Source organism: Lathamus discolor, chromosome 1 (genome assembly GCF_037157495.1).
Source record: "Lathamus discolor isolate bLatDis1 chromosome 1, bLatDis1.hap1, whole genome shotgun sequence".
NCBI classification, from domain to species: Eukaryota; Metazoa; Chordata; class Aves; order Psittaciformes; family Psittacidae; genus Lathamus; species Lathamus discolor.
Genome location: NC_088884.1, coordinates 103,783,727 through 103,924,718, shown reverse-complemented (window position 1 = coordinate 103,924,718; position 140,992 = coordinate 103,783,727). Strand labels below are relative to the sequence as shown.

General features: G+C 46.1%; 3 protein-coding genes across 3 annotated transcripts; all 3 read left to right on the top strand.

Moving 5' to 3' along the window:
• The first annotated feature begins 37,692 nt into the window (after positions 1-37,692).
• On the top strand, positions 37,693-47,502 carry LOC136006300 (AF4/FMR2 family member 1-like). The gene is made up of 11 exons (XM_065664344.1): positions 37,693-37,719; positions 38,417-38,517; positions 40,141-40,372; positions 41,483-41,574; positions 42,043-42,112; positions 42,891-43,021; positions 44,230-44,301; positions 44,732-44,825; positions 44,925-44,962; positions 46,333-46,547; positions 47,390-47,502. Exons 1-11 carry the CDS (start codon positions 37,693-37,695, stop codon positions 47,500-47,502), a joined length of 1,185 nt encoding a protein of 394 aa, XP_065520416.1.
• A 16,472-nt stretch (positions 47,503-63,974) lies between these two features.
• On the top strand, positions 63,975-92,835 carry LOC136006292 (AF4/FMR2 family member 1-like). Its single transcript, XM_065664331.1, has 21 exons — positions 63,975-63,979; positions 64,133-64,253; positions 64,816-65,100; positions 70,799-70,843; positions 72,140-72,226; positions 72,918-72,954; positions 73,327-73,378; positions 76,510-76,582; positions 76,712-76,740; positions 77,956-78,136; positions 79,556-79,711; positions 83,079-83,179; positions 84,803-85,034; positions 86,154-86,245; positions 86,711-86,780; positions 87,559-87,689; positions 88,898-88,969; positions 89,400-89,493; positions 89,593-89,630; positions 91,004-91,218; positions 92,714-92,835. The coding sequence occupies exons 1-21, from the start codon at positions 63,975-63,977 to the stop codon at positions 92,833-92,835; spliced, it is 2,238 nt and encodes a 745-aa protein (XP_065520403.1).
• Positions 92,836-111,876: 19,041 nt separating this feature from the next.
• LOC136006284 (AF4/FMR2 family member 1-like) lies at positions 111,877-140,089 on the top strand. Its single transcript, XM_065664318.1, has 19 exons — positions 111,877-111,881; positions 112,025-112,145; positions 112,708-112,992; positions 118,691-118,735; positions 120,033-120,113; positions 120,805-120,841; positions 121,214-121,265; positions 124,397-124,469; positions 127,446-127,601; positions 130,993-131,093; positions 132,723-132,954; positions 134,074-134,165; positions 134,634-134,703; positions 135,482-135,612; positions 136,821-136,892; positions 137,323-137,416; positions 137,516-137,553; positions 138,923-139,137; positions 139,980-140,089. The coding sequence occupies exons 1-19, from the start codon at positions 111,877-111,879 to the stop codon at positions 140,087-140,089; spliced, it is 2,010 nt and encodes a 669-aa protein (XP_065520390.1).
• Positions 140,090-140,992: the final 903 nt, after the last annotated feature.

Below are 140,992 nucleotides of genomic sequence, written 5' to 3'. Positions count from 1 at the left end.
AGTGGGGGAGAGCCACTGCCTTCAGTGCTGCGAGTTCGCTCAAGTCATCGCCGCTGTCTTCCTCCTTGCCACGCACACATGCTCTTAGCACGTGAGCTATGTTCCTTAGGGTCTTGTTTGGTTTAAACCTTGTCAGCCAAACACAGCTGGGGTGGCAAAATGACCAAGTGTGGTTGGAAACAGCTCTGCCTCTGCTGTGGTGAAGGGACATCACTGACACTGAGGACTCCTTGTCCTGTTGCTTTTTGCCATTTTGACAGGAGGGGGTACTTGGCTTGTACTGGGTCACTGCGATTGTTTGGACACTGTTCTGGGTCTGAGAGCTTACATGGGGAGGAATCGTTTCTCTCTAAAGAAGGGCTGAGTGGTTGAATGTGGAACGTAAGACAAATCTTGTGTTTGGGTATCTGCCTGTAAGTGTTGTTGGTGTCAGTGAATATCTAAAAGCAGGAATTGGTACCAACTTAGGAATTTGTCAAGGGAACACCCAAGGAATAATGAGCTGTTTGCAAGCATTTTTTCCTTGCTGGGGGCTGCATTTTGAAACTGTGATTGTGCAGGTGACAGTAACTCTGAGGGCAGCATCTGCGGCACTTGTGTGTTCAGAAAGGGGACACCATTCCCTACCCAGAGATTTCCTGTTGTGTGACAACAGCATCCAGGTCTCCTCGTATCTCACAGTGTGCCTTAGCCCTCTGGTCCCCTCTGGCATGCCTTGCCCTGTCTCGGACAGACCTGTGGGAGTGGTGAAGAGAATGGTGTCCTAAAATAACTGTTCTTACAGGAAAGGATGAGCTCCGTTTTCCACACGATTTCAGGATGGAGGAACAGGTCTGCGTGTGTGCAGCAGTATTGTGTAAACTACCTGCTAGTAGTCTGGATGGTCACGAAAGTGGAGAACAAAAGGTCTGCGTTTCCAAAAGCAGTGTCTGTAGAAATGGCCTCTGCCACCAGGAAGCCTGGAGTCCTCTCGCCTACCCTGGCAGTGCGGGACTGCCAGGATCCTGGCTGGGCCTTCCTGTACCTTCAAGGGGCTGTCCTTGTATGTTCACTTTATTGAAAGCCTTAGTGCATTTCAGGGATAAGCTGTCCTAACCAGTGGAAGGAAGGTCCATGTCCCCCCCTCGCTCTTTTACCCATCAAACTTCACTTGCGCTCCTTCTCCCTAGACTGCTCTGGGTGAGCCAGGGACAGAGAGGGGCTCAGCTTTCACTGTTTTCTTAGAATCATAGAATCATAGAATAGTTAGGGTTGGAAAGGACCTCAGGATTATCTGGTTCCAACCCCCCTGCCATGGGCAGGGACACCTCACACTCTCAGGAAGCATGGGATGGCCAGCCAGCCTGAAGGCTTGACATGCACTTTGGAGCTCGATTCCATACTAGTGGGTCGATGCCGCCTTCTGACATTGTCTTCAAAGCAATTTAGCAATTTTTAGGCTAGGCAGCTGAGGAGGAGGAAGGAAGGGAGAAGGCTTTATTGAATCTGAAAACCACTGTGGGAGTCTGCAAGCACCTTAGCAGAGTGTCAGTTATGGGTAAGCGTAAGGTGAAGCAGGGACGCAGGTCCCCTCGGGACTGTACTGTTGCATACAGCCCTCTCACTCCCTGCTGCCAGAGCGTGCTCCCATTGCAGAGCCACTTGCCCACCCCAGGGGAACCGCCCGCTGCAAGCTGTGGGTGCACCAGGTCCTGTCCTTGCCGGCCCTTTAGGCACTTTGCTGCCCACATGGTGATCATCTGTTGCCCTGGAAAGCTCATGCAAGTGCATTGTGTGAGCAGAGTTGGTAAGAAGACACCTGGTGAAGGCACATGTACCGGCATTTGCCTCTTTACAACTGGGAAAGGGCACATGTGCTTTGCTACCGTGTGCCAGTGCAAGGACTGCTCCCACTCCCGGGGCAAACTCTGCTGGAACTGGAGGAAATGGGATCATGGGCAGTTTGTGTCACAGGTATGCAGAGTGGTACCTGGGGGCTTTCCTTTCAAAAGCAAGCTGAGGAAGCATCAGTACCAAGCGACATAGGAAGCTGTGCTTTGTTGCAGGTCATGGGGGAGACTGCTTCAATAAGAGTTAATGTTTTAAAAGCCTCGAGCCAGGTCAGAGGCCTGTGAAGGGTTAGGCAAGATGCTCATCATTTCCACTTGGGCCTGTATCAGGTCTTAACAAGTGCGAACAGAGGAATGAATGAATGAATAAAACCAAAACACATAATAGTGGAGGAAATCACATTTGCCATTGAGGAACAAAATCATGAATCTAAGGGAAAGCAGGTGATGGTGAAGTCCCGTAAGGAAAGGAGGCAGCTATGGTAGCACAGCAAAATCATTTCCATGCCCTATTTATTTAGGAGAACTAATGCATGTGTTGAAATTGTCAAATGTTCTATTTTTAAGATGCCATTTGTTTAACAGTTGAAAACCCCACAGAGAGCTCCTCTGTAAATTAAGGTCAAAGTCTGACTGCGACGTCCTTGCTTTTGTTTTGTCCTCTCCCTTCCCTCTTGGTTCCCATTACAAATCTGTACATCTTCAACTTCTTTTGGGGACATACGCCCCTCTTGTAAATGATGTTTTCTGCCCTGAGTGTGATGGAGTTTCTCAGACGGTCCATTCATTCATGTGGGGAAATAAACAATGAACGAAGTAGCCCATTGGTTACGAGTTGTTGCAAGCGTTTTCATGCAGTTTGCCTTTTCTCTCTGAACGGTCTCAGCGTTTCCCTTCTGAATGAGGTTTAAGTATGAACTTATGAACAAGAAGTCTCCGTTTCAATTGCTCTCCTCTTTGTCACCCCCTGCCCCTTCCTTTAAGATCAAGAATGCGTGCAAATCTAGGTGCTTAGAGTGGCAGGAGGGTCATGATTGAAGGCATCAGCCTCTTCTCCTGAAATGGATTCAGGGAAGACTGTGCCGGAGTCAGCCGCCGGCAGCCACCAGAGCTTGGCTCTGAGCACTCGCTGATAGGGAAACGCCATTCCCTCAGGGAATCCCACAGGCTTCCATGCCCCATGGTAGCTCTGCTTCTCGTGGGTTGTGTGAGGTGAGCTCTTTGCAATGGCCTTAACAGTTCTTGTTTGGGGCTTTTCCCATTATTTGGTTTTATGTTGGGCAGTGTAACTGTGCCTTGGAAGAATGATTTCTGCATGTCTCTATGAACTATTGTGATACAATTCGTGCATTATTCAGGTCCTTTCTGCATCAGACACTGCGCCCAAGATGTTTGCTACCCAAGGATGTGGTTTTCCAGTGTAGTCTGTAAACCGTAGAGGATCCTGAAGCCTGTTGTAATACCCACCAGTCAGGCTGCTGTTACAGATGCTGTATCTAAAATGTACGCCCATGTGAGCATCTGGTGGGAGTTTTAGTTCCAGGCTTAGACAGGAGGAACTTGGTGGTGCCTTTGCTCAGGCAAGGTGGGAGTGGGACTCGGTTCCCTGCCGTCGATCAGTGTTTCAAGTGGTGTGACAGCAGGTCTCCCCCAGGCCGGCTGCAAGATGCATGGAAGGTAGGAAGAGGAGCACGGGAAGGCAGCTCGTGGTTGTGGCCGTACATGTGTGGATCCTGTTCTGGTTCTGGTGGGGAGCAAGGGTGAGTTGAACACAAGCTGCCCTCTCTGCCGGCCAGGGTGCAGCTGCACCTGTGTCACTCACATCCTCTCTTCCCCTTTGTTGGCTACAAAGCACCTGCAAAGGAGAAAGAATCATCATGGGATGGTTCTGGATATACTGGGAAAACTTTAAACTGTTTTTAGGAGGAAAGACACAGCGTTGATGGCACCTTCCTTTAAAATGAGAAAGTGCACTGAGTTTTCTGTTGTTTTCAGTCTGGCTCAATTAAAAGGCGAAGAGAAGCCTGCCAATCACAGACACAGCGTTTATTTTGGCACACAAAACCTGCTTCTTGACACCCTGAGGGTTTTCTGTGTTGATCATTAAGCAAGAGCCAAAAAGTTCATAGTATTTCTGTTGCTTGTGGAGGAAAAGAATAGTCAGCGCCAGAAGCAGTACTTCCCCTTGCTCTTTCTTTGGGTAAGAGCACGATTTGCCTGGGATCAAGTGGAAATCACACGCTGCACTTGGGTAGCTAGAACTGCTATGGTACAGCGTGGACATCCTGCTGGTGCATAAACTGCATGTTGTTTTCCTTCAGTGGTTCCTTGGGACTGCACGAAGAGGAGAGAGTGCAGCGTAAGTGGGCAATGAGCGGTGATAACTGGGAGATGGCAAGCTTGATTGCAAGGACATTTGTGAAGAAATAAACGTGGACTGCTTTGTTTTTTAAATACCCCAGCATTCAGCGTGGGGACTCAGGAGCTGGTGTCCTTGCAACCAAAACTGCACGCTTAAAGCTGGAAGTAGAAAATTCCACACTCATTAAACCTTGGATTTTCTTGCCAGTGACTGCAGAAGTTCAGGCTGGGCACCTGGGTTAGGTGGAAAGAGGCTAGGCAGTATCTCCTCTAGATACAGGATTTGGTTTCTAGCAGCCCAAAGCTGCTGTTGAAAACTGGCTTTAGTTGTGTGAGGTTTTACAGAAAGCTCCAATGAGAAATGAATTATCCAGAACCAGATATGAACTAGAGGTGTATGAACCAGAATTATATTTGCCCATCTTCTCTTCCCCTCCACCACTGTATCTGAAGATCTCACTGGAGCTAAGGGGATTCTCAGCTGCAGTACTGGTGGGTGAGGTGTGAGTCCAGTTTTAACTCGAAAGGAAGCCTAAAACAGCCAAGCAGGTGAAGAACAGAAAAGCGTCGTCGGGCAGACTCACTGAGGCTGTTTCAGCTCCTCTTCATAAGGCAGCTGATTTTAAGTACTTCCTGCCACGTATTGTTAGTCAGAAGCAACAGTTAAGGTGGACTTAACGGTCACACGCCACTATTGAAGGAAGAAAGGTGGAGAAGCCCAGACCTTTTCCTCGAGGAGAGCACTGACGTACACGTTTGGCTTGACACGCGTACTCTTCAAGCACAGGGTAAGGGTCTACAAAGTCAGATTTGCAGAGGGGAACGCCAATTCTTGCCTTAAGCTGTGTCTCTGCAAGCTCTTAAATGCACAAGCTCGGGCTGGGCACCTGGGTTAGGTGGAAAGAGGCTGGGCAGTATTGTGTCCCCAGTCAGTACAGGCAGCAAAAGGGTGACTTGGGCTTTCCAGCTGGAAACGACGACGCAGTTTTAACAAATTGCACAAGGCGTGTTACACTGATCTCCCATGGAACAGGCTGGAAGCTTGCTTTGGTGATGGAGGGAAAGATCTAGAATTCTTGTCAATGTCTATGACTTGTGATACGGTACCTTTGTGACGTAACAGCATTCCAGTATTTATGTGCGCAGAGCCTCCCCCTGGAGACCAGTCGATCTCCCAAGAGCGTTGTAGGGGATCAGACCATCGTGACTGAAAGCTTTCTTCACAAGGAACCTGACACAGGATTCGCCCTTTCCACAGAAAATCTTCAACCAAGCATCACTGTGGAACCGGCAGGGAATCTCAGAAATTGGGTTGCAGGGATCAGCTCTCACCAACCAACCACCCGGTGAGCAGTTTTCAGCGTAGGGGTGAGCAAATCCTCTTGGTCAGCAAATGAGCAATTTGTGGAACTGATAATTTGCACCGCACCAGAGATGTGCTCGTTTATTGGTTTTTAGATTAACAGCGTGTATTTGACGGAGATGATTTAACACGGCACTCACAACCTAAGGGGGTTCCTCAGCAAAGCCCGCAGAAGCTGCAAGGGCTGCTATGAGGTCTCCACGCACCCTCCTCTTCTACAGGCTGAACGGCCCCCACCCTCTCAGCCTGTCTTCATCCGTTGTGGCCTCCTCTGCACTTGCTCCAACAGCTCCATGTCCTTCTTACGCTGAGGACACCGGAACTGTGCACAGTGCTGCAAGTGAGGCCTCACAACCCTCCCCTTCTTCTTTTGTGGGGTTCTTGGGGGGTTTTTGTTTGTTTTGTGGGGGTTTTTCTTTTTTTGGGGGGTGGGTGGGGGTTAGTGTGGGTTTGGGTTTGTGTTTTTTGTGTTTTGCTTTTGTCACCCGAGTACCAAGGAGTTTAGAACTGGCATCTGTGCTCCTGTTTAGTATCAGTCGCTCTGGGTGGCTTCACAAGGTTTCACATCAAGCTGCTGTGGCCTCCTCCGCAGCCATAAATCATTTTGCTCACTCAGGAGTGTGAGATGCTGCAAATGAATGCCACAAACTGAAACAGAAAGGTTTTCAGTCGTATTTCTTCCTGTTGGAGATTTGTAGCTTCTACTCAGGCGTTCTTGCACTTTAATCTAGGCTTGCTCTCCATGTCTTTGTGTTTCCAGGCTTGTTTCTTTTCTTCTGCTGTTACAGTGATGTGAGGGGGTCGCTCTCTTGCAGTAGTTGATGCAACATCCTTCCCCTTGTTTTCTCCTTGCTTCCTGAACACTGCTGCTTTGGATTTGTATTTGGAGTTACCCTTTAATCCGTAGCTGTATTTTTAATGCTTGTTTTCTCTCTTCACTCCTTCCCCTTTCCACAGCTGTTTCCATTCATCAGAGGGCTATCTGGTTCTCTGAAGGGAGTGCCCTGATGGCATATTTAAAGTTGAACTAACTGTACCGGAGCCTATAGCCTGGCTTGTCTTCCTCTTGGCCAAGCCTGTAGTTCTCTTTAAGAGCCGACCTGGAATGCAGCGTCACTGCTGGGGGAAGGGGAAAATGGCAGTGGGACAGCCCAGGCTCTGTGCGTAGCTCCCTGGAGATCTTGACCCAGACTCCTTGCTTTAGGCAGGTATTCATGCAGCTGCCGTGTAGCTCCCTGCCTGGAATGATGAAGGGCTCAGCAGAGACTGGCACAGGTGCTGGCTTAGGTCCCTGCTAGTCCTTTGGGAAACCTGCCGTGAGAGTCAGTTTTCACGTGGGGGCTCCTGCTGCCTTGCTGTTCCAGGCAGGTGAACACTGACTGTATTTTGTTGTTCCTAAACAGCTAAGGGCAGTCTCTGCAAACGCTCATTACAATATAGTGATGAGTGCTTGTGGCTCTAACAGGTCTCTCTGAAACCAGCAGGAGTGCTTACGGGAGCATTCCCAGCATTTACAAGCTTTTCCAGAAGTCAGTGTCTTGAAGTGTAGGTGTGTTTGATGCAGAGATTGTGCCTCAGCCTGTCAGTATTGAGGATTGTGCAGAAATGTGTCAAAGCAGTGAACCTCAGAAATCCAAACGAGTTGTTGTCTTGGGTAAGAAATCCGTCCTTTAGCTTACATCTAACCTTCCTGTTGTGTAGCATTTCACACCGTCATCCTGAACGTAGCTGAAAGACGATTTAGACTGCTAGGGAGAACTGGGGGATTCACACAACTCTGAAATAGCTGCGGGAGAGTGCCGAGGGGTGAGGGTTGTGTACCTCTGTGTACCTTTGCAGTGAAAAATAACTGTGGAGACTGTGTGCAGAGACACACACAGACAAAGGAAATAAACAGGTGGGGTTTATGTTTTGTTTGCTGTAACAGGCATTCTGGACATCCCTGTCCTGTAATGAGTCGCTGCTTTGGAAAGCGGAGATTTTTCGTGTTTGCTCCTTTGGCTTTCTCTTTTCTCTCTCTGCTGACTCTGAGGAAGGACGTTCCTGGCTTGCCCTTTGTGACTGTTGAAGCAAAGCTTGAGTGACATCTACTGAGTACAACGTGGTGTTCTTTTGTGAAAAAGATGTTCAATCTCTTTTTTTCCTCTTCCAGTTGAAGATACTCCATTAGTATTGACGTGACTCACCTGAAGGTGTCATCATGGACAAGGGCAGCAGCAGTAGGTATGGATAATTTGATGTATTGGTGGCTTCCCAGGTGCTGTGACAAGTTCTGAGAGGTCTGAAAGCAATAATCCCCCCCATCAATGCAAGCATCATAATGACCGAGTGCGAGAGGAGGAGTTTCAGATCTAACATTCTGTCTTTACAAAAGGTATCGATTCTTTGGTAAACCAGAATCTGTTGCAAAACAGACAGTGTTTAACACTGGAGATCAACGTGACCCTCGTGTAGATGTAGCGCTTAGGGCCACCTTTCAGTGGTGGACGTGGTAGTGCTAGCTAATGGATGGGCTGCATGATCTCCATCTCCTTTTCCAACCTGAATGATTCTGTGATTCTCACTGATGAGAGCAGCCCCTTGTCCCATGGAAACTACTCATCACAGGGGGGTGAGGTGTTTGCTTACAACGTACCTTGCCTTGATCCTTAATGCAGCAGCCCCACTGCTTCACATGGTGTCCTTTCCAGAGCCTCAGCACGGCAGGGGGCAATGTTGCCATCCCAGGGATCTGTGTGAAGCCACCCAGCCCTTAAAGTAAGGATTTCTGCACTCGCTTGGGTTTCTGCACGCATTTGGATTGAGAAAAGCAATGCTGGTTCATGTGGTTATGGAACATTTTATGGCATTCAGAGTGATAAGTGAATAATGGCAAGGAAGGTGATGCAAACTGCTCCTGCTGGCTGCCAAAAGCTAGTGGGGCGCAGCCTCTGCTGCAGTCTGGTTCCTGGGAGAAGGTGATTTCTCCTTGAAATCTGTTTTCATCAATTTAAATATTGAAGGACCAAGGGTTGTTTTAATTTCTTTTCTCAGAAGTGTTTGATTCCTACCATGTGTAAAGCAGTTTCTTTCATAACAGGCTGCATCCAACTCAGTCTTGTGGTGTTGTTGAAGTTGCTGGGTTCTTTTTTAATTGTTTCCGGTGTTTTACTCAGTTTCTTCCCTTTGCCCTGCTGCAGCTCTAGCCTCACTGTCGCTATGCTGTGCGGTGAAATCTAGTTGCTTTTTCATGATTTGCCCAGCACGGATGTGCTGCTGGCAGGCAGCTTTGGCTCTGGAAAGTGCTAAGTTTAAGAAGGTGCTATAAAGCAAGGCTGTGTAAAAGAGCTTTGCTGATTCAGGGTCAGCAGAGAATTTTGCTGCCTCAGGGTTCTTCAGACTTGCCATTGCTTACAGCACACAGCTTCATTCACCTTGTGAAGCTGGTTTTTGTGTATGCTTCCACGTATGGGTTTCTGAATATTGCTTGCCTTCCAACTGTACTTGGAGGCAGAAGTTTGGGGATGAGGTGAATCCATTTCTCCAGATACATGGAGCCCTTAAAATTCTATGGTTTACGGTTTATAACCTGTGCTTTGGCGTAGCACAGGTTGCATGGCTATTCCTCGACTACTGGTGGAGAAAGACACAAGATGTTCTACTTTACAGCACATAGATTTTAGGAAAGCTTACTAGCCATGTATTTAATGATTTTAATATCGCTTGGCATCTATCCCTTCTTCACTGGTACTCTGCTTAATTGTTTCACGATACTTAAGCTTCTGGGATTTGTCCCAGGAACTGAGTGGGTTATCATCTCTTTATGAGTATAATGCCATACTGCATTTTTTCTTGAGGAAAGGGAGGCTGTATTCCTCTTTGAACAGTCCCTGGTTCGGTTTTGTTGGAATCTTGCAACCAAAGCTAGGTACCGATTGCTACTGTTAAGTTTTTCTTTTTGTTGGTGTTTGTTTTATTTAATGCTCCTCGAAAACAGCAAGGTGCAAAGATTTATTTCATAATATTACCCCCACGCGTGCCCCCCCAGCCAGCCCCCTAAGTAGCACTGTAACAGAAAAGAGCCAGGAGCAAGGAAATGTCACAGCAGGTGAAGATGACTGACTTCCCCAAGCTCTGGGGACGTGTGGAAACCTCTCAGGTGCTTCAGGAGGAGTAAGGTGAACAGAGGAGCAGGGTAAGAGATTTGAAAATCCATGGGTGTGTGAGGTGAGTAGGACTGAAGCAACACTCAGGGCAGACATTGTTGAATGGAGAGCAAAGAGATGCCCCACTTCCTTCTCTAAGTACTGGTTCGGGCAATGTATCAGCACCTGCACTTTACATGGAAACGTTGTCACTTTATGCTTGAAAGCTCCGAGTCTTTTTGTTTTTTTCCATGTAAAACTGTAAGAATATGGCCAGGGCAGATGGTGCTGTGGATATAAAATACATATAATGTTCCCACATCCTGTGCTTCAGCACTGATGCGTGAGGTCGGTAGTCCGGCATTTCCAGGAATTCAGAATTGAGAAACAAGAGCATCCAGGCTGCCTGCACACCTTTGCTTGTTTTTCTCTTGGGTTTGCATTTCTGTGCAGGGTTTATTTAAATCAGAGGCTTTATCTCTGGAGAACCCCAGTTTTATTCAGTGCATAAGTAGATAAGAATGGATCTTCTAAAATTCACATGCTCATAAACAGCTTAAATACGTTTGGAATTATGCTCACCTGTAGGAAGCTTTTCCTGTTAGGTTTTTCAGAAGTATTACTTCCAAAGTAATCCTCTTCACCTCAGAAGTGCCCTTTTGAGTTTAAGATAAGCTGCAGGGCACAAGAAGCTTATGTTATCGGTTTGTTTTGTTTGCATCGTACCTAATGGGGTCAGTTTCCTTCACTTGCAACACATATTTCAGAGACAAGGACCTGAACAAGGGGACACTTTTATCCCTGATCAGTGACTAAAAACACAGGTGGGAAAAGCTGCAGTCTGCTAATGTTAAAAGATGCAAGGGAGGCGTCTACAGGTGACGGGATTTATTCTGGCAGAAAGCTTTCCTCAGGGAAACACTCATTTGTCAGGCTTGAACTGTTCCCGCGGAACTTAGCATTTATCATCAAATCTTGCAATGCAAGCGGCATTTATTTTGTTGTTGGGGCAATGACAGCAATGAGGTAGAGGCTTGAGGAACAAGACCCAAAGAGCTTGTTATGAATCTCAGCTGTGCTGAAAGAAGGTGAGGGGATGTTGGGTGAATGCTTGGTTAATTACTGGTTGAAAGGACTTGCAGGAGCAGTTTGTTTTTATCATTGTGCCAAGGAACACGCAGAGCAAAGGACAGGCATTGCTGCTTTCGAGTGAGTCTGCAACCCGCCCCAGGCCTAGAGCCCAGCAGGATTTGTGTGAGAGCTTTTATTTTCCCCGAGTTTCTTAGCCTGCAATTTCAAGTATGGGCACTTGCAACTTTAGCAGCAGCCTCAGCTGTCCATTCGCTGCATCTGCGTAGCCACGTGCATTCTGTGCTTGCTGTGGAAAACGCTGACAGCGATGCGAGCCTCTTTTCCTCTACAAAAGCACGCAAACGTTGCACACCCATACGCGCACGCCTCAGCCGCTGGGAGCTTTAAACTTGGCGACGGCTGCCCACTCGAGGTACGGCGTTAAAGAGCTTGTGTCGCTGCTGGTGTGGTAATGATGCCTTCACTCCTTGCCGGGCAGAGTTTGCTGGTGGTGCAGTGTGTGTGGAGAGGCGTCCTGGCTGGATTCCGTTGATGCGTTTGGCTCGCTGAAGTGCCGCTGCCTCAGCTCAGCATAAAGGTTCTTCTGGCTGGAAACTCCAAGTCGTAATTCTCGCTGTCAAACCTCTCCCCAGCAAGTTAACAACACTTGGAAGCGGATTTTCTCCTCCGTTGCGCACTTGTCCTTATCTGTTTTGGTTGTTTTCTCCTGTAGCCAGCCCAGCCTAAGCAGGTTTCTGTGGTTGCCCGCAGCGGTGTTTGAAGAGGTGGTAAATGGTTTATGTTTGGTCGGGTTGGAGAGCTGGCAGTGTGAATGGGAGGTTGCGTGCGCCTGTGTGCAGGTCTGCTGGATAGGTGGGAAATGGTTGCAGGGAAGAGTACGAAAAAGAAGGGTCCGGTGTAGTTGCTGTCAGGGAGTAGAACTGAAGCGAATGCAGCAGTGGTGGTTAAATCCTGCGCATCCAGTAGCACAGTCAGAGCACTACGAAATGTGTGTGTTGTACTGGCGTACCTGCTCTCTTCTCTCGAGTCAGCCCTGCAGGGAAGGGGAAATGATGGGCAGCAGTCTGGAAAGCCTTCTGTTCCCACCCCTCAAGCCACGCCTTTGCAGCTAAACCCAGAGGAGTCTTGAAAAGAGGCTGTGCTGTTCATTTTGGTAGAAAAAAAGAAGGTGGTGCTGTGCAGAAATAAAATATGGCCCTATCCACATTTAAAATGCTGTAAATGCAGCAAAACAGTTTCTTCTAAAGGGCGTAATGCTGAGGCTTTTTCCCGAGAAGCTATGATGAATGATGCAACTTGATTTCATTCCATGCCTTTTCACAGCTTTCCAGAGCAGGTCTAAAACCATGTTCATAACTAATCTGTTCTGCAAGTCCTGTTGATAGAGGCAGATTGGCGATGCTGCATTGCCGTCAGCTGCTGAAGTTGAAGGAAGGTCTGAAACAGCGTCTTGTTGGATGGAGTTCATCTGTCTACTGAAAGCTAAAACATCCTGTGAACACCAGTCAGTTTTGTTCGTACTCTGCTACCAGCCCTGCTTGTAGAAACACAGCCCAGTTTTCTCCAGAGCAAAATGCCTAGCTGATCCACGGCATGTTTTGTGGGCTGCTGGGGATGTTTAGTTCACAGTTCCTTATTGCCTGGACTTTCTGAGCCTGGAGTCTGTTGCCTTGGGACAGGCCTGCAGCCGAAGCTCCCCCCCCCCCAGCAGAAGAAATGCTCCCAGGGAAGTGGATTTTTCAAGTAGGTTTGTTGGGGTTGGGTTTGTTTTGTTTCTTCAGTGGGGTTCCAAGTTGTAATAGGCCCTTGAAAACTTTAAAATGCTACTGTCATGGTATAGCTGAGCTAGTATAGAAGAGAATGTTTTCTTAGATCACATAATTTTCCAGGGTCTGAATCTGTACTGTAGAGAGAGGCATCTTCTCATTGCTTCTTATGTGAAGATGCAGCACAAATGGCACAAAACAAGCTTGTAATGAATGGCATAAATTCTCAGCACCATCTTTCTGAGCCCAGTCATAGTGAATGACAGCATGAAGCTTTTAATTGCCCTTAAAATAGAATGGAAAAGCTGCCTCAGGATAATACATAGGCGTGCTACGATGGCATTCATGAGATGGCCTACAGTGAAGTGGAGTTCACCGAGTGCAGTGTGTCTCCTAAAGCCTGACTCAGGCTTTCAGTTTGAAATATGGGTGTCTGCTAGCATCTGAAGTTGAAATGAATTACTCAAATGTGTAGCAGTAAAGGGGTGTTTAAGTCTGTAGAGTGTTGCTGACATGTGGTAAGAGATTGCTTTCAGTATTCCTGTGCTTTTGCAGCTTGTTAGATTTTGCTTAGGAAGATTCTCTCCAGATAATTCATCTTTGCAAGCACAGCTCAGAAGCTCGCTCTCACATCTGGTCTGCAGCTGTTTCTCAAGGATCCTCTCCACTCAGCTGGCTGTTTTGGAAAAATCCTCCTACTTTGAAGACTGGGAACGTGCTGGCAGTTCAGAAGTGCTTTGGTGAAGCGCTTCTCTTTTCCCTGTCCGCACAGCCCTCGACAGAGCAAGCTGTTTTAGTAAAAGTTGTTTTCCTGGTGCCAGTAAGCCTGTGGTTCTGCTGAGAACAGGCTGTCAGTCTAGGGGTCTGTTCCTTCATACCTTTGCTAAAATAACGTGTGCTAACGGTAAGACAGCATGGGCTGGCCATGCTGCAGAGCAGGAAGGTTTGCATGGGTTTTGTTAAAGACTGCCTTAGTGTTGCCAGTACTGAGAGGACCGCGTTCCTGATGGCTACTGTGTCTGTCACTGCAGCTTTAATTCCTTCTTTACTGTGAAAAGTTTTGCTGGCATAGCTAAAGGTACAGGCAACAAACACATTGCAGAGGTGAGATAACTGTGTTGGCCAAAGGTTAGTGTAAGCTCCATGACATGGGTGAATAAGGCAGCTTTTACTGGCATGGGAATGGGCATGGGGTGGTGGATGTAAGCTGTGTTGGCTAACGAGCTCTTCTGGACCACCAGACTTCATACCACATTGTGTCTTCCTGTGCCTGTGAGTATGGTTTGTGCACATTCATTTTTGAAAGCTCATTATTTTCAACTGTTTAGATGCTCTGTGTCTCAGAAATATTTAAATACAGAGCTTTCTAATGAGCTTTTAGTTGACATTCTGTCCTTTGGACTGAACCTTGATTTGTTCTTGGCCAGATACAGTTGTTTCAGTCCTTACCCTAAGAACCAACTTGGTCCCTGTGCTGCACATGTATGGAGCGCAGAGCCTCAGTCAAGAGTCTTGCACTCAGTGCCTTTCCACTTGGCTTCCTTAGGAATACTTATTCCTGTAGCTTTCTGATTTGGCACGCATCGTTCCTGGAGTCAGTGAAGGACCTGCTCCAGCGTGGAGAAGTATGTGCCTGTTTGAGTGCGTAGCAGAACATGATCTGGATGTTTTGGGAGTGGGCTTTTGGGACAATGCAAGTATCGAAGCTGCTGCTGTGGAGAGGAGCAGGGGTGACCCTGCAGCTGTGGCAGCAGCGGGGATGTGTGAGGGACAGCTCCCGGGAGCCTGGCAGGCGGCTCCACCGCACGGGTTTCCTGTGGCGGCGCCTGGCAGGCCGTGCAGGCCTCCTGTCCTCCTGGCACGGGCCCATGCGGGCCTGAGCCGGCTGTGGTTCTCCAGGGCTTTCTGCCCAGCTTCCTAGCCCTGATCTGGGGAGACCGGGCAGTGGTGTGAGTTACAGCATAGCCCAGGTTTGCAACAGCTTGGAAGAGCATATTGACACCTCCCCTAAATGGTGACGTTACCGGTGGGCAGAAAAGGTGTCTCCACAGATGCTGGGACTAGGATAACTACAAGCTTGTATTTAAGAAGTGCACGTTGCAGTAGACAGCAGCTGCTTCTGCTCTGAACTAGGAATGCCATCTAGTGCAATGCAGCTAGTTTTTAAATGAAAACCCCCTCAGTATGAGATGAGACTGCGAGCATGGAAGCTGGACACCCGCATGATAAAACACACAGACGGACATGAGCGTCAGCTGTTGTCTTCAGGTAGTTTGTCTGTAACTTAGAGGCAGGGGGGCTGGTGCTCTCAACCGCACGATCAAATAAGCAGCTACTCGGTGTTTATTCCCTTATCCTTCTGCTTTTACAACTGCATCTCCTTCTGCACACTGAAGTTGGAGGACAACTCGGAGTGAAAGTTGGTTTTACCCTTTTCAGAAAGGGAGGCAGAGGGACAGTGATCCTGAGCAGCAGCACATGGGGGCAATGTCAGCTGTGCATGGGCAGCAGCCTGGGCCGTCAGTCGCCATGCCTGCACAGGGAGGCCTGCAGTAGTACCAGCGCATGACTGACCTTGCTGAGCAATGGCCCGGAGACCCGTACGTGGGAGAGCACCCGGGCCTGCCAGGCCGACCCGAGCAGGCCCGTTCGTCCTCTTTGCAACTTGCAGGCACTGGCATTATGGCAGAAAGGCAGCGTCCCTTCCCCTCCACTCCATCCCTCCTCCCTTTCTTTTCACGCACTCTTTAGAGAGAATTTATTGCTGGGAAGAGAGCTTGGGATGAGGGAAGGCTGAGGGAAAGAAAAGGCCTTTAGAAGTGTTACAGCTGCTGCTTTTGCAGCAAGCAGCAGGTTAAGATGTTTTAAATTCAGTGTTGGGATACCTATAGGAAAGCTAGCTACTTCTCGTTGTCAGTAGCATTGTTGCCAGAGACACAAGTTACAGTAGTTTAGGGTTTGCCTTTTCCTGGAATATAATCAGAACCTCTGAGCAAACCAGCTTGATTGCTCTGAATTTGGATGCTTGCCAGCCTAGAAATAGAAGGATATCCGTAATCCACATGGAAATAGCACGGTATTTTAGTAGAAAACAATTTGCAGCATCATAAAGTGTGGTGATTTTTGATGTGTGTTTGCGTTTTGGGGTGTTTTTGCTGTCAGTGTTTGAACTCTTGCTCTAAGCTGAGATCTAGTGAGGTGTTCACAGCAGGGCATAATGCAAAACAAGAACCTGCACTGACAGCACAAATACAAATAGCCCACAAGGTTTTCCACAGTGCTTCCTCCGTGTCAGACTGATGTCCTGCTTGCCCTCTTTCCAGTAACATTTGCCTGTGCTCGTGCCTGTATGTGCGCACACATGTTCGGTTTTGTCTTAACAATAACATCATGTCTTAACTATTAAGGGAAACTGTGGTAAAGAGGATGAAATATGAAGAGGTGTGCTGATGCCTTGGTTTCTGATGAACATTTGTGGACTTGGATAGGGTTTTGTTTATCCAAGTTCATAACCTTTTAATATTTGAGGGCTGCTTGGCTATTTTGGGGGGAGTTGTGGGGTTTTGGTTAGAGGATTTTTTGTTGTTGTTTGGGGTGTTTTGGTTTAGTAGTTTTTGGGTTTTGGTTTTTTGTTAGGTTGGTGGTTTTTTCGGGGGTTTTCTGCATGGTGCAGAAGATGAACCTTGTGAGCTGGTGTGTCATGTCCAAATGACGGCTTCCCTTCGTTTTGCTGGAGGTTTGCTCGTGTGTGCTGGAGGTCAGGCCTGTTTTGCATGACTGAAAATGAGCTCTCGTTGCCTAACACAAGGCTCGTTGGAACCAATAATAACTGTGTTGGCAATGTCAGTGAGCTCTGGCTCACCTTCCTGATCTGCAAATTGAAACAACCAAACCAACCACAAAACCTCTTGGTCAGAATTTCCACGTGCTTGTTTCTCAGCAGAGTCTCACTGCGTAGTAGTTCAACCTCTCAGTGCTCTTCCAGCCAGGGAGATGCACACGTGGTCATGCCAATATCTGTGGATCGTCAGTAATGATTTTCAGTCTGGGCGTAGTGCTGAGAGTGGCATGCTGGTGTGTATTTTCCCTCAAGATCAGTAATTTGAGTAGTTCACGGCTCTTGCCATTTCAATCCAGCAACCATAGATAAAAAAAAAAAGCCGAACAGTTAATACCAGGTCATGTTCAGTGAAGTTTTACCATGCAAAGGGAGAACACAGATAAACATGTGCATCCCCACTGACTCCCAACATCAGCCATCTGGTGTGTGGAAATCATACCCAGCTTGTTAACCAGATCCATCTGAAGTACTGCATGTATTTGGTTTTGGTTTGGGAAAGTTGATCTACATTTTCTCCTTGCCAATCACTTTAATGTTAAGAAGCTGATGAGGGAAACAAGTTTTAGATTCCTGTTGAAAGCTAAGCAAGCAGGGGTAGTGAAGCCATTACAAGAGAGGATGCATGACTAGTAACATGCTGAAGCTGGCTGCCCCCCCCAGGCCAACCGAACACCAACCGATACCTAGTCCAACCCCGCAGTGCCCTAGCCCTTCCGGCTAACTCTCAGTTCCATCGTGGGCACGACGTGCTGTGGTATGGAATAGTTCTTTGGCTAGTCTGGGTCAGGTGTCCTGTCTCTGCTTCCTCCCGGCTTCCCCTCCTCCCTGGCAGAGCATGAGGCTCACAAAGTCCTTGCTCAGTCTATAAACATTTGAGCAGTAACTGAAACCATCGGTGTTATCAGCATCGTTCCCAGGCCGAAAGTCAAAAACACAGCGCTGCACCAGCTCCTAAGAGGGAGAAAAAATGGCTGCTACTGCTGAACCCAGGACACCTTGAAGGACCTCAAGTCTTCCAGTGCTATTGCATGTGCCTTACTAAATAATAATGCAGATTATAACGTGATGGATGTTAAAAGTTTTTGAAAGGTAACAGAGATTGTTAGGGAGTCTGGGAATGGGTCTTGTAGAAGAGAAGTTACTCTCTTAGCCTTGAAAGTGTTCCCCGAGAAAGGCTTGGGCTTCAGCAGAGAGCTGTGCCAGCAGAACAGCTTGTCTGCGAGAGGCCTGGATCTGAAGGGTGCTGCAACGATCGGCACACTGCAGTAACAAAGTAGATTTGGGGGAAAGCTAGCATATAGTATGTGTGTGTGCTGTGTACTCCAGCCAACACCATGAGGAATTTAATAAGTACTGGGGAGAAAACAAACAAGTTTGTGTATTTGATGTTGCAGTTGCGTTGAAAAGTACCGTGTAGGTCTGAGTATTTGGCATTCATGGTGTGCATCAAGACAGAAATAGTAACGGGGCAGGCTGAGACGTCAGCAGCATTGTGCTGACCAAGCCATGCACATGTATCAGAAGACGTCAAGTGGGAGAAGGAGCTTTGGGGTGATGTTAAAGTGAAGGGGACACACAAGTAGATCCCCATCATGTCTTTTAATTTCCCGTATGTTCCTCTGCCTGTCAAATGATGACAATTATGGCTGAAGAACTGACGGGAAAAAATGACAGGGAAAACAGGTGATGCTCAAGGAGGAGGAATTAAAATGAACTTAAAATTGTCCGTTTGTGCCATCCCCATTGCACTGAATACTATCATTGGGCTCAAAAGCATACTCGGTGGCAGCTTGAAAAGAACGAGTGGGGAGGGGGTTCGGAGCTGGAGCTGAGCGCCTTGTGGCAGTAGGTTTTGATTAGCCTGAACACCTCAGGAGAGCTCCTTGCAAGAGACTTGTAAAGTTACAAGTAAACTGTGCAGTAGGTGTAGAAAGAGGAGGGAGGAGAGAAAAATATGCATGCACATAGTGTGCCTGTGAGTAGAGTAGAAATAGGAGAGGAGGCCAGTACCTGCATCCACATACTGTGCCTCCATGCTGCTGCTTGACAAATGTCCATAGATATTCCCAGATTTTGCAGCAGTATTTCACAGAGGTGGTGTAGTTTAAAGGATCTGGTTTTCCATGAAGTTATTCTGCTGCGCATGTTCCACGGCTTTATTGCTGTTTTGATGCGGGGATGGTGGAATTGAGTGTATGCATATGTGGTTGAGGAGGAACAGGGGGATTTGACCTGGTGCTCTCCAAATTTCTGAGAGCACCGCTTTAAATACATTTGCATGATTGCTTTAAATGCAACTGCATGGTTTGGCAGGTAAGCAGCTTTCTGACTGCCCATTTAAAGTAAAGACTAAGTTTTCAAGCCTGTTTATAAAGCTGGCAAAGTTCAATCTCTGAAAGTGGCAACACCTTCAAAATAGTAGATTCTTTTTTACTCTCAGGTGAAGAGGTACACAGAATCACAGGCTCATGAGGGTTGGAAGGGACCTCTGAAGATCATCTAGCCCACCTCCCTGGTGCAAGGCAGGGCCACCTAGAGCAGATTACACAGGAACGTGCCCAGGCACGTTTTGAATGTCTCCAGAGAGGGGGACACTACTACTCTCCTGGGCAGGTTGTTCCAGTGCTCTGCCATCCTTAATGTAAAGAAGTTCTTCCTCACGTTGGGGTGAAACTTCTTGACTTTTAGTTTATGGCCGTTGGTCCTCATCCTGTCGTTGGGCACCACTGAAAAGAGTCTGGAGCCAGTGTTTCACAATTCAATGGATGCATAGTTTTTCCCTTCCCACCTTTCTTGATGTATGGTATCAAGAATAGGAACCACTGAGAAGGATGCTTGCTGTACCTAGTATGTATTATATTACCATGCGTTAACATGACGTAACTGATTTGTCAACTGTAAGCATCCTATTCAAAATGACTTTCATGCTGGACATACGCTGTTGTCTGAAAAGCACAGTAGATACTTGTTGATAACAGTGGTGTAAAGTGTTAACCATCCCTTCTTTCTCTCTTTCCTAAAGCTTGTACAATGAGGACAGAAACCTGCTGCGTGCTAGAGAGAGAGAGAGACGAATTAGGGAGGCTCAGCAGGAGAAAAACAAGCTCCCTGAGAAGCCTCCCATCTTTGCAGCACCCTATAAGGTAATGGTGGGGTTGGTGTGGTGAAGGGAGAGGAGGAAAGATGGTGGGAGCGTAAGAGCAGAGCTGTGGCTTCTGCAAATAGTGTAGCAGACTTGAGTATGATACGTGCAGAACCAGCATCTTCGCATCTGCTTAACTTAAACTCATCAGAGTATGTGTTTAAAGCTCTGAAGATGGTGCAAGCGCAGTAAGGTCTTTGGGTTGGGCAGACTGATTTGGGGGCTACTTCCTGTAGTTTGGGAGTTTGAGGGAGAGCACCCAAGAGCAGCTTGGCTGCCTGTCTGTGGGCAGCTGTGATAGAAACAAACAGGTCTGATGTTAGTGTTCCTGAAGGCTGCAGGCGCACCTACAAGTTTGGCTCAGAAGAACTAATAGTGAGTAGAGCAGTCCCAGTTGCTTTGGAGGGACTGCACTGCAGGATCAAGATGAGCTTGCGTAACTTTGCTTGTGGTGATACGTGGTGATGAAATTAAGGTCCTGAAGAATCTCTCTTACGGAGCTGAATGTCTCGAAATTGAGGGTCCATGCTTTTTCCATTTCTGCCTCTGTTCTTCTTTTGCAGACTCATAAAGGAGATGACTTGTCAAACCGAATTCGGAACGTGCTGGGCAATTATGAGGATGTCATGGGGCTCATCATCTCCAAACCCCAGTGGAATTTCTTCGGGATTCACGGAGTTCGTCCTCCGGTCTCACCTGAAGATGAAAGTCAGGGCAGCTCAGACATTAACCTGAGCAGCAACACTCGGCCTTCCTCTCAGACTTTTCCCACAGCTTTGCCTTCAAAAACGAGTGTGATGCTGCAGAAACCAGCTGCCTGTGTGAGACAAATGGATGTCCAAGATCAGGCAAGTTCTGGTTTACGTGGCTATATGCAGGTGATGCTGCATTTAATTTCCATGTTTAGGTTGTTTGGATTTCAATTACACTATTATTAGATGCAGGCTAACAAGGAATTGCTGTCAGCAACTCCAGATTTTTGAAGACTCCTTCATTAGAAGATATCAACAGTCTGTTCCCCCAGAACACAAACCCGATAGCTCCTTCAGGCAGACAAACCAGTGCTTTTTTCTTTTTCTCCGGAGCTCTTTGAACACAAGAAGGAGGTCCATGCATTTAGTTTTAGATTGAGCAAAATAATCCATCTCGGAGTTAGAAAAGCATGTAAACTCTTTAAAGAATGTTTTATTTCCTCCAGGCACCCAGGCAGGAACAGGAGAGTGCAGCCATTGTTTACTGAGCATTTTGATGTAGAATGCTTGCATTGCCAGGAGCCTTCAGTGTCAGCTGAAGAAAGCAAGCGTAGAAGTTCATGGAAATGGTTTGATTTGTTTTCAAACCTGCAGTGAGGGTGGTGGCAGGCTGGAGCTGCTGTCTTGTCTTGTCCTGCCTGTGAGTGGGGCTTCTGGGTTGACACTGGGACAGAAGCAGGAGAGTGCCTGGAGGTACGGCATCGCTTCAGTGACATAACTTTAGCGTTGCCTTGGAAAGGAGAGGAGTGGACCTGAGTGGGTTAAGTGTGCTTGTGAAATCGTCCACAAAGGACTTGGCTGCATGCAAACTGCTGGTTAAACTGGGGCTCACAGAGGACCTGAAATAGCACCCAGACATGGTTTTGTTTGTCGTGAAATGTAGAAGGGAACCTTAATGCTGGAAGCAATGGCAAGCAGACGTACTTTAGCTTTGCTTTGCTGGAATTTTAAGAGTCTTGCTCCATTACAGTCAAGAACGAAGTTGGTGGGAGGGGAGATGTAGGATGTGTTGCTTGTTTCTGCTCCTCCTGCCCTGCTAAGCCCACCCGGCTGGCTACCTGAAGCTAGAACAAAACTTGAACAAGTGCATCCCCAAACACACATTTAACAGCTGCTGCAGTGTGCGGTGCCTTGTTAGTGCAGCACTGGAACCAAGTTTCTTCTCTTTCCACAAAGACAGTCAGATAGGAAGGTTTTTTAAAGTTGGCTTTCTTTTGCAGTTTTCTTTGAGTTTCCTTTTGCCTTCTCTCTCTTCCACTTTTTGTCTTGTGTGTTGTGGCCATTGTGGTTTTGATGAAATGAGGTGAATTTTCTGCGCTAAAAATGGTGTGTCTCGCAGTAATTATTAAGCCTCTGTGAAAATTAATTAATTACATCAACAAAGATTTTGCGACTAGATAAAAAAAGTCCCTTTTTAAGCTTCTGCTTTAAATGTTATTGAGCCTAATACAAAAATAGCACCAAGGGAAACCTAAGGGTGTGCAAGTATTCCCACACTAAAGTCAGGGAAGGGATACTCAGCCTTAAAACCACACGTTTATACATGCAGATGGCACATCGGAATCCTTTGGGCTTTCATGTGTGAGTGTTTTGGGTCAGCCTTGGAACTGGCTTCCCCTGCTTGTTCCTGCATCCCCACCAGTAACGACAGTGCAAGGTTTGCTTGTGACTTCAGGGTTTTCTGAAGGAGCCCACGTGTGGGCAGGGAGGTTGGCATGGTAGCAGACAATAGCTGTTTGGCTTTTCCCTTGCTAGGTGAAATCAGGTTCACCTAAGTGCTTGGTGGTGCCAGATCTGAACAAGATGCATTCTGTTAGAAGGGGTGGATGCTGATAAAACCTGTGGGTTAGAAATGAAAATGTGGCTTTATGCCCCTGAGAGCTGTTGAGGTTCATAAGTTCCAACAGCATGTCCTGCACTTCAAAACCAAGTCATCACTTTCTGTTGTTTCCAGTCTGTTTAGCTGTAAGCAATGCAACACCCCTGCTCCATAGTTGAGAGTACTGAGGCAAACCCGGTGCCTTGGGCTAGGTTCGTGTATGCGAGAAAATGGAGCATCATGACACAATCTTACTTGTTGGAGTGCTTTCTAGGTAGCAAAGCATACATAGAGTGCTTTGCTGGTGGCATAGCATACATTGATTACATGTTTTTCTTTTCAGAATTATTTTTGTTTTGACTCCTCCTCCCTGGTTCCCACTTAGAGCAAAAAGCTCAGAAGCAGAGTCCTGCTTTCAGTGATTCTGCTGGCAGCTGAGTGTTTACCTTGAGGCTGCTGGTTTAGGTGGGATTACTTCATAGCGCTTCCTTTTATGCCTTCTACCCGAGCAGAGCCTTACTCACGGTAAGGTTCGTGCTTACTGCTGGCTGAGATCAGTACAAGACAAATCTAAATGATGAGCTCACGGGCATGATAATGTTGTTAGCATTGCTGTCTAATTGGTCTTAGTTTGTATTTCTCTGTGCGTGTGTCCCCATGTCTTTTCTCTAGCGTGTCTGAACAGCTGTTATTCATGGGGAGACAGCAGTGACGCGTTGAGTGGGTACTGTTTGCAGGGTTATAAGGGAACCTGTCTGTCTGCAAAATAAACCATGAGCTGCTTGAGGTGGAAGAGCTTTTTGATTGCCCTCGTAGGAAAGGGTAGACATTCCCCATGCATCCAACACTTGTGGAATCGGTGAGTGGATGAAAGAAAGAGATCTGTCGAACAAGTGCACAGTGTCTGCAGCAAGCTATAAACATCTCTTAAAAACATGCTTAAGGACCACCCATGCTGATAGCTTGCTTGCAGGGTGGTGCCTGCCTGGCTAGAAATTATTTTAATCCCAGGTGTATTCACACAGGCTTCCTATTTGTTCCAATAAATGCTCTCCTGAATAGGGAACTAGGAATGGTTGCTTCAGCTTCCCCCAAAGCAGCTTTGTCACCACATCCTCTAAAACCAGGTGGCTGGAGTAAGCCATGCTTCAGATGGTTGGACCTGTCTTTGTATCAGAGATGTCTTTTAATCTCTTTCGTGGTAACGGAACATTTAAAAATCCTTGGCAGAGAATCTGCTTTGGTGTCTGGTGTCCATTAAGATAGCCTGCAAAATCCTGTATGGATTTCTGTGTTTATGTGTTTGTTTTGATCAAGTTGATTCTAGCTTCAGATTCTGGCAGGGTTTTTCAATACACAGCAGAACATTATTGCATCCATAATCGAGATTATTAGAGGCTTGGTTAAAATACATACAGTCTCTTTTGTTGGCTGGGTCATTTTGGAAGCGTGCCCTATGTGTGTGCATCTTGCATCTATCCGTAGTATTAGAGGGTAGATTCTTAGCACAGAAATGCAGGTGGAAAATGACTTTGAAGAGTAAGTTAGTGTGTTATTCCTAGCGTGACTTGTGTGTGAATAGAGAGCCCATCCAATATGCAAGATCTCCTCCAGCTCTGAGCTAGCGAAGCACGTACGGATGAAGCGAGGACAGGATGGTAGGTTTTGGTCTGATCTTGCCCCGCCTGTTCTTTTCAAGCTAACTCTTCATTCATGCATATGCAGTTTTGTGATCCCCATTGCATTCAAGTGGCAGAAGCCCATGCAGTTGACATGGAAAAATAAATTTATAACCAAGTATTTATATTAAAATATACTATTAAATTGGAAGCAGCTGTAAATGCGAAACTTTTTTAGCAGCCTGAAGAGGTGACCTTCTCTGCTGAGAGTTGATAGCTGCAGTGGCAAAGCTCTCATTAGGAAACAAAGAAAACTGACAGCACAGTGAAGGGCATGGAACTCAAATTGGCTTTTCTTATCCTGCTCGCTTGGGTTTTCTCAGTGCTAATAACTTAGCCTGAAACCAGGCAAAGAGCAGTAGCTGGTATTCTTGAGCCACACACACACATTGCAAGTCCATTTCAATTAGGAGGAGATAGCAGGCAACTTAGGAAATGCGTGCATGCTCTAGCTATTCTTGACCTACACTGCCTGCGTATCTACAGGCGCCAGATTCACCTGAGGTGAAAGGCACTGAGAAGCAGCACAGCGCTGATTTGTGTCAGAGGCGCAGCTCTACATGGGCTGTGACAACAGAGGCATACAGAGAAGCAGTCAGGTGGGAATTACTGAAATAAGAAGGAGCAGAAAGGTCTTCAGCACCTTCATGCTTGTCTGAAATGCAGCCCTTCTCCCTTCCAGTTAATATCTGCTTCCAGACCTCCTGTCCTCATCTTTGCACAGTCTATATGCTGTTACCGCCACTGGCCTTGGTTGAGGTCACACATCTCAGCGGTGCTGCTCAGTGACTTCTGAAATAATGCATAGCCAGCTCTCTCGGGGATGATTTTTTTGGCAGCCTGCTTGAATCCGTTCTGCCACAGACAAGGCAGGCTGTTTAAACATCAGGGAGCAAGCTTCAGCCCCCTACTTCCACATGCGAGAGCTGTGTGGTCCTTCAGCTCCATTTGGCGCATGTGGCAGAGTGGAATAAAAATGTGTACTGTAATTTCTAATGGAATACGTTTTCTGAAAAGAAGCAGCCTTAAAAGCTCTTCAACCATTACCCAAAAAGAGCGCTGCTTATTCCTTGTAGTGTCTATGGGAAACCCTTCTTTTCAAAAAGATGCCCAGTTTTTGAGGTTCCCAGCTTTGGCGAGTGTTGACTGCATTGTGCAGAGAGGAGAAAGCTGGGCTTTAGCAAATATTCTGTCAATGCTTCTCGTGCTTTCCCCTTCTGCCTCCAGCTATCACAGTGAGACCAAGGAGCAGGCTAGTGGTCCCTGCTGTGCTGTGTGGCTGTAACTGAGGCTGCCAGAAAAGAGCGCAGTGGCGGGCAGGTTGATGCTGCCCCTGTCTGGAGTTACTGCCTGCTTGGGGCACTGCCCTGCTTCTGGTTGATGGGTGGGTGTCTGGCCCCCATATCGTGGCCAGTGGGGCATCTCATTTGTGTACCAGGTGGTTCCTCAAGCAATTTACTTTGGTTTGGGGTGATTCTTATTATCCCGAGTTCCTTGTTCAGCTCTCTCTAGTGTGTCTAAGAGATCTCTGTAGGCCTCAGGGCATGTGCTTATGAAAGTGTGTGCGGTTTTTGGAATTGCCCGTGAAGAGAGGACTTGGAGGTATTTCTGAGAGTTTTGTCATGCAGCTGCTGTGCACTTGAATAGAATGCCTGTGCATTTCTTAAATTGTTTTCTAAATGAAAATCTCCCTCCCTTCTTTTGCCCGTGTGTGCACCTGTGCATTTGTGCAAGCCTGTTGTAGTAAAGGCAGACTAGTTCCTCCCCATGTTGCTCTAAGCCGGCGGTGCGTTCAAGGTTTTATCCTGAACTGCACAAGTTAGTCATACTGCTTTTCAACTTTTCTAATCACAGGTGGTGTTCCCTTGAGTCCAGGAACTGGCATTTAAGGGTCTGGTGGGTTATTCTTCCACTTACAGCCACCTTTACCTTGCCTTCTCCAAGCTTAGGGCTTTATACTGGCTTCTTATGCTGCTGAGTGCACGTGGGTGCATAGAAGAACACAAGTTATGAAACAAGGGGAATCCTGTCAGCTGAACAAGCACCACTGTTTAATGAACTTTCTTTCACTTTCATTCCTTCTCATCTTTATTAGAATATAGCTTCTACTAAAGACTTGAAAACCACAGGCTTTGTAGAATTAACTGCCCTTCTGATGGGGCTTTTTAGCCTTTTATTATTAATGGACTTCATGGCATTTGTAGAAGAGTTGGTAAGCAAATATTTAATGAGTGCATCTGTTTATCTTGGTAAACAAACAAGCTCATGCTGCTTCCTTCTTTCTATTTCCTTGTAGCGAATCTTCCGCTGTGACGCCCAAGCCGTTAATGAAATTTTGAAGGTAGGTGCTCTTAAATAATAGATCTACATATTTGTATTTTGTACACATCAAACGGGGGGGGGGGGAGGAATATTACTGTGTGCATGGCGCTGCTGCTGGGCTATGCTTCTCCGTCACTGTAATTATAGTACATCTGCGCAAAGCTAAGCCAGCTCTAACGCAAACCTGTCTCTTCAACCTGTGTCAGAGATGGCTTTGTGGGCAGTGCACGGGCTCCCAGTACTCAGCTGGGTCTGAGTACATGTGACCCTTTAGCTGAGCACAGAGTGAAAATAAGATAAGTGTTCCAGGAAAGGCAGTGAGGGTGGCAGGCCATATGAATTCATTTATTTATGGGAGTATTACACTCTTCATGATTGAAACTTAATAGGGAGACAAGAAAAGTCTGTCTTGTGTGATTTCAACCAAATGTTTCTGAATTTCTGAGCCCCAGCTTCCCCAAAGGCTTTGTCTAGATTAACCCCCATTAAGGTGTTTTAGCATATGTTCAAGAGAAAGATCATTGTCTGTGCTAGGCTGTTCACGTGTTGCAGTGCAAGCCAAAGCTGTAGCCCAGTCATCTGTGTCCAGCTGTGGTGCCAGAAGAGGCAGGTTGGAGGTTGATCCCTACCTCATGGCTGTGGTCTATGTGCTCTGCTCTCACCTGGACCATGGCTTAGCCCAACAAGCTGGTAGCTGGGTGAGAGTTAGGGCAGGGCAGCAGTGCAGAAAGGCTCCTAAAGACACATCCTATCAGGCAGTCTCTATCTTTGGTTTGAAACCATGTCTTGGAGCTCTGCAACAACGGCATCTTGGTCAGTCAGAGCAGAAGCCAGTGTTTCAGGTAGAATAGCATGAGGAATGGCTGGCAGTCAGAGCTCCCTGGCTGACCCCCTTGAGTTTTGAAAAGCCTTTCAGAGTGTTTTTGCTGTAAGGGGATATAGGAACTTCCCATAATAAGAAGCTCCTGAACTTTGAAACAGTCCAGAGCTACTCATATACAGGTTTTATGTACTTTTCCCTTTATTAATTGTGATAGCCTAATCCTGCAAACATAGGAAGTATTTTAACTCTCTACAAGCTTCAGTGAGATTGCTGCTAATTGGGCAATGCAAGTACGCTTGGAGAAAAGGAGCAAGTCCTCATGATGGTCTGGCTTGCTGAGCTCAAAGAGGGCTTCTTGCTGTGGTATTGCCTCTTGGGTTTACGAGGGGGTCAGCTTTGTTTTTGTACATGAATATAAAGCTCTTAAAGGTAAAACTTCAGCTGCCTGTATCAGCAAAAATACGGTAACCCACTTCTGTCATTCGCTTTCCAGGAAATGATCCAACCATGGCCACCTCTTCTGACAGATATTCCTACTACTGCAGAGCCTTCCAAATTTCCATTACCAACAAAGGTAAACACCTTCTTTTTGCCAAGGCTTTTGATAAATTAGAAGAGAGCTTTCCAGCTTTTGCACATATTTTCATCTGATTTTGTCCTCCTTTCATAGGTAAGGGCTTTTAGGAGAGAATTATCTTTAGAAGTCAGAATGGATTTTGAATTGTGTAACGGTTACTTGCAATGCATCATTTTACTTGAGTGATCAGATTTTGCTTCTGAATAACTTTTTTGGAGTGTGCTATATGGTAACATAATTATCTTTAGTCTTATATTTTGAGCAAGCTTTGTATTTTTAGACTTGTAAGATGTTTGACGGGGGATGAATAAATGATGTTTCAATGACTTACATAATCGTGGGCTTCAAATGTGACTGCTTTTCAGAAGTATTTGAAGCATCTCATTTTGTTAACAACCAAAGCATGTTTTGGTTAACAGAAACATTTGCTATGTTCAATGGAAGTGTTTGGCAGCTCTTGTAATTTCTTTTTTTAGTATTGGGCTAGCAGCCGTAGCACATACCATTTCTGTCCATGCTAAGCTGCGTCAGGACAGCTTAGACTGCTGGACGCTTCAAAGTTATTCTTTGACAAGTTGCTCAAAGTATCGGTTACAGTAACAAACACAAGGAACTCAGATCACTGATACAGTGCTATTGAGTGATGATGTATTTGAGTCTCAATTTGCACTTTCTGCTTTCTCTCTAGGAGTCGCAGCATGTTGGATGTGTAGCACAGAATCAGAGTAAGTAGAAATCCAAAAGCAGGCGCACTGTTATATGTATATTGACAGATAGTTTTGTGTGTCATACATTGAGAACATCAAACGTTTACATTGATTAAGGGACATGATTTCCTGTGCTTTGTTAAACGTTGATGAATTTAGAAATTGCTGAAGAGACTATAGACATTCCTTTCCTAGAAATTAAGGCAGCAGTTCAGCAGAGAACAAACAGGATTTCATTAGGAAGCCCCATTTGGAGTGATAAATAATCTCAATGGCAATCAGTTACGTCCTAGAAGGAAGTGACTTTCTAATCTGATGCTCAGAGACCATAGGGTAAAATACGCTACACGTGATTCAAATAAACCCAACGGATTCTTTTTTGCTTTACAGGACAGTATGCTGGACCTTCAGATACATTGCCTCGTTCTCAGACACCACCATCGTAAGTAACCAGACTCAGTTACCATCTCTGCTGTGCAGTTACTTAAAAGAACGTGAAACTTGTTAAAATCTGGTTTACTTGATGATTCTGAAGAGTATGGTTTTATCGGTCTGATTTTTTCCAAGGAAATTTCAGTGCAGGGAATTTTTCACCCACAGAAACATTACTGTTTCATGATAGAATCGTAGAATTCTTTTGGTTGGAAGAGACCTTTAAGATCAAGTCCAGCCGTTAGCCAGATGCTGCCAAGTCCGCCACTGCGCTGTGTCATGGTTGTAATGACTGTGTTAAAAACGAAACAAACCCCCCAGCTATTAAAGTACCAGACTGAAGGGGGTCTTGTTTGCTCTGTTAACCTGCAGCTACTTAACATCTTGTCACTTACTGCTTGCTACTTGAGCTACAGCTTTTTTCCGTAGCTTTTTTTAACAGAATGTGTATGTTTCTGCTTCTCTTTATATAGTTCTTCTTTCTCCTATCATGTATTCTGTCAGAAGAAGGCTTCTGAAAATTTGACTCTCAGTGTAAGATGTTTATGCATAATGGCTACAAAGGTTTGACAAGGCTGGGAAGGAGTGCTGACTAATGAATTAATTGCTCCAATAGGAAATTTGAAGTTGGCGCATAAGTAACTTGGTACTGGCCTTGTAGCTGACAGTGGTTACCTATTAATTAGGTTAATTAGAGAAACGGCTTGAAAGTAGTTTTGTGGGGGCTGCCATTAACCTGTCAGGGTTAACCTGTCCAGATGGCAGCACTGAAATTCAACGCTTTTTGTGCTGTTCCAACATCCTGCAGAGGAGCCTCCCCTGGCTGGTACTGTGGTTCTGATAGGTTCTGAGCCCCGAGTAACAAACAGAAATCTTTCCATGTCTGGAAGACTAAGGGGCCTGTGTGCAACGCGACTGCTGAACCGTTAAATGCCTATCAGTTCATGTGATACGTAAAGATCTCATATTACTCCATACTGTGTTGTTCCGTGGAAGGCTGCAAGCTACAGGCTACAGAGCTTGGTTTCCTTATCACGAACAATTTAATTAAAACCCCAAACAAAACTGAGCCAGTCCCAAATGAGGAAGAGCACCTCTCCACCTTGGCTGAGACTGTAGAGTCTTGCACTCAAGCTCTGTAAGGTCTGTGAAATTCAACGCCTTTTGTGCTGTTCCAACATCCTGCAGAGGAGCCTCCCCTGGCTGGTACTGTGGGATAGTGTCCTGCTGAGTAGTTAGCTGCTGCTTTAATCCGTTCTTTCTTTTGCTGCTCCTTCTTCCACCCCAGCCTGCTCCTCCTGAATGACTTCTGGGAATTTTCTTTGCACTATTAAGCATAGTCGTTGCAGCTGCTCCAGGCTCTGCCTTCCTCCCCAGACAATCTTTTTCAGCTCTTCTCAGCTGCCTGTGAAACTCCCTTTTGAGCTTCAGTCAGTTTTCCAGGCAGCAGAGCCAGAAGGGACTTTGACTGTAGACAAGAATCTGAAAATACTCCTTTCTTAGCGCAGAGGACCAGAATTGTAACTTTGGCACGGTACATACCTCTGTCCTTCGCCAACATCCCCTCTCTGCTCAGTGTCTCTGGCGGCTCTTCAGAGCCAGTGTACCCGCAGTCGGCAAAGACAGTTGAAGCGGGAGGAAGAGGGTGGCTTAGGCCAATGTCCAAAATGGAGTCAGGAAAGATTTCCCCAGGGACTTCCTCTACACCTTTCCCTTGAACCCATGCATCCCTTCTTTTTTGTTTTTTGTGTTCACTCGCACAACAGGGCTTGCTTTCTTTGCTGTTTAACGCACACGTGACTGAAAATTCAGCTGCCTGGAGTAGCTTGCGTTACCAAGTGGAGCTGGCTGAAAACAAACAGCGCCTGTGCTGCTTAGTTAGAAGCTGAAATCCCAGCGCATTTGTGTGCCCAAATTAAGCATTCAGCTTTACAGAGCACGCAAGGGTTTCCCAGATGGCTTTCGTTCTTGTATACAGCCCTAAGTTAGCACCTGGCAGTGCTGGAATGGAAGAGCCCTTCTTTTAAAGGGGGAAATGTCGCACTCATTTGTGGTGATGCATCTTTAACCCAGCTGGCAGGGAAGGACCAGCCTTTGCTTTCACTGGGGTTGTTTTGCAAGCGATGCTGATTTTAGCGGTCCTTCTCTCACTAAGAGAGCTTTTCTATAGCTTTGGAGGGCGATTGATGGAGTGTATCTAAGCTGCAAAAGAACAGGTCCTGCGAATGAAAACTTGGTGTCTGTTTGTCAAGTCATGAGCTAATTAAGGCATTATAATTGCTGAAGCAGATTTATTGTCTTTAACGAAGCTATTTAAGAATTTGTTGAAACCTTGTTTTGGGGAAACCGGCTTTGTCTGTCCTTGCAGAAATAGGACTTCTTTGAAGTTTTAGTGTTTAGTTGGGGCTCTTCAGCCTGGAGAAGAGAAGGCTGCGTGGAGACCTTATAGCAGCCTTCCAGTATCTGAAGGGGGCCTACAGGGATGCTGGGGAGGGACTCGTCATTAGGGGCTGTAGTGACAGGACAAGGAGTAACGGGTTAAAACTTAAACAGGCAAAGTTTAGATTGGATATAAGCAGGAAGTTGTTTCCTGTTAGGGTGGTGAGGCTCTGGAATAGGTTGTCCAGGGAGGTTGTGAATGCTCCATCCCTGGCCCTTGGCATTTACTTACGTATGTATGGTAGAAGACTTGAGCATCAAAAAGAGAGCCCTTGTGACAGAAGAAGTATTTACAGCCCCTGAGAGCAGAGAGCATGAGCGCGCACAGCTTCTGGTGCACAGATGATGCTTTCTGTCCCTTGGGGACTGAGTGCAGCCCAATAGCATGCCAGTCTCTTCATGTACAAGGATGAGACTTCTCGCACCCTGTGCTGCTGTGTTAGTGTGCTAGATAAACTTAAGCGAGGAGCATTCCCCTCACAGAACTTCATCTTTGTTGTGTGTAGATGGATGTCAGGCAATGATACTGACGTCCTTTTCAAAATGTCCCGAGATTAGTTGAAAAGTACAATAAAATGTTCCTAGATTGTGTGTTATCATTTTATCATTCATTCAGGTAATGACAGGGTTTAGCAGATAGAGAATGCCAAACGTTCATAAAGAATGTGGGAGGTTGGATTCTTTTGGCAAGCACAAACCGAGTCATTTTCAGCGTCTGGTGCTTGAAAGTGCGTCTGCCTTGGCTGATACTTATCTTCTGGTTGTCTTTCAGAGCGCTGCTCCAGGAAGACCTGCAAGTCAGTGATAGCGAAGTCAGTGATAGCGAAGACAGTGATGACAACCAAGTCAGTTTTAGATATTTTGTACACCAGGCACGCAGACATCCCTTTAAATCATCACGCCTTGTTGCGTTGTTCCGAATGCCTTAAGCTAACCTTTACTCTCATTCTCTTCCTTTTTTGTGAACAAACCAGGTTGCTGACAATCCACTTGCTCCTTCAAGGTACAGATTTGTTCTCGAACTAGTAGCTAGACTAAATAAGGAGGGAAAAACAAGCTACTTTATAATATATGGGGATGGGTAAGGGTTCCTGGTTTCTCCTGTAGATACAGGATTTGGTTTCTAGCTGCCCGAAGCTGCTGTTGAAAATTGGCGTTAGTTGTGTGGGGTTTTACAGAAAGCTCCAATGAGAAATGAATAATCCAGGCATGCTGGATTTTTCTTATCAACCAGAATTATATTTCCCCAACTTCTCTTCCCCTCCACCAGAGTTTCTGAAGATCACACTGGAGCTAAGGGGATTCTCAGTTGTAGTAGTGGTGGGTGAGGTGTGAGGCCAGTTTTCGGTTAGAAAGATGCCCAAAACAGCCAAGCAGGTGAAGAACGGAAAAGTGTTGGGTAGACTCACAGAGGCTGTTTCAGCTCCTCCTGAAAAGGCAGCTCCTTATAAGTAGTTCCTGCTATGTGTCATTAGTCAGAGGCAATATTTAGGGTAGACTTAATGGCCGCCTGCCGGTGTTATAGGAAGTGGAGAAGCACAGAATTTTCAAGGTTTTCAAGAAACTTGCCTCCGATCCATACAAATGTGTTGATTCTGGCGTATGGAACAAGTTTCAAAGATAAAAAAAAATATTCATAAGCCCATTTCAAAACAAAGGACTGTATCAAAGTCATGGCTCTGCCTCAGTTCCATCCACCCCCATTGCCAGTGCTGGATGAAAACACTTCTGAAGCGAGGAGAGTATTGCAAAAGCTACTGCTGCTGCTTGACATGTCTGTTAACGAAGCAGTTCCAGCACCTGGCCCAAGTAACACAGAAGAATTCAAAACTCTGCGGGAAGAACATCCTGGAATGGATGTTTCTGTGTTGTTAGCCTTTCTGGCACCCTTTTCTTTTGAGGGTTGAGGCTTTCAGAAAAGCACTTGCCAGTTTTGGTTCCTTCTTAATCTTTGGTTGGCTAAATGCAGCTGCAGACTGCAGCAGTCCTGCTCACAGATTTGTCTGACCTGGTTATGGAGTTGGAGGTTTTATTACTTCTGGAGGTTTTTTATTCCGGTGCTTTATCTTTTGAGCATGGCACTGTATTCCTCGGCCTTATCCTTTCTCCTCTCAGTACCAAAACAGGGGGGTTCAGTTTTAGTTTTGAATCTTGCCATCTCAATAGAATAAGAAACTTCACCTATGCTGCCTTCTGATTTTCTCTCATGGTGGCCTTGCAGTGCCCAACAGTCCCAGCCCAAGACTGTGGCATCAGCACTTTCCAGCAGCTCGGAGTCAGGGAGCTCCAGTGGCTCAGGGAGCTCCAGTGGCTCAGGGAGCTCCAGTGACACAGACAGCTCTTCAGACTCAGAGACAAGCGGCAGTGAAGCCAAGGAACCTTTGAGAGCGTCAGCGCCTGAGGTGAATGCAGATAAAACGCAGAGGCTGCTTAATACAGCCTCTTGCCTCAGCCTCCCTGCTGTCTGAGTGCAGCCAGGACCGGAGACCTGAAATACTGTCATGGTTCAGGTGTCCCTGTTACATCTATGCTGCATCATCAGACTTTTCCTGCCCTTTGCTTCCCTTCTAGAGCTGATCAATTCAATAACCCTTAGTAACAGCATAATTAGAGTTTTACCTGCTTAACCCTGAAGTGTTTGTCTAGCACTCCTTGAGGAACTGACGACTTCACTGGCAAAACATAAGTGTTACATAGTGTTTGGAAAACGTAATGAAAACCCCTAAATCCATGGGAAAACAAACTGGGTTTTAAACCAGTTTTCGAGGTAGCTTCACTCAAAGAAAGTTGAGGATATGTTTTGTTTATCCACGTGTTCTACAGCAAGTTGAATGTGGATAGAGAAGAAAATCACAGCGGAAGGGACCCAGGAGTCTTGGTAAACCTTTCATGTACTTGAGGCTCTCTTTTTTGGAGAAGAGCTGTGGTTCCTCTTGGAAGCAGAGTTGTGACTGAGGAGAATTGATGTGGGTGAGAGCATAGCTGTGCCCTGGTGTCCAGACAATGAGCTACACACTTGGGTGATGCTGACACACACATGGTAGTTTCAGAATGGGTCCCAGAGAATTGCGTCTGATTTGCAGCTTCTGTTGTCTGTTTTAGGGTTAGTTGGCTTTCTTGTAATATGTCAGAGTGCTATTAGATTAGGCAGGGCTTGTAGCAATCCCATTCTCTTATCTGACTGACTTCAGAGGCCTTCAGAGCTCGCTCATTGCTTGTGCCTTGCTTGATGCGGACGGAAGTGTGTGTTGGGCTGTGTAGGCAGAGGACTCGGAAGAGGCTGGACTTGATGTGCTATACAATTCTGGTAAATGGTTTTCTCATGGTTAAACCTCAGGAGCCTGTCAGCCGACCTGTCAGACTGCAGAGACATGTGAGAGCTGGCACAGCTTCTTGTCACTTTGAAAGCAGTGCTGCGTGCAGAATATTTTGCACAAGTGTTGCGAGGACAGCACCTAATCTGGTTTTTCAACTGATGCTTTTTAGATATGTTGTCTCAGTTTGCAGCAGGGTTGGTTAGTGGCAAACAAAGACGAAGCTTTCCTGTAGACTGGTCTCTTAGTGAGTGGCAGGTAGGGCTAGCAGTGATCCAGGAGTGCTGTGCAACACGTTTGACCGATCCTGTGGAGAAATGGGGTCTGTGTTTCTGAAGCAGATGTTGATGTGCGCACGCTAGAGCATCCCCACTGTCTCGTGGTCTCTCAAGCTCTTTCAAACTGTTGAAAGAGGAAATTTCCCTGGGTTCTGGTAAGCTGTGCTAGGAGGGAAATAGCTCATGAAGACCTCAGTCTTTCAGCTCTCCTTTCTCTTTTTGCCTGCAGGCTGACAACTGCCTAACCAAGGTTTACACACCAGCACTGCCTACAGAGAGTCTCCATGAAATAGCCCTTGCGAGTAGACGTGAGAAGAGCAAGGAGCAGAGAATTAGGAGCAATTCTTGCCACCAGAATGCCAAGCCGCGGGAGCTTGAAAAGAAGGTGAGTGGTGGAGGTTGGTTTGTATGAGGGCCAAGGTGGCGTTTGAAACACCCACGCAGAGAGTTCATTTCCGCTTTATAGGTTGGGAGTGGAATCATTATGCTTCTCCTGGGAACGTGTTAACAAACTACTAAAGGGAATGTGAATCAAAAGCGTCCACTGATCTTTCTTGTTGGCCACTGATCCCGTGCTGAGCAAATGAAACGCTCTGTAAGCTAACAAATGCTCTGGTGTTTTAAAATGCTTTTTTGCTGTGTTTTCCTGAAGGACTAGTTTTCGCAGACAGCAAAACCCCAGCTCTCCTGTGTTGGAGGAGCTTTCGGCAGCAGGCTGCGTGGGCATGCGGCTGGCAAGCCTCCCTGGTAGCATTTTGGGGTTTCTCCATCAGAGCTTTATAGGGCTGCGGTACCCCTTCTCCCTGCAACCCGTTTCAAAGCAACACAGCATCTCAAATGCCTGCTAGAGTGTGCAGTCATTTGTGCTACCCATTTAATGTCTGTTGTGGGAGAGCACCTCGTCTGCAGTTTGTAGGGGTGCCCAGAAGAACTAACCCAGCCATCCCAGTTTGTGGTTTTCAGTTTTGTCCGTGTATGCACCTTCTGCTGCCATTAGCCAAGTAACCTCAGTCTGAGTAGCATAGCCTTTTCCTGTGTGGAGTAGTTTATTTCCATGAAACAGTTGTGATTGCTTGTTTACACAAAGAGAAAGGAATTCTGCAGGCTTGAACTGTGTTGTTCCTTAGGGGTGATGGTAGCTTCGTGCCTTTTGCTTTTCCATAAATGCAGACTTTTAACCGAACCAGGTTCACTGACGGTAACAACCATCCCTAAACCCTGCTTTGGATCTCAGTGCTTGGATAAATACGTAGAAGGTTTCTTTGGCTTTCCCTGCAGCTGCTGTGGTTCTAGCAGTAGTGCTAAGGCTTAAAAGACGCATATGTCCTGTAAGGGGCTTTCTGGGCACACCCTTGCAGAGTCCTTCAGCTCTAACAGTTGCTTCAATTTTAATTAGAGGCAGCCCTTTATTTAGCAAAGATAGTAATTGCTCTCAAGTGGTTTTTGGAGAGCTATCTCCCAAAGGAGACTGTGAATAAACTTCCAGCCAGGCACACAGAAAGTTGGCTGCAAGCCTTGTGGTGGATGGGTATCCACTATGGCTGTTTCTGAGCCTGTATACCTTTTTGGTGGTCTGCACCAAGCGGGTAGCTTAGCACGTGTAGTAGGTGAATAAGCCTGGTTCCCATGCGGGTTTAGTTTAGTCTTGTCATATTCTGACCTTCCCATAGCTGTAGGGGAGAATTCAGGAGGGTGGGGAAATAGTGAAGAAATTTGAGAGACCCCAGCAGTGCCCCTCGTGCAGAGCAATGGGAGAAAGGTGAACAGGCAGTAAATCTGTCACTTCTCCTGCTGCCTCAGAAGACAGAATCACAGAATCACAGAATCCCAAGGGTTGGAAGGGACCTCAAAAGATCATCTAGTCCAACCCCCCTGCAAGAGCAGGGTAACCTACAGTACATCACACAGGAACTTGTCCAGGCGGGCCTTGAATATCTCCAGTGTAGGAGACTCCACAACCCCCCTGGGCAACCTGTTCCAGTGCTCTGTCACTCTTACAGTAAAGAAGTTCTTCCTGATGTTAACGTGGAACTTCCTATGCTCTAGTTTACACCCATTGCCCCTTGTCCTATCACTGGATATCACTGAAAAAAGCCTAGCTCCATCATCCTGACACCTACCCTTTACATATTTGTAAACATTGATGAGGTCACCCCTCAGTCTCCTCTTCTCCAAGCTAAAGAGACCCAGCTCCCTCAGCCTCTCCTCATAAGGGAGATGTTCCACTCCCTTAATCATCTTTGTGGCTCTGCGCTGGACTCCTTCAAGCAATTCCCTGTCCTTCTTGAACAGAGGGGCCCAGAACTGGACGCAATATTCCAGATGCGGCCTCACCAAGGCTGAGTAGAGGGGGAGGAGAACCTCTCTTGACCTACTAACCACTCCCTTTCAAATGCACCCTAAGATGCCATTTGCCTTCTTGGCCACAAGAGCACATTGCTGGCTCATGGTCATCCTCCTATCCACCAGGACCCCCAGGTCCCTTTCCCCTTCACTACTTTCCAGCAGGTCACCCCCCAACCTGTACTGGTACATGGGGTTGTTCTTCCCCAGATGCAAGACTCTACACTTGCCCTTGTTAAATTTCATCAAGTTTCTCCCCGCCCAACTCTCCAGCCTGTCCAGGTCTCGCTGAATGGCAGCACAGTCCTCTGGTGTGTCAGCCACTCCTCCCAGTTTTGTGTCATCAGCAAACTAAGACCCAAGGGAGCAGCTGTTTGATCTTAGACACGTCTTGGCTTGCACTCTGAGTGTCTGGCTTCAGGAAACCCCCCCTCAGAGCCTCACTGTCTGTATTATGTCAGCATGCATCTGTCCTTGCAGGCTCATCACAGCCAGCTAGGTCAGTACAGCTGTCAGACATCTTTTGCTGCAGTGTGGAGCTCAACCTGAGAGACAGTTTAAGGTCATGATCTGGAGCCTTGCCCTGAGCACACTGACAAAGGTAGACTCGGTGCTGCACACAGCCCACTGAGCTCTGCCATAGTGACATAAACCTGGATGTACTCTTGGGAGGGACACAAAGTCCTAGCATGCTTTTGGCTATTGACAGCCAATGGGTATTGCTGACTGAGAAGTGCAGGTTCTTTTACATTTCCTTGGCTTGTAGCAAATTATTCTGAAGTTTTTCATTCATGTGAGCTGATGATTTTTTGATCTCTTATACTTTTCCATCTAGGGAGTGCAATTGAAAAGTAGTATTTATTACCTCTCTACCTTAATGGTTCCTGTTGGAAGACAGTGGCAGCAGTTTTAACTGGCTCTTAAAATTTCATCTATATCATAGTTTTGTTACTAAACCCCAAAAGCCCTGCACATCCAAATGCAGTTTCCCTTCCCTTTGATAAGACATCAAAACCCACAATTGTCGGCAGTTCATGACTACATCAGGAGGAATCTGAATACATTTCTGTATAATTCATACCAAGTAGAAGAAAAAAAGCCCATCCGGAACAGATGCAATGCTTATTTTGAGCAATGGAAGTGCCTTAATTTTGATTACGATTAGCAACAAGAGGTTGAGCAGTTCCATCTCTGCCACTACAAAATACCCAAGCAGAAGTAGATAAAATGTCATTTTAGGATACTGGTCAGTGAACCTGAAATCTGTATCTGCTGCGGTCTGGGTTTCCCCTTTCTTGGTTCCAGTATCTTTTCAATACTTTTAACAAGAATAGATGAAACTTAGCTGTACTGGTTTATACTTTACATGAACCTCAAAAACCTGAGTGATTTGGTTTTCTTTCTTCCTGTTAGAGGAAAGCAGTGGACGAAGAGACGAGTAGGAAGAAAGTGAAATCAGAGAAAGAAAACAAATCACTGAACTGTTCACCTAAGAAAGGCTCCAAGAAATTGAAGTGAGTATACAGTGGTGGAATGGCAGAAAGATGCACGAAAGTGAGTCTGTCTTAAAAAAGAAACTGTATCTTCTGTCCTTATACATTTGCTTATAAGGTAATGTGAATCATGACTCTGTCTGGAATTTGACGTGGTCTTTATGGCCAGGAATTTGTCCTTTATTCCAGCATAGCATTTTCAGTGCTTCTAATGGATGTACTGAGATTTTCCCTATATAATATGCCTAATTTGTACTGCCCGCATTTTGTCTAGATCCTTGCTAGAGCAAGTGCTTCCAGGAGCATGTCTTCAAATGGGAGGCTTGTGCATCAGTCATGGGCTACTGCATTAAATTCTTGCTTATGGCTTGAATTTGAGGCGTTGACTTGGATTGCTACAGTGTTGAGGTTTGTGGGCTGAAAATAGGAGTAAGCTGCTTTTCTGCAGAGGAAATAGAGATGTACTCTTAAAGCCCTGAAACACTGGGCTAGCATTTAGTTGGGTGATATTTCAGGTGGTGTAATAATGGAGGGGCTTTGACTCTGGGGTTCATTCCTCCCTTTTTCTCAGTGAAGGCAAACCTCATGCTCCGGCTTTTGGAGTGAAAGGAGAAGATGTAGCTTGGGGGAGAGTGGGCACTGGCTCAGGTCAGAGGGTGCTGCTGTGCTAGAATCCTCTCTGAAGCTGTAACAAGGAAGTGAAGCTAAGGAGCATGAGTGCAGTGAGTAGGGACTGTGCCATGGGAAAAGTGGGTTGTGCAACAGGGGAGAGGACTGACCCACGCACAGCAGAATGAAGCCAGATGTGCAACATTACACTTCAGTCTTTTCACTGGGTTAATTTCCTCCTTCTGATGTTGCAGTCCATGAGCTGGAATGCCCTGCTCAGTATTTTTGTGGAAACTTTGAGAAGCTGAATAAAAGGGAGGTAAATGAGCAGTTGTGAAACAAGGTTTAGAGTTATTTGGTGTTGCTTAAATCTGCCGGAGTTCCCTTGTGTTCCTAACTTCAGAAATCTGATATGCCACCATATTATTAAATGGGATAGTCCCTGCCATTCAAAAAGTGCAACATTTGAAATCTCTGACTTGAACCCTCTCAGTCTTGTAAGTGGTGTCTAGTCGAGCAGGCAAGTCTTAAAGGAACAACTCAGTTTAATTCTGTCCACGTATGGACAGGATCAAGTGTCAGGGTGAGGATCTGTAACTACAGAAGACCCCTTCTACCATAATGGGGAAAGAGAGGCAGTGCTGCAGTTTATTTGCCCTGTTGGGTGATTTCTCCCAGAGAACTGACTGTCTGTGTCTTTAAGTAAAAAGGGGCTGCGTTGGAGGGATGCCTTTTTTGCAATATCCTGCTATCCTGGTTAGAAGTTTTTATTGCAAGGACAAGTCCCGGGGCTTAATTCTACTTGAAAAGCAACTTGCTTGTCTGTTGTTAGCAGCTGAAGATGTGGTATCTAATGCGCAATGAAATTTCATTTTGCCTTTGTTGGATTCTTACTGTCATCTTCACTTCCAGAGAAATTTAAGCATAATTGGTACATGATGCAACCAAGTCTGTAAAAAATCACTACATTATTGATGCATCATATTCCTCCCAATTGCTGAATTCTCTTCCCATCTCCAGAGCATCAAACTCAAGAACATCATATGAATACCGGAAGCAAAATTTTCTACCTCCACCACTGCCACCGCTGCCTCCTATACGTCCAGCACCAAAGTCAACAAAGGTGGCCCAGAAGAGACCCCGAAGCCAGAGTGAGCTGTCTGACTTTGATAACGCCGCCAAGAACAAGAGCGACAACAAGGATCCTTTGATCTGCAAGCGCCGCAGACTGGAGAGTAACCAAGCTGAACTGTCAAAGGGTATCAAAGTAGGTATTTGTTATAACTAACAGGAAGTTTCCTGCAACGTGTGGGTGCTGCGTGGTTCTCTTTAGAAACATGCTCTGAGGATACAGAAAAGGCCCTTTCACGGCTATCTGTAACCATATGTCGCTAGCCCAGAAGCCTACATTGGAACTTCTCTGCTGACTTGCCATCATTTGTTTTCATCTCATTTAGTGAAGCATAGTGAGAAGAGGTGCCCATGCAAAAAACTAAGGCATCGTGTTGATGGCACTAACTGTTTCTGACTGCAGGCACCTGCAAGTACAATATTGGTGTAAAATACAAAAAGGGAAAAGTGGGCTGCTTAAATATAAGAAACATACAACCCGGGTATAAGTTTTTCATAGTATCATAGATTGGTTTGGGATGGGATGGAGCATTTCCCACTTGCTTGGGCAACCTATTTCAGTGCCTCACCATCCTCACAGTAAAGAAATTCTTCCATCTCTCTAACCTAAATCTCCCCTGTTGAAGTTCGGTTTATAGTTTGCTTATGGAATTGTTAGTGATCCTTGCAGCTGGATCTTTGCATTTTTGGGTTGTAAAATTCAATTATCTTGCTATTTACTAGTGGCTGGGTGTGTGTGCTCTCGTATGTTGTGTGAGTCAAGCCCGACTGTGCTCGCTCTATCAGCTGGCTTCTAACTGCTTGCTTTTTCCTTATAATGTAGTTGGCAATGGAGAATCAACAATTGTGTGGTTAAACTGCAAACAAGTGTGAATGGATCTTACCTATTGCTGCCTTGGTTAGTGCAAGGTTTCATGAAACACGGTGAAAAATGTGCTGCTTGCAGCCTCACTGCTATCTTAGCCATTGTGCAAGGAAAGCTGCTACTTAATTTCCCCATGCTTGGGAAAAGCATTAATGAGATGAATGGTATTAAGCCTTACTAGCAGTCAGGTAAGAAGCCAGGTTTCCATTTCCGTTATTGGAGGAGGTGCTGGGGAAGTAGGTAAGAAGACAGGTAGAGCCTGGAAGACAGACTCTGCCTGGGACAAAAAAGCATTTCCTATTGAAATTTAGGGAAGGCAAGCTTTGGGATCGTTTTCGACGTCTCTCTAACCAGATTTATCTGTATTCTGTGCTTTGTCAGGGATCTGCCGGACGTGTCACAAAACTTTTCCCAGTGCCTTCTTTGCGACATGGTACCTCCCAGCCAAAGAGACCTCAACTCAAGTTTGAAAGGTAAGGTTTTGTTTTACACCCCTCATCTGTACTTTCTAAAGCCACCAGGCCAGGCTGGGCCTGCAGCCACCCTGGCTTCTGCTTTTATAGGCACTTCTCTGGGGAGGAAAGAGAGAAGGAGAGGTTGTCAGTGACTTGCCCTCTCCTGTCTTCTCATGGCTGGGACTTATCCCACCTACCGCAAAGCAAAGGTCTAATTACAACATTGCTTGTATTAGAACCACTACTCTAGAAATTACTTATTAATTTAGAAATTAGAATGTTGCCTTCAGCTGCTGTGTGTTTCTGAACATGCAGACAACAGTTACTTGGTGACTGTCATAGTTGTAACATGTTCGATAAGGCTATAAAGAAGCTCACCAAAGGCTGTTTGTACTCGGAGCATCCTCGAGATGGGAAGGTAAAATTGATAATCATCCTATTCCTTTTCTCTGTTTTCTCTTTTTCCTCTCTCTGTCCCCAATTCAGACATCTGAAGTACCCAGCAGAATACTACCTAGAAGAGGCCATTAGGCTGAAGCACAAAGCTGATGCAATGGTAAGTTTTGGCTCTGTGTTAGAAATGTAAACCAGCTCATGCATTCGGAGCCAATATTTGTGTGCATGTGAATGAGGATTCACTAGCTAAAATGACTTCCGTACTCCAAACCTGGAGTATGTTCAAGACATATGTGGGGATGCTGTCTTTATTTCCCAAAAATTCAGACATTTCCCTTTGCTATAAACACATCCAGAGAATATGCCTCAAGAGCAGGATTTAGAGCAGATGTTGTCTGAGGTTAGCAGGCCACTTTGCTTTGCAGAGCTATGACAAAGCCCTTGTCAGAACAGTTTTAGGACAGTATCCTCTGAAATGTCAGGATCCTGACAGTAATTGTGTTGCTGGGGGACAAGACTCGGACGTGCCCTTTGCGGGTGTAGCCAGCTCTCTTCTTCATGTGCCGTTTAACAGTGTACATGAAGCAGTGTAGTTTTTGCTAGTTATGCCTTAGTCACATAATTTACATATGCTGCTTGCCATTTACCTGTGGAAATGAAGTGAGGGACCCTGCCTTTCGTGAGGCAGGCCTCCAAGACTGGACAGTAGTATCTGAAAACTGTTAAGATAATAAATACCTGGGGAAACCATTGGTCAAGAGGAAGAGATACAAATAGCCAGAGCACACAAAGGCCACATTAACTGTCACCTGGAGGCCTGGCCTGCATCTTTTTCTTTCTTCAAATCCTGACTTACTAGGGAGAAAAAGGGAATTCGGGTACACTTGAGAGAAGTAGTTTTTGTCTTAGTCTAAAAATGAGAATTTTCTTCCCAATAGACTGACAAGATTGCGAAGGCCTTTCAGTACCTAGAATCTGCCCTTTTCTTGATTGAATATGGAATTGCCGTGGAATCGAATGCACCGAAAATGGCCTACAAAATATTCCAGGACACCACAGATTTCATCAAGTAAGCAGTTTCCAAAGCAACATGTCTGGAGGGGAAGGGTTACTTGCGTTGCTTGTTTGCAGCTGTGGCAGCTGTGGGTTCCCACCATGGAGCAGAGTTCAGGTTGCTGTGTAAGCACGAGACGGACCATGCAAAGGCACCAGAGACAAACCCTTTGGAATGGTTCAGCATTGCTTATCAGAAGAAGTAGGCACCACATCCTCCTGAGCCTTTGAGCCTTGCAGCTGAGGTACACCAGAGAACACTGGTTCTGACAAGAAAGGACATGAAGGGATTTTTCCTTTATCCAGATCTGAAGTTGCTTTTGCATGTGAGCTCAGTAGCATTTCAGTTTTAAAAAGCAAAGCAACAGTACAGCATGTGGAAGAGCAGTCAGTGCCCCAGAGGTCTTGCAACTTGATTGAAGGCAGACTTTGCTGGTTTCTGCCATGTGTTTTGCTACCAGTGCGCTTCACTGGGGCTTCTTTTAGCAACCTTCCCCATTTAGTTTCACAGCCATAGTAGATATATGCAGGTAGTATGACATGCGCAGGCAGTGTGACATATACAGGCAGCACAACCTGAGGAACCATGTACTGGATAGGAGAGAGACAGGTATCAATTTATTCATATTGACATTAGGGGATGTATGGGTGTGTTTGAGAGTTGATTTGATGCCCTGCCTCACAGCTGAAACAGCTGTCAGGTTTTTCTGTCCTAGACTACAAACTTCTAAAAGGAATTGTTTGCTTTCTGCTCTCGATGGACTGTATTTCCCAGCTGCTGCTGTTGCTTTGCTTTCAGAAAGGAGATTTGCTTGGTTGGTTTTTGCCAAGCGAAACATTTCCTCTAAGATGTCTGCCTTGTCCAGAAACACTTGAATTGGTATTTCACTTTCAGTGCTGGGGGCATGTCTTACGGGCCCCAGGCCTGTAGGTGGCCCATGGGGAACATCTGCTTGAAGGGGCGCTGCCTGTTGATCGTGCGAGAGGAGAGTGAGTAACATAAGAGGCCGTATGTATTCCTGCTGCATGGAAAACAAGGCATTTTGAGACAGTCCTCTGTTCAAGATCATACAAAGCACTTGGTGCCAGGACTAAGACCTCAGGGCAGGTTTCCTGACTTTTGGGCCAGCTTTTGAGATAATGGCATGCACTGTTTTTTCATATACAGAGCGGGCCATCGGATCACTGATGGCTGACAAGGTTCTCCTTCTTTTGTTTCCTTAGGTTCATCATGACACTAAAATACTGTATGAGCTCCTCAGCTTCTTCACATGAAGAAATCTTTACCGTGTTATGGTGCGTAACTGGTTTTCCGTGCCTCCGTACTTTTTAGGCTTGATCGAGTGAAAGACTCATTGCTTTCAGGGGAAAAGGAGTGAGTGAAATGGGAATCAGGGTTCTGCAAGGAAGAAAACCTCACGCTATAAAACCCAGACTGAACAGGAACATCTTTGGATGGGGGCTTTACTCAGCCTGTGGCACCTGTAAGAGGCTGGGCATGTGTTTATATGAAAGACCAGACCCCCCCCCGTTTGGTTTCTTTCCCCTTGTGATTATTTCACAGTGACTTTTTTAATGATGAGCAGAAGGAGGAGAAATCCTGAGCTTTCTTGACTTTGCAGTAGAGCTGAGGCATGCCTGCCTGCATCCTACAAGGCTGGTGGCTGCTGAGCAGGCAGCAGCAAGCGTGAATATTGAGCAAGCTTGGGTGTGTTTCTGTTCACAGCATGCGCTGCCTGTCCCTTCTGGACATGGCAATGTTCCGTGGCAAAAAAGAGACTGCAGCAAAGTATTCCAGCATTCTGAATGACCACTTCAAGGTAGGACACGCGTAACTGAGCTGCCAGATGGATGGCTGCAGTAGTTGCTGATGTCAGCTGAACAGCCCAAATCTAACCCGCGTTCTTTTCTTGCTGCAGAGTTTTCCCACAAAAGCACCTTCTCCATCTGTTGCAAGGTAAGATTTGAAAATAGATGCGTTGTAATGTGCCCATAAGGGTGTGAGTGAAAACAGCAGCTGGAGTCTTTGAGTTGCAAGCTGCATGTGAGAGTGCCTTTCCATTTGCTCCTTCTTGCCCCCTGAAATCATACTGTTAGGGGCCATGAGTATGTTTCCGCTCTCTCTTTCCCATCTCTTCTTGTTGGGAAGAGGTTTTCTATGTTACGAGGTCCAGAGTTACCGCGTATCAGGCGGAGCAGTTCTTTACCAAAGAAGTGGTCAGAGGAGCAAAGAAGGTATCATCACTATGCTGTTTCAAAGCCCTTGTTGTCATCTTTGTTCTGTTAGAGATCCTTTGATACTTAGTGAGATACCCTCCTAATTTCCTGGCCACTGTCCAGTAGGGTCATGCCTTCACCCTGTGGCAGCATAACTTTGAGGTGATACTTTAATATTTGTCTCTTTAGCTCAGTCACCAATTAAGAAACTCGTTTTCTAATTTGTGAGTTCTAGAGCATGTTGTCCTTTCTAGGTATCTGCAGCAGTGTTGCTGTGTATGTGGCAGCGAAAGTAAAAGGCAAGCTGCCACCTGACAGTGTTTGACCCAGGAGACTGGGCCTGTGATTTAATGACAGTAAGAAAGACCTCTATGTGCTGTGGTAACTGCATTTGGTAGATAGCTACTGGGCTCCACATGGGTCCCTTTGAAACTCCGCAGTTGTGATCGGGTTGTTTGGTCTTTAACAGTGGTGCTGAAATTCCAGTTATTTTTCTGCCACCTCGCACAGTACAGTTTACTGGGACGTAGATGGTACCCAAGAGCAGCGGTGGAAGCCCTGTCATACCAGTGACTAATATTAGGTTGGTTGGAGTGGTGGAGCTGAAGCCCTGTGATGAAGCCAGCCTGTGTCTGGAAGAGCGGGCAGCTGCCTGCTTTTAGCTTCTCTAGGTCTCTAAATAAGTGTGTGTGGGCAGACCTGGCTGCTTTGACTGGCTGTCAGAAACTCCAGCCTCCATAAGTGGGGAGCTTCAGCATGCCTGCAATGGAAGTCATTAGGAACAAGTACTTAGAGGGTCTGGTGAAGGCCTCTACTTCCTACCTGAAGTAGGTGTAGATTCTGGAAGGTGGATGTATAGCCCTTTCTGATACTGGTCCTATGTTTTCTGCTGTCAAGAGGAGTCCTTAAGAGTTGCAAATCGCTTCAAAAACCTTGGCCTTGCACTCAGAGGACAGTTACTTGCTACGTAGCTGAACACATCTCAGTTTTCAACACTGCTCCATTCTGCAAGCCTGGTTGATACCGGATAGCTCCTGGCATGAGGTGGTCTGTGGCAAGGTTTTAAACTCTGAAGTTACATGTTCACGATGGTGTTTCTTTCTCCTGCAGGAGCACAGGCATGCCTTCTCCATCTTTTCCAATGCCGTCTCCTACCACTTCTCAGCCAGGAGCTAGCAACTACAGTGGCAACAGTATGTGCTCTTCAACCACCGTCTCCTCCAATATCCTAGACATGACCTACTCCTACATAAACATCACTTCCTGTGGTCTCTCTGCGCTTAATAATTGGGAACAAGCTGATGCACTGATCCTGAAGAATAAGGGTAAGTTTTTCCCCTCTGGCTTTTCTGTCTTTTGTGTTGTGTTTATGAGTATGTGCATGCCTACATTCTACCAGTGTAGCAAACATCATCCCTAAAGACCAAAGCATCGCATACAGACAGCTATGGCATACTGGCAGAGACACTTGATGATGATACGCTGATGAGTGTTCCAATGAAAAGGTTGGCTTGGCATCCTCAAATGTCTAAGAGCTAAGGGGTGAGCATATCAAGTGCAGGGAACCAGCCCACTCGTGTTTCCTGGTAACACAAGAGGCATAAGGAGTCTTTTGCTGGCTACTTTTCCCTTTGGGATGCTTAGGTTTGCTGAGAGGGTTCACTTTCAGTAGAAACATTTTGGCCTGCAGCCCTGTGCTTTTGTTGGTGAATGCACAAAATCCCTAGATTGGGTGCCTTCAGTCTGCAACCTGCTCTTCCACGTGGCATTTGCAGCGTCATTTTCCATAAAGCACAGTTTTCAGAGCTGCTGTGGGTGAAGGGATATATTGTCACAATCTGTTGGCAAACTCACAGAACCCCAAAAGACCCATGTGCCTGGCTCAGTTGCTGGAAGGCTGTAAAAATACACTGATGAGGCAGTGGCTGGAATTCAGAGAATGCTCCTGAAATGTTCCTTACACAGCTGAGCAGAAGTTTTCAGCCTCCAACCTTTGTGTGTAAAACAGGAGAGCTGAAAGGTACTCTGCAACATGATTGAGACTGGAGGGACTAAGGGACTGGGACAAGCCCATGTCACTGGAAGGCAGGTCCTACAGGAATGTCTCACAAAGGTGACTGGAAAGGAACAGGGGGGCTAATTTCCCATAACTTGCTGTCACCTGCAGAGAAGATTGGCAGCACAGAGCAGGGTATGCGGCCTGACAGCACCTCCCAGCAGCCTCAGATGGGCTACGAGAGCCATCTCCTACGTGTGCAGGAGAAGGAGCATAGTGCCTGAAGCTGGTGGGAGGACAGGAGGACTACCTTAAACCTGCCTGAAGTGCCCAGCTAAAAGCAATTCAAATTAGAGCTGTATAGCCTGTCAAGCCATAGAAATGCTTAAACCTCTTCAGTTGAGAAGTCATGATGGCTCCAGGGTTTGAGGGCGGATGAAGGGAAGGGGATGTTCTGACAGCTGTGTGTGCTTCTGGGCATCATTCAGAAAGACAGTCAAATCTGGCCTGTTTAACACCTGGAGGAGCATGTGGCAGGGACTGGCGTGTGAACACCCAGACTTTTGACCGCTGCCATGAAGTCTCAATGTCCTTTCAGAGGCAGCACTGGGGGAAGTGGTTCGGTGCATATGCACGCGTGAGTGCCTTTTCCCCTCATATGCCCTGCTGTGCGTGCTTGTGAACACTTCTCAGCCTTCTAATACCGCTGAGCTCTCTGTATGAACAATGTGTTTAACGGGACTTCCCAAGTGACAGTGTGCTGCTGTTGTCTCTCCGTGCCTCTTGTGTGAAACCAACCAAACGTTTTCTCTCTTTTCTTCCAGAGCTTTTTGAGGAACTCGACGCAGCATCGGAGCAGCTGTCACTGACCAGCAGCTTGATCAGACTGGTCCATTATGTTAGACAGAGTATACGCTGGCTGAGACTGAAAAGTAAAATTCCTTAACTGGTGCTCAAGTTAGTTAAGTTGGTTCTTCTTCTTAAGTAGGTGGAACAACTTCTTCTTGTTAAGTACCTGAAACAACTTCTTCTTAGGTACTTGGAAGAACTACTTAGCTACCTCGAACAGCTTCTTAGATACCTTGAACAACTACTTTGGTACGTGGAACAACTTCTTAAGCACCTGGATCTTCTTAGGTACCTGTAACAACTTCTTAGGTACCTGCAGCAACTTCTTTGGAATCCGCAACAACTTCTTAGGTGCCTGAAAGAACTTCTTTGGTACCTGCAACAACTTCTTAGGTACCTGCAACAACTTCTTAGGTACCTGCAACAACTTCTTAGGTACCCGAAACAGCTTTTTAGGTACCTGGAACAACTTATTTGTTACGTGGAACAACTTCTTAAGCCCCTAGAACAACTTCTTAGGTGCCTGCAACAACTTCTTAAGTGCCTGCAAGAACTTCTTAGGTATCTGGAAGGACTTCTTAGGTACCTGGAACAGCTTCTTGTGTACCTGCAACAACTTCTTTGGTACGTGGAACAACTTCTTAAGCCCCTGGAACAGCTTCTTAGGTACCTGCAACAATTTGTTAGGTTCCTGCAACAACTTGTTAGGTGCCTGGAAGAACTTCTTCTGTACCTGCAACAACTTCTTTGGTACGTGGAACAACTTCTAAAGCATCTGGACCAACTTCTTAAGCACCTGGAACAACTACTTAGGTACCTGCAACAACTTCTTAGTTGCCTGCAACAACTTCTTAGGTACCTGACAGAACTACTTAGGTACCTGAAACAGCTTCTTAGGTACCTGCAACAACTTGTTTGGTAAGTGGAACAACTTCTTAGGTACCTGCAACAACTTCTTAGGTACCTGCAACAACTTCTTAGGTACCTGCAACAACTTCTTAGGTACCTCAAACAACTTCTTAGGTACCTCAAACAACTTCTTAGGTACCTCGAACAACTTCTTTGCAACCAGGAACAACTTCTTTGGAGCCAGGAACAACTTTTTTGGAACCAGGAACAACTTCTTTGGTACCTCGAACAATTTCTTTGGTACCTGGAAGAACATCTTAGGTACCTGGAACAGCATCGTAGGTACCTAGAACAGCTTTTTAGGAACTTGGAACAGCGTCGTAGACACCTGGACCAGCGTTGTAAGTACCTGGGACAACTTTTTCTTCTTAAGTACCTGGAACTTGTTTTTCTTACTATCGTTCTTATTCTGATTTCTATTGTTATTATTTCTTCTTGTTTTCTTCCCCTTGGGATTTTTTTGTTTGTTTGCACTTTCAAAGTCTCAGCCTCTCTTTATAGCATTCTTAGATAGTTCAGGTGTTGAACTGTTGAATTCTCAGCTAGAAAGCACTTGCAGAGGAAAAGGAATCATCGTAGGATAGATCTGGGTATAATGGAAAATCTTTCAACTGTTTTTAGGAGGAGAGCCACAGCGTTAATGACACCTTCCTTTAAAACGACCAAGTGCTATGAATTGTCTGAACGGCTCAAGGTATTGATGGTCTACAAACATGATGAATATGATGAATAACCAGCAGAACAAGAATTATACAGGAGGAAGTGCCGTCAAGAAGGAAATCTTCCTCCCGAGGTTATTATGCAACATCTCCCGGGTTGCAACAGCTGTTTGCCCAGAAGACATCTGAGAGAAAGGTTATTGTGAGCACAGTTGCAGCCTTTGGTGTCTTTACCTCTGCATTGGCAAGGAACAACCTCATCAGCGCCAGGCAGCGTTATGTTATAATAAAAGCCACAGAAATTACTGCCTTGCCTGTTTCCGACCTCACCCTTTTGCATTTGTCAGCCACCCGCTGTCCTGAGAAGTGGGGGAAAGCCACTGCCTTCAGTGCTGCGAGTTCGCTCAAGTCATCGCCGCTGTCTTCCTCCTTGCCACGCACACATACTCTTAGCACTTGAGCTGTGTTCCTTAGGGTCTTGTTTGGTTTAAACCTTGTCAGCCAAACACAGCTGGGGTGGCAAAATGACCAAGTGTGGTTGGAAACAGCTCTGCCTCTGCTGTGGTGAAGGGACATCACTGACACTGAGGACTCCTTGTCCTGTTGCTTTTTGCCATTTTGACAGGAGGGGGTACTTGGCTTGTACTGGGTCACTGTGATTGTTTGGACACTGTTCTGGGTCTGAGAGCTTACATGGGGAGGAATGGCTTCTCTCTAAGGAGGGGCTGAGTGGTTGAATGTGGAACGTAAGACAAATCTTGTGTTTGGGTATCTGCCTGTAAGCGTTGTTGGTGTCAGTGAATATCTAAAAGCAGGAACTGGTACCAACTTAGGAATTTGTCAAGGGAACACCCAAGGAATAATGAGCTGTTTGCAAGCATTTTTTCCTTGCTGGGGGCTGCATCTTGAAACTGTGATTGTGCAGGTGACAGTAACTCTGAGGGCAGCATCTGCGGCACTTGTGTGTTCAGAAAGGGGACACCATTCCCTACCCAGAGATTTCCTGTTGTGTGACAACAGCATCCAGCTCTCCTCGTATCTCACAGTGTGCCTTAGCCCTCTGGTCCCCTCTGGCATGCCTTGCCCTGTCTCGGACAGACCTGTGGGAGTGGTGAAGAGAATGGTGTCCTAAAATAACTGTTCTTACAGGAAAGGATGAGCTCCGTTTTCCACACGATTTCAGGATGGAGGAACAGGTCTGCGTGTGTGCAGCAGTATTGTGTAAACTACCTGCTAGTAGTCTGGATGGTCACGAAAGTGGAGAACAAAAGGTCTGCGTTTCCAAAAGCAGTGTCTGTAGAAATGGCCTCTGCCACCAGGAAGCCTGGAGTCCTCTCGCCTACCCTGGCAGTGCGGGACTGCCAGGATCCTGGCTGGGCCTTCCTGTACCTTCAAGGGGCTGTCCTTGTATGTTCACTTTATTGAAAGCCTTAGTGCATTTCAGGGATAAGCTGTCCTAACCAGTGGAAGGAAGGTCCATGTCCCCCCCTTGCTCTTTTACCCATCAAACTTCACTTGCGCTCCTTCTCCCTGGACTGCTCTGGGTGAGCCAGGGACAGAGAGGGGCTCAGCTTTCACTGTTTTGTTAGAATCATAGAATCATAGAATAGTTAGGGTTGGAAAGGACCTCAAGATTATCTGGTTCCAACCCCCCTGCCATGGGCAGGGACACCTCACACTCTCAGGAAGCATGGGATGGCCAGCCAGCCTGAAGGCTTGACATGCACTTTGGAGCTCGATTCCATACTAGTGGGTCGATGCTGCCTTCTGACCATGTCTTCAAAGCAATTTATCAATTTTTAGGCTAGGCAGCTGAGGAGGAGGAAGGAAGGGAGAAGGCTTTATTGAATCTGAAAACCACTGTGGGAGTCTGCAAGCACCTTAGCAGAGTGTCAGTTATGGGTAAGCGTAAGGTGAAGCAGGGACGCAGGTCCCCTCGGGACTGTAATGTTGCATACAGCCCTCTCACTCCCTGCTGCCAGAGCGTGCTCCCATTGCAGAGCCACTTGCCCACCCCAGGGGAACCGCCCGCTGCAAGCTGTGGGTGCACCAGGTCCTGTCCTTGCCGGCCCTTTAGGCACTTTGCTGCCCACATGGTGATCATCCGTTGCCCTGGAAAGCTCATGCAAGTGCATTGTGTGAGCAGAGTTGGTAAGAAGACACCTGGTGAAGGCAGATGTACCGGCATTTGCCTCTTTACAACTGGGAAAGGGCATATGTGCTCTGCTACCGTGTGCCAGTGGTCATGCAAGGACTGCTCCCACTCCCGGGGCAAACTCTGCTATAACTGGAGGAAATGGGATCATGGGCAGTTTGTGTCACAGGTATGCAGGGTGGTACTTGGGGGCTTTTGTTTCAAAAGCAAGCTGAGGAAGCATCAGTACCAAGCCACATAGGAAGCTGTGCTTTGTTGCAGGTCATGGGGGAGACTGTTTCAATAGGAGTTAATGTTTTAAAAGCCTCGAGCCAGGTCAGAGGCCTGTGAAGGGTTAGGCAAGATGCTCATCATTTCCACTTGGGCCTGTATCAGGTCTTAACAAGTGCGAACGGAGGAATGAATGAATGAATAAAACCAAAACACATAATAGTGGAGGAAATCACATTTGCCATTGAGGACCAAAATCATGAATCTAAGGGAAAGCAGGTGATGGTGAAGTCCCCTAAGGAAAGGAGGCAGCTATGGTAGCACAGCAAAATCATTTCCATGCCCTATTTATTTAGGAGAACTAATGCATGTGTTGAAATTGTCAAATGTTCTATTTTTAAGATGCCATTTGTTTAACAGTTGAAAACCCCACAGAGAGCTCCTCTGTAAATTAAGGTCAAAGTCTGACTGCGACGTCCTTGCTTTTGTTTTGTCCTCTCCCTTCCCTCTTGGTTCCCATTACAAATCTGTACATCTTCAACTTCTTTTGGGGACATACGCCCCTCTTGTAAATGATGTTTTCTGCCCTGAGTGTGATGGAGTTTCTCAGACGGTCCATTCATTCATGTGGGGAAATAAACAATGAACGAAGTAGCCCATTGGTTACGAGTTGTTGCAAGCGTTTTCATGCAGTTTGCCTTTTCTCTCTGAACCAGCGTCTCAGCGTTTCCCTTCTGAATGAGGTTTAAGTATGAACTTATGAACAAGAAGTCTCCGTTTCAATTGCTCTCCTCTTTGTCACCCCCTGCCCCTTCCTTTAAGATCAAGAATGCGTGCAAATCTAGGTGCTTAGAGTGGCAGGAGGGTCATGATTGAAGGCATCAGCCTCTTCTCCTGAAATGGTTTCAGGGAAGACTGTGCCGGAGTCAGCCGCCGGCAGCCACCAGAGCTTGGCTCTGAGCACTCGCTGATAGGGAAACGCCATTCCCTCAGGGAATCCCACAGGCTTCCATGCCCCATGGTAGCTCTGCTTCTCGTGGGTTGTGTGAGGTGAGCTCTTTGCAATGGCCTTAACAGTTCTTGTTTGGGGCTTTTCCCATTATTTGGTTTTATGTTGGGCAGTGTAACTGTGCCTTGGAAGAATGATTTCTGCATGTCTCTATGCACTATGGTGATACAATTCGTGCATTATTCAGGTCCTTTCTGCATCAGACACTGCGCCCAAGATGTTTGCTACCCAAGGATGTGGTTTTCCAGTGTAGTCTGTAAACTGTAGAGGATCCTGAAGCCTGTTGTAATACCCACCAGACAGGCTGCTGTTACAGATGCTGTATCTAAAATGTACGCCCATGTGAGCATCTGGTGGGAGTTTTAGTTCCAGGCTTAGACAGGAGGAACTTGGTGGTGCCTTTGCTCAGGCAAGGTGGGAGTGGGACTCGGTTCCCTGCCATCGATCAGTGTTTCAAGTGGTGTGACAGCAGGTTACACTGATCTCCCATGGAACAGGCTGGAAGCTTGCTTTGGTGATGGAGGGAAAGATCTAGAATTCTTGTCAATGTCTATGACTTGTGATACGGTACCTTTGTGACGTAACAGCATTCCAGTATTTATGTGCGCAGAGCCTCCCCCTGGAGACCAGTCGATCTCCCAAGAGCGTTGTAGGGGATCAGACCATCGTGGCTGAAAGCTTTCTTCACAAGGAACCTGACACAGGATTCGCCCTTTCCACAGAAAATCTTCAACCAAGCATCACAGAAGACTGTGGAACCGGCAGGGAATCTCAGAAATTGGGTTGCAGGGATCAGCTCTCACCAACCAACCACCCGGTGAGCAGTTTTCAGCGTAGGGGTGAGCAAATCCTCTTGGTCAGCAAATGAGCAATTTGTGGAACTGATAATCTGCACCGCACCAGAGATGTGCTCGTTTATTGGTTTTTAGATTAACAGCGTGTATTTGGCGGAGATGATTTAACACGGCACTCACAACCTAAGGGGGTTCCTCAGCAAAGCCCGCAGAAGCTGCAAGGGCTGCTATGAGGTCTCCACGCACCCTCCTCTTCTACAGGCTGAACGGCCCCCACCCTCTCAGCCTGTCTTCATCCGTTGTGGCCTCCTCTGCACTTGCTCCAACAGCTCCATGTCCTTCTTACGCTGAGGAGACCGGAACTGTGCACAGTGCTGCAAGTGAGGCCTCACAACCCTCCCCTTCTTCTTTTGTGGGGTTCTTGGGGGTTTTTGTTTGTTTTGTGGGGTTTTTTTTTTTCTTTTTTTGGGGGGTGGGTGGGGGTTAGTGTGGGTTTGGGTTTGTATTTTTTGTGTTTTGCTTTTTTCACCCGAGTACCAAGGAGTTTAGAACTGGCATCTGTGCTCCTGTCTAGTATCAGTCGCTCTGGGTGGCTTCACAAGGTTTCACATCAAGCTGCTGTGGCCTCCTCCGCAGCCATAAATCATTTTGCTCACTCAGGAGTGTGAGATGCTGCAAATGAATGCCACAAACTGAAACAGAAACGTTTTCAGTCGTATTTCTTCCTGTTGGAGATTTGTAGCTTCTACTCAGGCGTTCTTGCACTTTAATCTAGGCTTGCTCTCCATGTCTTTGTGTTTCCAGGCTTGTTTCTTTTCTTCTGCTGTTACAGTGATGTGAGGGGGTCGCTCTCTTGCAGTAGTTGATGCAACATCCTTCCCCTTGTTTTCTCCTTGCTTCCTGAACACTGCTGCTTTGGATTTGTATTTGGAGTTACCCTTTAATCCGTAGCTGTATTTTTAATGCTTGTTTTCTCTCTTCACTCCTTCCCCTTTCCACAGCTGTTTCCATTCATCAGCGGGCTATCTGCTTCTCTGAAGGGAGTGCCCTGATGGCATATTTAAAGTTGAACTAACTGTACCGGAGCCTATAGCCTGGCTTGTCTTCCTCTTGGCCAAGCCTGTAGTTCTCTTTAAGAGCTGACCTGGAATACAGCGTCACTGCTGGGGGAAGGGGAAAATGGCAGTGGGACAGCCCAGGCTCTGTGCGTAGCTCCCTGGAGATCTTGACCCAGACTCCTTGCTTTAGGCAGGTATTCATGCAGCTGCCGTGTAGCTCCGTGGCTGGAATGATGAAGGGCTCAGCAGAGACTGGCACAGGTGCTGGCTTAGGTCCCTGCTAGTCCTTTGGGAAACCTGCCGTGAGAGTCAGTTTTCACGTGGGGGCTCCTGCTGCCTTGCTGTTCCAGGCAGGTGAACACTGACTGTATTTTGTTGTTCCTAAACAGCTAAGGGCAGTCTCTGCAAACGCTCATTACAATATAGTGATGAGTGCTTGTGGCTCTAACAGGTCTCTCTGAAACCAGCAGGAGTGCTTACGGGAGCATTCCCAGCATTTACAAGCTTTTCCAGAAGTCAGTGTCTTGAAGTGTAGGTGTGTTTGATGCAGAGATTGTGCCTCAGCCTGTCAATATTGAGGATTGTGCAGAAATGTGTCAAAGCAGTGAACCTCAGAAATCCAAACGAGTTGTTGTCTTGGGTAAGAAATCCGTCCTTTAGCTTACATCTAACCTTCCTGTTGTGTAGTATTTCACACCGTCATCCTGAATGTAGCTGAAAGACGATTTAGACTGCTAGGGAGAACTGGGGGATTCACACAACTCTGAAATAGCTGCGGGAGAGTGCCGAGGGGTGAGGGTTGTGTACCTCTGTGTACCTTTGCAGTGAAAAATAACTGTGGAGACTGTGTGCAGAGACACACACAGACAAAGGAAATAAACAGGTGGGGTTTATGTTTTGTTTGCTGTAACAGGCATTCTGGACATCCCTGTCCTGTAATGAGTCGCTGCTTTGGAAAGCGGAGATTTTTCGTGTTTGCTCCTTTGGCTTTCTCTTTTCTCTCTCTGCTGACTCTGAGGAAGGACGTTCCTGGCTTGCCCTTTGTGACTGTTGAAGCAAAGCTTGAGTGACATCTACTGAGTACAACGTGGTGTTCTTTTGTGAAAAAGATGTTCAATCTCTTTTTTTCCTCTTCCAGTTGAAGATACTCCGTTAGTATTGACGTGACTCACCTGAAGGTGTCATCATGGACATGCGCAGCAGCAGTAGGTATGGATAATTTGATGTATTGGTGGCTTCCCAGGTGCTGTGACAAGTTCTGAGAGGTCTGAAAACAATAATCCCCCCCATCAATGCAAGCATCATAATGACTGAGTGCGAGAGGAGGAGTTTCAGATCTAACATTCTGTCTTTACGAAAGGTATCGATTCTTTGGTAAACCAGAATCTGTTGCAAAACAGACAGTGTTTAACACTGGAGATCAACGTGACCCTCGTGTAGATGTAGCGCTTAGGGCCACCTTTCAGTGGTGGACGTGGTAGTGCTACCTAACGGATGGGCTGCATGATCTCCATCTCCTTTTCCAACCTGAATGGTTCTGTGATTCTCACTGATGAGAGCAGCCCCTTGTCCCATGGAAACTACTCATCACAGGGGGGTGAGGTGTTTGCTTACAGCGTACCTTGCCTTGATCCTTAATGCAGCAGCCCCACTGCTTCACATCGTGTCCTTTCCAGAGCCTCAGCACAGCAGGGGGCAATGTTGCCATCCCAGGGATCTGTGTGAAGCCACCCAGCCCTTAAAGTAAGGATTTCTGCACTCGCTTGGATTTCTGCACGCATTTGGATTGAGAAAAGCAATGCTGGTTCATGTGGTTATGGAACATTTTATGGCATTCAGAGTGATAAGTGAATAATGGCAAGGAAGGTGATGCAAACTGCTCCTGCTGGCTGCCAAAAGCTAGTGGGGCGCAGCCTCTGCTGCAGTCTGGTTCCTGGGAGAAGGTGATTTCTCTTTGAAATCTGTTTTCATCAATTTAAATATTGAAGGACCAAGGGTTGTTTTAATTTCTTTTCTCAGAAGTGTTTGATTCCTACCATGTGTAAAGCAGTTTCTTTCATAACAGGCTGCATCCAACTCAGTCTTGTGGTGTTGTTGAAGTTGCTGGGTTCTTTTTTAATTGTTTCCGGTGTTTTACTCAGTTTCTTCCCTTTGCCCTGCTGCAGCTCTAGCCTCACCATCGCTATGCTGTGCGGTGAAATCTAGTTGCTTTTTCATGATTTGCACAGCACGGATGTGCTGCTGGCAGTCAGCTTTGGCTCTGGAAAGTGCTAAGTTTAAGAAGGTGCTATAAAGCAAGGCTGTGTAAAAGAGCTTTGCTGATTCAGGGTCAGCAGAGAATTTTGCTGCCTCAGCCTTCTTCAGACTTGCCATTGCTTACAGCACACAGCTTCATTCACCTTGTGAAGCTGGTTTTTGTGTATGCTTCCACGTATGGGTTTCTGAATTTTGCTTGCCTTCCAACTGTGTTTGGAGGCAGAAGTTTGGGGATGAGGTGAATCCATTTCTCCAGATACATGGAGCCCTTAAAATTCTATGGTTTATGGTTTATAACCTGTGCTTTGGCGTAGCACAGGTTGCATGGCTATTCCTCGACTACTGGTGGAGAAAGACACAAGATGTTCTACTTTACAGCACATAGATTTTAGGAAAGCTTACTAGCCATGTATTTATCCCTTCTTCACTGGTACTCTGCTTAATTGTTTCACGATACTTAAGCTTCTAGGATTTGTCCCAGGAACTGAGTGGGTTATCATCTCTTTATGAGTATAATGCCATACTGCATTTTTTTTTTTGAGGTAAGGGAGGCTGTATTCCTCTTTGAACAGTCCCTGGTTCGGTTTTGTTGGAATCTTGCAACCAAAGCTAGGTACCGATTGCTACTGTTAAGTTTTTCTTTTTGTTGGTGTTTGTTTTATTTAATGCTCCTTGAAAACAGCAAGGTGCAAAGATTTATTTCATAATATTACCCCATGCGTGCCCCCCCAGCCAGCCCCCTAAGTAGCACTGTAACAGAAAAGAGCCAGGAGCAAGGAAATTTCACAGCAGGTGAAGATGACTGACTTCCCCAAGCTCTGGGGACGTGTGGAAACCTCTCAGGTGCTTCAGGAGGAGTAAGGTGAACAGAGGAGCAGGGTAAGAGATTTGAAAATCCATGGGTGTGTGAGGTGAGTAGGACTGAAGCAACAGTCAGGGCAGACATTGTTGAATGGAGAGCAAAGAGATGCCACACTTCCTTCTCTAAGTACTGGTTCGGGCAATGTATCAGCACCTGCCCTTTATATGGAAACGTTGTCACTTTATGCTTGAAAGCTCCGAGTCTTTTTGTTTTTTTTCCATGTAAAACTGTAAGAATATGGCCAGGGCAGATGGTGCTGTGGATATAAAATACATGTAATGTTCCCACATCCTGTGCTTCAGCACTGATGTGTGAGGTCGGTAGTCCGGCATTTCCAGGAATTCAGAATTGAGAAACAAGAGCATCCAGGTTGCCTGCACACCTTTGCTTGTTTTTCTCTTGGGTTTGCATTTCTGTGCAGGGTTTATTTAAATCAGAGGCTTTATCTCTGGAGAACCCCAGTTTTATTCAGTGCATAAGTAGATAAGAATGGATCTTCTAAAATTCACATGCTCATAAACAGCTTAAATACGTTTGGAATTATGCTCACCTGTAGGAAGCTTTTCCTGTTAGGTTTTTCAGAAGTATTACTTCCAAAGTAATCCTCTTCACCTCAGAAGTGCCCTTTTGAGTTTAAGATAAGCTGCAGGGCACAAGAAGCTTATGTTATCGGTTTGTTTTGTTTGCATCGTACCTAATGGGGTCAGTTTCCTTCACTTGCAACACATCTTTCAGAGACAAGGACCTGAACAAGGGGACACTTTTATCCCTGATCAGTGACTAAAAACACAGGTGGGAAAAGCTGCAGTCTGCTAATGTTAAAAGATGCAAGGGAGGCGTCTACAGGTGACGGGATTTATTCTGGCAGAAAGCTTTCCTCAGGGAAACACTCATTTGTCAGGCTTGAACTGTTCCCGCGGAACTTAGCATTTATCATCAAATCTTGCAATGCAAGCGGCATTTATTTTGTTGTTGGGGCAATGACAGCAATGAGGTAGAGGCTTGAGGAACAAGACCCAAAGAGCTTGTTATGAGCATTAACTCCCCTTCTCTTGTAAGCAGGTATTTCACTCCCAGGATAGGTTTGTCCTGAAGACTACCAGTGCTTCACGGTCATGTCTTGGTCACTGCCTGGGTGTCAGTGATGCTAACATTTCTGGAGTGCTTGCCTTTGCAAAAAAGTAATAGCACCCTTGTCATCACAGTGCATCTGTTTAAGGGATCTGTTTAAGAAAAGGCCAGCAGGTATTTCTGTGCCACAGTTTTATTGGGTCATCCTTTGGATTATTTGCAGGTTTGCAATCTCCTCAGAGCCTCAGCAGAAGTCTCTGCTCTGTGCTTTGAAGAAATGGATGGTAGGCAGTGTGAAGCAGGGTTAGATTTTTTAACTGTCTCGCAGGGTTTCATAGGCATTAGTGAGACAAGCACTGAAACACAGAAGTTGAATAAGGGCATGGAGAAATAAGAAATGTAACTGCATTCAGTATCATATTGAAAAGCCTTCTTTTCAATGGCTTCTTCAATGACTACAAGACTGATTATGCAGGAAAACATTAAAGCATTGACTCATGCAACCTCATGCCACAGAGCAAATGCAAGACTGCTGCATACAGCTGTGTGTGGGGGGCTGGTGTAGATACAGTTGTCTCGCTGCATTGCAGTGCATTTCTTAAACGCCGTCGATGTTGGATAGTGTATGTTATGTCCACATCTAGCCACCAGGCCTAGAGCCCAGCAGGATTTGTGTGAGAGCTTTTATTTTCCCCGAGTTTCTTAGCCTGCAATTTCAAGTATGGGCACTTGCAACTTTAGCAGCAGCCTCAGCTGTCCATTCGCTGCATCTGCGTAGCCACGTGCATTCTGTGCTTGCTGTGGAAAACGCTGACAGCGATGCGAGCCTCTTTTCCTCTACAAAAGCGCGCAAACGTTGCACACCCATACGCGCACGCCCCAGCCGCTGGGAGCTTTAAACTTGGCGACGGCTGCCCACTCGAGGTACGGCGTTCAAGAGCTTGTGTCGCTGCTGGTGTGGTAATGATGCCTTCACTCCTTGCCGGGCAGAGTTTGCTGTTGGTGCAGTGTGTGTGGAGAGGCGTCCTGGCTGGATTCCGTTGATGCGTTTGGCTCGCTGAAGTGCCGCTGCCTCAGCTCAGCATAAAGGTTCTTCTGGCTGGAAACTCCAAGTCGTAATTCTCGCTGTCAAACCTCTCCCCAGCAAGTTAACAACACTTGGAAACGGATTTTCTCCTCCGTTGCGGACGTGTCCGTATCTGTTTTGGTTGTTTTCTCCTGTAGCCAGCCCAGCCTAAGCAGGTTTCTGTGGTTGCCCACAGCGGTGTTTGAAGAGGTGGTAAATGGTTTATGTCTGGTCGGGTTGGAGAGCTGGCAGTGTGAATGGGAGGTTGCGTGCGCCTGTGTGCAGGTCTGCTGGATAGGTGGGAAATGGTTGCAGGGAAGAGTATGAAAAAGAAGGGTCCGGTGTAGTTGCTGTCAGGGAGTAGAACTGAAGCGAATGCAGCAGTGGCGGTTAAATCCTTTTCGGGTGACTGTGTTCTGCCTGCTGGGGCCCGGGGGGCATCCTGTCTAAAGTAAATTTCACCCTCAGCATGGGGGAGGCAGCTTTTCTGAAGTCACGGTATTTGATGAAGCGGTGCTGTTTGAGGTACCCGATAAATGCCTTTTAGCTTTTAGGATGCTTTAAGGAGCGTTTGAGTAATGCCAAAGGGAGAAACTCCTCTCGTTGCTCTTTAGCCCCCTCCCACCCTGCTCCCCTGTGCTCCAGGCGAGGAATAAGTACAAGTAATTAAAACTGGCGGTAGATCCTGCCCAGAAGTTTGGCGCTCCGCAGTGTGTTTTCACAGTGGTGCTTTTCCGCAGGTTTGAAGCCAAGAGATGGCTTTGAATTGCAGACTGCAAGAGGACAGAGCCCTGAGGTTTGGGGAAGAAGGGTGGCAAGATGGACTGCTTCCTTAACAGCTGAGCTCTTCTCTAGCTCTGACTACCTGCTGTCTCTGCATGTGGGCAGACTGGGAGCACTTCAAGTGGCAAAGGTTTAATTTTGCAGCATCCTTTCCCTTTCCTTTGTATGATCACTTACTCGCATGATTTACTGGCCTGCTGTATCAGCACGTTGCTGTAATAGGCTGCATGCTAAGAGAGGCCGCAGCACAAATCTTAGTGCTGCTGGCAGGCTGTGAAGCTTGGCTTGGCTCCAAGGCTAGGGACACGCTCGGTGTCTTGGAGGTCACAGAGCCATTTTCTTGGGTGGCAGGAGGGCACATGGGAGCAGGGCCTAGCAGTAGCCCCTGGCTTAGCAAACTGGCTGAGAAAGGGCAAGTCTGGCACTGGGGTCAGGGCACCGCATCCCAGACCTGTAAGGTGAATGGGGCAGAGAATGAACTCCTAGACAGTGAGTGGCTCAAAGTGACTGTGAGGAAGAAGGAGCAAGGTCTGAGTCCTGTGCGATAGGCAAAAGGAGCATGCCCCGCAGCTGCTGTTTGAGGCAGGCATGGAGACAAGATGTGCACCAGCCATTCTGTAGCCGCCCTTCTCTTCCATCATGTGCATCGGCTTTTCATTTGTGAGGATGCTGCTCAAGCTGGAAACTGCATCAGAGCATTTCAGCATAGAGAATAAGAAGGACTCTGTATGTTTGAAGATCAGTGCTAAAGGCTCTGATTATTGCTCATTTTAAGACATTTAAGAGCGAGCAGGAGTGAACACAGCAGCAGAAATCAACTCTTGCAGGAGAAAGGTTGCATCTGAGAGCCTGGTGCTTGTGTTTCTCTGGTTTTGGTGGCAGAGGTCAGGAGGGGTATCCATCTCATTGCAAGAGATTTCAGCTTTGTGGGTGTGTAGAAGCTTGTATTCAACAGTGAAGGTTGAACGAATACTCGCAATAAATAATGGGAATTATGCTGTATGATCCATCTGAAGTACTGCATGTATTTGGTTTTGATTTGAGAAAGTTGATCTACATTTTCTCCTTGTCAATCACTTTAATGTTAAGAAGCTGATGAGGGAAACAAGTTTTAGGTTACTGTTGAAAGCTAAGCAAGCCGGGGTAGTGAAGCCATTACAAGAGAGGATGCATGACTAGTAACATGCTGAAGCTGCCTGCACCCCCCAGCCCGACCGAACACCAACCGATACCTAGTCCAACCCCGCAGTGCCCTGGCCCTTCCGGCTAACTCTCAGTTCCATCGTGGGCACGACGTGCTGTGGTATGGAATAGCTCTTTGGCTAGTCTGGGTCAGGTGTCCTGTCTCTGCTTCCTCCCGGCTTCCCCTCCTCCCTGGCAGAGCATGAGGCTCACAAAGTCCTTGCTCAGTCTGTAAACATTTGAGCAGTAACTGAAACCATCGGTGTTATCAGCACCGTTCCCAGGCCAAAAGTCAAAAACACAGCGCTGCACCAGCTCCTAAGAGGGAGAAAAAATGGCTGCTACTGCTGAACCCAGGACACCTTGAAGGACCTCAAGTCTTCCAGTGCTATTGCATGTGCCTTACTAAATAATAATGCAGATTATAACGTGATGGATGTTAAAAGTTTTTGAAAGGTAACAGAGATTGTTAGGGAGGCTGGGAATGGGTCTTGTAGAAGAGAAGTTTCTCTCTTAGCCTTGAAAGTGTTCCCCGAGAAAGGCTTGCGTTCAGCCTCATGGCTTTTGGGTCTTTCTCTGTCCCCTCTGAAGGAGGCAAACCGTCTCTTACCTGGGAAGATAAAAATGAGATTCACTCATTTTAAAACTATCTGTTTTAAAAAGAGATTGGATTGGCTGTGGCTTTTGTTCTTCCGTATTGTTTAGATGAGCGTTTTAAAGTGCTTTCATTTCTTGTCGGCTTGGGCTTCAGCAGAGAGCTGTGCCTGCGGAACAGCTTGTCTGCGAGAGGCCTGGATCTGAAGGGTGCTGCAACGATCTGCACACTGCAGTAACAAAGTAGATTTGGGGGAAAGCTAGCATATAGTATGTGTGTGTGCTGTGTACTCCAGCCAACACCATGAGGAATTTAATGAGTACTGGGGAGAAAACAAACAAGTTTGTGTATTTGATGTTGCAGTTGCGTTGAAAAGTACCGTGTAGGTCTGAGTATTTGGCATTCATGGTGTGCATCAGGACAGAAATAGTAACAGGGCAGGCTGAGACGTCAGCAGCATTGTGCTGCCCAAGCCATGCACATGTATCAAAAGACGTCAAGTGGGAGAAGGAGCTTTGGGGTGATGTTAAAGTGAAGGGGACACACAAGTAGATCCCCATCACGTCTTTTAATTTCCCATATGTTCCTCTGCGTGTCAAATGATGACAATTATGGCTGAAGAACTGATGGGAAAAAATGACAGGGAAAACAGGTGATGCTCAAGGAGGAGGAATTAAAATGAACTTAAAATTGTCTGTTTGTGCCATCCCCATTGCACTGAATACTATCATTGGGCTCAAAAGCATACTCGGTGGCAGCTTGAAAAGAACGAGTGGGGAGGGGGTTCGGAGCTGGAGCTGAGCACCTTGTGGCAGTAGGTTTTGATTAGCCTGAACACCTCAGGAGAGCTCCTTGAAAGAGACTTGTATAATTTGTTAAGGTACTGACAACAGGACAAAGAGGTTGACAAGAAGCAAAGGCTGCCTCTTGCCCTCCCTGCTGTGTTGGCTCGAGTGCTTGTGCAGGCATGGGGGAAATGGGCTGGGGACCGGTGAGGGAAGAGGAGCTTCGTGATCCCAGGTAGATTAGAGTCATAGAATAGAATCACAGAATGGACGAGGTTGGAAAAGACCTTTAAGATCATCAAGTCCAGCCGTCATTTACAGAATCATGTTTTACTTCCTGGAATGTCTGGGGAATGGTGTTCCGTTCAGTAAAAACTCGAACACATAGGTTGATAGTGTTTCACAATTCAATGGATGGATAGTTTTTCCCTTCCCACCTTTCTTGATGTATGGTATCAAGAATAGGAACCACTGAGAAGGATGCTTGCTGTACCTTGTATGTATTGTATTACCATGCGGTAACATGACATAACTGATTTGTCAATTATAAGCATCCTGTTCAAAATGACTTTCATGCTGGACATACGCTGTTGTCTGAAAAGCACAGTAGATACTTGTTGATAACAGTGGTGTAAAGTGTTAACCATCCTTTCTTTCTCTCTTTCCTAAAGCTTGTACAATGAGGACAGAAACCTGCTGCGTGCTAGAGAGAGAGAGAGACGAATTAGGGAGGCTCAGCAGGAGAAAAACAAGCTCCCTGAGAAGCCTCCCATCTTTGCAGCACCCTATAAGGTAATGGTGGGGTTGGTGTGGTGGAGGGAGAGGAGGAAAGATGGTGGGAGCGTAAGAGCAGGGCTGTGGCTTCTGCAGATGGTGTAGCAGACTTGAGTATGATACGTGCAGAACCAGCATCTTCGCATCTGCTTAACTTAAACTCATCAGAGTGTGTGTTTAAAGCTCTGAAGATGGTGCAAGCGCAGTAAGGTCTTTGGGTTGGGCAGACTGATTTGGGGGCTACTTCCTGTAGTTTGGGAGTTTGAGAGAGAGCACCCAAGAGCAGCTTGGCTGCCTGTCTGAGGGCAGCTGTGATAGAAACAAACGGGTCTGATGTTAGTGTTCCTGAAGGCTGCAGGCGCACCTACAAGTTTGGCTCAGAAGAACTAATAGTGAGTAGAGCAGTCCCAGTTGCTTTGGAGGGACTGCACTGCAGGATCAAGATGAGCTTGCGTAACTTTGCTTGTGGTGATACGTGGTGATGAAATTAAGATCCTGAAGAATCTCTCTTACGGAGCTGAATGTCTCGAAATTGAGGGTCCATGCTTTTTCCATTTCTGCCTCTATTCTTCTTTTGCAGACTCATAAAGGAGATGACTTGTCAAACCGAATTCGGAACGTGCTGGGCAATTATGAGGATGTCATGGGGCTCATTATCTCCAAACCCCAGTGGAATTTCTTCGGGATTCACGGAGTTCGTCCTCCGGTCTCACCTGAAGATGAAAGTCAGGGCAGCTCAGACATTAACCTGAGCAGCAACACTCGGCCTTCCTCTCAGACTTTTCCCACAGCTTTGCCTTCAAAAACGAGTGTGATGCTGCAGAAACCAGCTGCCTGTGTGAGACAAATGGATGTCCAAGATCAGGCAAGTTCTGGTTTACGTGGCTATATGCAGGTTATGCTGCATTTAATTTCCATGTTTAGGTTGTTTGGATTTCAATTACACTATTATTAGATGCAGGCTAACAAGGAATTGCTGTCAGCAACTCCAGATTTTTGAAGACTCCTTCATTAGAAGATATCAACAGTCTGTTCCCCCAGAACACAAACCCGATTGCTCCTTCAGGCAGACAAACCAGTGATTTTTTCTTTTTCTCCGGAGCTCTTTGAACACAAGAAGGAGGTCCATGCATTTAGTTTTAGATTGAGCAAAATAATGCATCTCGGAGTTAGAAAAGCATGTAAACTCTTTAAAGAATGTTTTATTTCCTCCAGGCACCCAGGCAGGAACAGGAGAGTGCAACCGTTGTTTACTGAGCATTTTGATGTAGAATGCTTGCATTGCCAGGAGCCTTCAGTGTCAGCTGAAGAAAGCAAGCGTAGAAGTTCATGGAAATGGTTTGATTTGTTTTCAAACCTGCAGTGAGGGTGGTGGCAGGCTGGAGCTGCTGTCTTGTCTTGTCTTGCCTGTGAGTGGGGCTTCTGGGTTGACGCTGGGCCAGAAGCAGGAGAGTGCCTGGAGGTACGGCATCGCTTCAGTGACATAACTTTAGCGTTGCCTTGGAAAGGAGAGGAGTGGACCTGAGTGGGTTAAGTGTGCTTGTGAAATCGTCCACAAAGGACTTGGCTGCATGCAAACTGCTGGTTAAACTGGGGCTCACAGAGGACCTGAAATAGCACCCAGACATGGTTTTGTTTGTCGTGAAATGTAGAAGGGAACCTTAATGCTGGAAGCAATGGCAAGCAGACGTACTTTAGCTTTGCTTTGCTGGAATTATAAGAGTCTTGCTCCATTACAGTCAAGAACGAAGTTGGTGGGAGGGGAGATGTAGGATGTGTTGCTTGTTTCTGCTCCTCCTGCCCTGCTAAGCCCACCCGGCTGGCTACCTGAAGCTAGAACAAAACTTGAACAAGTGCATCCCCAAACACACATTTAACAGCTGCTGCAGTGTGCGGTGCCTTGTTAGTGCAGCACTGGAACCAAGTTTCTTCTCTTTCCACAAAGACAGTCAGATAGGAAGGTTTTTTAAAGTTGGCTTTCTTTTGCAGTTTTCTTTGAGTTTCCTTTTGCCTTCTCTCTCTTCCACTTTTTGTCTTGTGTGTTGTGGCCATTGTGGTTTTGATGAAATGAGGTGAATTTTCTGCGCTAAAAATGGTGTGTCTCGCAGTAATTATTAAGCCTCTGTGAAAATTAATTAATTACATCAACAAAGATTTTGCGACTAGATAAAAAAAGTCCCTTTTTAAGCTTCTGCTTTAAATGTTATTGAGCCTAATACAAAAATAGCACCAAGGGAAACCTAAGGGTGTGCAAGTATTCCCACACTAAAGTCAGGGAAGGGATACTCAGCCTTAAAACCACACGTTTATACATGCAGATGGCACATCGGAATCCTTTGGGCTTTCAAGTGTGAGTGTTTTGGGTCAGCCTTGGAACTGGCTTCCCCTGCTTGTTCCTGCATCCCCACCAGTAACGACAGTGCAAGGTTTGCTTGTGACTTCAGGGTTTTCTGAAGGAGCCCACGTGTGGGCAGGGAGGTTGGCATGGTAGCAGACAATAGCTGTTTGGCTTTTCCCTTGCTAGGTGAAATCAGGTTCACCTAAGTGCTTGGTGGTGCCAGATCTGAACAAGATGCATTCTGTTAGAAGGGGTGGATGCTGATAAAACCTGTGGGTTAGAAATGAAAATGTGGCTTTATGCCCCTGAGAGCTGTTGAGGTTCATAAGTTCCAACAGCATGTCCTGCACTTCAAAACCAAGTCATCACTTTCTGTTGTTTCCAGTCTGTTTAGCTGTAAGCAATGCAACACCCCTGCTCCATAGTTGAGAGTACTGAGGCAAACCCGGTGCCTTGGGCTAGGTTCGTGTATGCGAGAAAATGGAGCATCATGACACAATCTTACTTGTTGGAGTGCTTTCTAGGTAGCAAAGCATACATAGAGTGCTTTGCTGGTGGCATAGCATACATTGATTACATGTTTTTCTTTTCAGAATTATTTTTGTTTTGACTCCTCCTCCCTGGTTCCCACTTAGAGCAAAAAGCTCAGAAGCAGAGTCCTGCTTTCAGTGATTCTGCTGGCAGCTGAGTGTTTACCTTGAGGCTGCTGGTTTAGGTGGGATTACTTCATAGCGCTTCCTTTTATGCCTTCTACCCGAGCAGAGCCTTACTCACGGTAAGGTTCGTGCTTACTGCTGGCTGAGATCAGTACAAGACAAATCTAAATGATGAGCTCACGGGCATGATAATGTTGTTAGCATTGCTGTCTAATTGGTCTTAGTTTGTATTTCTCTGTGCGTGTGTCCCCATGTCTTTTCTCTAGCGTGTCTGAACAGCTGTTATTCATGGGGAGACAGCAGTGACGCGTTGAGTGGGTACTGTTTGCAGGGTTATAAGGGAACCTGTCTGTCTGCAAAATAAACCATGAGCTGCTTGAGGTGGAAGAGCTTTTTGATTGCCCTCGTAGGAAAGGGTAGACATTCCCCATGCATCCAACACTTGTGGAATCGGTGAGTGGATGAAAGAAAGAGATCTGTCGAACAAGTGCACAGTGTCTGCAGCAAGCTATAAACATCTCTTAAAAACATGCTTAAGGACCACCCATGCTGATAGCTTGCTTGCAGGGTGGTGCCTGCCTGGCTAGAAATTATTTTAATCCCAGGTGTATTCACACAGGCTTCCTATTTGTTCCAGTAAATGCTCTCCTGAATAGGGAACTAGGAATGGTTGCTTCAGCTTCCCCCAAAGCAGCTTTGTCACCACATCCTCTAAAACCAGGTGGCTGGAGTAAGCCATGCTTCAGATGGTTGGACCTGTCTTTGTATCAGAGATGTCTTTTAATCTCTTTCGTGGTAATGGAACATTTAAAAATCCTTGGCAGAGAATCTGCTTTGGTGTCTGGTGTCCCTTAAGATAGCCTGCAAAATCCTGTATGGATTTCTGTGTTTATGTGTTTGTTTTGATCAAGTTGATTCTAGCTTCAAATTCTGTCAGGCTTTTTCCATACACAGCAGAACATTATTGCATCCATAATCAACATTATTAGAGGCTTGGTTAAAATACATACAGTCTCTTTTGTTGGCTGGGTCATTTTGGAAGCGTGCCCTATGTGTGTGCATCTTGCATCTATCGGTAGTATTAGAGGGTACATTCTTAGCACAGAAATGCAGGTGGAAAATGACTTTGAAGAGTAAGTTAGTGTGTTATTCCTAGCGTGACTTGTGTGTGAATAGAGAGCCCATCCAATATGCAAGATCTCCTCCAGCTCTGAGCTAGCGAAGCACGTACGGATGAAGCGAGGACAGGATGGTAGGTTTTGGTCTGATCTTGCCCCGCCTGTTCTTTTCAAGCTAACTCTTCATTCATGCATATGCAGTTTTGTGATCCCCATTGCATTCAAGTGGCAGAAGCCCATGCAGTTAACATGGAAAAATAAATTTATAACCAAGTATTTATATTAAAATATACTATTAAATTGGAAGCAGCTGTAAATGCGAAACTTTTTTAGCAGCCTGAAGAGGTGACCTTCTCTGCTGAGAGTTGATAGCTGCAGTGGCAAAGCTCTCATTAGGAAACAAAGAAAACTGACAGCACAGTGAAGGGCATGGAACTCAAATTGGCTTTTCTTATCCTGCTCGCTTGGGTTTTCTCAGTGCTAATAACTTAGCCTGAAACCAGGCAAAGAGCAGTAGCTGGTATTCTTGAGCCACACACACACATTGCGAGTCCATTTCAATTAGGAGGAGATAGCAGGCAACTTAGGAAATGCGTGCATGCTCTAGCTATTCTTGACCTACACTGCCTGCGTATCTACAGGCGCCAGATTCACCTGAGGTGAAAGGCACTGAGAAGCAGCACAGCGCTGATTTGTGTCAGAGGCGCAGCTCTACATGGGCTGTGACAACAGAGGCATACAGAGAAGCAGTCAGGTGGGAATTACTGAAATAAGAAGGAGCAGAAAGGTCTTCAGCACCTTCATGCTTGTCTGAAATGCAGCCCTTCTCCCTTCCAGTTAATATCTGCTTCCAGACCTCCTGTCCTCATCTTTGCACAGTCTATATGCTGTTACCGCCACTGGCCTTGGTTGAGGTCACACATCTCAGCGGTGCTGCTCAGTGACTTCTGAAATAATGCATAGCCAGCTCTCTTGGGGATGATTTTTTTGGCAGCCTGCTTGAATCCGTTCTGCCACAGACAAGGCAGGCTGTTTAAACATCAGGGAGCAAGCTTCAGCCCCCTACTTCCACATGCGAGAGCTGTGTGGTCCTTCAGCTCCATTTGGCGCATGTGGCAGAGTGGAATAAAAATGTGTGCTGTAATTTCTAATGGAATACGTTTTCTGAAAAGAAGCAGCCTTAGACGCTCTTCAACCATTACCCAAAAAGAGCGCTGCTTATTCCTTGTAGTGTCTATGGGAAACCCTTCTTTTCAAAAAGATGCCCAGTTTTTGAGGTTCCCAGCTTTGGTGAGTGTTGACTGCATTGTGCAGAGAGGAGAAAGCTGGGCTTTTGCAAATATTCTGTCAATGCTTCTCGTGCTTTCCCCTTCTGCCTCCAGCTATCACAGTGAGACCAAGGAGCAGGCTAGTGGTCCCTGCTGTGCTGTGTGGCTGTAACTGAGGCTGCCAGAAAAGAGCGCAGTGGCGGGCAGGTTGATGCTGCCCCTGTCTGGAGTTACTGCCTGCTTGGGGCACTGCCCTGCTTCTGGTTGATGGGTGGGTGTCTGGCCCCCATATCGTGGCCAGTGGGGCATCTCATTTGTGTACCAGGTGGTTCCTCAAGCAATTTAGTTTGGTTTGGGGTGATTCTTATTATCCCGAGTTCCTTGTTCAGCTCTCTCTAGTGTGTCTAAGAGATCTCTGTAGGCCTCAGGGCATGTGCTTATGAAAGTGTGTGCGGTTTTTGGAATTGCCTGTGAAGAGAGGACTTGGAGGTATTTCTGAGAGTTTTGTCATGCAGCTGCTGTGCACTTGAATAGAATGCCTGTGCATTTCTTAAATTGTTTTCTAAATGAAAATCTCCCTCCCTTCTTTTGCCCGTGTGTGCACCTGTGCATTTGTGCAAGCCTGTTGTAGTAAAGGCAGACTAGTTCCTCCCCATGTTGCTCTAAGCCGGCGGTGCGTTCAAGGTTTTATCCTGAACTGCACAAGTTAGTCATACTGCTTTTCAACTTTTCTAATCACAGGTGGTGTTCCCTTGAGTCCAGGAACTGGCATTTAAGGGTCTGGTGGGTTATTCTTCCACTTACAGTCACCTTTACCTTGCCTTCTCCAAGCTTAGGGCTTTATACTGGCTTCTTATGCTGCTGAGTGCACGTGGGTGCATAGAAGAACGCAAGTTATGAAACAAGGGGAATCCTGTCAGCTGAACAAGCACCACTGTTTAATGAACTTTCTTTCACTTTCATTCCTTCTCATCTTTATTAGAATATAGCTTCTACTAAAGACTTGAAAACCACAGGCTTTGTAGAATTAACTGCCCTTCTGATGGGGCTTTTTAGCCTTTTATTATTAATGGACTTCATGGCATTTGTAGAAGAGTTGGTAAGCAAATATTTAATGAGTGCATCTGTTTATCTCGGTAAACAAACAAGCTCATGCTGCTTCCTTCTTTCTATTTCCTTGTAGCGAATCTTCCGCTGTGACGCCCAAGCCGTTAATGAAATTTTGAAGGTAGGTGCTCTTAAATAATAGATCTACATATTTGTATTTTGTACACATCAAAGGGGGGGGGGGGAGGAATATTACTGTGTGCATGGCGCTGCTGCTGGGCTATGCTTCTCCGTCACTGTAATTATAGTACATCTGCGCAAAGCTAAGCCAGCTCTAACGCAAACCTGTCTCTTCAACCTGTGTCAGAGATGGCTTTGTGGGCAGTGCACGGGCTCCCAGTACTCAGCTGGGTCTGAGTACATGTGACCCTTTAGCTGAGCACAGAGTGAAAATAAGATAAGTGTTCCAGGAAAGGCAGTGAGGGTGGCAGGCCATATGAATTCATTTATTTATGGGAGTATTACACTCTTCATGATTGAAACTTAATAGGGAGACAAGAAAAGTCTGTCTTGTGTGATTTCAACCAAATGTTTCTGAATTTCTGAGCCCCAGCTTCCCCAAAGGCTTTGTCTAGATTAACCCCCATTAAGGTGTTTTAGCATATGTTCAAGAGAAAGATCATTGTCTGTGCTAGGCTGTTCACGTGTTGCAGTGCAAGCCAAAGCTGTAGCCCAGTCATCTGTGTCCAGCTGTGGTGCCAGAAGAGGCAGGTTGGAGGTTGATCCCTACCTCATGGCTGTGGTCTATGTGCTCTGCTCTCACCTGGACCATGGCTTAGCCCAACAAGCTGGTAGCTGGGTGAGAGTTAGGGCAGGGCAGCAGTGCAGAAAGGCTCCTAAAGACACATCCTATCAGGCAGTCTCTATCTTTGGTTTGAAACCATGTCTTGGAGCTCTGCAACAACGGCATCTTGGTCAGTCAGAGCAGAAGCCAGTGTTTCAGGTAGAATAGCATGAGGAATGGCTGGCAGTCAGAGCTCCCTGGCTGACCCCCTTGAGTTTTGAAAAGCCTTTCAGAGTGTTTTTGCTGTAAGGGGATATAGGAACTTCCCATAATAAGAAGCTCCTGAACTTTGAAACAGTCCAGAGCTACTCATATACAGGTTTTATGTACTTTTCCCTTTATTAATTGTGATAGCCTAATCCTGCAAACATAGGAAGTATTTTAACTCTCTACAAGCTTCAGTGAGATTGCTGCTAATTGGGCAATGCAAGTACGCTTGGAGAAAAGGAGCAAGTCCTCATGATGGTCTGGCTTGCTGAGCTCAAAGAGGGCTTCTTGCTGTGGTATTGCCTCTTGGGTTTACGAGGGGGTCAGCTTTGTTTTTGTACATGAATATAAAGCTCTTAAAGGTAAAACTTCAGCTGCCTGTATCAGCAAAAATACTGTAACCCACTTCTGTCATTCGCTTTCCAGGAAATGATCCAACCATGGCCACCTCTTCTGACAGATATTCCTACTCCTACTGCTGCAGAGCCTTCCAAATTTCCATTACCAACAAAGGTAAACACCTTCTTTTTGCCAAGGCTTTTGATAAATTAGAAGAGAGCTTTCCAGCTTTTGCACATATTTTCATCTGATTTTGTCCTCCTTTCATAGGTAAGGGCTTTTAGGAGAGAATTATCTTTAGAAGTCAGAATGGATTTTGAATTGTGTAACGGTTACTTGCAATGCATCATTTTACTTGAGTGATCAGATTTTGCTTCTGAATAACTTTTTTGGAGTGTGCTATATGGTAACATAATTATCTTTAGTCTTATATTTTGAGCAAGCTTTGTATTTTTAGACTTGTAAGATGTTTGACGGGGGATGAATAAATGATGTTTCAATGACTTACATAATCGTGGGCTTCAAATGTGACTGCTTTTCAGAAGTATTTGAAGCATCTCATTTTGTTAACAACCAAAGCATGTTTTGGTTAACAGAAACATTCGCTATGTTCAATGGAAGTGTTTGGCAGCTCTTTTAATTTCTTTTTTTAGTATTGGGCTAGCAGCCGTAGCACATACCATTTCTGTCCATGCTAAGCTGCGTCAGGACAGCTTAGACTGCTGGACGCTTCAAAGTTATTCTTTGACAAGTTGCTCAAAGTATCGGTTACAGTAACAAACACAAGGAACTCAGATCACTGATACAGTGCTATTGAGTGATGATGTATTTGAGTCTCAATTTGCACTTTCTGCTTTCTCTCTAGGAGTCGCAGCATGTTGGATGTGTAGCACAGAATCAGAGTAAGTAGAAATCCAAAAGCAGGCGCACTGTTATATGTATATTGACAGATAGTTTTGTGTGTCATACATTGAGAATATCAAACGTTTACATTGATTAAGGGACATGATTTCCTGTGCTTTGCTAAACGTTGATGAATTTAGAAATTGCTGAAGAGACTATAGACATTCCTTTCCTAGAAATTAAGGCAGCAGTTCAGCAGAGAACAAACAGGATTTCATTAGGAAGCCCCATTTGGAGTGATAAATAATCTCAATGGCAATCAGTTACGTCCTAGAAGGAAGTGACTTTCTAATCTGATGCTCAGAGACCATAGGGTAAAATACGCTACAGGTGATTCAAATAAACCCAACCGATTCTTTTTTGCTTTACAGGACAGTATGCTGGACCTTCAGATACATTGCCTCGTTCTCAGACACCAACATCGTAAGTAACCAGACTCAGTTACCATCTCTACTGTGCAGTTACTTAAAAGAACGTGAAACTTGTTAAAATCTGGTTTACTTGATGATTCTGAAGAGTATGGTTTTATCGGTCTGATTTTTTCCAAGGAAATTTCAGTGCAGGGAATTTTTCACCAACAGAAACATTACTGTTTCATGATAGAATAGTAGAATTCTTTTGGTTGGAAGAGACCTTTAAGATCAAGTCCAGCCGTTAGCCAGAGGCTGCCAAGTCCGCCACTGCGCTGTGTCATGGTTGTAATGACTGTGTTAAAAACGAAACAAACCCCCCAGCTATTAAAGTACCAGACTGAAGGGGGTCTTGTTTGCTCTGTTAACCTGCAGCTACTTAACATCTTGTCACTTACTGCTTGCTACTTGAGCTACAGCTTTTTTCCGTAGCTTTTTTTAACAGAATGTGTATGTTTCTGCTTCTCTTTATATAGTTCTTCTTTCTCCTATCATGTATTCTGTCAGAAGAAGGCTTCTGAAAATTTGACTCTCAGTGTAAGATGTTTATGCATAATGGCTACAAAAGTTTGACAAGGCTGGGAAGGAGTGCTGACTAATGAATTAATTGCTCCAATAGGAAATTTGAAGTTGGCGCATAAGTAACTTGGTACTGTCCTTGTAGCTGACAGTGGTTACCTATTAATTAGGTTAATTAGAGAAACGGCTTGAAAGTAGTTTTGTGGGGGCTGCCATTAACCTGTCCGGGTTAACCTGTCCAGATGGCAGCACTGATAGGTTCTGAGCCCCGAGTAACAGACAGAAATCTTTCCATGTCTGGAAGACTAAGGGGCCTGTGTGCAACGCGACTGCTGAACTGTTAAATGCCTATCAGTTCATGTGATACGTAAAGATCTCATATTACTCCATACTGTGTTGTTCCGTGGAAGGCTGCAAGCTACAGGCTACAGAGCTTGGTTTCCTTATCACGAACAATTTAATTAAAACCCCAAACAAAACTGAGCCAGTCCCAAATGAGGAAGAGCACCTCTCCACCTTGGCTGAGACTGTAGAGTCTTGCACTCAAGCTCTGTAAGGTCTGTGAAATTCAACGCCTTTTGTGCTGTTCCAACATCCTGCAGAGGAGCCTCCCCTGGCTGGTACTGTGGGATAGTGTCCTGCTGAGTAGTTAGCTGCTGCTTTAATCCGTTCTTTCTTTTGCTGCTCCTTCTTCCACCCCAGCCTGCTCCTCCTGAATGACTTCTGGGAATTTTCTTTGCACTATTAAGCATAGTCGTTGCAGCTGCTCCAGGCTCTGCCTTCCTCCCCAGACAATCTTTTTCAGCTCTTCTCAGCTGCCTGTGAAACTCCCTTTTGAGCTTCAGTCAGTTTTCCAGGCAGCAGAGCCAGAAGGGACTTTGACTGTAGACAAGAATCTGAAAATACTCCTTTCTTAGCGCAGAGGACCAGAATTGTAACTTTGGCACGGTACATACCTCTGTCCTTCGCCAACATCCCCTCTCTGCTCAGTGTCTCTGGCGGCTCTTCAGAGCCAGTGTACCCGCAGTCGGCAAAGACAGTTGAAGCGGGAGGAAGAGGGTGGCTTAGGCCAATGTCCAAAATGGAGTCAGGAAAGATTTCCCCAGGGACTTCCTCTACACCTTTCCCTTGAACCCATGCATCCCTTCTTTTTTGTTTTTTGTGTTCACTCGCACAACAGGGCTTGCTTTCTTTGCTGTTTAACGCACACGTGACTGAAAATTCAGCTGCCTGGAGTAGCTTGCGTTACCAAGTGGAGCTGGCTGAAAACAAACAGCGCCTGTGCTGCTTAGTTAGAAGCTGAAATCCCAGCGCATTTGTGTGCCCAAATTAAGCATTCAGCTTTACAGAGCACGCAAGGGTTTCCCAGATGGCTTTCGTTCTTGTATACAGCCCTAAGTTAGCACCTGGCAGTGCTGGAATGGAAGAGCCCTTCTTTTAAAGGGGGAAATGTCGCACTCATTTGTGGTGATGCATCTTTAACCCAGCTGGCAGGGAAGGACCAGCCTTTGCTTTCACTGGGGTTGTTTTGCAAGCGATGCTGATTTTAGCGGTCCTTCTCTCACTAAGAGAGCTTTTCTATAGCTTTGGAGGGCGATTGATGGAGTGTATCTAAGCTGCAAAAGAACAGGTCCTGCGAATGAAAACTTGGTGTCTGTTTGTCAAGTCATGAGCTAATTAAGGCATTATAATTGCTGAAGCAGATTTATTGTCTTTAACGAAGCTATTTAAGAATTTGTTGAAACCTTGTTTTGGGGAAACCGGCTTTGTCTGTCCTTGCAGAAATAGGACTTCTTTGAAGTTTTAGTGTTTAGTTGGGGCTCTTCAGCCTGGAGAAGAGAAGGCTGCGTGGAGACCTTATAGCAGCCTTCCAGTATCTGAAGGGGGCCTACAGGGATGCTGGGGAGGGACTCGTCATTAGGGGCTGTAGTGACAGGACAAGGAGTAACGGGTTAAAACTTAAACAGGCAAAGTTTAGATTGGATATAAGCAGGAAGTTGTTTCCTGTTAGGGTGGTGAGGCTCTGGAATAGGTTGTCCAGGGAGGTTGTGAATGCTCCATCCCTGGCCCTTGGCATTTACTTACGTATGTATGGTAGAAGACTTGAGCAGCAAAAAGAGAGCCCTTGTGACAGAAGAAGTATTTACAGCCCCTGAGAGCAGAGAGCATGAGCGCGCACAGCTTCTGGTGCACAGATGATGCTTTCTGTCCCTTGGGGACTGAGTGCAGCCCAATAGCATGCCAGTCTCTTCATGTACAAGGATGAGACTTCTCGCACCCTGTGCTGCTGTGTTAGTGTGCTAGATAAACTTAAGCGAGGAGCATTCCCCTCACAGAACTTCATCTTTGTTGTGTGTAGATGGATGTCAGGCAATGATACTGACGTCCTTTTCAAAATGTCCCGAGATTAGTTGAAAAGTACAATAAAATGTTCCTAGATTGTGTGTTATCATTTTATCATTCATTCAGGTAATGACAGGGTTTAGCAGATAGAGAATGCCAAACGTTCATAAAGAATGTGGGAGGTTGGATTCTTTTGGCAAGCACAAACCGAGTCATTTTCAGCGTCTGGTGCTTGAAAGTGCGTCTGCCTTGGCTGATACTTATCTTCTGGTTGTCTTTCAGAGCGCTGCTCCAGGAAGACCTGCAAGTCAGTGATAGCGAAGTCAGTGATAGCGAAGACAGTGATGACAACCAAGTCAGTTTTAGATATTTTGTACACCAGGCACGCAGACATCGCTTTAAATCATCACGCCTTGTTGCGTTGTTCCGAACGCCTTAAGCTAACCTTTACTCTCATTCTCTTCCTTTTTTGTGAACAAACCAGGTTGCTGACAATCCACTTGCTCCTTCAAGGTACAGATTTGTTCTCGAACTAGTAGCTAGACTAAATAAGGAGGGAAAAACAAACTGTTTTTTAATAGAGGGGGTGGATGGGTAAGGGTTCCTGGTTTCTCCTGTAGATACAGGATTTGGTTTCTAGCTGCCCGAAGCTGCTGTTGAAAATTGGCGTTAGTTGTGTGGGGTTTTACAGAAAGCTCCAATGAGAAATGAATAATCCAGGCATGCTGGATTTTTCTTATCAACCAGAATTATATTTCCCCGACTTCTCTTCCCCTCCACCAGAGTTTCTGAAGATCACACTGGAGCTAAGGGGATTCTCAGTTGTAGTAGTGGTGGGTGAGGTGTGAGGCCAGTTTTCGGTTAGAAAGATGCCCAAAACAGCCAAGCAGGTGAAGAACGGAAAAGTGTTGGGTAGACTCACAGAGGCTGTTTCAGCTCCTCCTGAAAAGGCAGCTCCTTATAAGTAGTTCCTGCTATGTGTCATTAGTCAGAGGCAATGTTTAGGGTCGACTTAATGGCCGCTTGCCGGTGTTATAGGAAGTGGAGAAGCACAGAATTTTCAAGGTTTTCAAGAAACTTGCCTCCGATCCATACAAATGTGTTGATTCTGGCGTATGGAACAAGTTTCAAAGATAAAAAAAAATATTCATAAGCCCATTTCAAAACAAAGGACTACATCAAAGTCATGGCTCTGCCTCAGTTCCATCCATTGCCAGTGCTGGATGAAAACACTTCTGAAGCGAGGAGAGTATTGCAAAAGCTACTGCTGCTGCTTGACATGTCTGTTAACGAAGCAGTTCCAGCACCTGGCCCAAGTAACACAGAAGAATTCAAAACTTTGCGGGAAGAACATCCTGGAATGGATGTTTCTGTGTTGTTAGCCTTTCTGGCACCCTTTTCTTTTGAGGGTTGAGGCTTTCAGAAAAGCACTTGCCAGTTTTGGTTCCTTCTTAATCTTTGGTTGGCTAAATGCAGCTGCAGACTGCAGCAGTCCTGCTCACAGATTTGTCTGACCTGGTTATGGAGTTGGAGCTTTTATTACTTCTGGAGGTTTTTTATTCCGGTGCTTTATCTTTTGAGCATGGCACTGTATTCCTCGGCCTTATCCTTTCTCCTCTCAGTACCAAAACAGGGGGGTTCAGTTTTAGTTTTGAATCTTGCCATCTCAATAGAATAAGAAACTTCACCTATGCTGCCTTCTGATTTTCTCTCATGGTGGCCTTGCAGTGCCCAACAGTCCCAGCCCAAGACTGTGGCATCAGCACTTTCCAGCAGCTCGGAGTCAGGGAGATCCAGTGGCTCAGGGAGCTCTTCAGACTCAGACAGCTCCAGTGACACAGACAGCTCTTCAGACTCAGAGACAAGCGGCAGTGAAGCCAAGGAACCTTTGAGAGCGTCAGCGCCTGAGGTGAATGCAGATAAAACGCAGAGGCTGCTTAATACAGCCTTTTGCCTCAGCCTCCCTGCTGTCTGAGTGCAGCCAGGCCTGGAGACCTGAAATACTGTCATGGTTCAGGTGTCCCTGTTACATCTATGCTGCATCATCAGACTTTTCCTGCCCTTTGCTTCCCTTCTAGAGTTGATCAATTCAATAACCCTTAGTAACAGCATAATTAGAGTTTTACCTGCTTAACCCTGAAGTGTTTGTCTAGCACTCCTTGAGGAACTGGCGACTTCACTGGCAAAACATAAGTGTTACGTAGTGTTTGGAAAACGTAATGAAAACCCCTAAATCCATGGGAAAACAAACTGGGTTTTAAACCAGTTTTCGAGGTAGCTTCACTCAAAGAAAGTTGAGGATATGTTTTGTTTATCCACGTGTTCTACAGCCAGTTGAATGTGGATAGAGAAGAAAATCACAGCGGAAGGAACCCAGGAGTCTTGGTAAAACTTTCATGTACTTGAGGCTCTCTTTTTTGGAGAAGAGCTGTGGTTCCTCTTGGAAGCAGAGTTGTGACTGAGGAGAATTGATGTGGGTGAGAGCATAGCTGTGCCCTGGTGTCCAGACAATGAGCTACACACTTGGGTGATGCTGACACACACACGGTAGTTTCAGAATGGGTCCCAGAGAATTGCGTCTGATTTGCAGCTTCTGTTGTCTGTTTTAGGGTTAGTTGGCTTTATTGTAATATGTCAGAGTGCTATTAGATTAGGCAGGGCTTGTAGCAATCCCATTCTCTTATCTGACTGACTTCAGAGGCCTTCAGAGCTCGCTCATTGCTTGTGCCTTGCTTGATGCGGACGGAAGTGTGTGTTGGGCTGTGTAGGCAGAGGACTCGGAAGAGGCTGGACTTGATGTGCTATACAATTCTGGTAAATGGTTTTCTCATGGTTAAACCTCAGGAGCCTGTCAGCCGACCTGTCAGACTGCAGAGACATGTGAGAGCTGGCACAGCTTCTTGTCACTTTGAAAGCAGTGCTGCGTGCAGAATATTTTGCACAAGTGTTGCGAGGACAGCACCTAATCTGGTTTTTCAATTGATGCTTTTTAGATATGTTGTCTCAGTTTGCAGCAGGGTTGGTTAGTGGCAAACACAGACGAAGCTTTCCTGTAGACTGGTCTCTTAGTGAGTGGCAGGTAGGGCTAGCAGTGATCCAGGAGTGCTGTGCAACACGTTTGACCGATCCTGTGGAGAAATGGGGTCTGTGTTTCTGAAGCAGATGTTGATGTGCGCACGCTAGAGCATCCCCACTGTCTCGTGGTCTCTCAAGCTCTTTCAAACTGTTGAAAGAGGAAATTTCCCTGGGTTCTGGTAAGCTGTGCTAGGAGGGAAATAGCTCATGAAGACCTCAGTCTTTCAGCTCTCCTTTCTCTTTTTGCCTGCAGGCTGACAACTGCCTAACCAAGGTTTACACACCAGCACTGCCTACAGAGCGTCTCCATGAAATAGCCCTTGCGAGTAGACGTGAGAAGAGCAAGGAGCAGAGAATTAGGAGCAATTCTTGCCACCAGAATGCCAAGCCGCGGGAGCTTGAAAAGAAGGTGAGTGGTGGAGGTTGGTTTGTATGAGGGCCAAGGTGGCGTTTGAAACACCCACGCAGAGAGTTCATTTCCGCTTTATAGGTTGGGAGTGGAATCATTATGCTTCTCCTGGGAACGTGTTAACAAACTACTAAAGGGAATGTGAATCAAAAGTGTCCACTGATCTTTCTTGTTGGCCACTGATCCCGTGCTGAGCAAATGAAACGCTCTGTAAGCTAACAAATGCTCTGGTGTTTTAAAATGCTTTTTTGCTGTGTTTTCCTGAAGGACTAGTTTTCGCAGACAGCAAAACCCCAGCTCTCCTGTGTTGGAGGTGCTTTTGGCAGCAGGCTGCGTCGGCATGCGTCTGGCAAGCCTCCCCGGTAGCATTTTGGGGTTTCTCCATCAGAGCTTTATAGGGCTGCGGTACCCCTTCTCCCTGCAACCCGTTTCAAAGCAGCACAGCATCTCAAATGCCTGCTAGAGTGTGCAGTCATTTGTGCTACCCATTTAATGTCTGTTGTGGGAGAGCACCTCGTCTGCAGTTTGTAGGGGTGCCCAGAAGAACTAACCCAGCCATCCCAGTTTGTGGTTTTCAGTTTTGTCTGTGTATGCACCTTCTGCTGCCATTAGCCAAGTAACCTCAGTCTGAGTAGCATAGCCTTTTCCTGTGTGGAGTAGTTTATTTCCATGAAACAGTTGTGATTGCTTGTTTACACAAAGAGAAAGGAATTCTGCAGGCTTGAACTGTGTTGTTCCTTAGGGGTGATGGTAGCTTCGTGCCTTTTGCTTTTCCATAAATGCAGACTTTTAACCGAACCAGGTTCACTGACGGTAACAACCATCCCTAAACCCTGCTTTGGATCTCAGTGCTTGGATAAATACGTAGAAGGTTTCTTTGGCTTTCCCTGCAGCTGCTGTGGTTCTAGCAGTAGTGCTAAGGCTTAAAAGACGCATATGTCCTGTAAGGGGCTTTCTGGGCACACCCTTGCAGAGTCCTTCAGCTCTAACAGTTGCTTCAATTTTAATTAGAGGCAGCCCTTTATTTAGCAAAGATAGTAATTGCTCTCAAGTGGTTTTTGGAGAGCTATCTCCCAAAGGAGACTGTGAATAAACTTCCAGCCAGGCACACAGAAGGTTGGCTGCAAGCCTTGTGGTGGAATCGTATCCACTATGGCTGTTTCTGAGCCTGTATACCTTTTTGGTGGTCCGCACCAAGAGGGTAGCTTAGCACGTGTAGTAGGTGAATAAGCCTGGTTCCCATGCGGGTTTAGTTTAGTCTTGTCATTTTCTGACCTTCCCGTAGCTGTAGGGGAGAATTCAGGAGGGTGGGGAAATAGTGAAGAAATTTGAGAGACCCCAGCAGTGCCCCTCGTGCACAGCAATGGGAGAAAAGTGAACAGGCAGTAAATCTGTCACTTCTCCTGCTGCCTCAGAAGACAGAATCACAGAATCCCAAGGGTTGGAAGGGACCTAAAAAGATCATCTAGTCCAACCCCCCTGCAACAGCAGGGTAACCTACAGTACATCACACAGGAACTTGTCCAGGCGGGCCTTGAATATCTCCAGTGTAGGAGACTCCACAACCCCCCTGGGCAACCTGTTCCAGTGCTCTGTCACTCTTACAGTAAAGAAGTTCTTCCTGATGTTAACGTGGAACTTCCTATGCTCTAGTTTACACCCATTGCCCCTTGTCCTATCACTGGATATCACTGAAAAAAGCCTAGCTCCATCATCCTGACACCTACCCTTTACATATTTGTAAACATTGATGAGGTCACCCCTCAGTCTCCTCTTCTCCAAGCTAAAGAGACCCAGCTCCCTCAGCCTCTCCTCATAAGGGAGATGTTCCACTCCCTTAATCATCTTTGTGGCTCTGCGCTGGACTCCTTCAAGCAATTCCCTGTCCTTCTTGAACAGAGGGGCCCAGAACTGGACGCAATATTCCAGATGCGGCCTCACCAAGGCTGAGTAGAGGGGGAGGAGAACCTCTCTTGACCTACTAACCACTCCCTTTCTAATGCACCCTAAGATGCCATTTGCCTTCTTGGCCGCAAGAGCACATTGCTGGCTCATGGTCATCCTCCTATCCACCAGGACCCCCAGGTCCCTTTCTCGTTCACTACTTTCCAGCAGGTCAACCCCCAACCTGTACTGGTACATGGGGTTGTTCTTCCCCAGATGCAAGACTCTACACTTGCCCTTGTTAAATTTCATCAAGTTTCTCCCCGCCCAACTCTCCAGCCTGTCCAGGTCTCGCTGAATGGCAGCACAGTCCTCTGGTGTGTCAGCCACTCCTCCCAGTTTTGTGTCATCAGCAAACTAAGACCCAAGGGAGCAGCTGTTTGATCTTAGACACGTCTTGGCTTGCACTCTGAGTGTCTGGCTTCAGGAAACCCCCCCTCAGAGCCTCACTGTCTGTATTATGTCAGCATGCATCTGTCCTTGCAGGCTCATCACAGCCAGCTAGGTCAGTACAGCTGTCAGACATCTTTTGCTGCAGTGTGGAGCTCAACCTGAGAGACAGTTTAAGGTCATGATCTGGAGCCTTGCCCTGAGCACACTGACAAAGGTAGACTCGGTGCTGCACACAGCCCACTGAGCTCTGCCATAGTGACATAAACCTGGATGTACTCTTGGGAGGGACACAAAGTCCTAGCATGCTTTTGGCTATTGACAGCCAATGGGTATTGCTGACTGAGAAGTGCAGGTTCTTTTACATTTCCTTGGCTTGTAGCAAATTATTCTGAAGTTTTTCATTCATGTGAGCTGATGATTTTTTGATCTCTTATACTTTTCCATCTAGGGAGTGCAATTGAAAAGTAGTATTTATTACCTCTCTACCTTAATGGTTCCTGTTGGAAGACAGTGGCAGCAGTTTTAACTGGCTCTTAAAATTTCATCTATATCATAGTTTTGTTACTAAACCCCAAAAGCCCTGCACATCCGAATGCAGTGTTTCCCTTCCCTTTGATAAGACTTATCAAAACCCACAATTGTCGGCAGTTCATGACTACATCAGGAGGAATCTGAATACATTTCTGTATAATTCATACCAAGTAGAAGAAAAAAAGCCCATCCGGAACAGATGCAATGCTTATTTTGAGCAATGGAAGTGCCTTAATTTTGATTACGATTAGCAGCAAGAGGTTGAGCAGTTCCATCTCTGCCACTACAAAATACCCAAGCAGAAGTAGATAAAATGTCATTTTAGGATACTGGTCAGTGAACCTGAAATCTGTATCTGCTGCGGTCTGGGTTTCCCCTTTCTTGGTTCCAGTATCTTTTCAATACTTTTAACAAGAATAGATGAAACTTAGCTGTACTGGTTTATACTTTACATGAACCTCAAAAACCTGAGTGATTTGGTTTTCTTTCTTCCTGTTAGAGGAAAGCAGTGGACGAAGAGACGAGTAGGAAGAAAGTGAAATCAGAGAAAGAAAACAAATCACTGAACTGTTCACCTAAGAAAGGCTCCAAGAAATTGAAGTGAGTATACAGTGGTGGAATGGCAGAAAGATGCACGAAAGTGAGTCTGTCTTAAAAAAGAAACTGTATCTTCTGTCCTTATACATTTGCTTATAAGGTAATGTGAATCATGACTCTGTCTGGAATTTGACGTGGCCTTTATGGCCAGGAATTTGTCCTTTATTCCAGCATAGCATTTTCAGTGCTTCTAATGGGTGTACTGAGATTTTCCCTATATAATATGCCTAATTTGTACTGCCCGCATTTTGTCTAGATCCTTGCTAGAGCAAGTGCTTCCAGGAGCATGTCTTCAAATGGGAGGCTTGTGCATCAGTCATGGGCTACTGCATTAAATTCTTGCTTATGGCTTGAATTTGAGGCATTGACTTGGATTGCTACAGTGTTGAGGTTTGTGGGCTGAAAATAGGAGTAAGCTGCTTTTCTGCAGAGAAAATAGAGATGTACTCTTAAAGCCCTGAAACACTGGGCTAGCATTTAGTTGGGTGATATTTCAGGTGGTGTAATAATGGAGGGGCTTTGACTCGGGGGTTCATTCCTCCCTTTTTCTCAGTGAAGGCAAACCTCATGCTCCGGCTTTTGGAGTGAAAGGAGAAGATGTAGCATGGGGGAGAGTGGGCACTGGCTCAGGTCAGAGGGTGCTGCTGTGCTAGAATCCTCTCTGGAGCTGTAACAAGGAAGTGAAGCTAAGGAGCATGAGTGCAGTGAGTAGGGACTGTGCCATGGGAAAAGTGGGTTGTGCAACAGGGGAGAGGACTGACCCACGCACAGCAGAATGAAGCCAGATGTGCAACATTACACTTCAGTCTTTTCACTGGGTTAATTTCCTCCTTCTGATGTTGCAGTCCATGAGCTGGAATGCCCTGCTCAGTATTTTTGTGGAAACTTTGAGAAGCTGAATAAAAGGGAGGTAAATGAGCAGTTGTGAAACAAGGTTTAGAGTTATTTGGTGTTGCTTAAATCTGCCGGAGTTCCCTTGTGTTGCTAACTTCAGAAATCTGATATGCCACCATATTATTAAATGGGATAGTCCCTGCCATTCAAAAAGTGCAACATTTGAAATCTCTGACTTGAACCCTCTCAGTCTTGTAAGTGGTGTCTAGTCGAGCAGGCAAATCTTAAAGGAACAACTCAGTTTAATTCTGTCCATGTATGGACAGGATCAAGTGTCAGGGTGAGGATCTGTAACTACAGAAGACCCCTTCTACCATAATGGGGAAAGAGAGGCAGTGCTGCAGTTTATTTGCCCTGTTGGGTGATTTCTCCCAGAGAACTGACTGTCTGTGTCTTTAAGTAAAAAGGGGCTGCGTTGGAGGGATGCCTTTTTTGCAATATCCTGCTATCCTGGTTAGAAGTTTTTATTGCAAGGACAAGTCCCGGGGCTTAATTCTACTTGAAAAGCAACTTGCTTGTCTGTTGTTAGCAGCTGAAGATGTGGTATCTAATGCGCAATGAAATTTCATTTTGCCTTTGTTGGATTCTTACTGTCATCTTCACTTCCAGAGAAATTTAAGCATAATTGGTACATGATGCAACCAAGTCTGTAAAAAATCACTACATTATTGATGCATCATATTCCTCCCAATTGCTGAATTCTCTTCCCATCTCCAGAGCATCAAACTCAAGAACATCATATGAATACCGGAAGCAAAATTTTCTACCTCCACCACTGCCACCGCTGCCTCCTATACGTCCAGCACCAAAGTCAACAAAGGTGGCCCAGAAGAGACCCCGAAGCCAGAGTGAGCTGTCTGACTTTGATAACGCCGCCAAGAACAAGAGCGACAACAAGGATCCTTTGATCTGCAAGCGCCGCAGACTGGAGAGTAACCAAGCTGAACTGTCAAAGGGTATCAAAGTAGGTATTTGTTATAACTAACAGGAAGTTTCCTGCAACGTGCGGGTGCTGCGTGATTCTCTTTAGAAACATGCTCTGAGGATACAGAAAAGGCCCTTTCACGGCTATCTGTAACCATATGTCGCTAGCCCAGAAGCCTACATTAGAACTTCTCTGCTGACTTGCCATCATTTGTTTTCATTTCATTTAGTGAAGCATAGTGAGAAGAGGTGCCCATGCAAAAAACTAACGCATCGTGTTGATGACACTAACTGTTTCTGACTGCAGGCACCTGCAAGTACAATATTGGTGTAAAATAAGGGTGTATACAAAAGGGAAAAGTGGGCTGCTTAAATATAAGAAACATACAACCTGGGTATAAGTTTTTCATAGTATCATAGATTGGTTTGGGATGGGTTGGAGCATTTCCCACTTGCTTGGGCAACCTATTTCAGTGCCTCACCATCCTCACAGTAAAGAAATTCTTCCATCTCTCTAACCTAAATCTCCCCTGTTGAAGTTTGGTTTATAGTTTGCTTATGGAATTGTTAGTGATCCTTGCAGCTGGATCTTTGCATTTTTGGGTTGTAAAATTCAATTATCTTGCTATTTACTAGTGGCTGGGTGTGTGCGCTCTCGTATGTTGTGTGAGTCAAGCCCGACTGTGCTCGCTCTATCAGCTGGCTTCTAACTGCTTGCTTTTTCCTTATAATGTAGTTGGCAATGGAGAATCAACAATTGTGTGGTTAAGCTGCAAACAAGTGTGAATGGATCTTACCTATTGCTGCTTTGGTTAGTGCAAGGTTTCATGAAACACGGTGAAAAATGTGCTGCTTGCAGCCTCACTGCTATCTTAGCCATTGTGCAAGGAAAGCTGCTACTTAATTTCCCCATGCTTGGGAAAAGCATTAATGAGATGAATGGTATTAAGCCTTACTAGCAGTCAGGTAAGAAGCCAGGTTTCCATTTCCGTTATTGGAGGAGGTGCTGGGGAAGTAGGTAAGAAGACAGGTAGAGCCTGGAAGACAGACTCTGCCTGGGACAAAAAAGCATTTCCTATTGAAATTTAGGGAAGGCAAGCTTTGGGATCGTTTTCGACGTCTCTCTAACCAGATTTATCTGTATTCTGTGCTTTGTCAGGGATCTGCCGGATGTGTCACAAAACTTTTCCCAGTGCCTTCTTTGCGACATGGTACCTCCCAGCCAAAGAGACCTCAACTCAAGTTTGAAAGGTAAGGTTTTGTTTTACACCCCTCATCTGTACTTTCTAAAGCCACCAGGCCAGGCTGGCCCTGCAGCCACCCTGGCTTCTGCTTTTATAGGCACTTCTCTGGGGAGGAAAGAGAGAAGGAGAGGTTGTCAGTGACTTGCCCTCTCCTGTCTTCTCATGGCTGGGACTTATCCCACCTACCGCAAAGCAAAGGTCTAATTACAACATTGCTTGTATTAGAACCACTACTCTAGAAATTACTTATTAATTTAGAAATTAGAATGTTGCCTTCAGCTGCTGTGTGTTTCTGAACATGCAGACAGTTACTTGGTGACTGTCATAGTTGTAACATGTTCGATAAGGCTATAAAGAAGCTCACCAAAGGCTGTTTGTACTCGGAGCATCCTCGAGATAGGAAGGTAAAATTGATAATCATCCTATGCCTTTTCTCTGTTTTCTCTTTTTCCTCTCTCTGTCCCCAATTCAGACATCTGAAGTACCCAGCAGAATACTACCTAGAAGAGGCCATTAGGCTGAAGCACAAAGCTGATGCAATGGTAAGTTTTGGCTCTGTGTTAGAAATGTAAACCAGCTCATGCATTCGGAGCCAATATTTGTGTGCATGTGAATGAGGACTCACTAGCTAAAATGACTTCCGTACTCCAAACCTGGAGTATGTTCAAGACATATGTGGGGATGCTGTCTTTATTTCCCAAATATTCAGACATTTCCCTTTGCTATAAACACATCCAGAGAATATGCCTCAAGAACAGGATTTAGAGCAGATGTTGTCTGAGGTTAGCAGGCCACTTTGCTTTGCAGAGCTATGACAAAGCCCTTGTCAGAACAGTTTTAGGACAGTATCCTCTGAAATGTCAGGATCCTGACAGTAATTGTGTTGCTGGGGGACAAGACTCGGACGTGCCCTTTGCGGATGTAACCAGCTCTCTTCTTCATGTGCCGTTTAACAGTGTACATGAAGCAGTGTAGTTTTTGCTAGTTATGCCTTAGTCACATAATTTACATATGCTGCTTGCCATTTACCTGTGGAAATGAAGTGAGGGACCCTGCCTTTCGTGAGCCAGGCCTCCAAGACCGGACAGTAGTATCTGAAAACTGTTAAGATAATAAATACCTGGGGAAACCATTGGTCAAGAGGAAGAGATACAAATAGCCAGAGCACACAAAGGCCACATTAACTGTCACCTGGAGGCCTGGCCTGCATCTTTTTCTTTCTTCAAATCCTGACTTACTAGGGAGAAAAAGGGAATTTGGGTACACTTGAGAGAAGTAGTTTTTGTCTTAGTCTAAAAATGAGAATTTTCTTCCCAATAGACTGACAAGATTGCGAAGGCCTTCCAGTACCTAGAATCTGCCCTTTTCTTGATTGAGTATGGAATTGCCATGGAATCGAATGCACAGAAAATGGCCTACAAAATATTCCAGGACACCACAGATTTCATCAAGTAAGCAGTTTCCAAAGCAACATGTCTGGAGGGGAAGGGTTACTTGCGTTGCTTGTTTGCAGCTGTGGCAGCTGTGGGTTCCCACCATGGAGCAGAGTTCAGGTTGCTGTGTAAGCACGAGACGGACCATGCAAAGGCACCAGAGACAAATCCTTTGAAATGGTTCAGCATTGCTTGTCAGAAGAAGTAGGCACCACGTCCTCCTGAGCCTTTGAGCCTTGCAGCTGAGGTACACCAGAGAACACTGGTTCTGACAAGAAAGGACATGAAGGGATTTTTCCTTTATCCAGATCTGAAGTTGCTTTTGCATGTGAGCTCAGTAGCATTTCAGTTTTAAAAAGCAAAGCAACAGTACAGCATGTGGAAGAGCAGTCAGTGCCCCAGAGGTCTTGCAACTTGATTGAAGGCAGACTTTGCTGGTTTCTGCCATGTGTTTTGCTACCAGTACGCTTCACTGGGGCTTCTTTTAGCAACCTTCCCCGTTTAGTTTCACAGCCATAGTAGATATATGCAGGTAGTATGACATGCGCAGGCAGTGTGACATATACAGGCAGCACAACCTGAGGAACCATGTACTGGATAGGAGAGAGACAGGTATCAGTTTATTCATATTGACATTAGGGGATGTATGGGTGTGTTTGAGAGTTGATTTGATGCCCTGCCTCACAGCTGAAACAGCTGTCAGGTTTTTCTGTCCTAGACTACAAACTTCTAAAAGGAATTGTTTGCTTTCTGCTCTCGATGGACTGTATTTCCCAGCTGCTGCTGTTGCTTTGCTTTCAGAAAGGAGATTTGCTTGGTTGGTTTTTGCCAAGCGAAACATTTCCTCTAAGATGTCTGCCTTGTCCAGAAACACTTGAATTGGTATTTCACTTTCAGTGCTGGGGGCATGTCTTACGGGCCCCAGGCCTGTAGGTGGCCCACGGGGAACATCTGCCTGGAGGGGCGCTGCCTGTTAATCGTGCGAGAGGAGAGTGAGTCACATAAGAGGCCGTATCTATTCCTGCTGCATGGAAAACAAGGCATTTTGAGACAGTCCTCTGCTCGAGATCATACAAAGCACTTGGTGCCAGGACTAAGACCTCAGGGCAGGTTTCCTGACTTTTGGGCCAGCTTTTGAGATAATGGCATGCACTGTTTTTTCATATACAGAGCGGGCCATCGGATCACTGATGGCTGACAAGGTTCTCCTTCTTTTGTTTCCTTAGGTTCATCATGACACTAAAATACTGTATGAGCTCCTCAGCTTCTTCACATGAAGAAATCTTTACCGTGTTATGGTGCGTAACTGGTTTTCCGTGCCTCCGTACTTTTGAGGCTTGATCGAGTGAAAGACTCATTGCTTTCAGGGGAAAAGGAGTGAGTGAAATGGGAATGAGGGTTCTGCAAGGAAGAAAACCTCACGCTATAAAACCCAGACTGAACAGGAACATCTTTGGATGGGGGCTTTACTCAGCCTGTGGCACCTGTAAGAGGCTGGGCACGTGTTTATATGAAAGACCAGACCCCCCCTCGTTTGGTTTCTTTCCCCTTGTGATTATTTCACAGTGACTTTTTTAATGATGAGCAGAAGGAGGAGAAATCCTGAGCTTTCTTGACTTTGCAGTAGAGCTGAGGCATGCCTGCCTGCGTCCTACAAGGCTGGTGGCTGCTGAGCAGGCAGCAGCAAGCGTGAATATTGAGCAAGCTTGGCTGTGTTTCTGTTCACAGCATGCGCTGCCTGTCCCTTCTGGACATGGCAATGTTCCGTGGCAAAAAAGAGACTGCAGCAAAGTATTCCAGCATTCTGAATGACCACTTCAAGGTAGGACACGCGTAACTGAGCTGCCAGATGGATGGCTGCAGTAGTTGCTGATGTCAGCTGAACAGCCCAAATCTAACCCGAGTTCTTTTCTTGCTGCAGAGTTTTCCCACAAAAGCACCTTCTCCATCTGTTGCAAGGTAAGATTTGAAAATAGATGTGTTGTAATGTGCCCATAAGGGTGTGAGTGAAAACAGCAGCTGGAGTCTTTGAGTTGCAAGCTGCATGTGAGAGTGCCTTTCCATTTGCTCCTTCTTGCCCCCTGAAATCATACTGTTAGGGGCCATGAGTATGTTTCCGCTCTCTCTTTCCCATCTCTTCTTGTTGGGAAGAGGTTTTCTTTGTTACGAGGTCCAGAGTTACCGCGTATCAGGCGGAGCAGTTCTTTACCAAAGAAGTGGTCAGAGGAGCAAAGAAGGTATCATCACTATGCTGTTTCAAAGCCCTTGTTGTCATCTTTGTTCTGTTAGAGATCCTTTGATACTTAGTGAGATACCCTCCTAATTTCCTGGCCACTGTCCAGTAGGGTCATGCCTTCACCCTGTGGCAGCATAACTTTGAGGTGATACTTTAATATTTGTCTCTTTAGCTCAGTCACCAATTAAGAAACTCGTTTTCTAATTTGTGAGTTCTAGAGCATGTTGTCCTTTCTAGGTATCTGCAGCAGTGTTGCTGTGTATGTGGCAGCGAAAGTAAAAGGCAAGCTGCCACCTGACAGTGTTTGACCCAGGAGACTGGGCCTGTGATTTAATGACAGTAAGAAAGACCTTCTCTATGTGCTATGGGAACTGCATTTGGTAGATAGCTACTGGGCTCCACATGGGTCCCTTTGAAACTCCGCAGTTGTGATCGGGTTGTTTGGTCTTTAACAGTGGTGCTGAAATTCCAGTTATTTTTCTGCCACCTTGCACAGTACAGTTTACTGGGACGTAGATGGTACCCAAGAGCAGCGGTGGAAGCCCTGTCATACCAGTGACTAATATTAGGTTGGTTGGAGTGGTGGAGCTGAAGCCCTGTGATGAAGGCAGCCTGTGTCTGGAAGAGCGGGCAGCTGCCTGCTTTTAGCTTCTCTAGGTCTCTAAATAAGTGTGTGTGGGCAGACCTGGCTGCTTTGACTGGCTGTCAGAAACTCCAGCCTCCATAAGTGGGGAGCTTCAGCATGCCTGCAATGGAAGTCATTAGGAACAAGTACTTAGAGGGTCTGGTGAAGGCCTCTACTTCCTACCTGAAGTAGGTGTAGATTCTGGAAGGTGGATGTATAGCCCTTTCTGATACTGGTCCTATGTTTTCTGCTGTCAAGAGGAGTCCTTAAGAGTTGCAAATCGCTTCAAAAACCTTGGCCTTGCACTCAGAGGACAGTTACTTGCTACGTAGCTGAACACATCTCAGTTTTCAACACTGCTCCATTCTGCAAGCCTGGTTGATACCGGATAGCTCCTGGCATGAGATGGTCTGTGGCAAGGTTTTAAACTCTGAAGTTAAATGTTCACGATGGTGTTTCTTTCTCCTGCAGGAGCACAGGCATGCCTTCTCCATCTTTTCCAATGCCGTCTCCTACCACTTCTCAGCCGGGAGCTAGCACCTACAGTGGCAACAGTATGTGCTCTTCAACCACCGTCTCCTCCAATATCCTAGACATGACCTACTCCTACGTCAACATCACTTCCTGTGGTCTCTCTGCGCTTAATAATTGGGAACAAGCTGATGCACTGATCCTGAAGAATAAGGGTAAGTTTTTCCCCTCTGGCTTTTCTGTCTTTTGTGTTGTGTTTATGAGTATGTGCATGCCTACATTCTACCAGTGTAGCAAACATCATACCTAAAGACCAAAGCATCGCATACAGACAGCTATGGCATACTGGCAGAGACACTTGATGATGATACGCTGATGAGTGTTCCAATGAAAAGGTTGGCTTGGCATCCTCAAATGTCTAAGAGCTAAGGGGTGAGCATATCAAGTGCAGGGAACCAGCCCACTCGTGTTTCCTGGTAACACAAGAGGCATAAGGAGTCTTTTGCTGGCTACTTTTCCCTTTGGGATGCTTAGGTTTGCTGAGAGGGTTCACTTTCAGTAGAAACAGTTTGGCCTGCAGCCCTGTGCTTTTGTTGGTGAATGCACAAAATCCCTAGATTGGGTGCCTTCAGTCTGCAACCTGCTCTTCCACGTGGCATTTGCAGCGTCATTTTCCATAAAGCACAGTTTTCAGAGCTGCTGTGGGTGAAGGGATGTATTGTCACGATCTGTTGGCAAACTCACAGAACCCCAAAAGACCAATGTGCCTGGCTCAATTGCTGGAAGGCTGTAAAAATACACTGATGAGGCAATGGCTGGAATTCAGAGAATGCTCCTGAAATGTTCCTTACACAGCTGAGCAGAAGTTTTCAGCCTCCAACCTTTGTGTGTAAAACAGGAGAGCTGAAAGGTACTCTGCAACATGATTGAGACTGGAGGGACTAAGGGACTGGGACAAGCCCATGTCACTGGAAGGCAGGTCCTACAGGAATGTCTCACAAAGGTGACTGGAAAGGAACAGGGGGGCTAATTTCCCATAACTTGCTGTCACCTGCAGAGAAGATTGGCAGCACAGAGCAGGGTGTGCGGCCTGACAGCACCTCCCAGCAGCCTCAGATGGGCTACAAGAGCCATCTCCTACGTGTGCAGGAGAAGGAGCATAGTGCCTGAAGCTGGTGGGAGGACAGGAGGACTACCTTAAATCTGCCTGAAGTGCCCAGCTAAAAGCAATTCAAATTAGAGCTGTATAGCCTGTCAAGCCATAGAAATGCTTAAACCTCTTCAGCTGAGAAGTCATGATGGCTCCAAGGTTTGAGGGCGGATGAAGGGAAGGGGATGTTCTGACAGCTGTGTGTGCTTCTGGGCATCATTCAGAAAGACAGTCAAATCTGGCCTGTTTAACACCTGGAGGAGCATGTGGCAGGGACTGGCGTGTGAACACCCAGACTTGTGCCCGCTGCCATGGAGTCTCAATGTCCTTTTAGAGGCAGCACTGGGGGAAGTGGTTCGGTGCGTATGCACGCGTGAGTGCCTTTTCCTCTCATATGCCCTGCCGTGCGTGCTTGTGAACACTTCCCAGCCTTCTAATACCGCTGAGCTCTCTGTATTAACAATGTCTTTAACGGGACTTCCCAAGTGACAGTGTGCTGCTGTTGTCCCTCCGTGCCTCTTGTGTGAAACCAACCAAACGTTTTCTCTCTATTCTTCCAGAGCTTTTTGAGGAACTCGACGCAGCATCGGAGCAGCTGTCACTGACCAGCAGCTTGATCAGACTGGTCCATTATGTTAGACAGAGTATACACTGGCTGAGACTGAAAAGTAAAATGCCTTAACTGGTGCTCAAGTTAGTTAAGTTGGTTCTTCTTCTTAAGTAGGTGGAACAACTTCTTCTTGTTAAGTACCTGAAACAACTTCTTCTTAGGTACTTGGAAGAACTACTTAGCTACCTCGAACAGCTTCTTAGATACCTTGAACAACTACTTTGGTACGTGGAACAACTTCTTAAGCCCCTGGATCTTCTTAGGTACCTGTAACAACTTCTTAGGTACCTGCAACAAGTTCTTTGGAATCAGCAACAACTTCTTAGGTGCCTGAAAGAACTTCTTTGGTACCTGCAACATCTTCTTAGATACCTGCAACAACTTCTTAGGTACCCGAAACAGCATTTTTGGTACCTGGAACAACTTATTTGGTACATGGAACAACTTCTTAAGCCCCTAGAACAACTTCTTAGGTTCCTGCAACAACTTCTTAAGTGCCTGCAAGAACTTCTTAGGTATCTGGAAGGACTTCTTAGGTACCTGGAACAGCTTCTTGTGTACCTGCAACAACTTCTTTGGTACGTGGAACAACTTCTTAAGCCCCTTGAACAACTTCTTAGGTACCTGCAACAGCTTCTTAGGTACCTGCAACAATTTGTTAGGTTCCTGCAACAACTTGTTAGGTGCCTGGAAGAACTTCTTCTGTACCTGCAACAACTTCTTTGGTACGTGGAACAACTTCTAAAGCATCTGGACCAACTTCTTAAGCACCTGGAACAACTTCTTAAGCACCTGGAACAACTACTCAGGTACCTGCAACAACTTCTTAGGTGCCTGCAACAACTTCTTAGGTACCTGGCAGAACTTCTTAGGTACCTGAAACAGCTTCTTAGGTACCTGCAACAACTTGTTTGGTAAGTGGAACAACTTCTTAAGCAGCTGGAACAACTTCTTAGGTACCTGCAACAACTTCTTAGGTACCTCAAACAACTTCTTAGGTACCTCAAACAACTTCTTAGGTACATCAAACAACTTCTTAGGTACCTCGAACAACTTCTTTGCAACCAAGAACAACTTCTTTGGAACCAGGAACAACTTCTTTGGTACCTCGAACAATTTCTTAGGTACCTGGAAGAACATCTTAGGTACCTGGAACAGCATCGTAGATACCTGGAACAGCTTTGTAGGAACCTGGAACAGCGTCGTAGATACCTGGACCAGCGTTGTAGGTACCTGGGACAACTTTTTCTTCTTAAGTACCTGGAACTTGTTTTTCTTACTATCGTTCTTATTCTGATTTCTATTGTTATTATTTCTTCTTGTTTTCTTCCCCTTGGGATTTTTTTGTTTGTTTGCACTTTCAAAGTCTCAGCCTCTCTTTATAGCATTCTTAGATAGTTCAGGTGTTGAACTGTTGAATTCTCATCTAGAAAGCACTTGCAGAGGAAAAGGAATCATCGTGGGATCGATCTGGGTATAATGGAAAATCTTTCAACTGTTTTTAGGAGGAAGGCCACAGCATTGATGACACCTTCCTTTAAAACGACAAAGTGCTATGAATTGTCTGAACGGCTCAAGGTATTGATGGTCTACAAACATGATGAATATGATGAATAACCAGCAGAACAAGAATTATACAGGAGGAAGTGCCGTCAAGAAGGAAATCTTCCTCCCGAGGTTATTATGCAACATCTCCCGGGTTGCAACAGCTGTTTGCCCAGAAGACATCTGAGAGAAAGGTTATTGCGAGCACAGGTGCAGCCTTTGGTGTCTTTACCTCTGCATTGGCAAGGAACAACCTCATCAGCGCCAGGCAGCGTTATGTTATAATAAAAGCCACAGAAATTACTGCCTTGCCTGTTTCCGACCTCACCCTTTTGCATTTGTCAGCCACCCGCTGTCCTGAGAAGTGGGGGAGAGCCACTGCCTTCAGTGCTGCGAGTTCGCTCAAGTCATCGCCGCTGTCTTCCTCCTTGCCACGCACACATGCTCTTAGCACTTGAGCTGTGTTCCTTAGGGTCTTGTTTGGTTTAAACCTTGTCAGCCAAACACAGCTGGGGTGGCAAAATGACCAAGTGTGGTTGGAAACAGCTCTGCCTCTGCTGTGGTGAAGGGAGATCACTGACACTGAGGACTCCTTGTCCTGTTGCTTTTTGCCATTTTGACAGGAGGGGTACTTGGCTTGTACTGGGTCACTGTGATTGTTTGGACACTGTTCTGGGTCTGAGAGCTTACATGGGGAGGAATGGCTTCTCTCTAAAGAGGGGCTGAGTGGTTGAATGTGGAACGTAAGACAAATCTTGTGTTTGGGTATCTGCCTGTAAGTGTTGTTGGTGTCAGTGAATATCTAAAAGCAGGAATTGGTACCAACTTAGGAATTTGTCAAGGGAACACCCAAGGAATAATGAGCAGTTTGCAAGCATTTTTTCCTTGCTGGGGGCTGCATTTTGAAGCTGTGATTGTGCAGGTGACAGTAACTCTGAGGGCAGCATCTGCGGCACTTGTGTGTTCAGAAAGGGGACACCATTCTCTACCCAGAGATTTCCTGTTGTGTGACAGCAGCATCCAGCTCTCCTCGTATCTCACAGTGTGCCTTAGCCCTCTGGTCCCCTCTTGCATCCCCTGCCCTGTCTCAGACAGACCTGTGGAGTGGTGAAGAGAATGGTGTCCTAAAATAACTGTTCTTACAGGAAAGGATGAGCTCCGTTTTCCACACGATTTCAGGATGGAGGAACAGGTCTGCGTGTGTGCAGCAGTATTGTGTAAACTACCTGCTAGTAGTCTGGATGGTCACGAAAGTGGAGAACAAAAGGTCTGCGTTTCCAAAAGTCGTGTCTGTAGAAATGGCCTCTGCCACCAGGAAGCCTGGAGTCCTCTCGCCTACCCTGGCAGTGCGGGACTGCCAGGATCCTGGCTGGGCCTTCCTGTACCTTCAAGGGGCTGTCCTTGTATGTTCACTTTATTGAAAGCCTTAGTGCATTTCAGGGATAAGCTGTCCTAACCAGTGGAAGGAAGGTCTATGTCCCCCCCTCGCTCTTTTACCCATCAAACTTCACTTGCGCTCCTTCTCCCTGGACTGCTCTGGGTGAGCCAGGGACAGAGTGGGGCTCAGCTTTCACTGTTTTGTTAGAATCATAGAATCATAGAATAGTTAGGGGTGGAAAGGACCTCAGGATTATCTGGTTCCAACCCCCCTGCCATGGGCAGGGACACCTCACACTCTCAGGAAGCATGGGATGGCCAGCCAGCCTGAAGGCTTGACATGCACTTTGGAGCTCGATTCCATACTAGTGGGTCGATGCCGCCTTCTGACGTTGTCTTCAAAGCAATTTAGCAATTTTTAGGCTAGGCAGCTGAGGAGGAGGAAGGAAGGGAGAAGGCTTTATTGAATCTGAAAACCACTGTGGGAGTCTGCAAGCACCTTAGCAGAGTGTCAGTTATGGGTAAGTGTAAGGTGAAGCAGGGACGCAGGTCCCCTCGGGACTGTAATGTTGCATACAGCCCTCTCACTCCCTGCTGCCAGAGCGTGCTCCCATTGCAGAGCCACTTGCCCACCCCAGGGGAACCGCCCGCTGCAAGCTGTGGGTGCACCAGGTCCTGTCCTTGCCGGCCCTTTAGGCACTTTGCTGCCCACATGGTGATCATCCGTTGCCCTGGAAAGCTCATGCAAGTGCATTGTGTGAGCAGAGTTGGTAAGAAGACACCTGGTGAAGGCAGATGTACCGGCATTTGCCTCTTTACAACTGGGAAAGGGCACATGTGCTCTGCTACCGTGTGCCAGTGCAAGGACTGCTCCCACTCCCGGGGCAAACTCTGCTGGAACTGGAGGAAATGGGATCACGGGCAGTTTGTGTCACAGGTATGCAGGGTGGTACCTGGGGGCTTTCCTTTCAAAAGCAAGCTGAGGAAGCATCAGTACCAAGCCATATAGGAAGCTGTGCTTTTTTGCCAGTCATGGGGGAGACTGCTTCAATAAGAGTTAATGTTTTAAAAGCCTCGAGCCAGGTCAGAGGCCTGTGAAGGGTTAGGCAAGATGCTCATCATTTCCACTTGGGCCTGTATCAGGTCTTAACAAGTGCGTACGGAGGAATGAATGAATGAATAAAACCAAAACACATAATAGTGGAAGAAATCACATTTGCTATTGAGGAACAAAATTATGAATCCAAGGGAAACCAAGTGATGGTGAAGTCCCGTAAGGAAAGGAGGCAGCTATGGTAGCACAGCAAAATCATTTCCATGCCCTATTTATTTAGGAGAAGTAATGCATGTGTTGAAATTGTCAAATGTTCTATTTTTAAGATGCCATTTGTTTAACAGTTGAAAGCCCCACAGAGAGCTCCTCTGTAAATTAAGGTCAAAGTCTGACTGCGACGTCCTTGCTTTTGTTTTGTCCTCTCCCTTCCCTCTTGGTTCCCATTACAAATCTGTACATCTTCAACTTCTTTTGGGGACATACGCCCCTCTTGTAAATGATGTTTTCTGCCCTGAGTGTGATGGAGTTTCTCAGACGGTCCATTCATTCATGTGGGGAAATAAACAATGAACGAAGTAGCCCATTGGTTACGAGTTGTTGCAAGCGTTTTCATGCAGTTTGCCTTTTCTCTCTGAACGGTCTCAGCGTTTCCCTTCTGAATGAGGTTTAAGTATGAAGTTATGAACAAGAAGTCTCCGTTTCAATTGCTCTCCTCTTTGTCACCCCCTGCCCCTTCCTTTAAGATCAAGAATGCGTGCAAATCTAGGTGCTTAGAGTGGCAGGAGGGTCATGATTGAAGGCATCAGCCTCTTCTCCTGAAATGGATTCAGGGAAGACTGTGCCGGAGTCAGCCGCCGGCAGCCACCAGAGCTTGGCTCTGAGCACTCGCTGATAGGGAAACGCCATTCCCTCAGGGAATCCCACAGGCTTCCATGCCCCATGGTAGCTCTGCTTCTCGTGGGTTGTGTGAGGTGAGCTCTTTGCAATGGCCTTAACAGTTCTTGTTTGGGGCTTTTCCCATTATTTGGTTTTATGTTGGGCAGTGTAACTGTGCCTTGGAAGAATTATTTCTGCATGTCTCTATGCACTATTGTGATACAATTCGTGCATTATTCAGGTCCTTTCTGCATCAGACACTGCGCCCAAGATGTTTGCTACCCAAGGATGTGGTTTTCCAGTGTAGTCTGTAAACCGTAGAGGATCCTGAAGCCTGTTGTAATACCCACCAGACAGGCTGCTGTTACAGATGCTGTATCTAAAATGTACGCCCATGTGAGCATCTGGTGGGAGTTTTAGTTCCAGGCTTAAACAGGAGGAACTTGGTGGTGCCTTTGCTCAGGCAAGGTGGGAGTGGGACTCGGTTCCCTGCCATCGATCAGTGTTTCAAGTGGTGTGACAGCAGGTTACACTGATCTCCCATGGAACAGGCTGGAAGCTTGCTTTGGTGATGGAGGGAAAGATCTAGAATTCTTGTCAATGTCTATGACTTGTGATACGGTACCTTTGTGACGTAACAGCATTCCAGTATTTATGTGCGCAGAGCCTCCCCCTGGAGACCAGTCGATCTCCCAAGAGCGTTGTAGGGGATCAGACCATCGTGGCTGAAAGCTTTCTTCACAAGGAACCTGACACAGGATTCGCCCTTTCCACAGAAAATCTTCAACCAAGCATCACAGAAGACTGTGGAACCGGCAGGGAATCTCAGAAATTGGGTTGCAGGGATCAGCTCTCACCAACCAACCACCCGGTGAGCAGTTTTCAGCGTAGGGGTGAGCAAATCCTCTTGGTCAGCAAATGAGCAATTTGCGGAACTGATAATTTGCACGGCACCAGAGATGTGCTCGTTTATTGGTTTTTAGATTAACAGCGTGTATTTGACGGAGATGATTTAACACGGCACTCACAGCCTAAGGGGGTTCCTCAGCAAAGCCCGCAGAAGCTGCAAGGGCTGCTATGAGGTCTCCACGCACCCTCCTCTTCTACAGGCTGAACGGCCCCCACCCTCTCAGCCTGTCTTCATCTGTTGTGGCCTCCTCTGCACTTGCTCCAACAGCTCCATGTCCTTCTTACGCTGAGGACACCGGAACTGTGCACAGTGCTGCAAGTGAGGCCTCACAACCCTCCCCTTCTTCTTTTGTGGGGTTCTTGGGGGTTTTTTGTTTGTTTTGTGGGGTTTTTTTTTTCTTTTTTTGGGGGGTGGGTGGGGGTTAGTGTGGGTTTGGGTTTGTGTTTTTTGTGTTTTGCTTTTGTCACCCGAGTACCAAGGAGTTTAGAACTGGCATCTGTGCTCCTGTCTAGTATCAGTCGCTCTGGGTGGCTTCACAAGGTTTCACATCAAGCTGCTGTGGCCTCCTCCGCAGCCATAAATCATTTTGCTCACTCAGGAGTGTGAGATGCTGCAAATGAATGCCACAAACTGAAACAGAAACGTTTTCAGTCGTATTTCTTCCTGTTGGAGATTTGTAGCTTCTACTCAGGCGTTCTTGCACTTTAATCTAGGCTTGCTCTCCATGTCTTTGTGTTTCCAGGCTTGTTTCTTTTCTTCTGCTGTTACAGTGATGTGAGGGGGTCACTCTCTTGCAGTAGTTGATGCAACATCCTTCCCCTTGTTTTCTCCTTGCTTCCTGAACACTGCTGCTTTGGATTTGTATTTGGAGTTACCTTTTAATCCGTAGCTGTATTTTTAATGCTTGTTTTCTCTCTTCACTCCTTCCCCTTTCCACAGCTGTTTCCATTCATCAGAGGGCTATCTGCTTCTCTGAAGGGAGTGCCCTGATGGCATATTTAAAGTTGAACTAACTGTACCGGAGCCTATAGCCTGGCTTGTCTTCCTCTTGGCCAAGCCTGTAGTTCTCTTTAAGAGCCGACCTGGAATGCAGCGTCACTGCTGGGGGAAGGGGAAAATGGCTATCTGGGTTCTCCCGTTCATGCTGCAATGGCAGTGGGACAGCCCAGGCTCTGTGCGTAGCTCCCTGGAGATCTTGACCCAGACTCCTTGCTTTAGGCAGGTATTCATGCAGGTGCCGTGTAGCTCCGTGGCTGGAATGATGAAGGGCTCAGCAGAGACTGGCACAGATGCTGGCTTAGGTCCCTGCTAGTCCTTTGGGAAACCTGCCGTGAGAGTCAGTTTTCACGTGGGGGCTCCTGCTGCCTTGCTGTTCCAGGCAGGTGAACACTGACTGTATTTTGTTGTTCCTAAACAGCTAAGGGCAGTCTCTGCAAACGCTCATTACAATATAGTGATGAGTGCTTGTGGCTCTAACAGGTCTCTCTGAAACCAGCAGGAGTGCTTACGGGAGCATTCCCAGCATTTACAAGCTTTTCCAGAAGTCAGTGTCTTGAAGTGTAGGTGTGTTTGATGCAGAGATTGTGCCTCAGCCTGTCAATATTGAGGATTGTGCAGAAATGTGTCAAAGCAGTGAACCTCAGAAATCCAAACGAGTTGTTGTCTTGGGTAAGAAATCCGTCCTTTAGCTTACATCTAACCTTCCTGTTGTGTAGTATTTCACACCGTCATCCTGAACGTAGCTGAAAGACGATTTAGACTGCTAGGGAGAACTGGGGGATTCACACAACTCTGAAATAGCTGCGGGAGAGTGCCGAGGGGTGAGGGTTGTGTACCTCTGTGTACCTTTGCAGTGAAAAATAACTGTGGAGACTGTGTGCAGAGACACACACAGACAAAGGAAATAAACAGGTGGGGTTTATGTTTTGTTTGCTGTAACAGGCATTCTGGACATCCCTGTCCTGTAATGAGTCGCTGCTTTGGAAAGCAAAGATTTTTCGTGTTTGCTCCTTTGGCTTTCTCTTTTCTCTCTCTGCTGACTCTGAGGAAGGACGTTCCTGGCTTGCCCTTTGTGACTGTTGAAGCAAAGCTTGAGTGACATCTACTGAGTACAACGTGGTGTTCTTTTGTGAAAAAGATGTTCAATCTCTTTTTTTCCTCTTCCAGTTGAAGATACTCCGTTAGTATTGACGTGACTCACCTGAAGGTGTCATCATGGACATGCGCAGCAGCAGTAGGTATGGATAATTTGATGTATTGGTGGCTTCCCAGGTGCTGTGACAAGTTCTGAGAGGTCTGAAAACAATAATCCCCCCCATCAATGCAAGCATCATATTGACTGAGTGCGAGAGGAGGAGTTTCAGATCTAACATTCTGTCTTTACGAAAGGTATCGATTCTTTGGTAAACCAGAATCTGTTGCAAAACAGACAGTGTTTAACACTGGAGATCAACGTGACCCTCGTGTAGATGTAGCGCTTAGGGCCACCTTTCAGTGGTGGACGTGGTAGTGCTAGCTAATGGATGGGCTGCATGATCTCCATCTCCTTTTCCAACCTGAATGATTCTGTGATTCTCACTGATGAGAGCAGCCCCTTGTCCCATGGAAACTACTCATCACAGGGGGGTGAGGTGTTTGCTTACAACGTACCTTGCCTTGATCCTTAATGCAGCAGCCCCACTGCTTCACATCGTGTCCTTTCCAGAGTCTCAGCACAGCAGGGGGCAATGTTGCCATCCCAGGGATCTGTGTGAAGCCACCCAGCCCTTAAAGTAAGGATTTCTGCACTCGCTTGGATTTCTGCACGCATTTGGATTGAGAAAAGCAATGCTGGTTCATGTGGTTATGGAACATTTTATGGCATTCAGAGCGATAAGTGAACAATGGCAAGGAAGGTGATGCAAATTGCTCCCGATGGCTGCCAAAAGCTAGTGGGGCGCAGCCTCTGCTGCAGTCTGGTTCCTGGGAGAAGGTGATTTCTCCTTGAAATCTGTTTTCATCAATTTAAATATTGAAGGACCAAGGGTTGTTTTAATTTCTTTTCTCAGAAGTGTTTGATTCCTACCATGTGCAAAGCAGTTTCTTTCATAACAGGCTGCATCCAACTCAGTCTTGTGGTGTTGTTGAAGTTGCTGGGTTCTTTTTTAATTGTTTCCGGTGTTTTACTCAGTTTCTTCCCTTTGCCCTGCTGCAGCTCTAGCCTCACCGTCGCTATGCTGTGCGGTGAAATCTAGTTGCTTTTTCATGATTTGCCCAGCACGGATGTGCTGCTGGCAGGCAGCTTTGGCTCTGGAAAGTGCTAAGTTTAAGAAGGTGCTATAAAGCAAGGCTGTGTAAAAGAGCTTTGCTGATTCAGGGTCAGCAGAGAATTTTGCTGCCTCAGCCTTCTTCAGACTTGCCGTTACTTACAGCACACAGCTTCATTCACCTTGTGAAGCTGGTTTTTGTGTATGCTTCCACTTATGGGTTTCTGAATATTGCTTGCCTTCCAACTGTACTTGGAGGCAGAAGTTTGGGGATGAGGTGAATCCATTTCTCCAGATACATGGAGCCCTTAAAATTCTATGGTTTATGGTTTATAACCTGTGCTTTGGCGTAGCACAGGTTGCATGGCTATTCCTCGACTACTGGTGGAGAAAGACACAAGATGTTCTACTTTACAGCACATAGATTTTAGGAAAGCTTACTAGCCATGTATTTAATGATTTTAATATCGCTTGGCATCTATCCCTTCTTCACTGGTACTCTGCTTAATTGTTACACAATACTTAAGCTTCTGGGATTTGTCCCAGGAACTGAGTGGGTTATCATCTCTTTATGAGTATAATGCCATACTGCATTTTTTCTTGAGGTAAGGGATGCTGTATTCCTCTTTGAACAGTCCCTGGTTCGGTTTTGTTGGAATCTTGCAACCAAAGCTAGGTACCGATTGCTACTGTTAAGTTTTTCTTTTTGTTGGTGTTTGTTTTATTTAATGCTCCTTGAAAACAGCAAGGTGCAAAGATTTATTTCATAATATTACCCCCACGCGTGCCCCCCCAGCCAGCCCCCTAAGTAGCACCGTAACAGAAAAGAGCCCGGAGCAAGGAAATTTCACAGCAGGTGAAGATGACTGACTTCCCCAAGCTCTGGGGACGTGTGGAAACCTCTCAGGTGCTTCAGGAGGAGTAAGGTGAACAGAGGAGCAGGGTAAGAGATTTGAAAATCCATGGGTGTGTGAGGTGAGTAGGACTGAAGCAACACTCAGGGCAGACATTGTTGAATGGAGAGCAAAGAGATGCCACACTTCCTTCTCTAAGTACTGGTTCGGGCAATGTATCAGCACCTGCCCTTTATATGGAAACGTTGTCACTTTATGCTTGAAAGCTCCGAGTCTTTTATTCAGTGCATAAGTAGATAAGAATGGATCTTCTAAAATTCACATGCTCATAAACAGCTTAAATACGTTTGGAATTATGCTCACCTCTAGGAAGCTTTTCCTGTTAGGTTTTTCAGAAGTATTACTTCCAAAGTAATCCTCTTCACCTCAGAAGTGCCCTTTTGAGTTTAAGATAAGCTGCAGGGCACAAGAAGCTTATGTTATCGGTTTGTTTTGTTTGCATCGTACCTAATGGGGTCAGTTTCCTTCACTTGCAACACATCTTTCAGAGACAAGGACCTGAACAAGGGGACACTTTTATCCCTGATCAGTGACTAAAAACACAGGTGGGAAAAGCTGCAGTCTGCTAATGTTAAAAGATGCAAGGGAGGCGTCTACAGGTGACGGGATTTATTCTGGCAGAAAGCTTTCCTCAGGGAAACACTCATTTGTCAGGCTTGAACTGTTCCCCCGGAACTTAGCATTTATCATCAAATCTTGCAATGCAAGCGGCATTTATTTTGTTGTTGGGGCAATGACAGCAATGAGGTAGAGGCTTGAGGAACAAGACCCAAAGAGCTTGTTATGAATCTCAGCTGTGCTGAAAGAAGGTGAGGGGATGTTGGGTGAATGCTTGGTTAATTACTGGTTGAAAGGACTTGCAGGAGCAGTTTGTTTTTATCATTGTGCCAAGGAACACGCAGAGCAAAGGACAGGCATTGCTGCTTTCGTGTGAGTCTGCAACCCGCCCCAGGCCTAGAGCCCAGCAGGATTTGTGTGAGAGCTTTTATTTTCCCCGAGTTTCTTAGCCTGCAATTTCAAGTATGGGCACTTGCAACTTTAGCAGCAGCCTCAGCTGTCCATTCGCTGCATCTGCGTAGCCACGTGCGTTCTGTGCTTGCTGTGGAAAACGCTGACAGCGATGCGAGCCTCTTTTCCTCTACAAAAGCACGCAAACGTTGCACACCCATACGCGCACGCCCCAGCCGCTGGGAGCTTTAAACTTGGCGACGGCTGCCCACTCGAGGTACGGCGTTCAAGAGCTTGTGTCGCTGCTGGTGTGGTAATGATGCCTTCACTCCTTGCCGGGCAGAGTTTGCTGGTGGTGCAGTGTGTGTGGAGAGGCGTCCTGGCTGGATTCCGTTGATGCGTTTGGCTCGCTGAAGTGCCGCTGCCTCAGCTCAGCATAAAGGTTCTTCTGGCTGGAAACTCCAAGTCGTAATTCTCGCTGTCAAACCTCTCCCCAGCAAGTTAACAACACTTGGAAGCGGATTTTCTCCTCCGTTGCGGATGTGTCCGTATCTGTTTTGGTTGTTTTCTCCTGTAGCCAGCCCAGCCTAAGCAGGTTTCTGTGGGTGCCCGCAGTGGTGTTTGAAGAGGTGGTAAATGGTTTATGTTTGATCGGGTTGGAGGGCTGGCAGTGTGAATGGGAGGTTGCGTGCGCCTGTGTGCAGGTCTGCTGGATAGGTGGGAAATGGTTGCAGGGAAGAGTACGAAAAAGAAGGGTCTGGTGTAGTTGCTGTCAGGGAGTAGAACTGAAGCGAATGCAGCAGTGGTGGTTAAATCCTGCGCATCCAGTAGCACAGTCAGAGCACTATGAAATGTGTGTGTTGTACTGGCGTACCTGCTCTCTTCTCTCGAGTCAGCCCTGCAGGGAAGAGGAAATGATGGGCAGCAGTCTGGGAAGCCTTCTGTTCCCACCCCTCAAGCCACGCCTTTGCAGCTAAACCCAGAGGAGTCTTGAAAAGAGGCTGTGCTGTTCATTGTGGTAGAAAAAAAGAAGGTGGTGCTGTGCAGAAATAAAATATGGCCCTATCCACATTTAAAATGCTGTAAATGCAGCAAAACAGTTTCTTCTAAAGGGCGTAATGCTGAGGCTTTTTCCCGAGAAGCTATGATGAATGATGCAACTTGATTTCATTCCATGCCTTTTCACAGCTTTCCAGAGCACGTCTAAAACCATGTTCATAACTAATCTGTTCTGCAAGTCCTGTTGATAGAGGCAGATTGGCGATGCTGCATTGCCGTCAGCTGCTGAAGGTGAAGGAAGGTCTGAAACAGCGTCTTGTTGGATGGAATTCATCTGTCTGCTGAAAGCTAAAACATCCTGTGAACACCTGTCAGTTTTGTTCGTACTCTGCTACCAGCCCTGCTTGTAGAAACACAGCCCAGTTTTCTCCAGAGCAAAATGCCTAGCTGATCCACGGCATGTTTTGTGGGCTGCTGGGGATGTTTAGGTCACAGTTCCTTATTGCCTGGACTTTCTGAGCCTGGAGTCTGTTGCCTTGGGACAGGCCTGCAGCCGAAGCTCCCCCCTGCAGAAGAAATGCTCCCAGGGAAGTGGATTTTTCAAGTAGGTTTGTTGGGGTTGGGTTTGTTTTGTTTCTTCAGTGGGGTTCCAAGTTGTAATAGGCCCTTGAAAACTTTAAAATGCTACTGTCATGGTATAGCTGAGCTAGTATAGAAGAGAATGTTTTCTTAGATCACATAATTTTCCAGGGTCTGAATCTGTACTGTAGAGAGAGGCATCTTCTCATTGCTTCTTATGTGAAGATGCAGCACAAATGGCACAAAACAAGCTTGTAATGAATGGCATAAATTCTCAGCACCATCTTTCTGAGCCCAGTTATAGTGAATGGCAGCATGAAGCTTTTAATTGCCCTTAAAATAGAATGGAAAAGCTGCCTCAGGATAATACGTAGGCGTGCTACGATGGCATTCATGAGATGGCCTACAGTGAAGTGGAGTTCCAGCTGGCTGTTTTGGAAAAATCCTCCTACTTTGAAGACTGGGAACGTGCTGGCAGTTCAGAAGTGCTTTGGTGAAGCGCTTCTCTTTTCGCTGTCCGCACAGCCCTCGACAGAGCAAGCTGTTTTAGTAAAAGTTGTTTTCCTGGTGCCAGTAAGCCTGTGGTTCTGCTGAGAACAGGCTGTCAGTCTAGGGGTCTGTTCCTTCATACCTTTGCTAAAATAACGTGTGCTAACGGTAAGACAGCATGGGCTGGCCATGCTGCAGAGCAGGAAGGTTTGCATGGGTTTTGTTAAAGACTGCCTTAGTGTTGCCAGTACTGAGAGGACCGCGTTCCTGATGGCTGCTGTGTCTGTCACTGCAGCTTTAATTCCTTCTTTACTGTGAAATGTTTTGTTGGCATAGCTAAAGGTACAGGCAACAAATACATTACAGAGGTGAGATAACTGTGTTGGCCGAAGGTTAGTGTAAACTCCATGACATGGGTGAATAAGGCAGCTTTTACTGGCATGGGAATGGGCATGGGGTGATGGATGTAAGCTGTGTTGGCTAACGAGCTCTTCTGGACCACCAGACTTCATACCACATTGTGTCTTCCTGTGCCTGTGAGTATGGTTTGTGCACATTCATTTTTGAAAGCTCATTATTTTCAACTGTTTAGATGCTCTGTGTCTCAGAAAAATTTAAATACAGAGCTTTCTAATGAGCTTTTAGCTGACATTCTGTCCTTTGGACTGAACCTTGATTTGTTCTGTGGCCAGATACCGTTGTTTCAGTCCTTACCCTAAGAACCAACTTGGTCCCTGTGCTGCACATGTATGGAGCGCAGGGCCTCAGTCAAGAGTCTTGCACTCAGTGCCTTTCCACTTGGCTTCCTTAGGAATACTTATTCCTGTAGCTTTCTGATTTGGCACTCGTCGTTCCTGGAGTCAGTGAAGGACCTGCTCCAGCATGGAGAAGTATGTGCCTGTTTGAGTGCGTAGCAGAACATGATCTGGATGCTTTGGGAGTGGGCTTTTGGGACAATGCAAGTATCGAAGCTGCTGCTGTGGAGAGGAGCAGGGGTGACCCTGCAGCTGTGGCAGCAGCGGGGATGTGTGAGGGACAGCTCCCGGGAGCCTGGCAGGCAGCTCCACCGCACGGGTTTCCTGTGGCGGCGCCTGGCAGGCCGTGCAGGCCTCCTGTCCTCCTGGCACGGGCCCATGCGGGCCTGAACCGGCTGTGGTTCTCCAGGGCTTTCTGCCCGGCTTCCTAGCCCTGATCTGGGGAGACCGGGCAGTGGTGTGAGTTACAGCATAGCCCAGGTTTGCAACAGCTTGGAAGAGCATATTGACACCTCCCCTAAATGGTGACGTTACCGGTGGGCAGAAAAGGTGTCTCCACAGATGCTGGGACTAGGATAACTACAAGCTTGTATTTAAGAAGTGCACGTTGCAGTAGACAGCAGCTGCTTCTGCTCTGAACTAGGAATGCCATCTAGTGCAATGCAGCTGGTTTTTAAATGAAAGCCCCCTCAGTATGGGATGAGACTGCGAGCATGGAAGCTGGACACCCGCATGATAAAACACACAGACAGACATGAGCGTCAGCTGTTGTCTTCAGGTAGTTTGTCTGTAACTTAGAGGCAGGAGGGCTGGTGCTCTCAACCGCACGATCAAATAAGCAGCTACTCGGTGTTTATTCCCTTATCCTTCTGCTTTTACAACTGCGTCTCCGTCTGCACACTGAAGTTGGAGGACAACTCGGAGTGAAAGTTGGTTTTACCCTTTTCAGAAAGGGAGGCAGAGGGACAGTGATCCTGAGCAGCAGCACATGGGGGCAATGTCAGCTGTGCATGGGCAGCAGCCTGGGCCATCAGACGCCATGCCTGCACAGGGAGGCCTGCAGTAGTACCAGCGCATGACTGACCTTGCTGAGCAATGGCCCGGAGACCCGTACGTGGGAGAGCACCCGTGCCTGCCAGGCCGACCCGAGCAGGCCCGTTCGTCCTCTTTGCAACTTGCAGGCACTGGCATTATGGCAGAAAGGCAGCGTCCCTTCCCCTCCACTCCATCCCTCCTCCCTTTCTTTTCACGCACTCTTTAGAGAGAATTTATTGCTGGGAAGAGAGCTTGGGATGAGGGAAGGCTGAGGGAAAGAAAAGGCCTTTAGAAGTGTTACAGCTGCTGCTTTTGCAGCAAGCAGCAGGTTAAGATGTTTTAAATTCAGTGTTGGGATACCTATAGGAAAGCTAGCTACTTCTCGTTGTCAGTAGCATTGTTGCCAGAGACACAAGTTACAGTAGTTTAGGGTTTGCCTTTTCCTGGAATATAATCAGAACCTCTGAGCAAACCAGCTTGATTGCTCTGAATTTGGATGCTTGCCAGCCTAGAAATAGAAGGATATCCGTAATCCACATGGAAATAGCACGGTATTTTAGTAGAAAACAATTTGCAGCATCATAAAGTGTGGTGATTTTTGATGTGTGTTTGCGTTTTGGGGTGTTTTTGCTGTCAGTGTTTGAACTCTTGCTCTAAGCTGAGATCTAGTGAGGTGTTCACAGCAGGGCATAATGCAAAACAAGAACCTGCACTGACAGCACAAATACAAATAGCCCGCAAGGTTTTCCACAGTGCTTCCTCCGTGTCAGACTGATGTCCTGCTTGCCCTCTTTCCAGTAACATTTGCCTGTGCTCGTGCCTGTATGTGCGCACACATGTTCGGTTTTGTCCTAACAATAACATCATGTCTTAACTATTAAGGGAAACTGTGGTAAAGAGGATGAAATATGAAGAGGTGTGCTGATGCCTTGGTTTCTGATGAACATTTGTGGACTTGGATAGGGTTTTGTTTATCCAAGTTCATAACCTTTTAATATTTGAGGGCTGCTTGGCTATTTTGGGGGGAGTTGTGGGGTTTTGGTTAGAGGATTTTTTGTTGTTGTTTGGGGTGTTTTGGTTTAGTAGTTTTTGGGTTTTGGTTTTTTGTTAGGTTGGTGGTTTTTTCGGGGGTTTTCTGCATGGTGCAGAAGATGAACCTTGTGAGCTGGTGTGTCATGTCCAAATGACGGCTTCCCTTCGTTTTGCTGGAGGTTTGCTCGTGTGTGCTGGAGGTCAGGCCTGTTTTGCATGACTGAAAATGAGCTCTCGTTGCCTAACACAAGGCTCGTTGGAACCAATAATAACTGTGTTGGCAATGTCAGTGAGCTCTGGCTCACCCTCCTGATCTGCAAATTGAAACAACCAAACCAACCACAAAACCTCTTGGTCAGAATTTCCACGTGCTTGTTTCTCAGCAGAGTCTCACTGCGTAGTAGTTCAACCTCTCAGTGCTCTTCCAGCCAGGGAGATGCACACGTGGTCATGCCAATATCTGTGGATCGTCAGTAATGATTTTCAGTCTGGGCGTAGTGCTGATAGTGGCATGCTGGTGTGTATTTTCCCTCAAGATCAGTAATTTGAGTAGTTCACAGCTCCTGCCCTTTCAATCCAGCAACCATAGATAAAAAAAAAAAGCCGAACAGTTAATACCAGGTCATGTTCAGTGAAGTTTTACCATGCAAAGGGAGAACACAGATAAACATGTGCATCCCCACTGACTCCCAACATCAGCCATGTGGTGTGTGGAAATCATACCCAGCTTGTTAACCAGATCCATCTGAAGTACTGCATGTATTTGGTTTTGGTTTGGGAAAGTTGATCTACATTTTCTCCTTGCCAATCACTTTAATGTTAAGAAGCTGATGAGGGAAACAAGTTTTAGGTTACTGTTGAAAGCTAAGCAAGCAGGGGTAGTGAAGCCATTACAAGAGAGGATGCATGACTAGTAACATGCTGAAGCTGCCTGCCCCCCCCAGGCCGACCGAACACCAACCGATACCTAGTCCAACCCTGCAGTGCCCTAGCCCTTCCGGCTAACTCTCAGTTCCATCGTGGGCACGACGTGCTGTGCTATGGAATAGTTCTTTGGCTAGTCTGGGTCAGGTGTCCTGTCTCTGCTTCCTCCCGGCTTCCCCTCCTCCCTGGCAGAGCATGAGGCTCACAAAGTCCTTGCTCAGTCTATAAACATTTGAGCAGTAACTGAAACCATCGGTGTTATCAGCATCGTTCCCAGGCCGAAAGTCAAAAACACAGCGCTGCACCAGCTCCTAAGAGGGAGAAAAAATGGCTGCTACTGCTGAACCCAGGACACCTTGAAGGACCTCAAGTCTTCCAGTGCTATTGCATGTGCCTTACTAAATAATAATGCAGATTATAACGTGATGGATGTTAAAAGTTTTTGAAAGGTAACAGAGATTGTTAGGGAGGCTGGGAATGGGTCTTGTAGAAGAGAAGTTACTCTCTTAGCCTTGAAAGTGTTCCCCGAGAAAGGCTTGCGTTCAACCTCATGGCTTTTGGGTCTTTCTCTGTCCCCTCTGAAGGAGGCAAACCGTCTCTTACCTGGGAAGATAAAAATGAGATTCACTCATTTTAAAACTATCTGTTTTAAAAAGAGATTGGATTGGCTGTGGCTTTTGTTCTTCCGTATTGTTTAGATGAGCGTTTTAAAGTACTTTCATTTCTTGTCGGCTTGGGCTTCAGCAGAGAGCTGTGCCAGCAGAACAGCTTGTCTGCGAGAGGCCTGGATCTGAAGGGTGCTGCAACGATCGGCACACTGCAGTAACAAAGTAGATTTGGGAGAAAGCTAGCATATAGTATGTGTGTGTGCTGTGTACTCCAGCCAACACCATGAGGAATTTAATGAGTACTGGGGAGAAAACAAACAAGTTTGTGTATTTGATGTTGCAGTTGTGTTGAAAAGTACCGTGTAGGTCTGAGTATTTGGCATTCATGGTGTGCATCAAGACAGAAATAGTAACGGGGCAGGCTGAGACGTCAGCAGCATTGTGCTGCCCAAGCCATGCACATGTATCAGAAGACGTCAAGTGGGAGAAGGAGCTTTGGGGTGATGTTAAAGTGAAGGGGACACACAAGTAGATCCCCATCATGTCTTTTAATTTCCCGTATGTTCCTCTGCCTGTCAAATGATGACAATTATGGCTGAAGAACTGACGGGAAAAAATGACAGGGAAAACAGGTGATGCTCAAGGAGGAGGAATTAAAATGAACTTAAAATTGTCCGTTTGTGCCATCCCCATTGCACTGAATACTATCATTGGGCTCAAAAGCATACTCGGTGGCAGCTTGAAAAGAACGAGTGGGGAGGGGGTTCGGAGCTGGAGCTGAGCGCCTTGTGGCAGTAGGTTTTGATTAGCCTGAACACCTCAGGAGAGCTCCTTGCAAGAGACTTGTAAAGTTACAAGTAAACTGTGCAGTAGGTGTAGAAAGAGGAGGGAGGAGAGAAAAATATGCATGCACATAGTGTGCCTGTGAGTAGAGTAGAAATAGGAGAGGAGGCCAGTACCTGCATCCACATACTGTGCCTCCATGCTGCTGCTTGACAAATGTCCATAGATATTCCCAGATTTTGCAGCAGTATTTCACAGAGGTGGTGTAGTTTAAAGGATCTGGTTTTCCATGAAGTTATTCTGCTGCGCATGTTCCACGGCTTTATTGCTGTTTTGATGCGGGGGTGGTGGAATTGAGTGTATGCATATGTGGTTGAGGAGGAACAGGGGGATTTGACCTGGTGCTCTCCAAATTTCTGAGAGCACCGCTTTAAATACATTTGCATGATTGCTTTAAATGCAACTGCATGGTTTGGCAGGTAAGCAGCTTTCTGACTGCCCATTTAAAGTAAAGACTAAGTTTTCAAGCCTGTTTATAAAGCTGGCAAAGTTCAATCTCTGAAAGTGGCAACACCTTCAAAATAGTAGATTCTTTTTTACTCTCAGGTGAAGAGGTACACAGAATCACAGGCTCATGAGGGTTGGAAGGGACCTCTGAAGATCATCTAGCCCACCTCCCTGGTGCAAGGCAGGGCCACCTAGAGCAGATTACACAGGAACGTGCCCAGGCACGTTTTGAATGTCTCCAGAGAGGGGGACACTACTACTCTCCTGGGCAGGTTGTTCCAGTGCTCTGCCATCCTTAATGTAAAGAAGTTCTTCCTCACGTTGGGGTGAAACTTCTTGACTTTTAGTTTATGGCCGTTGGTCCTCATCCTGTCGTTGGGCACCACTGAAAAGAGTCTGGAGCCAGTGTTTCACAATTCAATGGATGCATAGTTTTTCCCTTCCCACCTTTCTTGATGTATGGTATCAAGAATAGGAACCACTGAGAAGGATGCTTGCTGTACCTAGTATGTATTATATTACCATGCGTTAACATGACGTAACTGATTTGTCAACTGTAAGCATCCTATTCAAAATGACTTTCATGCTGGACATACGCTGTTGTCTGAAAAGCACAGTAGATACTTGTTGATAACAGTGGTGTAAAGTGTTAACCATCCTTTCTTTCTCTCTTTCCTAAAGCTTGTACAATGAGGACAGAAACCTGCTGCGTGCTAGAGAGAGAGAGAGACGAATTAGGGAGGCTCAGCAGGAGAAAAACAAGCTCCCTGAGAAGCCTCCCATCTTTGCAGCACCCTATAAGGTAATGGTGGGGTTGGTGTGGTGGAGGGAGAGGAGGAAAGATGGTGGGAGCGTAAGAGCAGAGCTGTGGCTTCTGCAAATAGTGTAGCAGACTTGAGTATGATACGTGCAGAACCAGCATCTTCGCATCAGCTTAACTTAAACTCATCAGAGTATGTGTTTAAAGCTCTGAAGATGGTGCAAGCGCAGTAAGGTCTTTGGGTTGGGCAGACTGATTTGGGGGCTACTTCCTGTAGTTTGGGAGTTTGAGGGAGAGCACCCAAGAGCAGCTTGGCTGCCTGTCTGTGGGCAGCTGTGATAGAAACAAACAGGTCTGATGTTAGTGTTCCTGAAGGCTGCAGGCGCACCTACAAGTTTGGCTCAGAAGAACTAATAGTGAGTAGAGCAGTCCCAGTTGCTTTGGAGGGACTGCACTGCAGGATCAAGATGAGCTTGCGTAACTTTGCTTGTGGTGATACGTGGTGATGAAATTAAGGTCCTGAAGAATCTCTCTTACGGAGCTGAATGTCTCGAAATTGAGGGTCCATGCTTTTTCCATTTCTGCCTCTGTTCTTCTTTTGCAGACTCATAAAGGAGATGACTTGTCAAACCGAATTCGGAACGTGCTGGGCAATTATGAGGATGTCATGGGGCTCATCATCTCCAAACCCCAGTGGAATTTCTTCGGGATTCACGGAGTTCGTCCTCTGGTCTCACCTGAAGATGAAAGTCAGGGCAGCTCAGACATTAACCTGAGCAGCAACACTCGGCCTTCCTCTCAGACTTTTCCCACAGCTTTGCCTTCAAAAACGAGTGTGATGCTGCAGAAACCAGCTGCCTGTGTGAGACAAATGGATGTCCAAGATCAGGCAAGTTCTGGTTTACGTGGCTATATGCAGGTGATGCTGCATTTAATTTCCATGTTTAGGTTGTTTGGATTTCAATTATACTATTATTAGATGCAGGCTAACAAGGAATTGCTGTCAGCAACTCCAGATTTTTGAAGACTCCTTCATTAGAAGATATCAACAGTCTGTTCCCCCAGAACACAAACCCGATAGCTCCTTCAGGCAGACAAACCAGTGCTTTTTTCTTTTTCTCCGGAGCTCTTTGAACACAAGAAGGAGGTCCATGCATTTAGTTTTAGATTGAGCAAAATAATGCATCTCGGAGTTAGAAAAGCATGTAAACTCTTTAAAGAATGTTTTATTTCCTCCAGGCACCCAGGCAGGAACAGGAGAGTGCAGCCATTGTTTACTGAGCATTTTGATGTAGAATGCTTGCATTGCCAGGAGCCTTCAGTGTCAGCTGAAGAAAGCAAGCGTAGAAGTTCATGGAAATGGTTTGATTTGTTTTCAAACCTGCAGTGAGGGTGGTGGCAGGCTGGAGCTGCTGTCTTGTCTTGTCCTGCCTGTGAGTGGGGCTTCTGGGTTGACGCTGGGACAGAAGCAGGAGAGTGCCTGGAGGTACGGCATCGTTTCAGTGACATAACTTTAGCGTTGCCTTGGAAAGGAGAGGAGTGGACCTGAGTGGGTTAAGTGCGCTTGTGAAATCGTCCACAGGGGACTTGGCTGCATGCAAACTGCTGGTTAAACTGGGGCTCACAGAGGACCTGAAACAGCACCCAGAGATGGTTTTGTTTGTCGTGAAATGTAGAAGGGAAACTTAATGCTGGAAGCAATGGCAAGCAGATGTACTTTAGCTTTGCTTTGCTGGAATTATAAGAGTCTTGCTCCATTGCAGTCAAGAACGAAGTTGGTGGGAGGGGAGATGTAGGATGTGTTGCTTGTTTCTGCTCCTCCTGCCCTGCTAAGCCCACCCGGCTGGCTACCTGAAGCTAGAACAAAACTTGAACAAGTGCATCCCCAAACACACATTTAACAGCTGCTGCAGTGTGCGGTGCCTTGTTAGTGCAGCACTGGAACCAAGTTTCTTCTCTTTCCACAAAGACAGTCAGATAGGAAGGTTTTTTAAAGTTGGCTTTCTTTTTCAGTTTTCTTTGAGTTTCCTTTTGCCTTCTCTCTCTTCCACTTTTTGTCTTGTGTGTTGTGGCCATTGTGGCTTTGATGAAATGAGGTGAATTTTCTGCGCTAAAAATGGTGTGTCTCGCAGTAATTATTAAGCCTCTGTGAAAATTAATTAATTATATCAACAAAGATTTTGTGACTAGATAAAAAAAGTCCCTTTTTAAGCTTCTGCTTTAAATGTTATTGAGCCTAATACAAAAATAGCACCAAGGGAAACCTAAGGGTGTGCAAGTATTCCCACACTAAAGTCAGGGAAGGGATACTCAGCCTTAAAACCACACGTTTATACATGCAGATGGCACATCGGAATCCTTTGGGCTTTCATGTGTGAGTGTTTTGGGTCAGCCTTGGAACTGGCTTCCCCTGCTTGTTCCTGCATCCCCACCAGTAACGACAGTGCAAGGTTTGCTTGTGACTTCAGGGTTTTCTGAAGGAGCCCACGTGTGGGCAGGGAGGTTGGCATGGTAGCAGACAATAGCTGTTTGGCTTTTCCCTTGCTAGCTGAAATCAGGTTCACCTAAGTGCTTGGTGGTGCCAGATCTGAACAAGATGCATTCTGTTAGAAGGGGTGGATGCTGATAAAACCTGTGGGTTAGAAATGAAAATGTGGCTTTATGCCCCTGAGAGCTGTTGAGGTTCATAAGTTCCAACAGCATGTCCTGCACTTCAAAACCAAGTCATCACTTTCTGTTGTTTCCAGTCTGTTTAGCTGTAAGCAATGCAACACCCCTGCTCCATAGTTGAGAGTACTGAGGCAAACCCGGTGCCTTGGGCTAGGTTCGTGTATGCGAGAAAATGGAGCATCATGACACAATCTTACTTGTTGGAGTGCTTTCTAGGTAGCAAAGCATACATAGAGTGCTTTGCTGGTGGCATAGCATACATTGATTACATGTTTTTCTTTTCAGAATTATTTTTGTTTTGACTCCTCCTCCCTGGTTCCCACTTAGAGCAAAAAGCTCAGAAGCAGAGTCCTGCTTTCAGTGATTCTGCTGGCAGCTGAGTGTTTACCTTGAGGCTGCTGGTTTAGGTGGGATTACTTCATAGCGCTTCCTTTTATGCCTTCTACCCGAGCAGAGCCTTACTCACGGTAAGGTTCGTGCTTACTGCTGGCTGAGATCAGTACAAGACAAATCTAAATGATGAGCTCACAGGCATGATAATGTTGTCAGCATTGACGTCTTATTGGTCTTAGTTTGTATTTCTCTGTGCGTGTGTCCCCATGTTTTTTCTCTAGCGTATCTGAACAGCTGTTATTCATGGGAAGACAGCAGTGACGCGTTGAGTGGGTACTGTTTGCAGGGTTATAAGGGAACCTGTCTGTCTGCAAAATAAGCCATGAGCTGCTTGAGGTGGAAGAGCTTTTTGATTGCCCTCGTAGGAAAGGGTAGACATTCCCCATGCATCCAACACTTGTGGAATCGGTGAGTGGATGAAAGAAAGAGATCTGTCGAACAAGTGCACAGTGTCTGCAGCAAGCTACAAACATCTCTTAAAAACATGCTTAAGGACCACCCATGCTGATAGCTTGCTTGCAGGGTGGTGCCTGCCTGGCTAGAAATTATTTTAATCCCAGGTGTATTCACACAGGCTTCCTATTTGTTCCAGTAAATGCTCTCCTGAATAGGGAACTAGGAATGGTTGCTTCAGCTTCCCCCAAAGCAGCTTTGTCACCACATCCTCTAAAACCAGGTGGCTGGAGTAAGCCATGCTTCAGATGGTTGGACCTGTCTTTGTATCAGAGATGTCTTTTAATCTCTTTCGTGGTAACGGAACATTTAAAAATCCTTGGCAGAGAATCTGCTTTGGTGTCTGGTGTCCCTTAAGATAGCCTGCAAAATCCTGTATGGATTTCTGTGTTTATGTGTTTGTTTTGATCAAGTTGATTCTAGCTTCAAATTCTGGCAGGGTTTTTCAATACACAGCAGAACATTATTGCATCCATAATCGAGATTATTAGAGGCTTGGTTAAAATACATACAGTCTCTTTTGTTGGCTGGGTCATTTTGGAAGCGTGCCCTATGTGTGTGCATCTTGCATCTATCCGTAGTATTAGAGGGTAGATTCTTAGCACAGAAATGCAGGTGGAAAATGACTTTGAAAAGTAAGTTAGTGTGTTATTCCTAGCGTGACTTGTGTGTGAATAGAGAGCCCATCCAATATGCAAGATCTCCTCCAGCTCTGAGCTAGCGAAGCACGTACGGATGAAGCGAGGACAGGATGGTAGGTTTTGGTCTGATCTTGCCCCGCCTGTTCTTTTCAAGCTAACTCTTCATTCATGCATATGCAGTTTTGTGATCCCCATTGCATTCAAGTGGCAAAAGCCCATGCAGTTGACATGGAAAAATAAATTTATAACCAAGTATTTATATTAAAATATACTATTAAATTGGAAGCAGCTGTAAATGCGAAACTTTTTTAGCAGCCTGAAGAGGTGACCTTCTCTGCTGAGAGTTGATAGCTGCAGTGGCAAAGCTCTCATTAGGAAACAAAGAAAACTGACAGCACAGTGAAGGGCATGGAACTCAAATTGGCTTTTCTTATCCTGCTCGCTTGGGTTTTCTCAGTGCTAATAACTTAGCCTGAAACCAGGCAAAGAGCAGTTGCTGGTATTCTTGAGCCACACACACACATTGCAAGTCCATTTCAATTAGGAGGAGATAGCAGGCAACTTAGGAAATGCGTGCATGCTCTAGCTATTCTTGACCTACACTGCCTGCGTATCTACAGGCGCCAGATTCACCTGAGGTGAAAGGCACTGAGAAGCAGCACAGCGCTGATTTGTGTCAGAGGCGCAGCTCTACATGGGCTGTGACAACAGAGGCATACAGAGAAGCAGTCAGGTGGGAATTACTGAAATAAGAAGGAGCAGAAAGGTCTTCAGCACCTTCATGCTTGTCTGAAATGCAGCCCTTCTCCCTTCCAGTTAATATCTGCTTCCAGACCTCCTGTCCTCATCTTTGCACAGTCTATATGCTGTTACCGCCACTGGCCTTGGTTGAGGTCACACATCTCAGCGGTGCTGCTCAGTGACTTCTGAAATAATGCATAGCCAGCTCTCTTGGGGATGATTTTTTTGGCAGCCTGCTTGAATCCGTTCTGCCACAGACAAGGCAGGCTGTTTAAACATCAGGGAGCAAGCTTCAGCCCCCTACTTCCACATGCGAGAGCTGTGTGGTCCTTCAGCTCCATTTGGCGCATGTGGCAGAGTGGAATAAAAATGTGTACTGTAATTTCTAATGGAATACGTTTTCTGAAAAGAAGCAGCCTTAGACGCTCTTCAACCATTACCCAAAAAGAGCGCTGCTTATTCCTTGTAGTGTCTATGGGAAACCCTTCTTTTCAAAAAGATGCCCAGTTTTTGAGGTTCCCAGCTTTGGTGAGTGTTGACTGCATTGTGCAGAGAGGAGAAAGCTGGGCTTTTGCAAATATTCTGTCAATGCTTCTCGTGCTTTCCCCTTCTGCCTCCAGCTATCACAGTGAGACCAAGGAGCAGGCTAGTGGTCCCTGCTGTGCTGTGTGGCTGTAACTGAGGCTGCCAGAAAAGAGCGCAGTGGCGGGCAGGTTGATGCTGCCCCTGTCTGGAGTTACTGCCTGCTTGGGGCACTGCCCTGCTTCTGGTTGATGGGTGGGTGTCTGGCCCCCATATCGTGGCCAGTGGGGCATCTCATTTGTGTACCAGGTGGTTCCTCAAGCAATTTAGTTTGGTTTGGGGTGATTCTTATTATCCCGAGTTCCTTGTTCAGCTCTCTCTAGTGTGTCTAAGAGATCTCTGTAGGCCTCAGGGCATGTGCTTATGAAAGTGTGTGCGGTTTTTGGAATTGCCCGTGAAGAGAGGACTTGGAGGTATTTCTGAGAGTTTTGTCATGCAGCTGCTGTGCACTTGAATAGAATGCCTGTGCATTTCTTAAATTGTTTTCTAAATGAAAATCTCCCTCCCTTCTTTTGCCCGTGTGTGCACCTGTGCATTTGTGCAAGCCTGTTGTAGTAAAGGCAGACTAGTTCCTCCCCATGTTGCTCTAAGCCGGCGGTGCATTCAAGGTTTTATCCTGAACTGCACAAGTTAGTCATACTGCTTTTCAACTTTTCTAATCACAGGTGGTGTTCCCTTGAGTCCAGGAACTGGCATTTAAGGGTCTGGTGGGTTATTCTTCCACTTACAGTCACCTTTACCTTGCCTTCTCCAAGCTTAGGGCTTTATACTGGCTTCTTATGCTGCTGAGTGCACGTGGGTGCATAGAAGAACGCAAGTTATGAAACAAGGGGAATCCTGTCAGCTGAACAAGCACCACTGTTTAATGAACTTTCTTTCACTTTCATTCCTTCTCATCTTTATTAGAATATAGCTTCTACTAAAGACTTGAAAACCACAGGCTTTGTAGAATTAACTGCCCTTCTGATGGGGCTTTTTAGCCTTTTATTATTAATGGACTTCATGGCATTTGTAGAAGAGTTGGTAAGCAAATATTTAATGAGTGCATCTGTTTATCTCGGTAAACAAACAAGCTCATGCTGCTTCCTTCTTTCTATTTCCTTGTAGCGAATCTTCCGCTGTGACGCCCAAGCCGTTAATGAAATTTTGAAGGTAGGTGCTCTTAAATAATAGATCTACATATTTGTATTTTGTACACATCAAACGGGGGGGGGGGGAGGAATATTACTGTGTGCATGGCGCTGCTGCTGGGCTATGCTTCTCCGTCACTGTAATTATAGTACATCTGCGCAAAGCTAAGCCAGCTCTAACGCAAACCTGTCTCTTCAACCTGTGTCAGAGATGGCTTTGTGGGCAGTGCACGGGCTCCCAGTACTCAGCTGGGTCTGAGTACATGTGACCCTTTAGCTGAGCACAGAGTGAAAATAAGATAAGTGTTCCAGGAAAGGCAGTGAGGGTGGCAGGCCATATGAATTCATTTATTTATGGGAGTATTACACTCTTCATGATTGAAACTTAATAGGGAGACAAGAAAAGTCTGTCTTGTGTGATTTCAACCAAATGTTTCTGAATTTCTGAGCCCCAGCTTCCCCAAAGGCTTTGTCTAGATTAACCCCCATTAAGGTGTTTTAGCATATGTTCAAGAGAAAGATCATTGTCTGTGCTAGGCTGTTCACGTGTTGCAGTGCAAGCCAAAGCTGTAGCCCAGTCATCTGTGTCCAGCTGTGGTGCCAGAAGAGGCAGGTTGGAGGTTGATCCCTACCTCATGGCTGTGGTCTATGTGCTCTGCTCTCACCTGGACCATGGCTTAGCCCAACAAGCTGGTAGCTGGGTGAGAGTTAGGGCAGGGCAGCAGTGCAGAAAGGCTCCTAAAGACACATCCTATCAGGCAGTCTCTATCTTTGGTTTGAAACCATGTCTTGGAGCTCTGCAACAACGGCATCTTGGTCAGTCAGAGCAGAAGCCAGTGTTTCAGGTAGAATAGCATGAGGAATGGCTGGCAGTCAGAGCTCCCTGGCTGACCCCCTTGAGTTTTGAAAAGCCTTTCAGAGTGTTTTTGCTGTAAGGGGATATAGGAACTTCCCATAATAAGAAGCTCCTGAACTTTGAAACAGTCCAGAGCTACTCATATACAGGTTTTATGTACTTTTCCCTTTATTAATTGTGATAGCCTAATCCTGCAAACATAGGAAGTATTTTAACTCTCTACAAGCTTCAGTGAGATTGCTGCTAATTGGGCAATGCAAGTACGCTTGGAGAAAAGGAGCAAGTCCTCATGATGGTCTGGCTTGCTGAGCTCAAAGAGGGCTTCTTGCTGTGGTATTGCCTCTTGGGTTTACGAGGGGGTCAGCTTTGTTTTTGTACATGAATATAAAGCTCTTAAAGGTAAAACTTCAGCTGCCTGTATCAGCAAAAATACGGTAACCCACTTCTGTCATTCGCTTTCCAGGAAATGATCCAACCATGGCCACCTCTTCTGACAGATATTCCTACTACTGCAGAGCCTTCCAAATTTCCATTACCAACAAAGGTAAACACCTTCTTTTTGCCAAGGCTTTTGATAAATTAGAAGAGAGCTTTCCAGCTTTTGCACATATTTTCATCTGATTTTGTCCTCCTTTCATAGGTAAGGGCTTTTAGGAGAGAATTATCTTTAGAAGTCAGAATGGATTTTGAATTGTGTAACGGTTACTTGCAATGCATCATTTTACTTGAGTGATCAGATTTTGCTTCTGAATAACTTTTTTGGAGTGTGCTATATGGTAACATAATTATCTTTAGTCTTATATTTTGAGCAAGCTTTGTATTTTTAGACTTGTAAGATGTTTGACGGGGGATGAATAAATGATGTTTCAATGACTTACATAATCGTGGGCTTCAAATGTGACTGCTTTTCAGAAGTATTTGAAGCATCTCATTTTGTTAACAACCAAAGCATGTTTTGGTTAACAGAAACATTCGCTATGTTCAATGGAAGTGTTTGGCAGCTCTTTTAATTTCTTTTTTTAGTATTGGGCTAGCAGCCGTAGCACATACCATTTCTGTCCATGCTAAGCTGCGTCAGGACAGCTTAGACTGCTGGACGCTTCAAAGTTATTCTTTGACAAGTTGCTCAAAGTATCGGTTACAGTAACAAACACAAGGAACTCAGATCACTGATACAGTGCTATTGAGTGATGATGTATTTGAGTCTCAATTTGCACTTTCTGCTTTCTCTCTAGGAGTCGCAGCATGTTGGATGTGTAGCACAGAATCAGAGTAAGTAGAAATCCAAAAGCAGGCGCACTGTTATATGTATATTGACAGATAGTTTTGTGTGTCATACATTGAGAACATCAAACGTTTACATTGATTAAGGGACATGATTTCCTGTGCTTTGTTAAACGTTGATGAATTTAGAAATTGCTGAAGAGACTATAGACATTCCTTACCTAGAAATTAAGGCAGCAGTTCAGCAGAGAACAAACAGGATTTCATTAGGAAGCCCCATTTGGAGTGATAAATAATCTCAATGGCAATCAGTTACGTCCTAGAAGGAAGTGACTTTCTAATCTGATGCTCAGAGACCATAGGGTAAAATACGCTACAGGTGATTCAAATAAACCCAACCGATTCTTTTTTGCTTTACAGGACAGTATGCTGGACCTTCAGATACATTGCCTCGTTCTCAGACAACAACATCGTAAGTAACCAGACTCAGTTACCATCTCTACTGTGCAGTTACTTAAAAGAACGTGAAACTTGTTAAAATCTGGTTTACTTGATGATTCTGAAGACTACGGTCTTATCGGTCTGATTTTTTCCAAGGAAATTTCAGTGCAGGGAATTTTTCACCAACAGAAACATTACTGTTTCATGATAGAATAGTAGAATTCTTTTGGTTGGAAGAGACCTTTAAGATCAAGTCCAGCCGTTAGCCAGATGCTGCCAAGTCCGCCACTGCGCTGTGTCATGGTTGTAATGACTGTGTTAAAAACGAAACAAACCCCCCAGCTATTAAAGTACCAGACTGAAGGGGGTCTTGTTTGCTCTGTTAACCTGCAGCTACTTAACATCTTGTCACTTACTGCTTGCTACTTGAGCTACAGCTTTTTTCCGTAGCTTTTTTTAACAGAATGTGTATGTTTCTGCTTCTCTTTATATAGTTCTTCTTTCTCCTATCATGTATTCTGTCAGAAGAAGGCTTCTGAAAATTTGACTCTCAGTGTAAGATGTTTATGCATAATGGCTACAAAAGTTTGACAAGGCTGGGAAGGAGTGCTGACTAATGAATTAATTGCTCCAATAGGAAATTTGAAGTTGGCGCATAAGTAACTTGGTACTGGCCTTGTAGCTGACAGTGGTTACCTATTAATTAGGTTAATTAGAGAAACGGCTTAAAAGTAGTTTTGTGGGGGCTGCCATTAACCTGTCCGGGTTAACCTGTCCAGATGGCAGCACTGATAGGTTCTGAGCCCCGAGTAACAAACAGAAATCTTTCCATGTCTGGAAGACTAAGGGGCCTGTGTGCAACGCGACTGCTGAACCGTTAAATGCCTATCAGTTCATGTGATACGTAAAGATCTCATATTACTCCATACTGTGTTGTTCCGTGGAAGGCTGCAAGCTACGGGCTACAGAGCTTGGTTTCCTTATCACGAACAATTTAATTAAAACCCCAAACAAAACTGAGCCAGTCCCAAATGAGGAAGAGCACCTCTCCACCTTGGCTGAGACTGTAGAGTCTTGCACTCAAGCTCCATAAGGTCTGTGAAATTCAACGCCTTTTGTGCTGTTCCAACATCCTGCAGAGGAGCCTCCCCTGGCTGGTACTGTGGGATAGTGTCCTGCTGAGTAGTTAGCTGCTGCTTTAATCCCTTCTTTCTTTTGCTGCTCCTTCTTCCACCCCAGCCTGCTCCTCCTGAATGACTTCTGGGAATTTTCTTTGCACTATTAAGCATAGTCGTTGCAGCTGCTCCAGGCTCTGCCTTCCTCCCCAGACAATCTTTTTCAGCTCTTCTCAGCTGCCTGTGAAACTCCCTTTTGAGCTTTAGTCAGTTTTCCAGGCAGCAGAGCCAGAAGGGACTTTGACTGTAGACAAGAATCTGAAAATACTCCTTTCTTAGCGCAGAGGACCAGAATTGTAACTTTGGCACGGTACATACCTCTGTCCTTCGCCAACATCCCCTCTCTGCTCAGTGTCTCTGCGGGCTCTTCAGAGCCAGTGTACCCACAGTCGGCAAAGACAGTTGAAGCGGGAGGAAGAGGGTGGCTTAGGCCAATGTCCAAAATGGAGTCAGGAAAGATTTCCCCAGGGACTTCCTCTACACCTTTCCCTTGAACCCATGCATCCCTTCTTTTTTGTTTTTTGTGTTCACTCGCACAACAGGGCTTGCTTTCTTTGCTGTTTAACGCACACGTGACTGAAAATTCAGCTGCCTGGAGTAGCTCGCGTTACCAAGTGGAGCTGGCTGAAAACAAACAGCGCCTGTGCTGCTTAGTTAGAAGCTAAAATCCCAGCGCATTTGTGTGCCCAAATAAAGCATTCAGCTTTACAGAGCACGCAAGGGTTTCCCAGATGGCTTTCGTTCTTGTATACAGCCCTAAGTTAGCACCTGGCAGTGCTGGAATGGAAGAGCCCTTCTTTTAAAGGGGGAAATGTCACACTCATTTGTGGTGATGCATCTTTAACCCAGCTGGCAGGGAAGGACCAGCCTTTGCTTTCACTGGGGTTGTTTTGCAAGCGATGCTGATTTTAGCGGTCCTTCTCTCACTAAGAGAGCTTTTCTATAGCTTTGGAGGGCGATTGATGGAGTGTATCTAAGCTGCAAAAGAACAGGTCCTGCGAATGAAAACTTGGTGTCTGTTTGTCAAGTCATGAGCTAATTAAGGCATTATAATTGCTGAAGCAGATTTGTTGTCTTTAACGAAGCTATTTAAGAATTTGTTGAAACCTTGTTTTGGGGAAACCGGCTTTGTCTGTCCTTGCAGAAATAGGACTTCTTTGAAGTTTTAGTGTTTAGTTGGGGCTCTTCAGCCTGGAGAAGAGAAGGCTGCGTGGAGACCTTATAGCAGCCTTCCAGTATCTGAAGGGGGCCTACAGGGATGCTGGGGAGGGACTCGTCATTAGGGGCTGTAGTGACAGGACAAGGAGTAACGGGTTAAAACTTAAACAGGCAAAGTTTAGATTGGATATAAGCAGGAAGTTGTTTCCTGTTAGGGTGGTGAGGCTCTGGAATAGGTTGTCCAGGGAGGTTGTGAATGCTCCATCCCTGGCCCTTGGCATTTACGTACGTATGTATGGTAGAAGACTTGAGCAGCAAAAAGAGAGCCGTTGTGACAGAAGAAGTATTTACAGCCCCTGAGAGCAGAGAGCATGAGCGCGCACAGCTTCTGGTGCACAGATGATGCTTTCTGTCCCTTGGGGACTGAGTGCAGCCCAATAGCATGCCAGTCTCTTCATGTACAAGGATGAGACTTCTCGCACCCTGTGCTGCTGTGTTAGTGTGCTAGATAAACTTAAGCGAGGAGCATTCCCCTCACAGAACTTCATCTTTGTTGTGTGTAGATGGATGTCAGGCAATGATACTGACGTCCTTTTCAAAATGTCCCGAGATTAGTTGAAAAGTACAATAAAATGTTCCTAGATTGTGTGTTATCATTTTATCATTCATTCAGGTAATGACAGGGTTTAGCAGATAGAGAATGCCAAACGTTCATAAAGAATGTGGGAGGTTGGATTCTTTTGGCAAGCACAAACCGAGTCATTTTCAGTGTCTGGTGCTTGAAAGTGCGTCTGCCTTGGCTGATACTTATCTTCTGGTTGTCTTTCAGAGCGCTGCTCCAGGAAGACCTGCAAGTCAGTGATAGCGAAGTCAGTGATAGCGAAGACAGTGATGTCAACCAAGTCAGTTTTAGATATTTTGTACACCAGGCACGCAGACATCCCTTTAAATCATCACGCCTTGTTGCGTTGTTCCGAATGCCTTAAGCTAACCTTTACTCTCATTCTCTTCCTTTTTTGTGAACAAACCAGGTTGCTGACAATCCACTTGCTCCTTCAAGGTACAGATTTGTTCTCGAACTAGTAGCTAGACTAAATAAGGAGGGAAAAACAAGCTACTTTATAATATATGGGGATGGGTAAGGGTTCCTGGTTTCTCCTGTAGATACAGGATTTGGTTTCTAGCTGCCCGAAGCTGCTGTTGAAAATTGGCGTTAGTTGTGTGGGGTTTTACAGAAAGCTCCAATGAGAAATGAATAATCCAGGCATGCTGGATTTTTCTTATCAACCAGAATTATATTTCCCCGACTTCTCTTCCCCTCCACCAGAGTTTCTGAAGATCACACTGGAGCTAAGGGGATTCTCAGTTGTAGTAGTGGTGGGTGAGGTGTGAGGCCAGTTTTCGGTTAGAAAGATGCCCAAAACAGCCAAGCAGGTGAAGAACGGAAAAGTGTTGGGTAGACTCACAGAGGCTGTTTCAGCTCCTCCTGAAAAGGCAGCTCCTTATAAGTAGTTCCTGCTATGTGTCATTAGTCAGAGGCAATATTTAGGGTAGACTTAATGGCCGCCTGCCGGTGTTATAGGAAGTGGAGAAGCACAGAATTTTCAAGGTTTTCAAGAAACTTGCCTCCGATCCATACAAATGTGTTGATTCTGGCGTATGGAACAAGTTTCAAAGATAAAAAAAAGTATTCATAAGCCCATTTCAAAACAAAGGACTGCATCAAAGTCATGGCTCTGCCTCAGTTCCATCTACCCCCATTGCCAGTGCTGGAGGAAAACACTTCTGAAGCGAGGAGAGTATTGCAAAAGCTACTGCTGCTGCTTGACATGTCTGTTAACGAAGCAGTTCCAGCACCTGGCCCAAGTAACACAGAAGAATTCAAAACTCTGCGGGAAGAACATCCTGGAATGGATGTTTCTGTGTTGTTAGCCTTTCTGGCACCCTTTTCTTTTGAGGGTTGAGGCTTTCAGAAAAGGACTTGCCAGTTTTGGTTCCTTCTTAATCTTTGGTTGGCTAAATGCAGCTGCAGACTGCAGCAGTCCTGATCACAGATTTGTCTGACCTGGTTATGGAGTTGGAGGTTTTATTACTTCTGGAGGTTTTTTATTCCGGTGCTTTATCTTTTGAGCATGGCACTGTATTCCTCGGCCTTATCCTTTCTCCTCTCAGTACCAAAACAGGGGGGTTCAGTTTTAGTTTTGAATCTTGCCATCTCAATAGAATAAGAAACTTCACCTATGCTGCCTTCTGATTTTCTCTCATGGTGGCCTTGCAGTGCCCAACAGTCTCAGCCCAAGACTGTGGCATCAGCACATTCCAGCAGCTCGGAGTCAGGGAGCTCCAGTGGCTCAGGGAGCTCCAGTGGCTCAGGGAGCTCCAGTGACACAGACAGCTCTTCAGACTCAGAGACAAGCGGCAGTGAAGCCAAGGAACCTTTGAGAGCGTCAGCGCCTGAGGTGAATGCAGATAAAACGCAGAGGCTGCTTAATACAGCCTCTTGCCTCAGCCTCCCTGCTGTCTGAGTGCAGCCAGGACCGGAGACCTGAAATACTGTCATGGTTCAGGTGTCCCTGTTACATCTATGCTGCATCATCAGACTTTTCCTGCCCTTTGCTCCCCTTCTAGAGTTGATCAATTCAATAACCCTTAGTAACAGCATAATTAGAGTTTTACCTGCTTAACCCTGAAGTGTTTGTCTAGCACTCCTTGAGGAACTGGCGACTTCACTGGCAAAACATAAGTGTTACATAGTGTTTGGAAAACGTAATGAAAACCCCTAAATCCATGGGAAAACAAACTGGGTTTTAAACCAGTTTTCGAGGTAGCTTCACTCAAAGAAAGTTGAGGATATGTTTTGTTTATCCACGTGTTCTACAGCAAGTTGAATGTGGATAGAGAAGAAAATCACAGCGGAAGGGACCCAGGAGTCTTGGTAAACCTTTCATGTACTTGAGGCTCTCTTTTTTGGAGAAGAGCTGTGGTTCCTCTTGGAAGCAGAGTTGTGACTGAGGAGAATTGATGTGGGTGAGAGCATAGCTGTGCCCTGGTGTCCAGGCAATGAGCTACACACTTGGGTGATGCTGACACACACATGGTAGTTTCAGAATGGGTCCCAGAGAATTGCGTCTGATTTGCAGCTTCTGTTGTCTGTTTTAGGGTTAGTTGGCTTTCTTGTAATATGTCAGAGTGCTATTAGATTAGGCAGGGCTTGTAGCAATCCCATTCTCTTATCTGACTGACTTCAGAGGCCTTCAGAGCTCGCTCATTGCTTGTGCCTTGCTTGATGCGGACGGAAGTGTGTGTTGGGCTGTGTAGGCAGAGGACTCGGAAGAGGCTGGACTTGATGTGCTATACAATTCTGGTAAATGGTTTTCTCATGGTTAAACCTCCGGAGCCTGTCAGCCGACCTGTCAGACTGCAGAGACATGTGAGAGCTGGCACAGCTTCTTGTCACTTTGAAAGCAGTGCTGCGTGCAGAATATTTTGCACAAGTGTTGCGAGGACAGCACCTAATCTGGTTTTTCAACTGATGCTTTTTAGATATGTTGTCTCAGTTTGCAGCAGGGTTGGTTAGTGGCAAACAAAGACGAAGCTTTCCTGTAGACTGGTCTCTTAGTGAGTGGCAGGTAGGGCTAGCAGTGATCCAGGAGTGCTGTGCAACACGTTTGACCGATCCTGTGGAGAAATGGGGTCTGTGTTTCTGAAGCAGATGTTGATGTGCACACGCTAGAGCATCCCCACTGTCTCGTGGTCTCTCAAGCTCTTTCAAACTGTTGAAAGAGGAAATTTCCCTGGGTTCTGGTAAGCTGTGCTAGGAGGGAAATAGCTCATGAAGACCTCAGTCTTTCAGCTCTCCTTTCTCTTTTTGCCTGCAGGCTGACAACTGCCTAACCAAGGTTTACACACCAGCACTGCCTACAGAGAGTCTCCATGAAATAGCCCTTGCGAGTAGACGTGAGAAGAGCAAGGAGCAGAGAATTAGGAGCAATTCTTGCCACCAGAATGCCAAGCCGCGGGAGCTTGAAAAGAAGGTGAGTGGTGGAGGTTGGTTTGTATGAGGGCCAAGGTGGCGTTTGAAACACCCACGCAGAGAGTTCATTTCCGCTTTATAGGTTGGGAGTGGAATCATTATGCTTCTCCTGGGAACGTGTTAACAAACTACTAAAGGGAATGTGAATCAAAAGCGTCCACTGATCTTTCTTGTTGGCCACTGATCCCGTGCTGAGCAAATGAAACGCTCTGTAAGCTAACAAATGCTCTGGTGTTTTAAAATGCTTTTTTGCTGTGTTTTCCTGAAGGACTAGTTTTCGCAGACAGCAAAACCCCAGCTCTCCTGTGTTGGAGGAGCTTTCGGCAGCAGGCTGCGTGGGCATGCGGCTGGCAAGCCTCCCCGGTAGCATTTTGGGGTTTCTCCATCAGAGCTTTATAGGGCTGCGGTACCCCTTCTCCCTGCAACCCGTTTCAAAGCAACACAGCATCTCAAATGCCTGCTAGAGTGTGCAGTCATTTGTGCTACCCATTTAATGTCTGTTGTGGGAGAGCACCTCGTCTGCAGTTTGTAGGGGTGCCCAGAAGAACTAACCCAGCCATCCCAGTTTGTGGTTTTCAGTTTTGTCCGTGTATGCACCTTCTGCTGCCATTAGCCAAGTAACCTCAGTCTGAGTAGCATAGCCTTTTCCTGTGTGGAGTAGTTTATTTCCATGAAACAGTTGTGATTGCTTGTTTACACAAAGAGAAAGGAATTCTGCAGGCTTGAACTGTGTTGTTCCTTAGGGGTGATGGTAGCTTCGTGCCTTTTGCTTTTCCATAAATGCAGACTTTTAACCGAACCAGGTTCACTGACGGTAACAACCATCCCTAAACCCTGCTTTGGATCTCAGTGCTTGGATAAATACATAGAAGGTTTCTTTGGCTTTCCCTGCAGCTGCTGTGGTTCTAGCAGTAGTGCTAAGGCTTAAAAGACACATATGTCCTGTAAGGGGCTTTCTGGGCACACCCTTGCAGAGTCCTTCAGCTCTAACAGTTGCTTCCCTTTGAATTAGAGGCAGCCCTTTATTTAGCAAAGATAGTAATTGCTCTCAAGTGGTTTTTGGAGAGCTATCTCCCAAAGGAGACTGTGAATAAACTTCCAGCCAGGCACACAGAAGGTTGGCTGCAAGCCTTGTGGTGGAATAGTATCCACTATGGCTATTTCTGAGCCTGTATACCTTTTTGGTGGTCCGCACCAAGCGGGTAGCTTAGCACGTGTAGTAGGTGAATAAGCCTGGTTCCCATGCGGGTTTAGTTTAGTCTTGTCATATTCTGACCTTCCCATAGCTGTAGGGGAGAATTCAGGAGGGTGGGGAAATAGTGAAGAAATTTGAGAGACCCCAGCAGTGCCCCTCGTGCAGAGCAATGGGAGAAAGGTGAACAGGCAGTAAATCTGTCACTTCTCCTGCTGCCTCAGAAGACAGAATCACAGAATCACAGAATCCCAAGGGTTGGAAGGGACCTCAAAAGATCATCTAGTCCAACCCCCCTGCAAGAGCAGGGTAACCTACAGTACATCACACAGGAACTTGTCCAGGCGGGCCTTGAATATCTCCAGTGTAGGAGACTCCACAACCCCCCTGGGCAACCTGTTCCAGTGCTCTGTCACTCTTACAGTAAAGAAGTTCTTCCTGATGTTAACGTGGAACTTCCTATGTTCCAGTTTACACCCATTGCCCCTTGTCCTATCACTGGATATCACTGAAAAAAGCCTAGCTCCATCATCCTGACACCTACCCTTTACATATTTGTAAACATTGATGAGGTCACCCCTCAGTCTCCTCTTCTCCAAGCTAAAGAGACCCAGCTCCCTCAGCCTCTCCTCATAAGGGAGATGTTCCACTCCCTTAATCATCTTTGTGGCTCTGCGCTGGACTCCTTCAAGCAATTCCCTGTCCTTCTTGAACAGAGGGGCCCAGAACTGGACGCAATATTCCAGATGCGGCCTCACCAAGGCTGAGTAGAGGGGGAGGAGAACCTCTCTTGACCTACTAACCACTCCCTTTCAAATGCACCCTAAGATGCCATTTGCCTTCTTGGCCACAAGAGCACATTGCTGGCTCATGGTCATCCTCCTATCCACCAGGACCCCCAGGTCCCTTTCCCCTTCACTACTTTCCATCAGGTCACCCCCCAACCTGTACTGGTACATGGGGTTGTTCTTCCCCAGATGCAAGACTCTACACTTGCCCTTGTTAAATTTCATCAAGTTTCTCCCCGCCCAACTCTCCAGCCTGTCCAGGTCTCGCTGAATGGCAGCACAGTCCTCTGGTGTGTCAGCCACTCCTCCCAGTTTTGTGTCATCAGCAAACTAAGACCCAAGGGAGCAGCTGTTTGATCTTAGACACGTCTTGGCTTGCACTCTGAGTGTCTGGCTTCAGGAAACCCCCCCTCAGAGCCTCACTGTCTGTATTATGTCAGCAGGCAGGCCTTGCAGGTCAGCATGAGCCTTGCAGGCTCATCACAGCCAGCTAGGTCAGTACAGCTGTCAGACATCTTTTGCTGCAGTGTGGAGCTCAACCTGAGAGACAGTTTAAGGTCATGATCTGGAGCCTTGCCCTCAGCACACTGCCAAAGGTAGACTCGGTGCTGCACACAGCCCACTGAGCTCTGCCATAGTGACATAAACCTGGATGTACTCTTGGGAGGGACACAAAGTCCTAGCATGCTTTTGGCTATTGACAGCCAATGGGTATTGCTGACTGAGAAGTGCAGGTTCTTTTACATTTCCTTGGCTTGTAGCAAATTATTCTGAAGTTTTTCATTCATGTGAGCTGATGATTTTTTGATCTCTTATACTTTTCCATCTAGGGAGTGCAATTGAAAAGTAGTATTTATTACCTCTCTACCTTAATGGTTCCTGTTGGAAGACAGTGGCAGCAGTTTTAACTGGCTCTTAAAATTTCATCTATATCATAGTTTTGTTACTAAACCCCAAAAGCCCTGCACATCCGAATGCAGTGTTTCCCTTCCCTTTGATAAGACTTATCAAAACCCACAATTGTCGGCAGTTCATGACTACATCAGGAGGAATCTGAATACATTTCTGTATAATTCATACCAAGTAGAAGAAAAAAAGCCCATCCGGAACAGATGCAATGCTTATTTTGAGCAATGGAAGTGCCTTAATTTTGATTACGATTAGCAGCAAGAGGTTGAGCAGTTCCATCTCTGCCACTACAAAATACCCAAGCAGAAGTAGATAAAATGTCATTTTAGGATACTGGTCAGTGAACCTGAAATCTGTATCTGCTGCGGTCTGGGTTTCCCCTTTCTTGGTTCCAGTATCTTTTCAATACTTTTAACAAGAATAGATGAAACTTAGCTGTACTGGTTTATACTTTACATGAACCTCAAAAACCTGGGTGATTTGGTTTTCTTTCTTCCTGTTAGAGGAAAGCAGTGGACGAAGAGACGAGTAGGAAGAAAGTGAAATCAGAGAAAGAAAACAAATCACTGAACTGTTCACCTAAGAAAGGCTCCAAGAAATTGAAGTGAGTATACAGTGGTGGAATGGCAGAAAGATGCACGAAAGTGAGTCTGTCTTAAAAAAGAAACTGTATCTTCTGTCCTTATACATTTGCTTATAAGGTAATGTGAATCATGACTCTGTCTGGAATTTGACGTGGCCTTTATGGCCAGGAATTTGTCCTTTATTCCAGCATAGCATTTTCAGTGCTTCTAATGGATGTACTGAGATTTTCCCTATATAATATGCCTAATTTGTACTGCCCGCATTTTGTCTAGATCCTTGCTAGAGCAAGTGCTTCCAGGAGCATGTCTTCAAATGGGAGGCTTGTGCATCAGTCATGGGCTACTGCATTAAATTCTTGCTTATGGCTTGAATTTGAGGCATTGACTTGGATTGCTACAGTGTTGAGGTTTGTGGGCTGAAAATGAAAATAGGAGTAAGCTGCTTTTCTGCAGAGAAAATAGAGATGTACTCTTAAAGCCCTGAAACACTGGGCTAGCATTTAGTTGGGTGATATTTCAGGTGGTGTAATAATGGAGGGGCTTTGACTCGGGAGTTCATTCCTCCCTTTTTCTCAGTGAAGGCAAACCTCATGCTCCAGCTTTTGGAGTGAAAGGAGAAGATGTAGCATGGGGGAGAGTGGGCACTGGCTCAGGTCAGAGGGTGCTGCTGTGCTAGAATCCTCTCTGAAGCTGTAACAAGGAAGTGAAGCTAAGGAGCATGAGTGCAGTGAGTAGGGACTGTGCCATGGGAAAAGTGGGTTGTGCAACAGGGGAGAGGACTGACCCACGCACAGCAGAATGAAGCCAGATGTGCAACATTACACTTCAGTCTTTTCACTGGGTTAATTTCCTCCTTCTGATGTTGCAGTCCATGAGCTGGAATGCCCTGCTCAGTATTTTTGTGGAAACTTTGAGAAGCTGAATAAAAGGGAGGTAAATGAGCAGTTGTGAAACAAGGTTTAGAGTTATTTGGTGTTGCTTAAATCTGCCGGAGTTCCCTTGTGTTGCTAACTTCAGAAATCTGATATGCCACCATATTATTAAATGGGATAGTCCCTGCCATTCAAAAAGTGCAACATTTGAAATCTCTGACTTGAACCCTCTCAGTCTTGTAAGTGGTGTCTAGTCGAGCAGGCAAATCTTAAAGGAACAACTCAGTTTAATTCTGTCCATGTATGGACAGGATCAAGTGTCAGGGTGAGGATCTGTAACTACAGAAGACCCCTTCTACCATAATGGGGAAAGAGAGGCAGTGCTGCAGTTTATTTGCCCTGTTGGGTGATTTCTCCCAGAGAACTGACTGTCTGTGTCTTTAAGTAAAAAGGGGCTGCGTTGGAGGGATGCCTTTTTTGCAATATCCTGCTATCCTGGTTAGAAGTTTTTATTGCAAGGACAAGTCCCGGGGCTTAATTCTACTTGAAAAGCAACTTGCTTGTCTGTTGTTAGCAGCTGAAGATGTGGTATCTAATGCGCAATGAAATTTCATTTTGCCTTTGTTGGATTCTTACTGTCATCTTCACTTCCAGAGAAATTTAAGCATAATTGGTACATGATGCAACCAAGTCTGTAAAAAATCACTACATTATTGATGCATCATATTCCTCCCAATTGCTGAATTCTCTTCCCATCTCCAGAGCATCAAACTCAAGAACATCATATGAATACCGGAAGCAAAATTTTCTACCTCCACCACTGCCACCGCTGCCTCCTATACGTCCAGCACCAAAGTCAACAAAGGTGGCCCAGAAGAGACCCCGAAGCCAGAGTGAGCTGTCTGACTTTGATAACGCCGCCAAGAACAAGAGCGACAACAAGGATCCTTTGATCTGCAAGCGCCGCAGACTGGAGAGTAACCAAGCTGAACTGTCAAAGGGTATCAAAGTAGGTATTTGTTATAACTAACAGGAAGTTTCCTGCAACGTGCGGGTGCTGCGTGATTCTCTTTAGAAACATGCTCTGAGGATACAGAAAAGGCCCTTTCACGGCTATCTGTAACCATATGTCGCTAGCCCAGAAGCCTACATTAGAACTTCTCTGCTGACTTGCCATCATTTGTTTTCATTTCATTTAGTGAAGCATAGTGAGAAGAGGTGTCCATGCAAAAAACTAACGCATCGTGTTGATGACACTAACTGTTTCTGACTGCAGGCACCTGCAAGTACAATATTGGTGTAAAATAAGGGTGTATACAAAAGGGAAAAGTGGGCTGCTTAAATATAAGAAACATACAACCTGGGTATAAGTTTTTCATAGTATCATAGATTGGTTTGGGATGGGTTGGAGCATTTCCCACTTGCTTGGGCAACCTATTTCAGTGCCTCACCATCCTCACAGTAAAGAAATTCTTCCATCTCTCTAACCTAAATCTCCCCTGTTGAAGTTTGGTTTATAGTTTGCTTATGGAATTGTTAGTGATCCTTGCAGCTGGATCTTTGCATTTTTGGGTTGTAAAATTCAATTATCTTGCTATTTACTAGTGGCTGGGTGTGTGCGCTCTCGTATGTTGTGTGAGTCAAGCCCGACTGTGCTCGCTCTATCAGCTGGCTTCTAACTGCTTGCTTTTTCCTTATAATGTAGTTGGCAATGGAGAATCAACAATTGTGTGGTTAAGCTGCAAACAAGTGTGAATGGATCTTACCTATTGCTGCTTTGGTTAGTGCAAGGTTTCATGAAACACGGTGAAAAATGTGCTGCTTGCAGCCTCACTGCTATCTTAGCCATTGTGCAAGGAAAGCTGCTACTTAATTTCCCCATGCTTGGGAAAAGCATTAATGAGATGAATGGTATTAAGCCTTACTAGCAGTCAGGTAAGAAGCCAGGTTTCCATTTCCGTTATTGGAGGAGGTGCTGGGGAAGTAGGTAAGAAGACAGGTAGAGCCTGGAAGACAGACTCTGCCTGGGACAAAAAAGCATTTCTTATTGAAATTTAGGGAACGCAAGCTTTGGGATCGTTTTTGACGTCTCTCTAACCAGATTTATCTGTATTCTGTGCTTTGTCAGGGATCTGCCGGATGTGTCACAAAACTTTTCCCAGTGCCTTCTTTGCGACATGGTACCTCCCAGCCAAAGAGACCTCAACTCAAGTTTGAAAGGTAAGGTTTTGTTTTACACCCCTCATCTGTACTTTCTAAAGCCACCAGGCCAGGCTGGCCCTGCAGCCACCCTGGCTTCTGCTTTTATAGGCACTTCTCTGGGGAGGAAAGAGAGAAGGAGAGGTTGTCAGTGACTTGCCCTCTCCTGTCTTCTCATGGCTGGGACTTATCCCACCTACCACAAAGCAAAGGTCTAATTACAACATTGCTTGTATTAGAACCACTACTCTAGAAATTAGTTATTAATTTAGAAATTAGAATGTTGCCTTCAGCTGCTGTGTGTTTCTGAACATGCAGACAACAGTTACTTGGTGACTGTCATAGTTGTAACATGTTCGATAAGGCTATAAAGAAGCTCACCAAAGGCTGTTTGTACTCGGAGCATCCTCGAGATGGGAAGGTAAAATTGATAATCATCCTATGCCTTTTCTCTGTTTTCTCTTTTTCCTCTCTCTGTCCCCAATTCAGACATCTGAAGTACCCAGCAGAATACTACCTAGAAGAGGCCATTAGGCTGAAGCACAAAGCTGATGCAATGGTAAGTTTTGGCTCTGTGCTAGAAATGTAAACCAGCTCATGCATTCGGAGCCAATATTTGTGTACATGTGAATGAGGACTCACTAGCTAAAATGACTTCCGTACTCCAAACCTGGAGTATGTTCAAGACATATGTGGGGATGCTGTCTTTATTTCCCAAATATTCAGACATTTCCCTTTGCTATAAACACATCCAGAGAATATGCCTCAAGAACAGGATTTAGAGCAGATGTTGTCTGAGGTTAGCAGGCCACTTTGCTTTGCAGAGCTATGACAAAGCCCTTGTCAGAACAGTTTTAGGACAGTATCCTCTGAAATGTCAGGATCCTGACAGTAATTGTGTTGCTGGGGGACAAGACTCGGACGTGCCCTTTGCGGGTGTAACCAGCTCTCTTCTTCATGTGCCGTTTAACAGTGTACATGAAGCAGTGTAGTTTTTGCTAGTTATGCCTTAGTCACATAATTTACATATGCTGCTTGCCATTTACCTGTGGAAATGAAGTGAGGGACCCTGCCTTTCGTGAGGCAGGCCTCCAAGACTGGACAGTAGTATCTGAAAACTGTTAAGATAATAAATACCTGGGGAAACCATTGGTCAAGAGGAAGAGATACAAATAGCCAGAGCACACAAAGGCCACATTAACTGTCACCTGGAGGCCTGGCCTGCATCTTTTTCTTTCTTCAAATCCTGACTTACTAGGGAGAAAAAGGGAATTCGGGTACACTTGAGAGAAGTAGTTTTTGTCTTAGTCTAAAAATGAGAATTTTCTTCCCAATAGACTGACAAGATTGCGAAGGCCTTCCAGTACCTAGAATCTGCCCTTTTCTTGATTGAATATGGAATTGCCGTGGAATCGAATGCACCGAAAATGGCCTACAAAATATTCCAGGACACCACAGATTTCATCAAGTAAGCAGTTTCCAAAGCAACATGTCTGGAGGGGAAGGGTTACTTGCGTTGCTTGTTTGCAGCTGTGGCAGCTGTGGGTTCCCACCATGGAGCAGAGTTCAGGTTGCTGTGTAAGCACGAGACGGACCATGCAAAGGCACCAGAGACAAATCCTTTGGAATGGTTCAGCATTGCTTATCAGAAGAAGTAGGCACCACGTCCTCCTGAGCCTTTGAGCCTTGCAGCTGAGGTACACCAGAGAACACTGGTTCTGACAAGAAAGGACATGAAGGGATTTTTCCTTTATCCAGATCTGAAGTTGCTTTTGCATGTGAGCTCAGTAGCATTTCAGTTTTAAAAAGCAAAGCAACAGTACAGCATGTGGAAGAGCAGTCAGTGCCCCAGAGGTCTTGCAACTTGATTGAAGGCAGACTTTGCTGGTTTCTGCCATGTGTTTTGCTACCAGTACGCTTCACTGGGGCTTCTTTTAGCAACCTTCCCCGTTTAGTTTCACAGCCATAGTAGATATATGCAGGTAGTATGACATACATAGGCAGTGTGACATATACAGGCAGCACAACCTGAGGAACCATGTACTGGATAGGAGAGAGACAGGTATCAGTTTATTCATATTGACATTAGGGGATGTATGGGTGTGTTTGAGAGTTGATTTGATGCCCTGCCTCACAGCTGAAACAGCTGTCAGGTTTTTCTGTCCTAGACTACAAACTTCTAAAAGGAATTGTTTGCTTTCTGCTCTCGATGGACTGTATTTCCCAGCTGCTGCTGTTGCTTTGCTTTCAGAAAGGAGATTTGCTTGGTTGGTTTTTGCCAAGCGAAACATTTCCTCTAAGATGTCTGCCTGGTCCAGAAACACTTGAATTGGTATTTCACTTTCAGTGCTGGGGGCATGTCTTACGGGCCCCAGGCCTGTAGGTGGCCCATGGGGAACATCTGCTTGAAGGGGCGCTGCCTGTTGATCGTGCGAGAGGAGAGTGAGTCACATAAGAGGCCGTATCTATTCCTGCTGCATGGAAAACAAGGCATTTTGAGACAGTCCTCTGTTCAAGATCATACAAAGCACTTGGTGCCAGGACTAAGACCTCAGGGCAGGTTTCCTGACTTTTGGGCCAGCTTTTGAGATAATGGCATGCACTGTTTTTTCATATACAGAGCGGGCCATCAGATCACTGATGGCTGACAAGGTTCTCCTTCTTTTGTTTCCTTAGGTTCATCATGACACTAAAATACTGTATGAGCTCCTCAGCTTCTTCACATGAAGAAATCTTTACCGTGTTATGGTGCGTAACTGGTTTTCTGTACCTCCGTACTTTTTAGGCTTGATCGAGTGAAAGACTCATTGCTTTCAGGGGAAAAGGAGTGAGTGAAATGGGAATCAGGGTTCTGCAAGGAAGAAAACCTCACGCTATAAAACCCAGACTGAACAGGAACGTCTTTGGATGGGGGCTTTACTCAGCCCGTGGCACCTGTAAGAGGCTGGGCACGTGTTTATATGAAAGACCAGACCCCCCCTCGTTTGGTTTCTTTCCCCTTGTGATTATTTCACAGTGACTTTTTTAATGATGAGCAGAAGGAGGAGAAATCCTGAGCTTTCTTGACTTTGCAGTAGAGCTGAGGCATGCCTGCCTGCGTCCTACAAGGCTGGTGGCTGCTGAGCAGGCAGCAGCAAGCGTGAATATTGAGCAAGCTTGGCTGTGTTTCTGTTCACAGCATGCGCTGCCTGTCCCTTCTGGACATGGCAATGTTCCGTGGCAAAAAAGAGACTGCAGCAAAGTATTCCAGCATTCTGAATGACCACTTCAAGGTAGGACACGCGTAACTGAGCTGCCAGATGGATGGCTGCAGTAGTTGCTGATGTCAGCTGAACAGCCCAAATCTAACCCGAGTTCTTTTCTTGCTGCAGAGTTTTCCCACAAAAGCACCTTCTCCATCTGTTGCAAGGTAAGATTTGAAAATAGATGTGTTGTAATGTGCCCATAAGGGTGTGAGTGAAAACAGCAGCTGGAGTCTTTGAGTTGCAAGCTGCATGTGAGAGTGCCTTTCCATTTGCTCCTTCTTGCCCCCTGAAATCATACTGTTAGGGGCCATGAGTATGTTTCCGCTCTCTCTTTCCCATCTCTTCTTGTTGGGAAGAGGTTTTCTTTGTTACGAGGTCCAGAGTTACCGCGTATCAGGCAGAGCAGTTCTTTACCAAAGAAGTGGTCAGAGGAGCAAAGAAGGTACCATCACTATGCTGTTTCAAAGCCCTTGTTGTCATCTTTGTTCTGTTAGAGATCCTTTGATACTTAGTGAGATACCCTCCTAATTTCCTGGCCACTGTCCATTAGGGTCATGCCTTCACCCTGTGGCAGCATAACTTTGAGGTGATACTTTAATATTTGTCTCTTTAGCTCAGTCACCAATTAAGAAACTCGTTTTCTAATTGTGAGTTCTAGAGCATGTTGTCCTTTCTAGGTATCTGCAGCAGTGTTGCTGTGTATGTGGCAGCGAAAGTAAAAGGCAAGCTGCCACCTGACAGTGTTTGACCCAGGAGACTGGGCCTGTGATTTAATGACAGTAAGAAAGACCTCTATGTGCTGTGGTAACTGCATTTGGTAGATAGCTACTGGGCTCCACATGGGTCCCTTTGAAACTCCGCAGTTGTGATCGGGTTGTTTGGTCTTTAACAGTGGTGCTGAAATTCCAGTTATTTTTCTGCCACCTCGCACAGTACAGTTTACTGGGACGTAGATGGTACCCAAGAGCAGCGGTGGAAGCCCTGTCATACCAGTGACTAATATTAGGTTGGTTGGAGTGGTGGAGCTGAAGCCCTGTGATGAAGCCAGCCTGTGTCTGGAAGAGCGGGCAGCTGCCTGCTTTTAGCTTCTCTAGGTCTCTAAATAAGTGTGTGTGGGCAGACCTGGCTGCTTTGACTGGCTGTCAGAAACTCCAGCCTCCATAAGTGGGGAGCTTCAGCATGCCTGCAATGGAAGTCATTAGGAACAAGTACTTAGAGGGTCTGGTGAAGGCCTCTACTCTCTACCTGAAGTAGGTGTAGATTCTGGAAGGTGGATGTATAGCCCTTTCTGATACTGGTCCTATGTTTTCTGCTGTCAAGAGGAGTCCTTAAGAGTTGCAAATCGCTTCAAAAACCTTGGCCTTGCACTCAGAGGACAGTTACTTGCTACGTAGCTGAACACATCTCAGTTTTCAACACTGCTCCATTCTGCAAGCCTGGTTGATACCGGATAGCTCCTGGCATGAGATGGTCTGTGGCAAGGTTTTAAACTCTGAAGTTAAATGTTCACGATGGTGTTTCTTTCTCCTGCAGGAGCACAGGCATGCCTTCTCCATCTTTTCCAATGCCGTCTCCTACCACTTCTCAGCCGGGAGCTAGCACCTACAGTGGCAACAAGATGTGCTCTTCAACCACTGTCTCCTCCAATATCCTAGACATGACCTACTCCTACGTCAACATCACTTCCTGTGGTCTCTCTGCACTTAATAATTGGGAACAAGCTGATGCACTGATCCTGAAGAATAAGGGTAAGTTTTTCCCCTCTGGCTTTTCTGTCTTTTGTGTTGTGTTTATGAGTATGTGCATGCCTACATTCTACCAGTGTAGCAAACATCATCCCTAAAGACCAAAGCATCGCATACAGACAGCTATGGCATACTGGCAGAGACACTTGATGATGATACGCTGATGAGTGTTCCAATGAAAAGGTTGGCTCGGCATCCTCAAATGTCTAAGAGCTAAGGGGTGAGCATATCAAGTGCAGGGAACCAGCCCACTCGTGTTTCCTGGTAACACAAGAGGCATAAGGAGTCTTTTGCTGGCTACTTTTCCCTTTGCGACGCTTAGGTTTGCTGAGAGGGTTCACTTTCAGTAGAAACAGTTTGGCCTGCAGCCCTGTGCTTTTGTTGGTGAATGCACAAAAGCCCTAGATTGGGTGCCTTCAGTCTGCAACCTGCTCTTCCACGTGGCATTTGCAGCGTCATTTTCCATAAAGCACAGTTTTCAGAGCTGCTGTGGGTGAAGGGATGTATTGTCACGATCTGTTGGCAAACTCACAAAACCCCAAAAGACCAATGTGCCTGGCTCAGTTGCTGGAAGGCTGTAAAAATACACTGATGAGGCAGTGGCTGGAATTCAGAGAATGCTCCTGAAATGTTCCTTACACAGCTGAGCAGAAGTTTTCAGCCTCCAACCTTTGTGTGTAAAACAGGAGAGCTGAAAGGTACTCTGCAACATGATTGAGACTGGAGGGACTAAGGGACTGGGACAAGCCCATGTCACTGGAAGGCGGGTCCTACAGGAATGTCTCACAAAGGTGACTGGAAAGGAACAGGGGGGCTAATTTCCCATAACTTGCTGTCACCTGCAGAGAAGATTGCCAGCACAGAGCAGGGTGTGCGGCCTGACAGCACCTCCCAGCAGCCTCAGATGGGCTACAAGAGCCATCTCCTACGTGTGCAGAAGGAGCATAGTGCCTGAAGCTGGTGGGAGGACAGGAGGACTACCTTAAACCTGCCTGAAGTGCCCAGCTAAAAGCAATTCAGATTAGAGCTGTATAGCCTGTCAAGCCATAGAAATGCTTAAACCTCTTCAGTTGAGAAGTCATGATGGCTCCAAGGTTTGAGGGCGGATGAAGGGAAGGGGATGTTCTGACAGCTGTGTGTGCTTCTGGGCATCATTCAGAAAGACAGTCAAATCTGGCCTGTTTAACACCTGGAGGAGCACGTGGCAGGGACTGGCGTGTGAACACCCAGACTTGTGCCCGCTGCCATGGAGTCTCAATGTCCTTTTAGAGGCAGCACTGGGGGAAGTGGTTCGGTGCGTATGCACGTGTGAGTGCCTTTTCCCCTCATATGCCCTGCCGTGCGTGCTTGTGAACACTTCCCAGCCTTCTAATACTGCTGAGCTCTCTGTATGAACAGTCTTTAACGGTACTTCCCAAGTGACAGTGTGCTGCTGTTGTCTCTCCGTGCCTCTTGTGTGAAACCAACCAAACGTTTTCTCTCTATTCTTCCAGAGCTTTTTGAGGAACTCGACGCAGCATCGGAGCAGCTGTCACTGACCAGCAGCTTGATCAGACTGGTCCATTATGTTAGACAGAGTATACACTGGCTGAGACTGAAAAGTAAAATGCCTTAACTGGTGCTCAAGTTAGTTAAGTTGGTTCTTCTTCTTAAGTAGGTGGAACAACTTCTTCTTGTTAAGTACCTGAAACAACTTCTTCTTAGGTACTTGGAAGAACTACTTAGCTACCTCGAACAGCTTCTTAGATACCTTGAACAACTACTTTGGTACGTGGAACAACTACTTAAGCCCCTGAATCTTCTTAGGTACCTGTAACAACTTCTTAGGTACCTGCAACAACTTCTTTGGAATCCGCAA

Excerpts from the sequence above, each read along its gene's own strand:
- LOC136006300 (XM_065664344.1), top strand. The coding sequence starts at position 37,693 with ATGCTTTTGGCTATTGACAGCCAATGG. Across the intron at positions 43,022-44,229 it reads GACACCACAGATTTCATCAA|GTTCATCATGACACTAAAAT; the intron begins GTAAGCAGTTTC and ends TTGTTTCCTTAG. Across the intron at positions 44,302-44,731 it reads GAAATCTTTACCGTGTTATG|CATGCGCTGCCTGTCCCTTC; the intron begins GTGCGTAACTGG and ends TTCTGTTCACAG.
- LOC136006292 (XM_065664331.1), top strand. Across the intron at positions 88,970-89,399 it reads GAAATCTTTACCGTGTTATG|CATGCGCTGCCTGTCCCTTC; the intron begins GTGCGTAACTGG and ends TTCTGTTCACAG. Across the intron at positions 89,631-91,003 it reads CCTTCTCCATCTGTTGCAAG|GAGCACAGGCATGCCTTCTC; the intron begins GTAAGATTTGAA and ends TTTCTCCTGCAG.
- LOC136006284 (XM_065664318.1), top strand. Across the intron at positions 121,266-124,396 it reads CGTTCTCAGACAACAACATC|AGCGCTGCTCCAGGAAGACC; the intron begins GTAAGTAACCAG and ends GTTGTCTTTCAG. Across the intron at positions 127,602-130,992 it reads CGCGGGAGCTTGAAAAGAAG|AGGAAAGCAGTGGACGAAGA; the intron begins GTGAGTGGTGGA and ends TCTTCCTGTTAG.